Source organism: Panthera leo, chromosome B4 (assembly GCF_018350215.1).
Source record: "Panthera leo isolate Ple1 chromosome B4, P.leo_Ple1_pat1.1, whole genome shotgun sequence".
NCBI lineage: Eukaryota > Metazoa > Chordata > Mammalia > Carnivora > Felidae > Panthera > Panthera leo.
In genome coordinates this window covers 25,899,282-26,043,460 of record NC_056685.1, presented here as the reverse complement: position 1 = coordinate 26,043,460, position 144,179 = coordinate 25,899,282, and the positions used below count along the sequence as shown (strand labels likewise).

Genomic DNA, 144,179 nt, shown 5'->3' with positions numbered 1-144,179 from the left:
ATATTCATTAATGAACAATTGTAATTCCATTTTATTACTCATCTTTTAACCTTCATACTAGATTTATAAGTGCTTTACTCACCACCATTACAACGTTAGGGTATTCTGAATTTATCTATGTATTTACCTTTACCAGTGAGATTTATACTTTCATATTTTCCTGTTACTGATTAGCATCCTTCTGTTTCAGTTTGAAGAAGTCCCTTTAACATTTTTTACATGGCCAGTCTAGTACCAATGAACTGCTTCAGCATTTGTTTGTCTGGAAAACACTTTATCTCTCCTTCAATTCTGAAGGACAACTTTACCAGGTAGAATATTCTTAATTGGCAGTTTTTTTCTTTCAGCACTTTGAATATATTGTGCCACTCCCTTCTGACCTGCACAGTTTATGCTGAAAAAGTCTGTTGATAGTCTTATGGGGTTTCCTTTATGCAACAAGTTGTTTTTCTCTTGCTGCTTTTAAGATTCTCTTTGTCTTTATCTTCTGACAATTTAATTGTGATATTCCTTTAATTGGGTCTCTTTGGATCCATATTCTTTGAAACTCTCTGGACTTTCTGGATCTGGATGTCTGTTTCTTTTCCCAGATTAGAGAAGTTTTCAGGCATTATTTCCTTAGATGGGCTTTCTTCCTTTTCTCTCTTTTATCTTCTGGAACCTCTATTATCCATATAGGTCTGCTTGATAGTGTTTCATAAATCCTTAAAACTATCTTCACTCTTTTTTAGCCTTTTTTTTCTTTTGCTCCTTTGATGGGTTGAATTCTACTGCCATTTTTGTGTTTGCTTCCTTTTTCCTCCTCTTCATCTAGTCTTATGTGAATTCCTTTATTAAATTTTTTAGTTCAGGGTGGCTGTGTGGCTCAGTTGGTTAAGCGCCCAACTGTTAATATCAGCTCAGGTCATGATCTAACAGTCCTAATTTCAAGCCCTGTATCAGGCTCTCTGCTGACAATGCAGAGCCTGCTTGGGATTCTCTCTTGCTTGCTCTCTCTCAAAATAAATAAATAAATATTTAAAAAAATTTTTACTTCAGCTATTGTATTCTTTAGCTCTGTGACTCCTATGTGGTACTTTATTTTCTCCTTGTTGAAATTTCCACTTTGTCCATTCATTATTTTACAGCCATTATTTTGAACTCTTTATCAGGTAAATCATTTATCTCTGTTTCGTTAAGACCTGTTTCCAGAGTTTTATCTTGTTCTTTTGTTTGGAATATATTCCTCTATTTGTTCATTTTCCTTTTCTGCTCATGAGATAAAACACTTACCTCTCTTGCTGGTGTGGTCTTGTGTGGTGAACCTTATCATTCAGCCCAGCCCAAGTTCTTGGGTGTCTCTCAAACTTTTTTGATTGTCCAAGCTGATTTCTTTGTTCTTAGTGGCCTCTGGTAGCTGAGGGTCTGTGAAGACCTGTTTCGATGTGGTTATTTTCTCATTAACCTGACGTGTAGGAATCGCTCACCTCTTTTCTGGATTTCTTTCAGAGGGAACTGCTCTACATAAACAGTACATTCAGTGTGTCTTTGGGAGGAAATGAATTTAGGAGCCTCACCATCTTGGGCCAGAACCCCTACTTTGGTCTAACACACGTTATTTTCAAGTCCTAACACCCAACATTCACCATGATAGAACATATTCTGAGCGATAAACATCCCTTTAAACAAATGTTAACAATTGAAATTATACAAAGGATGTTCGTGGACCATAATGGAATTCAACAAGGATCAATAAATATCTGTAAAATCACCAAAAATTTGGACATACAACACACTACTAAAGAATCCATGAATCAGTGAAAAAAAAAAAAAGCACAAGGAAAATTCGAAAAGAGTTTGGATTAAAAGGAAATAAAAATGCAATATAAAAAAATGTATAGGATGCAGCTAAAGCAGGGCTTAGAGGAAAATTGACAGTATTAAGAAAAAGGGAAAAGCCTGAAATCAATTATGTAGGCTTCCACCAAATCAAAACAAAACAAAATGCTAGGGCAAACATGTGAGGTTAACAAGGTCACAGAATACAAAGGAAGTATTTTAAAAACCAGTTGTATTTCTATATACTGGTAATGAGCACCTGGAAACTGAATTTTTCTAAGTTTAAATAGAGTGCTAAGACAAATATGTTGTAGAATCACTGCTGTGAAAAATGTCACTAACTAGACACTCTTGCTTCTGACTGGGCTCTTCAGGGGGAGAAATGTTTGGCCCTCCCCTAATGCATAGCATAAACTCCATCCACATTTAGAAAAGTGTGTTACCCTTACCTTCGAAGCACTACCTCCTGGTTCTCCAGAGCAGTGCTTCAGACGAACTGTAACATAAGACCATTTTTTCCCAACCTATCACAGACGATATTTTGTAAAATACCATAAAAATAAACTGCTAGCTGAAATGAAATTCAGAGCAAAGATACATAAAACGAAGCCCCGTTTTTCATTAGATTCTACAGACATTAAATGACTCCATTGAGTTGCTTAAAAGTTTCTCGATGCTTACTCTCAATTTTTATGCTCATCTCAAACCAGTACAGAACAGTTCGTGGACCAGCCCCGAGCATGGATGCCTGAGAGTTTTGCCAGCAGAGACTAGGTAAAGGGAAGGAGCAATAAACAACAATGATGAGTAATTGACAGGGTAGGAGGGGGCAGGGTCTACCTTTGCTGTGAATCAGTACAGATGCTGGGAAAAGGGCTCTTGCTGGAGACCCTGCATTTCTTTACACCCCAGTCTGAGCTCTCAAGACTCTGGGTACCAGATTAACTGCCACTTGGAAGCTCATGTGTGATCCTGGGGCTTGTTTTAGTAAATATTAAACTGTCCTATTTGGCTCCATTTTCCAAACCCAAGAAAAAAAATTAATATCCACCTACTCTTCTAATAATTTTTGATGTTTTCTTTCTCCACCCCCCATTCTTTTTGTTTGCTTATTTTCATCTCCCTCTCTCTTTCAGCATATATGTATCCGTAGAATACAGAAAAACAAGACAAATTAGGTCTGCATAGCACATGAAGACTTTTTGAAAATTATTAAAAACTTTCTTCTTGTTCTTTGCAAGTTTGTTCCAATGCAGCTTTTAATGCATTGATATAACCAAACAAGCTTCTCTCTCTCTCTTTCCTTCCCCTTCCTGCCTCATACATTTCTTTTAAGCAATACTTGGAAAAGTTAAACATTGACCTTTCACAGCTAGTCATTCTGGTGCCCCTTTGTACGCTAGATTTAAGTTTAGCATTCCATGTAACTTGATGTCTTAACTTTCTGATTCTAGCATTTTATCAGTGGCTGAAAATTCCCATAATACTGCTCACTTTAGTTCAGAAATATCAACTATTCATCGTACAGTGAGAAGCTGAGTGTCTCTGGACTGGTTGATTATTCTGGAAATAGAATGTACGCTTCCATGAACTTAATCGTGTAGAAAATTCCCATTATGCTAGGTTCATTGACTGTTTTCTGCAAGGAAATTCTTTTAGGACAGTATTATGAATAAAGCAAATGGAGTGGTCAAAGCATAATCATGAAGAAAGTTGTTTGAGCCTCTTTTGCTGAAAAAGACCTTGTCCTGATATAATTACAGTTTCTGAGTGTTATCGAAGCCTTAGAAATACCAATTTACACAAAGTTTGACATTTCCTGGCTTTCCAAAATATATCCTGATACTATTCACTGAAATTCCACCAGGATCTCTCTGTTCTTACTAAAAATTAAAAAATAAGACTATTAAAAGAGAGAATTTGACACATCATTTTTTTTTCTACAAGTACTTCTGTGTTTCTAAGGGGAAAATAACTCTAAAATAAAATAACAAAATACAATAAAATAATAAAATAAAATAAAATATCTTCCAGAAAGTTTCATCAATATAGACCACAAAAGTTCACCAGATCCTCAATAAAAAGAGAACTATCCTACCATACAGTAATTACACTACTCGGTATTTAACCAAAAAATACAAACTATTTCAAAGGGATACATGCACCCCTATGTTTATAACGGCATTATTTACACTAGGCAAATTATGGAAGCAGCCCAAGTGTCCATCAATTAATGAATGGATAAAGAAGATGTGGTCTACACACACATATATATACAATGGAATATTATTCAGCCATAGAAAAGAATGAAATCTTGCCATTTGCAACAAAATGGACGGAGCTAGAGAGTATAATGCTATGTGAAATAAGTCAGAAGAAGACAAATACCATATGATCTCACTCATATGTGAAATTTAAGAAACAAAACAAACAGGCAAAGGGAAAAAAGAGAAACAAACCAAGAAACAGACTCTTGACTCCACTGAACAAACTGATGGTTACCAGGGAAGAGGGGGGTGGAGGGATGAGTGAAATACGTGATGGGGGTTAAAGAGTACACTTACCATGATGAGCATCAGGTGATACAAGGAATTGTTGAATCACTATTTCATACACCTGAAGCTAATATAACACAGTATGTTATATATACTAGAATTAAAATTTAAAACTTATTGTTAAAAAGTTTACCAAAACCAACTAATTTCTGCTTCTTTTGGTTAGGAAGGTGGTTTATAGGAAGGTAAGAAGCAAGTGGAAGTAAGAGAAAGGATAAGATTGCGTATTTACTCCATTTCTACGTCCTTTCCAAGAGTCAGAAAGAGGAAAGTTGACAGAGCCCTTTTTTGAATCCCCACAATAAGGGGGTCGTCGGAGAGGAGAATAAAAATCCTCTCCCCACAGCTGCCAGAACAACATATAAAATATGGAATCTTGAAAAATAATAAAATAACACAAAATGAATAAAATGCGGAACGTTGAAGAATAAGATAAGATATAAAATGTGGAATCTTGGGGCATCTAGCTGGCTCAGTTAGTAGAGCATACGACTCTTGATCTCGAGGTTTTGAGTTCAAGCCCCATGTTAGGCATAGAAATTACTTTAAAAATAAATAAATAAAAATAAATGTGGAATCATCCCTCAAGGAATTAAAACTGCAATGAAGAGAACGAATTTCTTCTCATCCCCCAAGCCCCAGAAACAAGCAGGGCAGAGAATTCTCTCCTGGTCTCACTGGGACGGATGAGGCAGGACTTGGCAGAGAGAATGTGGTTAGGGTTGAGCATGGCTTTGCCTTCCTAAAAGGCAGAGACAAAGCACCACTGTAAAGTTTCCATTCAGAAGTAAAATCGTGTGAATCTGGTTTTATTTTTGCCACAAGTTTTCAGTATCTGTTGGAAGAAAGATGATCCTGGGCAGAAATCCTTGCCCATTGCCTTGGGCAAGTCACTTAGCCACTCTTCCAACTGTGAAGCAGGCAGCAGAGCCCCTAAATTTGCAATCATTAAGTACCACTTAAATATCAAACATCTGGGCACAGATCAATAAGCAATATGAATATTCCTTCTTGCTATTCCTAACCGACAAAGTCTACTTATCTTAACATTTCAGCTAATTGTAGAAAATTTTCAAAAACAAAAGACAAATTTATTGTCACATAATAATTGTCTTAAGTAGGGGAAAAGTACAAAGATGAAGGTTATTTTTAAGCAGAACTTTCACCAGGGTTTTTTTTTTGGGGGGGGGGGGTTGGTGAGGAGGGAGGTTATACTTTTTTATATTGTTTCATTTTATTCAAGACACTAAGGGCAATCCTCGTGTTTGTTTCAAGCTGTACCCAACAAAGCTTCTCCCACTTTTGTTAATTACACTGTTTGGACTTTTCTGTCTTCTCTCCCTACCCACCCAGCTCAAATTCTAAGCCTGAGGTTTATTGTAAACGTAAATTCAATTACAAACAATAATCCAAACGGGTAGTGCTTTTTTATTGGTTGAAGAAAAGGACAGATGGTCTTAAGCATATAACTGCCGTATCCACCACTTTCTGTCTTCTTAAAGCAAACTTTATGGCTGGCTACTTATAAATATTAGAGAAAGGAGACACGATTAAAACCTATATTTTAAAAAGTAATAGAGGGGCGCCAGGGTGGCTCAGTCGGTTGAACGTCTGACTTCAGCTCAGGTCATGATGTCATGATTCCTGAGTTCAAACCCCAAGTCAGGCTCTGTGCTGACAGCTCAGAGCCTGGAGCCTGTTTCAGCCTCCCCCACTCACGCTCTGTCTCTCTCTCTCAAAAACAATTAAAAACAAATGTAATTAAAAAATTAAAAAGTAGGGGCGCCTGCGTGGCTCAGTCTGTTAGGCATCCGACTTTGGCTCAGGTCATGATCTCCCGGCTTGTGGGTTTGAGCCCCCATTGGGGCTCTGTGCTGACAGCTCACAGCCTGGAGCCTGCTTCGGATTCTGTGTCCCCTCTCTTTCTGGCCCTTCCCCCCCCCCCCTCAAAAATAAATAAACATTTAAAAAAATTAAACAGTAGTAGAATTAAAAATATAAACGAAAAATGTGGAGGGGCGCCTGGGTGGCTCAGTCAGTTAAGCGCCTGACTTCGGCTCAGGTCATGATCTCAGTTCATAGGTTCCAGCCCCGCATCCGCTCTCTGCTGTCAGCCCAGAGCTCGTTTTGGATCCTCTGTCCCCCTCTCTCTCTGCGCACCCCCCCCCCGCCCCAAAATAAATAAACCATAAAAGGAAAAAAAAAAAAAAAAAAAAAAAAAGAAACCTATGGGAACACAGGAGAAAAAAAAAATTATCTTTATTTCAAAGTAGCATGTTCACAGTAATTCCTATTTTCGAGTGCTTTTTCCCAAGGGCAGCAAAGGGGCTTACTAGCACTCTAGAAAAGTGGTGTTGCGACCGTCATTTTAAGAACGACAAGGATGAAGCTGGAAGAGGGCGCGACTTACTAAATCTCACTCGTCGGTACCGAATCTTTGAACCAAGGGCTCCTTTGGCAAAAACTGCTGGCTGACTGTTCATCCCCGTTGGGCGGTGGGGCGGCGGAAGCCAGAAGAATGGGGTCAGTAGAGCTGCGGCTGCAGCTGCCGCAGATTTTATTACTCACCTGCCTTGCGCCAGGCGTCGGGCGACGGGGTCCTCGAGGAACCCGCCAGAACGCGCAGGGAGGCTGTGCAGCTTCTGCCGCTCAGGCCCCACCCCGGCGCGGGGGAGGGGGGGGGAGGGGAGGGGGGAGGGGGGGCAAGTGCCAAGTTGGAGCGTGCGCTCTCCGAGGAGACTGACAAGCCCCCTCCCTAGCGGCGGGCAACATGGGCCAGGGCGCGTGTGTGCACCCCCACCTCGCAGCTCTCCCAGGAGCCCCACCGTGACGGCCCAGAGGAGACACCCCGGTGGCTCTGGGAGAAGCTCCCTCTTCCATTTTCCTAGTCAAAGGCACCCACTCAGTTTCATCGGAGCTGTATCGTGTTTTTAGTCTAACCAAAGAGTGGATGCTCCTCAATTGTTCTGCCTGCGGCAAGAATTAGAGGAGTTATAATTGGGGAAGTTCAGATTTCAATGAGAGCTATCAGGCAAGGGCCTTGGAGGGATGGACAGTGACTTGTGGGGTCAAAGGGCCCCAGAGAAATTGCCAGTATATTCTCAGTCCCAGGTGTAGTGGCCCCTTCTCTGCATCACCTTCCTGGGCCTGAGCACCCCATTACCTCATACCCCCTAAGTCCCTAAGTTCCAACCCCACGTTCTTAGCAGATAAAGAATGGCCACCAGGAAAGGTAAGGCTATGTGTGTCTGGGGGGTTGGCGAGGTGACGTACAACGTGATTGTTGAATGTGTAGTCAAGGCTGTATCTAGACAACCAGTGCTCCAGGCCCAGGCAGGCAGGATCACCCAGGTCTGGTCCAGGACCGGCCTGCCAGCTTGACGTCACGGCACAAGGTTAACGCGAGAGAGCTTCCCAATCAAAGCCTAAGTCAAGAGCGACGGTCCAATCAAGTCACTGGAAAACAAACCGGCTGGGCAGAAAAGCAAAAGCCAAATACGTGATCAAGAGAGAAAGGACATGAAGCCAGGGCAAAAGGGGTCAGAACCAGCTTGAGGCAGAACCCAGAGAGACGGGGCGTGAGCTGTGGGGAGCCATAGACAGGCAAGAAACCTCAAGTCTAAAGGGAGCAGTGGAGATAGGACGCTATCCTCAGCCAGAAAGCCCATGACCAAGGCGGTCAGAAGAAACAGGGGAAAGGGAAAGACCCAAAATGAGTGGAAAGGCTTAAGATTAAGAGCTGGTCAGCTGAGAAATGTGTCTGCAACTGGCTTCCGTGTCTCACTCAGCGAACATCCTCAGCAAGTGTCAGGTGGCTGCTTTCAGATGCTGTGCTCACACGTGAGGCACACAGACAAATTCCCGGGCTTGCAGAAGTCCCGCCGATCTGTCACTATCTCAGGGAACACACACCAGAGGCTAACATACAGGAACACAAAAAGGCGCAGAACCATACGAGTCACAACATTCTTAGTAAGGAATAGGAAATGACAGGAAGTGACAAATCAGCTTTATTACCAAAGCGGAAGGTCGCCTGGGTGCTTCAGTCCGTTGAGCATCCGACCCTTGGTTTCGGCTCAGGTCATGAGCTCACGGTCCGTGGGATCGAGCCCCACATGGGGCTCCATGCTGTTAGCACTGGGCCTGTTTGGGATTCTCTCTGCCCCTCCCTTGGTCTCTCTGTCTCTCTCTCTCTCTCTGTGTCTCTTTCTCAAAATAAATAAGTGCACTTTAAAAAAAAAAAAAAAGCTGAATTGTGTTTTTAGTCTAACACATTTCTTGGAAGCACAGATTATTGAAAGAACCTTCTTTATGAATGCAGTCTGACACAAAATTCTATTTCGCCTCTCGCACTCCTGTGCGGGTGACCTTTGCAGGCCCTTCACCCGAACCCCCAAGCAGCAAGACAGCCGCAGTGCTCCTGCCGCCTGTACTCAATGCAGTGAACTGTGGCTTGGCCCTCTGTCAACTAAGTCAGCAGAGCAAACTAACACGCTCGACAGGTGTGTATTCATTAACAGGATGTGCAAAAACAGGTATTTGCTGGAACAGGGAGCAGATAACGTGCCCTTCCTGATTTGGGACAGTGTTAGCACAAACTGTCCTGTGCTGATGTTCAGCACTATAATTGTTCCTAAGGAGCAGCATTTTCCTGCAAGGGATGTTGTCGTTTCAATATTTTCGCCTCAACGTTGAGTACTTTTCTGCTGTCTAGAGCAAAATATAAGCATGGAAAGGTGAAATTGAGCAAATGAAAGACACTCACAAATAAAAGAGATTAAGCATCGCTAAATCTTTGAATCTATTCAGTCCGTAAAGTAAGAGTGATGACCGCTGACCACCTGTGTGTCTTTTCTAGACGGTTCGAGGGCCCTTAAAGGAATAGTATCTCGTAGGAACAGCTAACGTTTACAGCTTTGCAAAGAATCGAGCTAAACCTTTGTTTGCATCATCTCATTTAATCCCCCCAACAACTCAAAGTGCTGATAATATTATTATCCCCATTATGTAAATGAAGAAACTGAACTTGAACCCAGGTCCCTCTGAGGGCAAAACCATACACACCCACGGCGGCTATAAAGACTCTAAAAATGTTAGGATGAGCACTTCGAACAAAGGCTTTTGACTTAAAAAGTTCATATGAAGACACAAGCCAGTGAGAGACTCAATGGCAGGTCTTTCTTTTGGCCTAGGAGGGAGGTGCTTTTTCCCGGAATAGGTATGAAGACGAAGCCAAAGGAAATGGCCGATTTATTTTTTTCCAGACGAGGTATTTATGTGATGGATATTCTGAAGACAGGAGTATTTTTCCTTTCAGTTGTTTGCTGTTCTGGTGGCTCAGCCCTAGCCAGGGGACCTAGAGAAACTCCAGAACGTTGTGAGCCCATGGCTTCCCAGCAGGTTACCCCCGTCTGGGTCAGTCTGGGGACCAGCAGTGCACTTCCGCCCCTGAAGCCCAACCTGAGTTAATGACAATGCTGCGGCCCTGCTGGACCTAATTCAATGCTGAGAGCCATGAAAAAAAGAGCTCCATAAATCTTCTGCCCACGAAGAAAAGGTCGGGCTTCCCGCTTTGGGATAAACAAATTCAGCATTTCAAAGCAACCTGTTAGCTACTCACCACAATTTGCATACAAATGCCAACAAACAACCTCCCATTGTTAAAACAAGCCGCTTAAGGCGGTCGGACTTTATTGCCCACCAATAGCGTTTGTCACAATCCAGGGCCTTGCAAGATTTACCTCCTAACCTGCTTCACAATCAAGTGTCAGGCTGGGAAATGACCCTTGACATTTAGCAATCCCGGATGGACAGACAATCCCCCCTCCCCTCCCTCCCCCCCCCCCCCCCCCCCCCCCCCCCCCCCCCCCCCCCCCCCCCCCGCCTTAGTCTCCAAGCAGCACCACCTCCAGGCTATGTCAGCCTGTGAATTCGGTAGCCAGAAGCGAAGAATCCCAGGGGAAAACGAGCTCCAGCGCGATCAGTGCTGCCCCGGATTTTGCACAGAGAATAGGTACGTTTCCTCTTTCCTGCCAAACAGTTTGCGTTTGAATGTTGACAACACTGCTGCTTTTAAAGAAATGGGGCTGCTCTTTTCCACACTTTATTCATATTTTTTTTAAGGTTGGTAAGGAAGAATACATTTTTTAGATGTTTTGTATTTATTTTTGAAAGAGAGCGCACGCGAGCATGCAAGGGGGAGGGGCGGGGGGGCGGTGAACAGAGGATCCAAAGCCGGCTCCACGTTGCTGACAGCCCCAAGCCCAATGCAGGGCCTGAACTCACGAACTGTGAGATCATGACCTGAGCTGAAGTCGGCCTCTCAGCGGACTGAGCCACCCAGGCACCCCATACTGGTATTTTTAACACACGCTACCGGAAGCCTGTTGACGGTTTGATCCAGCGCTCGTAGAAAATATAAATGTATGTTTATACATTATTATATAAATATAAATATAAATAATATAAATATAAAATACTTTTAATAAATAAAAGGCTTATGGGAAACTAGAAACAATAGTTAGGAAGTCATGATCATCCCCCCCTCCCCACGCACACGTTTTTTAACTTGCACTTCATTATTTAAAGTTACCTACGCAATAAGTAATTTTCTTGAGAGAACACTGATAATCAAAGAAACATATATAAAGGCTCAACTATAAAAGTACAAATGGATGCATAAGAGCCATTTGGATTTTGAAGTAAAAGGTAATCCTTTAATGAAGATGCTAGGTGTGTGGAGAGGGGTGGGTAATGTGTAACTAACCTTTGGTGTGACCTTGAATGCAGGACGCAGCAAGATATTTGTTGCTTTTATTATAGCCTCTGGTGAGAGGTTCAGTTCCGGAGGAGAAAAAAGGATCCGCCCAAGTTACCCCTGTGTGGCTGGGACAAGCAGGTTGAAGATGAAATAGCTTGCGGATTTCAGGTTCTTCACCTATTGGCCCAACAAAACTCTCAGCGGCTTATTTTTTTTAATTCCTTGGAGAAACACCGTGTGATGACAACTTTGGATACTTCGGAATACCTAGAATGAAAGTACAATTCTTAGCTTGATGGAGAATAAGGATATGCTTCTAGGTGAAAAGTAGTATCCTTAAATCAGCTTGGAGATGGGCACCAAGTTTAAAAGGTGGGGATGCATTTGACCTTAGCAATGCTTCATTAATTTTCAGATCCATTTCAATTGCTTCTCCTTAACTCCCTTCATGAGCAACTTGTTTTCCTTTGGACTTCCCATACGACATTGTAACTCTTTAACACAATAGTTCAGGAGTGCCTGGGTGGCTCAGTGGGTTAAGCATCTGACTCTTGATTTCTGCACAGGTCATGGCTCAGGTCATGAGCTCACCCTTCGTGAGTTCAAGCCCCACATGGGACTCGTCACTGACAATATGGACCTGGTTTGGGATTCTCTTCTCTCCCTCTTTCTCTACCCCTCCCCTGCTCGTGTGCTCATGCTCTCTCTCCCCCTCTCTCTCTCTCTCTCAAAATAAGCATTTTTAAAAATATTTTAAAAAATTAAACGATAGTTGAAAGAGTGGGGAAACCAAAGAGAAAGACAGTTGTTTATTTACTGACAGCCTGGATTCAGATGCTTACTGCAAGACATCTCATTCTCCCTTCACTTCATTCTCTCCTTGGATCACAGCAATTTACAAAGGCTATTGGTCTCCAGCCCCTCCCCACTGGGAGCTCACAGTTTAATCCCCAAATCCGGGTGAGAAATACCCCATTTATCGAGGCAACTGTGAGTGAAAGTCTTGGGTATCAAAATCACATCCACTAAATGTAGTAAAAAAAAAAAAAAAAAAAAAAAAGGAAAGAAAGAAAAGAAATGCCTCGGCGTGGACTCCCAACACTGGAAAAGTAAGAGACTGCTTTTAGAAGTGTGGTGTTTTTCCACTGTCCTCATCAGTTCCCCAGGGAAATTCCAAGGGGAAGAGACCAGGGATAAAGAGCTTTCTGTATTTCTCTTGGTTTTAACTGCTAAAACAATTTTTGTTCCATTAGGTTTGTAATATGAGAGCTTTCACAGTGAATTTACACAACAGCCTCTGACTTTATTAATTCATCACAACGAACTTAGTCTTCACGTGTCTAAAACAAATTGCTGACTTCCCACAAATTCCAACATCTGCTTACACACTGCCTTGAAAACTCGTTCAATGGAAAATGAGTCCAGGATTTCAAAGACTGTTCAGCTAGCATGGCACATATGTATACATGCTATATACATACGTGTATTTATATACATATAAACAGTTATCAACTCTGCTCTTCAGGATTCTGCTCAGGGTAATCCAACATCAGTCTGATCTGCAAGATACAGGCTGCTAAACGCAATCTGAAATAGCCTCCAACAGGCCGGCTGGCTACTAGCTACACTAGATGGAAGGAATCTCCTAGAAGTCTTGAGGAATGATGGATGGATGCCTTGAGATATTGTGTAATTGCTTATCCAAAGTGTCTCCCAGGATAGCTCATCAATGCCTTTCCTGGAATCTCTTTTAATATTCATAGAATGGCGAAAGTTTGTAGAACTATGGCTGGCAGGCCTCCCCCATAATACATACTTTGAAACTCTCCAAAGCAGATCCATTGGAAAATCGCCACTATCCTGCAAGCAGTATGCCCCTAGCTGGCTACCCCCATCTCCGACACCTCCCCAGGTCTATCTCCAAATTTCCAGAATGGCAGACAGGTGAATTACGCCATCACACCCCAAAATGGGCTACAGCATTAGCCGACTAGCCAGGACATGTTCAGGGTCGAAAACTGTACTCCAAAGAAAGAGTTGTCAAATTTTGAAAGCGCGTTTAATTTTGTTACTTCATTGGATCTCAGATTCTCAGATCAATTCTTAAATCAGCCGAGTGAGGACAACATTGACAGAATGACGAGAGGGAAGAAGAGTGAGTTGGTGTCTAAAACAGTCCTTTTTTCCATTACACTTGTGACCCACAGAGTCACTGACTAAATTAATTTCATCTAGGGAAATGAACTGGATTTTTTGCTAACTAGGACACCCTTCCCCACCCCACACCCCGCCCCCCACAACCCCAAATAGGTACATAAAACCAAAATGTTATCAGTGGCCACTAGATTAACCCAAAAGGAAACAATTATATATCTCATTAGTAGATGAGAGGCTAAAAGCAATAAATTAAAAACAAATATTAAAAATGCTATATGCATTCTGCAGTTCAGCTCGAGTATGCACGATCCGAAATACTACAGTCAGGTAAATAGCCACTGGAAAGGCAATAGCTCTCAAATTTTGAGGAATATTCTGTTGGGCCACTCTGGTTCACCCAAGACCCTCATGTATATTAATAGAAATAACGACTATACCTCCATACAATAATCTTATAGAGATTATCGCCCCCATTTTATGGGTAACAAAACTGAGTACTCAGAGAGCTTAAGTAATTTGCCCAAGTTCACACAGCTGGTAGAGACAATGGCAGCATTGGAACCCAGGCTGTGAGACTCCAAAGTGCACTTGACCACTACTATCCTGTATGAGTTGGGCCTCATCGTTCCGTGTAACTTTCAGAGGCTTAACGTTATTCGGGCCGAGACAGAGAAGAGGACCAATTAGAGGTTATAAGGAAAAAAATCTGTCCTGGCCCCAAAAAGGCTAGTTCCAGACTCATGATACTAGATGTCACTGCTTTCAAGCTTTTAGCCTATAATCAACCCATATTGAAACCAGATTTACGAGCTCTTCAGAGGAGAGCTTTGTGATTTTCTAAAGCAGACATGTTTGGTATTTTAGAAGGTCAAACCCCCTATGGTGCCGTGTTTTTAATAAAATCAGTTCAGCAGAAATTAGAGACACCCCAGTCAATTTCTAGGAAGCCTCTGAACCATTCAAAATAAGGGGGAGGGGGGGAAGAACATAAAAGACATAACCACGTACAGACCCATTTTTTCCAAAGGGGTAGAACGTAAGGGGTGTAGATATAGAAACATCATGGCAAATTTGGTCCCATTTGTCTCCGGTTTGGGCAAATTTCCACTTGGAAAAAATATTACTTTTGGGGGGAGTTCTATGTCAATATTAAACAAGGGCTGTTCCTGGTCAGCCCGGCCTTGTACTGTCACCTCAGAGTAACAGTAAACATCTCTATGAGGGAAAAACCAACAAACCAGTCATCATCACCTTTCTTACATCACCGAATCAGGTAGGTAGTTATTTCATGAAGGGCCCTTTATCTCCTCGCTTGGCAACTTCCACCCTCTCAGAGGAAAGCAAAAGGAGCGCCTATATTTAGTTCTTGGTAAAAATCAAAGTTGAGAAACCTGTAATATTTTCGTCGAAAGGCCAAGTTCTGCCCAGATCTGACTTTTAAGACTGGTGGCGAGGGCATGTGCGAATACAAGTGAATAAATATCTCATTTAGTATTTATGAATACTAACCATGAAGGGGAAAGGGCTCGTAATGAGGAAGAGACACAAGGCCAGTCTCTTATGCGGCTAGCACCTTAGCACCTGAGACACCCAGTCTGCCCACGAGGGCGGGGGGGGGGCCACAGGGCCACCACCCCACTGAACGGGGAGGTGTCAACCGCCTCGTGAGTTTCCAGAAGGAACAAGAGGCAGCGAACGCAGAACACGGAAGTGGAGACATTCGACGTTCACCTTCCACAAAATGTGATCGCAGCACCCGCCGAGACCCAGGCCCTTCCTGGAGGATGGAGTTTCCTGGTTTCCGAGTGTTTCAAAACAGAAGACTATTTTTTATTCTTTTTTTTAAAGATTTATTTCTGAGTAATCTCTACACCCAATGCCCGCAACCCCGAGATCCGGAATCGTATGCCCTACCAACTAAGCCAGCCAGGCACCCCCAACACAGGACTTGAAATCCTTCGTTGCCTTATTTAAGGAATTGCCGAGTTCCTGGTTAACTGGTATTTGGAAGAAATGAGGTGAATAGAGAATAACAGCAGGGCCAGCAGGGGAAAACTAACTACACAGAGCTAATACAAACACTGCCTACCCGGAAGAATCGCCGAGCTCGTAGGATGCTGTGCATGAAAGGAGAATGGCAAAGGAGCGGGAAGTCTTCATTTTCAAGCTGCGAAGCTCCTGTAATTTGATCTGGAGTACAAGTGCAGGTGAGGGTAGAAACCCCAACGACTGGCAACTTCAGTGAAGTCTCTTCCCTAGACAGGTGTGCATAGTTAGGCCCCACAATTCTGTGGCTCCCTCAAGAAGTGCCACTCCTAAAACTTAACCCATTTTATAAACTGTAAACCACGCGTGCAAGAACCGTAATTCTCAAAAAGCACAATACGAATGCTGTCATTTATTAAAATGTGTATTTATTCCATAGCCTACTTTGTATGGGGCTGTGGTCTACCAATTATTAAATAATCTAGGTTACTGTTTTTAGACTAGTCATTGCAACTCAGATTCTTCCATGAACGTGGCTACTGCATCTGTCTTCAGGGATCCAAATTATGCTGATCATAAAATATTCCCCCAAATACGCACACACGCAAAGAATCCCTTAACACTTATCAAAGACAACCCCATACTCAAATATGCAGACTATAGGTTAATTTTTAGCAGAAGTTTCAAATATACAAAAGAATCGAGGAAAAAAAAAATCCTATGTGGCAAATTCTTCTCACGTGTAAGATAACAAAGACCTATTTGGGGGAAAAATATGCAAATGCAGCATGGGTTTAAATTCAGCCTGAGAAGTGTTGCCAGACAGAAAAGTCCGGCAGGAATGGAAACACAGTCTATCAGTGGCTGAAGTCAATGTCAGGGGCAGGGGGTCCCAGTCGTACTGTGTGTTCTTTAAATCTCAATTGATACAAATAACGTTCACTGTTGAAACCCTTTCTAAACATTGAGAGGTAAAAAAAAAAAACAAAAAACAAGTTAGCATAACACTGTGTTGAAGGAAGGTTTGCAAACTAGGAGCATGATACAATCAAGTTTGGCTAATTTGGGGTCCACAATATTTAACGTGATTTGACACAAAGTTAACCGATAAATTAATCAACAGCAAAAGGAGACAATGACTAACTTGGACTAGGAGAAGAAGTTTCCTTTAGTGGGTTTGGTCTGGCTTTCCTTTTGGGGTTGGAGGTAGACACATTTTAAAAAGAAGCATTCCAGAGCATCTGGAGTAAGCTGAGAAATATTACCTTTGCTAAGGCAACTCCAGATACTGATCCATCTTATCTGACCTGGTATAAGTAAGTCTAAGATTTCTCGCAGATAAAAGCTAAAAACCAGAACTGTCCTAACAAAAAACGGGGGGGGGGGGGGGGGGGGGGGGTGAGACACTGAACGATGGGCAGTACACATTTGGAAATTTTCCACGCTGTGAGAAAATTACAAATACACAAGGAAGAATGAACAAGATCTTGGTCTTGTTTCAAAACAAAACAAAACAAAACAAAACAAAACAAAACAAAAGTCAAGCCCAATCCTAGAGTGGAGACCTTATCAGAATCAGCAACAGTAGAATCAACAACAGATCTTCGTTTGTGGAATGAACGTGTCGTTTCTTACACTTCCCACTTAGTTTGTTTTTAATTTATGACAAGACACGGCTAAATTTCAGACAAAAAATATAGATATATTTTTTAAATCTTTACAATAAATCAGGACGTCGGAGCTGACACAGAGCACATGTCAGTTTATTTAGGTGCTCGATTCCAGCTCGCGCAGATGCAAATAACCCTGGTAACAGTTGAGTGCACAGTCCTCTCTTTGCTTTTTCTAATTTTAAAGCAAAGAATACATCTGACTGCCTTCAAGTCTGTGCAAATAATCCTTCAGAAGAAATATCCAAGATTCTGTCCGCAGAGGTCGTTTGGTCTCTCCCAGATGATGACGTGAGTTTGTTTTTCTTCAGATAAAGTGCTCCTGTCCAGCAGAACTCAAGGCCTTCAAAGCGTCCGAGAACTTGGGTGCGGATGAGGCCCTGTCATACGAACTCCAGCTTCCCGTGCCCGCTGTACATGCCCCAGTGAACGAGCGAGAGGATCTTGTCGTTGCTGAGGTCCGCCTGCCTCAGTTTGTCACAGGTCAGGCAGCAATTCTCGTGCCCGCTCACGGGCACCATGCATTCCAAGTCCAACTTTGCCACCTGCCCCTTTTTGGAATGGTGTCCGTGAAAGCTGTAATGCAAACGCGACAGCATCTGCTGCCGCTGGTCCTGCAGTCTCTTGTTCTCGCTTCGAAGCATCCTCAAGGCTAACATGATAAGCAACACTAAAATCAGGCCGCCGGCGATGGGAACAGCGATCACTGCTGCCCGGAACCACAACTCTTTGGAAGAGGTCAGCTCCTGCACTTTGGTGATGAGGTTCCTGCTCCCGTCGTGCCGATACCGGTTTCCTGGTCCTGAGGGAGTACAAGGAACGAGGAGACTGTGTTAACCCCTCCTGTGGACTGGACACTTACGATCATCTATCCGTCTGGCACGACGCACCCCATCTAAAAGAAGCTTACAGTGACCTCGGCAACTTTCAGAAAATGAATGTTGCAAACACGATGCCCAGAGGCTTATAAAAAAACAGGTGTTTAGAGACTGTCGTTACTGAAGAGCAATGGTCTTCTGAGGTCTTGAACGTGTAGAAAAACCAGGCAAAGCCCATCGTGTAGACAGACATCTAATGCTCAGGCAGACATAAAAGCGACTCAACAGAGATGCATCTTTGCACCCAGCCATGCCTCTCCCTCCGGTGTCTCTAATTACATTCACAGCAAAATCAACAGCAGCAGGCACACCAAGTCGCGGCTGCCACAAGCCCGTAGATCAGGCAAGCGTTGTGGTTAGAAAGGGCTTCCACCTACCTGAGGCCTCCCCCTTGGGAGGAGCCAGGACATCCTGCAGCCCTCTGTAATTGCACATATCTTCATGACAGCATCCCAGCGTGGGCATGGTGGTGCCAGAGTGGTTCCGTGCCTGTTTGGCTTGGCAGACGTCCGCTGTGCTCGCGAGAGAGTCCAGGCAGCCATGGGTGAGCGGGGAATTTGTGTTCTGGGGATCGAGAAGTCTAGAGAAGCAGGCGCTCAGCTCAGATTTACACATATAGCCAGTGGCCACGCAGTGGGCAGCATCACAATAGCATCTGATTTCACCTGAAAACAAGGAGAAATTGCGTCACACTCCTTCAGGGGGCAGATAATGCATCCCCCTAAGCAACTGCTAAATCGCCAAGATCAAAGGCACTAACTTTTAGAATATTCAGCTGAGCGCCTACAATGGCAGTCCCCGGTAGACTGGAAAAGCCCTAGGTGCTTAAGTTTCAATCCAGTTCAATGTAATTTTAGAAATGTATTAATCCCAATTGCAGAGTATCAGAGTTCAGCCACGTCTGATGAGTTAGCAAGGAATTAAAAATACTACTGTTGGTTTTGAAGGAAAACAATCATCACGATAATTTCTACCGTAAGGTAAATTACACTGTTTATTCATCTTAATCCTACGTGACCATACAACATAAAAATGCTAGGCTTTTTGATTTTGTCAGTATAAATATTTGATCGGAACTACTGAATTGTTTACTACCTTAAAGGGCTGTGCCAAGATTTAAGAGCTTTAGCTAACACCTTATAAAGTTATTAACTAGAAACACAACAATCTAGAAATTGCTCCGGTCAGGAGGTTTTAAAACTATGAAACTGGGCAGCTATTTGCAACCTCTCTAGAAAAGGCAAACTTTGCCTATAAAGATCTTTTCATGCAGAGGAGCTTTTAGTCAGTATATTGTAAAACAGGAACTAGGCAGTTTACAATTAGTGGTTTGCTTGCCAAAGTCAATTTCTTTCAGCCCAAATGGAAAGTCATAAAACTGGGGGCGGAGGGGGGGGGGGGGGGGAGAGAGCGGGAGGAGGGGTGGCGGGTATTAAAAAAAAAAAAAAAAAAAAAAAGGCAAAGCTAACTTCTCCGCCCCTTAACTCCCCAGTTTTACATGTAATTCAACATGGGATCTAAAAGGGGAAACATTGAAACTGAAAATCCTCCCCTGGTTGAATGAAAAATCCTTAAGGAAACCTCAAATTTTTCTCCAGGAAGTGATTAAAAGTTTCCTTTATAAAACTTATTTGGGGAGTTGCAAGTCACTAGTAACATTTTGCTGCATGCGCGCCCTGAGGCTTTTAGCATCAATTTCTAGTTGAAATAATCTGGGTCTCCGAGCTGTCCCTAATACCATAGCTGACAGTGGACTCAGGTCACTGTCGTATGCCACAACTAAAGCTACTAGAACGGAACTTAGGCACACTACCCCTTCCCGGCTTCCCAATCTGAAGTTCTGTCTAGTTACTGAAACCTGTGCTCTGAAATTAAACACCAGGGACTGTGGCTTTATAGACCTCTTCCTACCCTCTCCTTTCTTCCTCCTCCTCTCCCTGAATGCGAATGCCTGAGTAAGGTGTCTCATTTAATTATCTGTCCAGATTCCAGGCCACCGTATGGTGTGCTCAGTTTTCACCAGAGGCTGCTAATGCTTCGGTTCTTAAAAAAAAAAAAACAACAAAAAAACAAAAAACCAAAACCTGCCAGCTAAACACAGATCTTTGGCAATGGGGAGTTTTTAACCGTCCAAAGCTGGAGGTCTTTCTCCTATCCTAAATCTGCGCTCCCTGTCCCGGGTCTGGGCCCAAGTCCCTTACCCGGGGAAGACCTTGGGGCTGGAAACCCGCTTTGGCTGGGTTTTTGTCTCCTCTTTCCAATCTTGATGTTTTGCATAAAGGTCACCACTCCTAGGTGGGGAGGACTACATATCCCTAGTCTAACAAATTCCATGTATAGATTTAAAGTAGAAATAAAACAGATGAAAAGTCCATTCTGATCCTATTCACCTCACTCCTAGCACAGAAAAAGAAAAAAAAAAAGTTAAATGTTTATGAGAGCCTATTTAAAATGCTATATTTGCCATGACCTAAAACAGTCTAATAAAATTTTGACAGGTAACTACGAAAGTTCTAACAACTTTTTTTTTTTAATTGGAGCCACATTTGAACAAGTTGAATGGACTTTTGTATTACTGTATTAAAACTATATTTCTGTCGTTTCATAAAGTTTCTTCCTGTGGCATGCGAAAGGCCCAAAAAGGGGACTGGTATTTGAAAACAGTGAACAATGCTCTTCTGTTCCCCCCCCCCTTTCTTGTTACTGTATGTAGTGATTACACAAAAATGTCTGCTTTAGTCAAGATGGCTACAGGAGAGACTGCTGGCTTCTTTTAAAGCTTTTGAAGTCCGCAGCAGTCAGAAATCTCTGATCCCCTAATTATATCATTATCAGGCACATAGTTTCGGTATCTGTGACTTCATGTCAGCCTCAGTCCCTCCCTGTTCTGCCGGCCTTTGATAGGGCCAGGAGGCTCCCCTCTGCAGGCTACCAGGGCTGTTATTTAGGGTTAATTACACCCTTCCTTCCAAAATAAATAAATACTGTAGCACATCATCCTTGCTGGGCTAGCTTATCCTTTAACCTCATGCCTGCTACATGGCAATTAGAGAAGGGGGGTGGTGCAAAAGCGAAATAACGCTTCCCAGTTAAAAAAAAAAATTATCTGTTCACACAACTATTCATGGAGTTGGGGAGGGGGGAGGTGAGGGGAGGGTAACGTTGAAATCTAGGAGTTCTGGTTATTTCGACCTGAAAGGCGAAAGCCTGCAGGGGGAAATAAAGACCCTGACCTGTGCCTCTTTTTCTTTCTTTTCTTTTGTTTTCTCTTTCTTTTTTTGGTAGTGTGTAAAATACGAGGTGAGCGGTAAGTGGGACCGCTGACAGAGCCTCCTCGTCCCAGCCACCGCGAAGCCACACAGCACACAACTCCTGCACAGAGACACACACTTCGAGCACCTACTCTCGCACAGGGAGTCACGCACACTCGCTGGCTCACAAAGACACTCACACACACAAAGCCACAGTGGCGGACAGGGCCGCACGTGGAGACGTGCGGGGACACCCCCACACTCCAGCGCAGTGCCGCCCGGCCGCCCCCGCCCTCGCCCTCGGGGTGCGCAGGGAGGCGGCGGCCCAGCGCACTCCACCGCCCCGCTCCCCGGCTGCAGACGTTCAGAAGTTCGCTACGGACGGACTTCCAAAAACATTGCGACAAGCACTTGCCCTGAGGTCTGACTCCACCTCCACGCGCCGCGCCCGGGACACCCGAGGGGGCGGCCGCGAAGCCACCGTCGCGACTTCTAAGAACAGGCAACTTGTCGCGACCTGCGGGCTCCAGCGCGGGAGGAAACCTCGCCCGCCGCTAACAAAGCCTTGGCAGCCGCCTTCAAAGGCCCGCGGCGGCGGCCGCCCCGGGACCCCCGCGCGCCCCTCCCCGGGGAGCCCGCGCCCCGGGCCGGCCGGCGGGCACCCACCTTTGGTGAGCAGCACGGCCATGGCGCAGAGTTCGAGCTGCAGCCAGATGAAGATGTAGCTGGAATGGCGATCCATTGACGCCCCCCACGGCCGCGGCGCCCCCGCCGGCTCCCGGAGCCGCGGCGCAACTGCAGCCTACGACTCCCGGAGCGCGCAGTGCATGGGTGCTGCCCGGGGCGGCGGGCGCCGTCAGCGACAGGGCGAGGGCCCCGGCCGCGGCCGGAGCATGGAGCGCGGCTTGAGGGGCGCGGAGGAGCCCAGACGACTTTCGCGACTCGACTCCGCAGCCAGCGACTCCTCCGCTCCGCTCGGCGCTGCACTCCCGCGTGAGCTACCGGCCTCGATCCGCGTTGGCCGGGCACTCCGCGAGGGGAGAAGCTCCCCGAGCGCACGCAGAGACCGCCAGCCGCGAGCTCCAGCCTGCGCCCGCCTCAGCCGGCCCGGATCCGCGCCGTAAATAGCGCCCCGCGCCGGGAGCCGGCCAGACACCGCCCCGCCCCCGGCCCCGCCCCGGCAGCGCCAGCGCCGTCCGATTGGCCGCCAGCCTCCAGTCAATCATCCCCGCGGCGAGGAGGCGGGCCCAGAGGGGGGCCAGGAGGGACCTGCCCCGCGGCTCCTGGCGGCGCCGGCGTCTAGGGCCGCGGGCTGGGAGGCTGCCGTCTCCCGCGCTCCCCCTCGCGGATGCCTGCGCGTCCGTGACCTTGTGGAGGCGCGGGGTCGATCCCAGCCTCCGGGTCTGTCTCTGGCACTCGACACCGAGACCCTCACAACTCAGCCTTGGGCCGGCTTCTTTTTTGTTGCCCCCGAAACACGCGAGAGACCGCGCGGCCGCCTGCGAAAGCCCTCCCGGGCCACGCTGCGCGCTTTAGGAACCCCAGGGACAAGTGGCGGTCCGCCGGCGTGCGCCGACGGCCAAGGCGCCCCTGCCCAACCCTCCTGGCTTGCGTGTGGCCAAGGAGGGGGTTCCGTCGGGAGCCCGGAAGGGGGGCGGCCGGGCGGTAGGGTCTGCTTTCTGCCTTCCCCCAGCCGCCCTCCCTCTCAGCGCATCCGCCTCGAGCCGCCTGCCCTGTGATCAATAAAGCCCAGACAGACAGACTGTTGATCAGTGGGAGCCGCTAAGTTCTCCTGGGTAGACAGGGGACGAGTAGCCGGCTAGAGACACTTAACGAAAATTAGCAAATCCAAAAGCACCCGGCGCCAGCGAGACGACACTGGCCGAGACTGACACTCAATTAACCACCCCCCAAACAATCGCAGGCAAACACACCGGCTGACTCTGATCAATATCAGTCCCGCAGTGATCTCCTTTCTGAGATACTAATTCATTTATTAGGACTTGCAGGGCTGTCGGCCCCAACGTACCCAAAGGCGTTCCTGGAGGTTGTGCTGTTTTTTTGTTTGGTTTGTTTTTGTTGGTTTGTTTTGTTTTGGTTTGGTTTTTTAGGAGGTGAAATTCAACTTAAAACTCTTGATCCGAGGGAATGCTCTTGTATCCCTTCCTCCCATAACCTGAGATTAACAAGTCAACCATTTGCGAAATTTCCTTTTAGGATCAGCCAACATTTCCCTACCTGATAAAAATGTCAAGGCAGCGGGGGGGGGGGGGGGGGGGGGGGGGGGGGGGGAGGGGGAAGAGGAAAAAAGCATTTAATTCTAAGGTGGGAGATGTAAAGTCAAACCCTTTAGGACTATTGTACAGAAACGACCTTGAAGACTAAGAAAAAAATGTACATGTCTGGAGGACCGAAAATCAAGGTGAACCTTGTAAATTAAAGTTATTGAAAGTTCACAGAGGATACAGGATACAGTTAATGAAATTGCCATTAAAAAATAATGTTTATATGCAGAAAAAATAAAATAATTTCATAAGTTGATGCGCTGTCCATTACTTCACTAGATCAAAATTGCATCTAAAAAAGATGGGAGAAGTTTTAGGGGGAAATTAACCTGGCTGGAGCACCAGGTAAACTGCAGGCATTTCTCAAATGGTGGGTTGACCCTTGCTCCTGAGGAGTCTGATTAGAACTGCCTGACATCTGCTTCTTTGACAAGTTAACAGTTCTAAGGGGTTCACGAGACAGTACTTTTCACATAAGGACACACTCTTTTTTTAACTCTAGAAGAGTCCATCATTAGCTAAAAGGAAGCTTTTAGAGTATATTCATTCAACTATCTTGAAGCGCCCACTATAGGCCAGGCTCAGTGTTTGGGGTTATAAAGATGTCAGAACCTAAACAGTAAATCACTAACAATGGAGTGGGGCGATGATAGAGATTTATGTGCACAATGTTATGCTGCATAAAGAAAGAAGAGATAACTAGACAGGAAGTTAAAGAAGTCCACGAGGTCTGCTGGAAGCAGTGACATCAGGCATGACTCCTAAAGAACAAAGAGAGTTGCAAGGAGACCATTACAAGCATAGAGGACCATGGGAACTTAGGCATGAAATTTATTGACTGCATTGGGGGATATAGGTGGTAAGTAGGGGATAGGGAGTTGGGACTGTGAGCAATTCTTTGTTGTTGGAGCATAAAATGTGAAGCAAGGAGTGGGCAGAGATGCACCAGGAAATAACTAGATTTACCTGTAATGCAAATAAATACTTGTTTAATGGAAGGCAGTCTGGGGGATGTGTTGATGAAAGTTCTATTGTAGTGAACGCTTTCTGAGCGCCTTTCAAAGAATATCCGATTTCTCTGTAGTGGGCATTGGCAGCCAGACCAGGGGCCTCTGTCCCTCTAGCCATAGGTAGTCACATGATCCCAGTTGGGCCAATTAAGTTCTCTCTCCTCCATCTTTGGCCAGAGATGCTGGTCAATCTGTAGAGGCCAATTCACAGGAGACATACAAATTCTGAATCCACCTGTGTGCAGAGAAAAAGAAAAATGACAAAGATGTAAGTCCAAATGGATTCACAGTCACATGGTGCCACTTCGGGTCCTTAGGTTCCATATTAAGGTTAACTCAGGCACCTAGGTAAGTCCCCCTCTCCCCTTTTTTAAAAAATTTATTTATTTTTGAGGGAGAGAGAGAGACAGAGTGAGGTGGGGGAGGGGCAGAGAGAGAGGGAGACACAGAATCCGAAGCAGTCTCCAGGCTCCAAACTACCAGCACAGAACTCGACAAGGGGCTTAAACCCACAAGCAGTGAGATCATCACCTGAGCTGAAGTCAGATGCCTAACTGACTGAGCCACCCAGGTGCCCCTGTAAGTTCCCCTTTTTACTTAAGGTTCTTTTACTTTCAACCCAAAGGGTGTGAACTATAATACTTGTATTTTATTGAATTCATTTTGACTTTCATCATTCCAGGATATCTACTTTTTTTGTTTCAAACACAGAGTAAGAATGTATGATCCATTCTTCAGACAATGATTTCAGCTCTTTTGTTTTTATTATTAGTTTAATGGGCAGGCTTTTTAAATGGCCAGAAATTAGTTTTAAGAAAAACAAGTCTGCGCTTTATCTAATGGTTTTGGAGCAGACGTGGACTTTTCAACTAAGTGAACAAGAGTGTTTGAATCAATGTGGAAAGTAAAAATTATTTTATGGATAATATGTCAATTATAAGGCCATATTCATAGTTGAGAGAATAGGTAACAATTTTAATTCAATTTAAGACTCAAGCAAATTGCTTCTCTATAGAATTTTACTTGCATTTTATGAATAATTCAGTTATTACTTTCCTACACATAGGTCGGTAAGGAGAAGAGAAAATAGTAAAAGCTAATGTCTTTTGGAAATTTAAATTAAGAAATGAACTCAGTGGCCAAAATTCTTTTCACTCTTATGAAGGGAATTACGAAAATATAAGCTGGAATCAGCTATGCATGCCTGAGAACAGAAAGCTGATTCTAGACCTAACAATAATATTAAAAGTTATAATAGTTTACTATTATTACCTTCAAAGAGTGTTCTAGATACGTTTTATCCACAGACATATGGATACGTATTATGTACATTATATATATTATATATAAGTATATAATCACAACATGCTGCTATGACACATTTGTATGGTAGTTCTACACCACAGAATAACTTTCTAAATTTTATTTTTTCTATAAATAGTAAAAAAAAAAAAAAAAAGGGTGGTGTATGTTCAACCCGTTTTGTTAACACAGCTATAAATACCAGTCTCTGCTTACTCAAATAATGCCATTGTTTTCCAAGGTTATATGTGATCCCCATTTTCAGTAATGACTCTCTCTTCACAATGCAGATGAAAAATAACTCTTGGTACATTTTGTTCGGAGAGAAACCGTTGTGTTCATGTCCCTGGCTAGCATACAAACAACTCTTACAGTCTAGGGATAGAATCTAACATTTCTTCTACCAACTAACAATCCACAGAGGTTAGATAACACTTTGAATTCCCAGTAGCAGCTTTTTAAAAAAGTCATTTGTTCTCAGTAGAAGTTAGGAGTTCAGAACTCAAGTTTACTTTCATTGGAATGAAGTCAAAGGTGAGTGATTAGCCCAGCCTACAGGAATGGCTGTCTAGTGAAGTGTTTTTGTTTTCGTTTTTTTGCTTTTTTTCCCCCCTTTTTTCCAAAATGAACTGACTGCAGAGTCCAGGAGGTAGTGTGATAGAAAAAAGACTTAAGGCCACATTCTGAAATGCCCATCTTCCTGCAAGCTAGCAAAAACACTATGGGGTCTTACAAATAAACCTTGCAGTGTCTGTGTAGTTAAAGTTTTCTTAAGAATTTTATTTATTTATTTATTTATTTATTTATTTATTTATTTATATTTTAGAGAGACTGTGTGAGCAGGGGAGAGGGGCAAAGGGAAAGACAGAGAGAATCTTTTTTTTTTTTTTTAATTTTTTAATGTTTATCTTTGAGAGAGAGAGAGAGAGAGAGAGAGACAGTGTGAGCAGTGGAAGGACAGAGAGAGAGGGAGACACAGAATCTGAAGCAGGTTCAAACACAGCGTCTGACACTGGGCTCAAACCCACCAACTGCAAGATCATGACCTGAGCTGAAGTCAGATGCTTAACCCACTGAGCCACCCAGGCACCCCAAGAGCGAGAGAATCGTAAGCAGTGCAGAGCCCTATGCAAAGCTTGATCCCATGATCCCGGGATCATGACCTGAGCCAAAATCAAGAGTCAGATCCTCAACCGACTGAGTCCCCCAGGTGCCCCAGTTTTCTTAAGAATTGTGAAAGCAACTATGTTTAGAATACAGTAAGAAATATCCCTGGTTAAAGAACATTACCTTATGAAGTTAACCATGAGTATTATTTATAATCCAATAGCATCAAATATATTCTGTATGATCCTTGACCATAAGCCATAGCCTTTGTTCTATTCATTTATGTTAATGTAATTAAGCCAGTAAAACTTTTAGAAATTATTCAATAGCCTGCTAGTTTTGCCTACCTGATGTCAAATAACCAGGTTTTTTCCCCACTTTGGTTCTTATAACTAAAATGGTAAGTCAGTCCTTTAAAACAGAGAAATTACCAGGGCACCTGGGTGGCTCAGTTGGTTAAGCATCTGACTTCAGCTCAGGTCATGATCTCAGGGTTCATGAGTTTGAGCCCTGTGTCAGGCTCTACCCTGATAGCTTAGGGCCTGGAGCCTGCTTTGGATTCTGTGTCTCCCTCTCTCTCTCTGCCCCACCCCTGTCTGTGCTCTGTCTCTCAAAAATGAATAAATGTTAAAAAAAATTTTTTTAAACAGAGAAATTACCTTAAATTGCTGCTTAATTGGAGGAACATTCTTGACCCTGAATGCTGTTCAGTAATGCAGTGAACACTATTGTTGAGTTCTATCTCCTTAACTGACAGTACTTTGCTTATGTTCTTTTGAATTTTTTTTTTTTAATGTTCACATTCAGGGGCACCTGGGTGGCTCAGTCGGTTAAGTGTCTGACTTCGGCTCAGGTCATGATCTTGCCATTGGTGAGTTCAAGCCCTGCATCAGGCTCTATGGTGATCTCAGAGCCTGGAGCCTGCTTCAAATTCTGTGTCTCCCTCTCTCTCTGCCCCTCCCCTGCTCGCATTGTCTCTCTCTCTCTCTCTCTCTCTCTCTCTCTCTCAAAACTAAATAAACATTAAAAACAATTTTTTTAAACATTCACATTCAAACCTGAATTCAGCTTTGATATTTTCATTAGACAGCCAACCATTTAGACTTTTGCTTGAACAGAATTCTTGTCCTCCCTGATATTCAGGGAAGAACTTATAATGCATTCACCCCCATATCCAATAATCTTCCTTTGTTCCACCTGGCCACCTAACAAACAAGTTCTGATTCTGCTGTGAATTTGTTTAAATGCAAATAACTCTCCACTGTCCCATTCCTAGTTTCGTGTCACCTACCTATATATTTAGCCAGGCATCTCAAAGACATCATTTGAAATATGCACATTTAGAGTACGCTGTTCAGTCAGACTTGCTTAATGAAAAGAAAGAGAGACCTACTTAAGATTAGTTGATTCAGGAGGGGTTTCTTGTGCAGATACAATAGGCTTATTGTAGGGATACAGCTAATTGGTAATTGATAAGCATTACTTATCTTGCTGGGAAGCCAGTGTCCATGGAATGGGAAATGAGAAGATTTGGGTCTCATTTTCTCAAGGTTGTCTCTTCCCACCTCTCTACTGGCGAGCCGGCATCCTTTCGTTAGCTCTAGTTTTTACTCCTCGTAACTTCTGCTTGCGTGGTTTTTTCCCCCCGCCAGTTGTAAGCATCCCTTACACAGATGCAATGCTCCTTCTGTCCCTGTGGCACGCTACCTCTGCCCTCTGGCTTCTGGATTTCCAGCTCCTAAGTGAATCTGACATGCAAGTTACACAGGCTGCTGTTCAGCTTACGGAGAGACCAGCATGTGCACTTTGCAGTCTGTTCAGCTAGGGTAGCTCCTGGCTGATATAAAATGTGTCTGCTGCCCCTCATCAAGGTTGTGGGCCAGGAAGAGCAGGAAGGGTGGGTGGACAGGCTGGCAACATAAAGCATAACATATACCTGCTTATATTGTAGATATGATACACACATATAAAGTTTAACTTGCTATAAAAAAGTATGAGTGAGTTCCTTTAAGCGATTAGTGTGAATTTGCCACTTGAGTGTTTTGCTGTCATCAAAAATAAACTTCATGGGGCACCTGGGTGGCTCGGTGGGTTAAGCGACCAACTCTTGATCTCCGCTCAGTTCTTGATCTCACCATCATGAGTTCAAGCCCGGCACTGGGCTCCATGCTGGACAAGAAGCCTGCTTAAAAATGATAGATAGATAGATAGATAGATAGATAAAATAACCATGTTACCAAATGAAGGCAGCCCATCTATAGAGCCTAAGACTCAGCACCTTTCCAAACAAGGACAGAAGGACCATCTTTAACTCTTGGATTATGTTTAATATACAACAATCTTGAATATCCCATCTTTTTAGTTGACTGCGGCAACTGAAAGAGCTTTTCAGTTTCCTGAGAAAGATGGGTCGTTGGGGTGAATAATCACCTGGCTTATCCCATACGTGTAGTTTGGATATTCAAGGCCAAGGTGCCGACATGTCTATGAGCAAATGGTGTTGCAGTCTATACGTAATAGGTGAACAAAACGTATCAACTCTCAACTAAACAGCCAGAATAGTCATTTGCTTCCTTACAGTCCTCCCCCTCTCCCCGCTCCACATCATACCGCTTAGCTTTTCCTCATAAAATCACAGGAATATAATAAGAGTTTTCTAGAGAAGCAGTGTGGTTACAATAGTTACTATACTTCTCTTTTCATTCTGGCTCCTCGAAGAGATTATAAATAAAGACCGGAAAATACCTCTACTCTGCTTTCTATTCCCTTTGATGCCCTTCACAGTGTCATCCAGAATAAATTTCATTTTTTATTGAATTAATGTCAACGAGTGAATTCTGAATGGAAATGATAGAACGTTGTGGACGAGGAAACAACAATCCCCTGGGAGACGGAGACCTGAATTGGTACCCATGCTCCACCGTTCAGGGTGTTATCACCAGCAACTCAACTGCTCCCTCTGTGGCCCTGTTTCCTGTCCTAGAAAACGAGGACCGGAGTGCTAGGTGGCCTGGCTGTCTCAGAGATTGCTGAGGGAGTAACTTGCGATCCCATCATGTTAGCCGTGAAACGCTACAGAAACGTTCAGTGATTTTCCTTGGAAACAACGAGTTTATCCAAATCTATTTTTCACTCATTCGAACACGTTTACGGTAGCGTCGGGACTTTTCAGCTGGTTTCAGGATTCTCTTCTCCCCGGAGCTGGAAATCTGAAGTAGAAATGAGGGCACTGCCAGTCCAGTCTTGGCAGGGTGGTGATATCTCTGTAAACACAGCATGGATCTTGGCCAACACAGGTTAGCTCTCACGACGGCTGCTAGTCTAAGAATCAGCAGAGACAAATTGGTCGGCTAAGTTGTCGTTATACGAGAACCGTAGCTGCTCACTAAAGGAGGAGCCCTAATTCATGCCCCTCGTCATCGGGCAAACACAAAAAGTATCTTCTACCCGTAACTGGGCTCCTTTGAAAGATTATCTGTCTCCAAGTCAATTGCATTTTTCAAAGAACTCTGGTGTTGCTTCCTCACTGTCAGAGAGAAGAATTTCCCAGTAAAATCCTGATTGATTATGGATGTATTTGCCATGAACTGTCCCATGAGCCATACTCTTTTTTATGCATCATCAGCAAGGTTGCTGAAGAGGCTCCTGCCCTCCAAATGCTTCCAATCCTGCCATCCTTCTTTTAGGTGACTATCTAATTTTAACAAAGTTTTGTAGAAAGAGGGGAGGAGGGGGGGGGAGGGGTGCGGCTGACATTCCTTTTGTCCTAATCCTTGAAATCATCCTGTGGAGACCAGCACAGTTTTCCTGGACATAGGTGAGTTCCGGCCCCTGATTGATGTAGGTCATGCAGAGAAAAGAATCCGTGTTTTGATTTTATTTATTTACTTATTTATGTATTTATTTATTTATTTTGTCAGAGGTAATGTACAAACAAAAGCCCCGTCAGGTCTAAAATCTTCTTGTTTCCAACACTCAGCCCAAGCCCGGCAAGAGTCAGGAGATAAAGGCAGAGGGTGATGGGGATGGGCGGTGGCCAAGGGGGAATCTTCCACATTGACAGATCCAGGGGGTTGGGGTGGGGGGGTTAACTCCAGGCCCCGCCCATTTGCCCTGGTTCCCAGTTTCTTGGGATGGAAGCAGAGGTACCTGGGCCTAAGAGGCCCTCTGAAGCTTCGGTAGAAAGAAGAGCACAGCAGCAGCAGCAGCTCCATTTCGGGCCAATCAATGGGACTCCGTGTCGGCTCCAGGGAGCACCCCCCACCCCCGGCCCCGCGGGGACACTGTCCAGGAAGGGCAGATGGATAGAGGGGAGGGCGAGGCTGGGGGTGGCGGACCAAGCCGGACGGACGGGGCCGGGAGCGGGAGAGCGAGGCGGAGAAACCGGGAGACGCAGCCGAGCTCCCTGGGGGGAAAGCAAACGCGGCAGAGAGGCACCAATTATTATAATTGGAGGTAATGGGGCCGAGGCGCCAAGCAGCCCCGCTCTGTTTTACATCACCCAGCCCCGACCCGGACGCACCCGCACCGGCGCTCGGCTCCTCCCGCGCCGAGTCCACGCCCGCGGGGCTCTCCGGGCCCTTCCCCGTCCGCCCGCCCGCGTGGCTCTGCCGCTGCCCCGCCCGGGGCCGCGCTCGAGTTCAGGTGCGCGCCGCCCGGCCGCGCTCCCCTGCCTGACTCACCGGCCGGGTCCTCGGCCTCGCCCCGCCGCCTCTCTCACTTGTGACTAGTCCAGCGACACGGACTTGTCCCAATAGTAAAAGGGGGGCTGTGTGTGTGTGTTTGTGGGGGGGGCAAACCCTTCTGGTCTGGGCAGATTCCCCCCAGGCTAGGGTGGGTGGGGCCGGAAACAACTCTGTCCTCATCATCTCGCTTTGATCCCACCATTACTACCAGCATCACCCCGGAACTTAAGTGGGGTCTTGAAGATAAGCCACGTGGGAAACAAAGCACATGAACATAGGGTGTGGTTGGGGCCAAACATCGTTACATCTCGCTAGAGCTGTTTTGTCACTGATCGGACACGACCAGGAGAATGGTCTCGCAGACCATTTCGAGGTTCGGTGCAAGACAGCTTCAAAAATGAAATCAGGGTGGAACACAGCAAGTGACATTACCTCCTCCAGCAAGTCAAATAAAAATTACTGCTTTTCAATGGGGCGTCTGGGTGGCTCAGTCTGTTAAACGTCCGACTTCAGCTCAGGTCACGATCTCGCAGCCCCTTGTCGGGCTCTGGGCTGATGGCTCAGAGCCTGGAGCCTGCTTCGGATTCTGTGTCTCCCTCTCTCTCTGCCCCTCCCCCATTCGTGCTCTGTCTCTCTCTGTCTCAAAAATAAATAAACGTTAAAAAAAAAAATTAAAAAAAAAATTACTGCTTTTCAAGAAATGCTTTGAGGAGGCCTTCACAAGGAAGGCAGCTAGGTGACCCATCGGTCCTTTAGAAGCGTTGTGTCTTCAAAACAGATGTGAATAATAACACAAGGTTCCGGCAGGGCAACTTGGTGCCGATACGTGTTAAAAAGTCCAGCTCCAAGGGATGACTGTTGTACTGGAGGCTGCACTGATCCGACCATTTCAAAACGCCTGAGCTCAAGGCACAGTGTAGCACCTTAAAAGGCCTTTGATGAAGGAGAGCAATCAGGTAAGTAATAGCACTTAATACCACATTGAACGATAAATGTGAAGGGAAGACTTTCAGTGATTGAAAAGAGAGAGAGACTTGCTTGTATAATCGCAGAGGGCGTAACAAGGACCAGGGGGTGCCAGCTACACCCGCCAGAAGTCGCCAGGGAGAGTTCAAATAAGGAAGAACTTCCTAGCAATAATGCCACGCGGAGGCGGACGAGGCATCCTGAAGAGACCGTGTGGTTCCCAAGTGCGGAGATGAAGTCCCGGGATGGGGGTGTGAAGTAATTGTTGGAGCAGGTGACACTTTGACGTCCCTTGCAACACTGAGATGCTCTAATTACAGCTACAGCTCGAATATTAAAGACGACGACGCTGTGTCATTTTCCAGAAGTAGGAAAAATGCGGGGCGCTGGAACTCATCTAAAGAGTAAGGACCTAAGAGTGAACTCGGGCTGCCCAGAGCTGTTCAAGACTGAGGCTGTCCCCCTGATGGGGGGGGGGGGGGGGGTTGGGGGGGAGGGAGGGCTGAGGCTCAGCTGTGACTCTCAGACTTGGCTGTGTACCCCGAAGCTGGCTGTGACTGCTTGAGGGGGTGCCTCTTTCTAATGTACAAAATGAGCCTAGTATGAGCTAGTCACAGTCCTGAGACCCAGCCCTTACTAACGTTAACAAGACTGGTTCACAGGCAGGAAATGATAGCCTCCAAAGGGCAGATGGCCCACGTGAGGACAGCTACGTAAATATAGATGGTCTTAATTCAAGGCTGGGATCCGTGCAAGACCAAGGAGAAAATCTCAAAAACCACTTTGGACTGATTCAGATTCTCCCCACCCTGTACTGCCTGTGTCACCAAAAGGCATTCTATATCCCTTTCCTGACAAGTGTCTAAACAATGCCTTCTGCCCATCTTCTTTCAGTTGACTGCTGGACAGATTTGACTTTCAATGGGAATAAAGACAAATTGTGCTCGCCAGGCCTTTGCAACCTTCCTCCTAAGTGATTTCATATCATATCCTCATTCCAGACCAAAAAAAAAAAAAAAAAAGAGGAAGGAGAAAGAGAGAAAGAACCCACGTAGGTCTCCTGTCTTTCTTCATGATGTAATTGTAGATTTATTTTCTCAGCTTTTGCTAGCACAGTATTTTAAGTTCCTTGGTAAGTACCCCTCGAGGTGTGCCTGGAACTGGACTCCGAAACCAGGAATAGATTCACCATAACTTAGCCTAGAACCATAACTTAGCCTTCTCTTGAAAGCATTGTCCTCCCCAGTATCCTTCCCAGATGTCCTGCACATCACATGGTCCTGAAGCAAGAGTAACAGCTCTGGGAACAGGGCCTCTGTTCCCCATCACCAGACCCTCTCTTTTATCACGCATTTGAATTCTTACCCATGTATCCTTAAAGTGACCTAAACTAATGTGTTCTTTTCTGGAGGAAAAAAATGGGTTAAAAAAAAAAAAAAACTCCCACCAGGGTAACCCTTTTTCCCCAAGCCAGCACTACATTATGCACATCTGTTGTCACTTTTATTTTTCGGAGAGTGGATTGCATTGGTCCTTGCAGCCCAGAGTCGGTTCCCCTGTCGGGTGGACATCCCCCCCGGGGGGCGATAGGGAGCTGGCCGGTGGCGTGTCTTTCTCGCCCCCTTGTGGTGAGAGGGAAGTAGCGCCCAGCTGGGAAGACAGGAGCTGTGATTTGCTGTCGGGGCAAGTAGCGAGGTCACCTAGGGGAATATTCCGAGTCAATATTTTAATAACTGTGTCTCAGTGTCATGTGGTGACCTCAGTAAGAGGGCTGTGAGCCCTATTTCCAGAATCTTCTTAGGGCTTTGGACAACAATGAACAGGCTTCTCTCTGTGTGTAAGGCCAGGAGAAGGTGGTGGTTGCAACTCCAGGTAAGCCGTGGACAACAACAGTGACCACTGTTCTAAACAAAACACCCTTGCCTGTGTCACCCACCGGCAAGCCAGGACTCTCCCCGCAGAGGAGTCCATACTCTCAAAGACTTTGGTTCATTCCTTGGTTTCTAACATTTTCCAATGGAACTGTGTTAACTGAACAGAACCACCACAGAGCATGACTCCTAATCTCTAAAGTCTAAATGTGTGCATTGTTTCTACAAATCCACAGACTTTTTTTGGCCAGCTCCAGCTTTAAAAAGCAAACAGACAGAAACCCTCCACGCAGATGAGTTAAACGAAAATCCCCTCCCCTCCTGATCTGTATTCCACCGAAAGATGGGTGATGGACGTTTCCCCAGAACCAAGCATGGCAGTATTGTATCGAAGTCTGGAGCTACCCGACTCTTCCCGCCATGGGGCATGAAAATCTGACTCTCATTTGGGTCAAGATCAAAGCCAAGGGTCTAACAGGATAATTCAGTCTCCCAACTCTACACGAGTTGCCAGTCTCGACTGCTGAAATTAACCAAACAGTTCCTCTGGGTACTAAGAGCTGCATGAGGCCACGCCAGCCACTGTTTATATTAAATCATGAAAATGATCACTTCCGTCTCTGATTTTACAGCGGAAGAAACCAAGAGAAGGCTACGTGGCTCTCCAAGGTCACACCAGCTGCACTGAGACTCAGGGCTCAGGGCACGACCTTCTGGCCCATCCAAAAGGTGGGAAGGTGTGAGGGGCCATTGCATTCACTGGTAAATCGGGGTCAGTTTCTCCGTGAACAAAGATACAGAAGGAAATTTGTTAGCGTTCTGAGCTGAGATTCCATAGAAACATTTCGGCCATATTATAAAGTAAAATCACCTCTTGCCAAATGGAGTAATTTGAAGGAGACTGAGAAAAGGAGGAGAGAAAGAAAGAGAGAAAGGGAGGCATTTGACTGCTGAGAACAAAGGCTGTTTATAAGTGGGTTGAATCACTGCCGCTCCCAAACCTCTCTCAGGTCCTATGAGCCTGAAGAGAGGATTTCTGGGAATGAGCTTTGGGGTCATTCTTGGGCGTCAGTCTTTGCTGCAGGAACCAACCTGCCTAGGCAGCTGTCAGTGATTGCTTTCCCCGATGGCTTGATTGTATCTGCAGGCCCCTTCTGCTCAGAACTTGGCCATCCTCTGCGGAAATCTTCTATGGGATCCCTGACCTTCACCCTCAGTGCTCGTTAAGCGCATAAGCAGAAACATCTAGGAATCCCAGCCTTCCTACCAGCCAGAATTTTCACACCAATCAGGGAAGTGGCTTCCATTGGAAGAGACAGGGCCTCCGAAGTCCATACCTCATTTGTGTTTTGAGGACAATGGACCGGAGAGCCACCAATTACGGAGAACCTGCAGATAACTTCATCTTCCAGACCAGGAGCAAGGAAGGCAGCCATGACTTCCCCTGGAGTCCTGCCCTCTGGGCTGGAGATAAGTGAGTCTAACCAAGCCGAGCTTCTCCACCTGACTTTGCTTCTCTGTGCTGGACCCCCTTCTTTGAGTAGCAACTGCATGGCATTTGTGATCTGGACGCAAGAGGGAAATGGGACGGAGGAGAAGAGCACCGGACTGAGTCGTCTTGACATCACCTCTCGGCCTGGTTTGGGGTCAGATCTCGCTTGACCCCTCGGGGCTGCAGAATCCTCAGCTATGGAATGAGCCAACCGGACAAATGGCTTCTCACGTCCCTCCTGGGTCTGGAATTCTAAGCCTCCTTTGTCCTGCCCGCTCACATTGTGAAGGATGAGTAACAGGCTGTTAAAGGGGCCCTTGTTCTTGGTTTTTGCAGAGGCTCTAAGACCTAGTTCAATGGTTCTCAAACTTGAGCAAGCAGAAGAATCATCTGGAAGGCTTGTTCAAACAGATTCGTGGGTTCCTCCCCCAGAGTTCCTGATTCAGAAACTCTGAGGTAGGGCCTGAGAATTTGCATTTCTACTAAGTTCCCAGGTGGCTGCTGATAGGAGACCACACTTCGGGAACCTCTGGCTGAGCCCTGTAACGGAAGCACCAAAGTACCGAGGCTCCAAATGACAGACTGACGTACGGCTCAGAGAGCTTGACCTGCCCTGCCAGCCAAGAGGGAGGCTCTTTCAGACAGACACCCAAACCGACCCCTGTTGACAGGTCCCTAAATAACCTACAACCTGTTTCCTAGAGTTAACCCCATGGAGAAGGATGTAACGGCAACCGTTACAAAGCCAAAGAGCTTTGGCTTTACTTCTTTTGTTCCTCCTGGCAATCCCGTGATCCGGATAAGGAAGATGTTACCATCCTGTTTCAGAGGCTGAACCCTCAGTTGCAAGTGGTCACGTGTTTGATCAGTATCACACAGCCCAAGAGCAGCGGAAGGGGGACTCAGGACGGTTCATCGAAAGCTTTCGAGTCTTCTCTGTTCTTCATGCTTCACCAAGCTGCCCATGAGTGTACTCTTTTGGGTAATTGGGGCACTGTTTCTACCCAAATAATCACTTCCTTGAAGTGCTAATTAGGTATCGCTTTAACACACGCAAAGCCAGATGATTCAGAAAGCTGTTTTCTCCCGCTCCGTTGCCATAACGCAGCAGAAACCTGAGCCGAAGGCCCTGACTCTCGCTCAGTGTGGCTTTCCAACAGTCTAGGGAAACGGTGAATGAATTTGCATTGTATTTCAGTCACCGCCATTAGTTGTACCAGATAATTTTTCTGCACAACCCAGCGTCCTAGATGAGGACTGCCCGGATAAGACGGACACAAGGCCGCTTTCAGCACTTAGCTCTCAGTTTTGATTTTAGAATGTCTGATCACTTGCTGGATTCCTTTCTGTCGTCAGTTAATGCAGTTCACGGCAAGTCCTCGGAGAGAGTTGGCAGTCTGGTAGTATAGAGTGATGGCTGCAAGCGGACAGAACGAGGCCGCACCCCTTCACCGTCAACAACGATGAGCTTCCCGAACAACGTGACTGAAGTGGCTCATCAGGCTCATTCTCCATCACCCGTCCTGGGAGCGCTGCCTGAGAAGAGTCTTTCCTGCCGAACACTCCAGTACAGCTCTAGGGAAGTCCGACCTCCTTCTTAGGGTAAAGGAACGAAAACCCCCACGTATCCTGTTAAATGCTTCCCCTGGAGGACACACGGACTCTTACACCGATTCGACTGTGCTTATCGTTTTGTCAAACAGTGACTCTTGGAACAGAGCTTTTGCAAGAGAGATTAAAAACCTTGCTCACCTACCCCGAGAGCCTCAGCCCAGAGCAGGGGCCTGCACCCCTCGTCAGTGATACTGGGAGGTGGGGGGGACACGGGGAGTAGGTGCTGCCCAGTGGGGAGCTCCCAAGCCGCAGGGCACCGAGTTGGGCTTTCTGCTCTTACACCCAAAACCTGGTCCACCAAAACCGGATCCCTTGAGACAGGTGTCTAAGGACAGAGGGATGGAAAAATATTGTTGGCCTGCTGGCCTCCACGAAAGTTGGATGATTAGTCTCCCAGCACCGGCTGGAAGGAGATGGGCCTGGGAGAGCGGCAATGGCTGTGCAGAGCAAGGACAAAGGCCGGATTTGTCTGCACTTGGAGGTGAGCAGTGCTGGCAATAGGGGGAGGGGCAAAACATGCATTACAAAGTTTTTAATAAAAACTTAAGAGAGTCTTGGGGCGCCTGGGTGGCTCAGTTGGTTAGGTGACCTACTTCGGCTCAGGTCATGATCTCGCGGTCCGTGAGCTCGAGCCCCGCGTCGGGCTCGGCGCTGACAGCTCAGAGCCTGGAGCCTGCTTCGGATTCTGTGTCTCCCTCTCTCTCTGCCCCTCCTCCGCTCATGCTCTGTCTCTCTCTGTCTCAGAAATAAATAAACCTTAAAAAAACAAAAAACAAAAGACTTAAGAGAGCTTTGCCAACGTTCCTAAGTTGGCAGAAGGGTTTTTAGCAAACTGAGAGCCACCCAGAATGGTCAGCTGGTCTCTCCCTTGGGATCTTCCTGGCTTGGACTTGCCCCACTCAAGCGACTACCTTTCCAGCTAAACTAGGTGGGAGTCATGCCCCTTCCTCCACTATTACATTGGTCCGAGATACAAACTACTGGCATCTGAGATAACGGCTCAGTAATGCTTTTCCGCCCACAAACCTCCTGACCCCACATCCACCTAACACTTTTTCCCTCGGGGCTGATGGAGGCCGTGGCCTGGGGAGGTGGCCGCTGGCCGTGGGCATGCTCTGGACTCAAACACCCACTGGTACGCTGGCCAAGCCAGGACTGGGTCTGTGGCTCCTGTAGACTCCTCCTCCTCTGTCTCTTTCACCGACCTCCCTCTCCCGCCCCCCCCCTTTATCCCTTCCCCCCACTTCCTTCTCCCCACTACTTCTCTTTAAGTTTTTTTAACGTTTATTCATTTTTGAGAGACAGAGAGACACAGTGTGAGTGGGGGAGGGGCAGAGAGAGAAGGAGACGCAGAATCCGAAATAGGTTCCAGGATCCGAGCTGTCCGCACCGAACCCGAGGCGGGCCTCGAACCCACAAACCAGGAGATCGTGACCTGAGCCGAAGTCCGATGCTCAACCGACAGAGCCACCCAGGCGCCCTTTTACCCAGCTACTTCTTTTTAAATTACAGTGGATTTAATGGATCGATTTGTTCAGAAGACACTTGGTTGAAGTCTTCAAATCTTCCTAAGCCTCCATTTTCTCATTTTATAGATGGGAATAAAGGGGCACCTGGGTGGCTCAGCCGGCTAAGCATTCGACTCTCGGTTTTGGCGCAGTTCATGATCTCGCAATTTGTGAGTTCGAGCCCTGCATCGGGCTCTGCGCGGCCAGTGAGGAGCCTGCCTGGGATTCTCTCTCTGCTCCTCTCTTGCTTGTGTGCTCTCTCTCTCTCTCTCTCTCTCTCTCAAAATAAATAAAAATAAAGATGGCAATTAAATAACCATTTCACGAGGTTATTGGGAGGAAAAAAATGAGACATTATATGTAAGGCACATGGCATAAACGACTATCCAGAGTGAGCCCTCAATGCATTTGGCTGTCATTACTACTTTGGTTACCTGATAAGGGAAAATCTTAGGATTTGAGGTTCTTGGCCAGAATCTACACGTTGCCTGGGTTATATGATCTAGGAAGTTACATGATCTATGATTTTGATGCCAAAATATATCACCTGACTCAGTGTCTCCTCCACTCCCGCTTTCTCACCGATGAAACAGAGGTCACAATAATTCCCACCTCCTAGGAATGTTGCAAGGATTAAAGCTAAAACATCACTGGAGACTCTGTTTGGTGAGCTGTGAAGATTAGTTCCCAGAAGGCTAAGGGACTGAAACCTGAGGACAGACCATGGACGGGAGAATGAGATCGAAAGAAGGATACCGGAGAAGACCCTGAACACAGACTTCTCCTTCTCTTAATTACGCCCAAAGGCTGCCACGGCTGCCGGAAAAGTCTGGCTCTCCAGATGTGGTTCCGTCTGGGGCTTGTGTGCTGGGGCTTGGTATGTTCCATAGGCAACATTTTAATATTATTTACTCTTTTTTTAATGTTTTTGACGTTTATTTTTGAAAGGGAGAGACAGAGTATGAGCGGGGGAGGGGCAGAGAGAGGGAAACAGAGAATCGGAAGCAGGCTCCAGGCTCTGAGCTGTCAGCACAGGGCCCAACTCGGGGCTTGAACTCACGAACCGTGAGATCGTGACCTGAGCCGAAGCTGGGTGCTTAACCGGCTGAGCCACCCAGGCGCCCCTATTTGCCTTTTTATTTATTTATTTATTTATTTTTAAGTAATCTCCACAGGGCACCTGGGCGGTTCAGTCAGTTGAGCGTCTGACTCTTGATTTCGGCTCGAGTCATGATCTCGGGGTTGGTGAGTAGGGCACACGTCAAGCTCCGTACTGACAGCGTGGTGCCTGCTTTGGATCCTCTCTCTCTCCTCTCTCTGCCCCTTCTCCGCTTTCTCTCGCTCTCTCTAAAAAAATGAGCAAACTTTAAAAAATACAAGTAATCTCCAGGCCCAACGGGGGGCTCACACTCATGGCCCCAAGATCAAGAGTCACCTGCATGAACTGAGCCAGCCAGGCGTCCCTGATGGTGCTTGCTCTTTGAATTGAGATGCTGCACGCTCACTGCTCACGTTCCCCGGGTTGCTGACAAACAGAACACAGACAAGGCCAAACGCTGCCAGCCTGTGTGTGTGTGTGGCGGAGGGGGGGGGCAGGGGTAGCAGGCTGCAGGCCCCACTCCCGCTACAGGACAGCCCCTCCCCACCCTCAGTCCGTCAGCACCGGAGAGCTGAGCTGGGGGGGGGGGGGGGGGGAGGGCTGGAGGGCCGGATAGTGATTTTCCCTAAAGCCTGTCCCTCCTCTCAGATGCCCACCCAACAAAAGATCTACTTGGCAAAACATACAGACACTCTCTGTCCTACCCAGACCTGACCTCTGAACACGCGAGAAAATGGATAAACACAAAGGAGTGAGGTTATCACCAAGTTCAATTTCTTGTGGAGCCACAAACGTCACCGCGTGTGTTGAAGTCGGATACCCTCTCTGCTCCCCGCCCCCACCCCCCCCCACCCGCCCCCACCCCCGCCCCGGGCTCCTCACTAATAACATTAGGAACTCGGGCTGGAATGTCAACTTGAACTTTTAGCATTTGTGGCACAACCATAACGCAGTTTAAGCACACTTGTTTTATTTGATCGAGGGCTCAAATTTACTATGCACTTCCTGAGGCCCCTGGGTTAAAACCACATGATCTAATGCAATGAAAACCAGCAACAACAAAAAAATATATTCTTTATTTCCAGTAGCACAAGGCCAATTGAATGTACCCAAAGCGTACTTAGACAGTGTTAATCAGCCTAAAGACTAAATGGTTTTCTCTCCTTCCTTCGTGTCCACACGCCCAACTCAGAAGCACCCCCCATGTCCACACACGGTCTTCCGATGGCACACAAACATACGTGATTTTAGGAATAACCAAACGCCTCTGGAGGCTAAAAGGTAGTGTTCATAGTGAGTGCCCAAGGAGGTGCCCGAATCGTTTTGAGGCAGATGAGACCAAAGAGAAAAAAGTTCAGTAATTCCTTCTAATTCTACATCTCCTGCCAGGAGTGTGGGGTATAAAGAACTTTATAATACTCTTGAGGACATCAAGCCAGAAAAGCAGCCAGGAAGGAGTTGCTGCTTGATTTGAGTTTCATTTATTTATTTGTTTGTTTTATTTTTTTAATGTTTATTTATTTTTGAGAGAGAGAGAGAGAGAGAGAGAGAGAGAGAACAAGTGGGGGAGGGGCGCAGAGAGAGGGAGACACAGAATCCGAAGCAGGATCCAGGCTCCGAGCTGTCAGCACAGAGCCCGACGCAGGGCTCGAACTCACAAACAGTAAGATCATGACCTGAGCTGAAGTCGGACGCTCACTCAACTTACTGAAACACCCAGGCGCCATTGATTTGAGTTTTAAAGCAAGGACAGGACCTGGTTGATAAAAGGGAGAAAAGATGACATGGCAGCAGACGAAGTCACACAAAAGAGAGGCAGGTGTGCACAAGTGAGCTCAGCGTGTGGGTCCTCAACAGATATGAATGGTCACGGGCTGTGTGCCAGGAACCAGGCATCTGGGATGCCTCAAGGAACACAAATATCTCCTGGGACTTACATTCTCATGAAGGCAGACAGACAACAAAAAACAGCCAAGGAACATATAAAGGTGCCAGATGGTAGTAAGTACAAAGGTCCTGAGGTAGAATTATATGCAAATAGTGAAAGTATGCATTCCCAACAGGGGAGACATCCTCCTAAGGGGGTGAAAAGTCATTCTTGGGAGGATGATGAAAATCTAATTCTTTAAAAAAAATTTTTTTTTAATGTTTATTTACTTTTGAGACAAAATGCCAGCAGGGGAGGGGGAGGGGCCTAGAGAGAGGAAGACACAGAATCCAAAGCAAGCTCCAGGCTCTGAGCTGTTAGCACAGAGCCTGATGCTGGTCTTAAACCCACGAACCGTGAGGTCGTGACCTGAGCCAAAGTTAGTCGTCCAACCGACTGAGCCCCTCAGGCACCCTGAAAATCTTACTCTTTTAATGTATAAAGCACAGATACAGGGGTGCCTGGCTGGCTCCAGCCATCCATCCATAGAGCATGTGACTCTTGATCTTGGGGTTGTAAGTTTGAGTCCCACGTTGGGTGTAGAGATTACTAAAAAAAAGCAAAATCTGAAAGAAAGAAAGAAAGAAAGAAAGAAAGAAAGAAAGAAAGAAAGAAAGAAAGAAAGAAAGAGAAAGAGAAAGAAAGAAAAAGAGAAAAAGAAAAAGAAAATAGGAAGGAAGGAAAGAAGGCAGGCAGGCAGGCAAGCACAGAAACGGGCCGGATAGTGATTTTAAGTAAGTTAAGTTACTTTAACTTTTTAAGTGATTTTAAGTAAGTTAAGTTATTTTAAGTAAGTTAAGTAAATATGTATATAGTACAGTCATACCTCAGAGAGATTGTGGGTTCGGTTCCAGACCAACCAAAATAAAGGGAATATTTATCTCAATAAAGCTAGTCAAATGAATTTTTTGCTTCCCAGAGCACATCAAAGTTACGTTTACACTATCGTGTCGTCTGTTAAGAGTGCAACAGCATTGCGTCTAAAAAACAACGCGTATGGGCTCATTAAAAATTACTTCATTGCTAAAAAATGCTAGCCATCATCTGAACTTTCAGCAAGCCGTGATCACTGATCGCAGATCGTCACAACAAATATCGTAGCAATGAAAAAGTTTGCAGTATTGTGAGAATTCCCAAAATGCGACACAGAGGCACGAAGCGAGCAAATGCTGTAGAAGCTCGACACAGGGCTGCCACGAACCTCCGATGTGTAAAAGTTGCAGTAGCTGCGAAACACAAGAAAACAAGATGTGCCTGTATGTCCGTGGTATTAAAATGTCATGGGGTGAGGGTAGGGTTGATTAGGAAAAATGTCTAAAAAAAAGACATTTTCCTTTTGCCCCTGACGGGGGCAATAATGAAAAAAAGTTGCAATACGCCGAGGTACAGGAAAAGTGAAGGCGGCTAGAATGGAGGGAACAAGGGAAAGAGTGAAAAAGAGAGAAGAACAGAAAAATAATGGGGAGCAGTCTTATAGGTCATCATAAACCCTTCCCTTTTTCCTCTAAGAAAATGAAGGGCATTGCAGGCTTTTAACAGAGGAGTGAAGTGACTTAACGTGGCTTTAAAAAGAATCCTTCTGGCTGCCATGTTGAAAATGGACTTCAGGGAGACCAGTTGGAGACCATTGTTATGGCGCAGGTAATGGCACTTGGTCTGGGATGATAGAGGCTGGTGGAGCCGGAGTGGCTGTGGAATGTAGTGGATTCTGGAGATACTTTAACGACAAGACTGACAGGATGTGCATGTGTTGAATGTGGGGTGTGAGAGAAAGAGAAGGGCCAAGTAAGACCCCAAAGTTTGGCTGGAAGAACTGGAGAGAGCTGCCATTGTCCTAGAGGGGGACCCCCGGGAGAGTTAGGGAGGGGACGGTCAGGAGCTTGGGTGTGGTATGTTAAGTTTGAGATGCCTGTTGTATATGCAAACACAGGTGTTGAGTAGAGAATTGAATTTCAGAGTCTGGAGTTCAAGAGAGAGAGATCCAGGCTGCATACGTGAGACATGGCGGTGATATTAAAAAGAGAGTGAGGAGAGGAGGTGCCTGGCTGCCTCAGTCAGTGGGGCGTGTGACTCTTGGTCTCCGGGTTGTAGGTTCGAGCCCCATGCTGGGTGTAGAGACTGCTTAAAAAACAAAAAACAACAACAACAACAACAAAAAAAACCTTTAAAGAAAGAAAAGGGAGCGGGGAGGTGAAAAAGACAAATAAAAAGAACAGAGTAGACCAAGAGAAAAGTCATGCAACAATAGATCCAAACCCAAATGTATCAATAATTACATTAGGCATTAATGAATTAAACACTCCAACTGAAAGGCAAGCTCTGGGGTGCCTGGGTGGCTCCGTTGGTTAAGCGGCCGGCTCTTGGTTTCAGCTGAGGTCACGATCTCATGGTTCGTGAGATCGAGCGAGCCCCGAGTCAGCTCTCTCAGCACAGAGCCTGCTTGGGATTCTCTCTCTCCTCTCTCTGCCTCTTTCCCACTTGAACTCTCTCTCGTAAAATAAATAAATAAACTTAAAAAAAATAAAGGGCAAGCTTTGTCAGATAAAGATTTTACATATGTATGTATTATGTATATATCTGGGTTAACTACTTAGACGTGCCATTTAAATATACAAGCACATATGAACAGAAAGCAAATGGATGAAAAAAGATACGCTATGCAAACAGTAAGTATGAGAAGGCTGGAGTGGCGGTCACCATCCTAAATAAACTCTAAATGAGGAGATGTGACAATAAGGTTGTGAAAACTAGAAGGATGTGTTTTCCCCAGCTCCCGTCTAGGTACGTCACAGTTTTTTGGCTTTAGGTCCAAGCCTGATTCGGTTTTCTAGATAAATAAACCCTCCCAAGACCCGATCGTGTAGCTTTGCTTGAGCAGACCTCCTCGTCTGACGTCAGCAGAAGGTCTGCCAGAGTGAGGACTCCACAACTGAGGCCTGAGCTAGTATTTGTCAGGCACATACAGGCTTCGGGGATGGGCCTATGCTTCTGGAAGGAAGATAGGGCCTCAACAACTATGCTGCTCAAGGGTCACCAGTGATAATTATTTGCCAAGGCACAAGTAGTTTCTAAGTACAGTATCATCACAAAAGTAGTATTTCTGGGGCGCCTGGGTGGCTCAGTCGGTTGAGTGTCGGACTTCGGCTCAGGTCATGATCTCACGGTTTGTGAGTTCGAGCCCCGTGTCGTGCTCTGTGCTGACAGCTCAGAACCTGGAGCCTGCTTTGGATTCTGTGTCTCCCCCTCTCTTTCTGTCCCTCCCCTGCTCATGCTCTGTCTCTCTCTGTCTCTTGAAAATGAAAAAAAGGTTAAAAAAATTTTTTTGAGTCATATTTCTTTTTTTTTTAATTTTTTTAATGTCTATTGATTTTTGAGAGAGAGTATGTGAAAGTCAGGGATGAGCAGAGAGAGAGGGAGACACAGAATCCAAAGCAGGCTCCAGGCTCTGAGCTGTCAGCACAGAGCCCGACGTGGGGCTTGAACCCACGAACCGTGAGATCAAGACCTGAGCCGAACTTGGACACTTAACCAACTGAACAACCCAGGTGCCCCAAAAGGTAATATTTCTGACTTCTCCTCCAAGTGACAGGTGTCAGGGTTGACTCGTTTTGCCATTTCACACACATTTCTCACCTGCCTGTCAGTTTCCACACGCTCTTCTTCCCTCCGGCCCCACCCCCCCCCCCCACCCCCGAAACCCATTTCATTGTTAACTCAAATAGAGCCAGAGACAGGCCCTCCATTCAACAGGACACACGGAAATCGGGCCTGGCCCTTGGGCTGACCCCAAGGAGGTGCTACCTCCCTCTACATCCCTTCTTGGGCCTAATGACCTTCACGACCCAGAAGGTCTCCCTCTCATCGGACCTACACATTTTACAGAATTTTTGAACTCCGTTTCCTGTCCGATCATCCTCAGGACAAAGAACAGTGGAGCACGGCCGGTGACACCCCTTCAGGTATCAGAAGACCACCGTGGGATGTGGTCTGACCCTTTTCATTGCGTTAATCATTCCAATTCCTTTGCTACCACGTTAATCACCACTGTGGCTGTCCCTTGACCTCTCTTCTAGCTCCGGGGATCGCTCCCGTCTTGCAGAGTTCAATGCTGCGTGCCGTCCGGTCTGGGAAGGGTCTGACCAGCACAGAAAACTGGAGACCCCGCAGCTAACTGGCCCGCCCTGCCTTCCCCTTAGCCTTTCTGAGCTCCTGGCGTCCGGGGCTACTGTTCTTTCCCCCTGTGCCACCTGCCTTGAGGACTCTGGTCTTTCGGAGCTGTGAGGGGCAGAACTGTTGGCAGAGGTCGGGAGACGGGGAGTAAGGGAAGACGGAAGTCGGACGTGTCCTGCACAACACGAACCCCATCTGTTTTACTTGACCAGACCTTAACTTTCGTGTGGAAAACCCTGCATGGTATCTGCCCCAGAAACGGCCTCTTTACTCAAAGCACAGGTGGGAAGGCAGGTCCCCAGCTGCAGAGGTAATTTGGGGTCCACCGTCTCAGACCTCAGGTAGAATCTCCAGAGCGATGGGCAGGGGCGAGGTGGCCCGAGGCAGGAGGGGCGGCTAGGACTGCCTCTGCCGGTTTCATCCGCGTCCACTGGGCCCTGGCCACGCCGCGCACGGAGGACCCGCCGGCCTGGCACCCCCAGCCTACGGCCAAGGCGACTCCACCCACCAACGTTTGCAGCAAGAGAAGCCAGGGCAGAGCTGGGCCCCCAGAGCCGGGAAGACCCAAGGGAGGCCTCCCTCCCACATTCCAGCACCCCACCTCCGTCAGGGAGCACCCCGGGACCACTGGAGGGGTGCCCTTCCCCAGGAGACGAGGTGCTGCTCCCAAACACTTATTTAGCTCTTCAGCAGGACAGCCAGAGGGAAGTTGCTGGAAAGGTCTGCATCCTATGGAAAAGCAGCACAAAGCCCTGAGTTCAAAATAGTTCCCCCAAACAGCCTGTAATTTCGGGTTATAAAAATGTCATCGAGGGGCGCCTGAGTGGCTCAGTCGGTTAAGCATCCGAGCCTTGATTTCAGCTCCGGGCATGATCTCACGGTTCGTGGGTTCGAGCCCCATGTCTGGCTCCACGCTGACAGTAAGGAGCCTGCTTGGGATTCTCTCTCTGTCTCTCTCTCTCTCTCTCTTTTTTAGAAGTTTTTTTCAAGTTTGTTTATTTTTGAGACAGAGAGAGACAGAGCATGAACGGGGGAGGGTCAGAGAGAGAGGGAGGCACAGAATCGGAAACAGGCTCCAGGCTCTGAGCTGTTAGCACAGAGCCCGACGCGGGGCTTGAACTCACAAACCGTGAGATCATGACCTGAGCCGAAATCTACAGTGGGACGCTTAACCAACTGAGCCACCCAGGTGCCCTGCTTTTTTATTTTCTCTTATTTCACAAGCCTTGCTTTGCGGTTCGGCAGGTACTGGGGACCCCTGTCCAGAGCAGCCTTTGGCACATCAGGACAGAAGAACCCAGCTGCCCCCTCATACCACGAATGCTCTCAGTTCTCGCGGGCCCAGAGGCACAGATGAGGCAGCTTCTGGGGTCACTCCTGGAACATCCTTAGTTTTAGGGGAAGATTTTTTTTTTTTTCCTTTCCATAGACTGAGAAACTTACCAATTGCTTGTGGCTAACACAGTGCTGAACGCCCACAAAATACTTTTAAAAAAATCTGTTTGCTTGTTTCGTTTATGTATTCACTAAATGTTCACTTATTTATAAAGTCGTCTGCTTTATGCCAGGTATTATACTTAGGGAGACAGAGAGAGAGCACAAGCAGGGGAGAAGCAGAGAGAGCGAGACGCAGACTCTGAAGCAGGCTCCAGGCTCTGAGCTTTCGGCACAGAGCCTGACGCGGGGCTCGATTCCACGAACCCTGAGATCATGACCGGAACCGAAGTCTGATGCCTAACCGACTGAGCCCCGAAGTGCGTTCATTAAAATAAGTTCTCTGTTATTTTCCCCCTTCCTGCCTCTTCAGGGTCTGCCTGCGGTTCTAACATTGACTTTGAAAACGTAACCGTTCTCTTGCTCCCTACCTAAAGTTTCTTGGGGGGCTAGCTCACCAGTTGGGGTGAGCTGGCTGACGGCAGCCCAACACCGCCACCTGGTGGCGGCAGCAGGCGTGCCCAGGCCCGCGAAGCACCCAGAGCGGCCACCAGACACAGAAGCTACCGGCCCTGATTCCCCCTTGTCTTTGTTTCGGTTTGCTTTTCCGACTGCAAAAGAAACACGCTCCTTGTAACACTTGCGAGTCTGCTTGGGAAGAATGATTCTAAAAGCTCGCTTCTACAGTGGGAAGCCAAGTCGGCCCTGCTTTGACCTCTATTCCCCTAATTTTCCTTAACCCCCAGTTCCATGAAATTGTACCTGTCCTTGTGACAACGGTGTCCTGGTTATGTAGGATAACAGGCTCGCTCTTAGGAGACTCACATTGAAGGGCGTAGGGGTAAGTGCTGCAGCGTCTGCGTCTGGATTTGAAACGGATCCGGGGGACAAAAGAGAGCCCAGGTATTGAATCCAGACGGTGGTAACTTTTTGTATGTGTGACGGTCTTCCAATATAAAGTCACAAGCATCACTGGGAGTGGGAGGAGAGAGATTAGGCAGGGTTCACGGGTTAATATCCAAATCTAGGAATGTGGCCCACGCGCATGCGCGCCCTTCCAGGTGAGTAGTGAGTAGAATTTCTAGAGGCTGGGGAGGGCTCATGGGCAAACTGAATCTTGTGGGACTGGATTCCAGCCTACACCCCCCGGGGGTAGCATCAAACCTTCTTGGACATAAGGAATTTTCCTCTACTTGATAAACCTCAGTGGTTCCAGCCCAACCCAACACAAGTTGACCTGACACAGCGTGGGACAGAAGAGTTGCATACTGTGGTCAATTAAGTGGAGCGAAATTTGCTACCCCAGAATACGTTGCTTGGGCCTGAAGGTTAGTTCGAGCTAAAGGGAATCGAAACCCAGCAGATCCAGGGAAAGCCTTTTAGCAGCGCTCAACGACGTAAATTTACATGAGAAAGGAGACCTAGACCCGGAAGATAGCCTTACCAGAGAGATGTCTTTTTCTTACTTAATAAACTTACCTGCCCCAGAGGGCAAACTTTGCTTTCCAAACATGTCACCTTCCCTCCGTAGGTGGGGGGGGCCCCCACCCTTTGCCTTAATTCCGGATGTTAGATAAGCCTCAATTACCAGACTGCCCTCGGAATCTCCCGTCTTTACAGGGCTCCCATACTTACAAAATTAAAATTTGGTTTTCTCCTGTTAATCATTTTTTTTTTAATTTACATCCAAATTAGTCAGCAGATAGTGCAACAATGATTTCAGTAGATTCCTTAGTGCCCCTTACCCATTTAGCCCATTCCTGCTCTCACACCCCCTCCAGTAACCCTCACTTTGTTCTCCGTACTTATGAGTCTCTTCTGTTTTGTCCCCCTCCCTGTTGTTATATTATTTTTGTTTCCCTTCCCTTATGTTCATCTGTTTTGTCTCTTAAAGTTCTCATATGAGTGAAGTCATAGGATTTTCGTCTTTCTCTAATTTCACTTAGCATAATACCCTCCAGTTCCATCCACGTAGTTGCAAATGGCAAGATTTCATTCTTTTTGACTGCCGAGTAATACTCCATTGTATATATATACCACATCTGCTTTATCCATTCATCCCTCAATGGACATTTGGGCTCTTTCCATACTTTGGCTATTGTCGACAGTGCTGCTATAAACATGGGGGTGCATGTGTCCCTTCGAAACAGCACACCTGTATCCCGTGGGCGCCTAGTAGTGCAATTGCTGGGTCGCAGGGTAGTTCTATCGTTAATTTTTTGGGGAACCTCCATACTGTTTTCCAGAGTGGCTGCACCAGCTTGCATTCCCACCAACACTGCAAAAGGTATCCTCTTTCTCCACATCCTCGGGAGAGAACCCCAAGCAGGCTCTGCTCGGTCAGCGCAGAGACGGACGCGGGGCTCAATCCCAAGAAGTGAGATCACAACCTGAGCCGAAATGGAGAGCCAGACTGAGCCAACTGAGTCACCCTTTCTTTTCCATTTTTATGCTCAACCAGGAAACGTTAGAACCTAGCAAAAGGAATCAAAAACAAAGTGGAAAAGAACAACAAACGAAGGGGCTGAATGAAGGCCCCGAAAGTGTAAGTTGGTGTCTTTTTCTGTAGGGTGTGGAGGAGGGGGAAGGGTACAGGCGGAAGGCGGATTCGAAGGGCCTGACCAAGCCGATGGCACCCAGAGTTGGCCATCGATACTGAAGCTAATCACTCCGGTCACTTGAAAAATTCTTGTTGTGACCATAATATTTAGCTAAAGCAAATGTTTGCACATCTTGGCAACTTCTATACATAACTGGATAAACAACCGAAGGACACAAAGGCAGGGAGAGAGGATTTTGTAAGCAAGCTTCTCTCTACCCTCACCTGCACTTTTTTGTCACAAGACTTCTCTCAGGGAATTCATATTGTGTTCAAAACTGGAAAAGCTTTGGGGCATCTGGGTGGCTGCATCGATGAAGCGTCCAACTTCGGCTCAGGTCATGATCTCGCGGTTCGTGAGTTCGAGCCCCGCGTCGGGCTCTCTGCTGACAGCTCGGAGCCTGGAGCCTGCTTCGGATTCTGTGTCTCCCTCTCTCTCTGCCCCTCCCCACTCACACTCTGTCTCTCTCAAAAATAAATAAAAATTTAAAAAAGGAAAAAAAAAGAAAAAAATTATTTCCAATAATTTGTACGTTGATTTTTCCAGGTGAACATAGGTATCATTCTATCAAATTCCCACCAAAAAAAAGTTGGTACTTTATTGAAATTACATTGAATATATTGAGGATTTTGACATTTTAAAAATTTTATTGATTGATTGATTGATTGATTGATAGGGAGAGGGCATAGAGATAGGGAGAGAGAATCTCAAGCAGCCTCCAGCCCAGCACAGAGCCTGACATGGAGCTCAATCTCATGACCTTGAGATCATGACCTGAGCCAAAATCAAGAGTCAGATCCTTAACTGACTGAGCCACCCAGGCACCCCTAAAGTTTTTTCACACAGGCTTACACATATCTTCCCCTCTCCCAGTTTTACTGAGAAATAGTTGATGTATAATATTGTGCAAGTTTCAGGTGCACAATATGATGATTTGAGACATGTATATATTGCACTACCATAATAAGATTCGTCTCACATGATTTTGGGTTTAGTGTGTGTGTGTGTGTGTGTGTGTGTGTGTGTGTGTGTGTGTGTTTTGTTTTTTGGTAGTTAGAATATTTAATTTCTTAGAAACTTCCAAGTATTCACTACAATATTAACTACGGTCACTATATTACACATTAGATGCCTGGACCTTATTCATCTGATAATTGCAACTCTGATCAACATCTCCCAAATTTCCTCACCCCTCAGTCCCTGGCAACCACCAGTCTCATCTATTTCTATGGGTTCAGCTTTTTTAGATTCTACATAAAAGCGATACCATACAGTATTTGTCTTTCTCTGACCTATTTCACTCAGCATAATGCCCTCAAAGTTCACCCATGTTGTTGCAAATGGTAGGATTTCTTTCTTTTTTATGGCTGAATAATATTCCATTTTATAAATACATTTTTTTTGGGGTCCCTTCAGCCATTGACACTTATTAAGCACAACACAGTAAGCTTCACATGGCTGTCTTGTTCTCACTCCTCAGATCTTAACTCAAAAGTCATGCCTTAAGAAGTCTTTAAGGGTTTTCCTAAACGCATGATCTAAAATCGCTAACAATCACTCCCTTGTGGGTCTCTAATTTAGTACCTTGTTTTATATTCTTCACAATTATTTCTGCATTTATCATGCATTATGTATTGAATTCCGATTTTTTTTTTTTTGCATGCATTTGCTTTTTCAACTTATTATTGCTCTGCCTTCACTTAAATGGAATGTCACTAGAGTGAGAACCTGGTGTACCTTGGTGCCACTTTATTTCTTGATCAACTTTGGACTTTCTGACTAAAACAAAAATGAAGGCACTTATATTTCCTCACATCTTCTGACCATTTCCCGTTTTATTTCAACATTGCCACATTTTACTGAATTCATGTACTTTTCCCATTATTCTGAGGTTGCATATGTAAATTGCTTCTGTGTCATCAATAATGCTTTTATCACCATTCATCACTCATCTCTTAGCTTTTGTCAGTTGTTTTCTTCAAGGACTCAAGAATTCAATAACAGTCTTTGACCCTTTCATGTTTGGGAGTCACTGTTGCTTTTATATTTGAACAGCTTACTAAATACAATATTTGGGTCCCAATACATTTTCTTACACATTTCTTAGAACTTCATAGACGTGCCTCCATTATTGTCAGGAAAGGTGGCTTGAATTGACATTCTTTCTTCCCTTTGTCTGCTGGTAGGGTCAGAGGTTATGCTGGGGGTTTGCCCTCAGATTCATTTTTCTCCCTTCATTCTCTACCCTTCTCAGCATTGCAGGGACTGTCCCAAGCTCTCTCGTCCTCTTGCTTCTAAGTTCTGCCAATGTAGGTAGAACTAGAGGACAAAAAGAGGGAAAGTCTGGGTTTCTCCCTCCCTCTGCTTCACATGGAATTTGGTCAGAAGCTCTGTCTTTTCCTTGGATCCTGCTCCCTCCCTCCCTTCCCTCTATCTTCCCAGGTCTCTCCTGACATTTCCTCGAATAAGGCTGCCTTGTTTTCATTCGCCATTAGTTTCAAACTCTCTTTTGAAATAACTAAGGTGACCTCTATTTTCTGACTGAACCCTCACTAATTTGGGGATCATTTAACGTGGTAAATTATACCAAAATTTTCTATTTTCCGTTCTCTCCATCACCTTTCAAAGATCATAGAAGTTTTGTTTCTTTCATTGTTTTGATGTTTGTGGAGAAATATTTTGCCTCTTTAAATACTTTTGTTAAGCGTTGGGTGAAATTTCATCAGCTATCTTATCCTCCAATTCCATTGTCAGTGTTTTTACATGCTATCTTTGGAAGTTTTGGGCTTCTGAAACTGGCATAGAGAGATGTAGCCTGAGACTGCACTGGTGTCTTAAAAATTAGAGCTCATGTCCAACCATGGTAAAATTTTATCATTTTAACAGTTTTAGTTAAGATGATATTCAAGGCATCAATGAAAAAAAACATTAGGCAAGAGGCTTGTCGAAGCTTCAGAGTGACTCTATTCAAAGCTCTAGTCAATAATTTCAAGACTTTATTTTTAACTAATCTCTACAACCAACATGGGGCTTGAATTTACCCCCAAGATCAAGAATCACATGCTCCACTGACTGAGCCAGGCAGGCGCCCCTAATAGTTTTTTTAAGTTTATGTATTTTTGAGAGAGAGAGAGAGAGAGAGAGAGAGAGAAAGTGTGAGTGGGGGAAGGGCAGAGAGAATCGCAAGCAGGCTCCGCATTGTTAGTGCAGAGCCTGATGTGGGGCTTGAGTTCATGAACCGTGAGATCACGACCTGAGCTGAAATCAAGGGTTCGGCGCTCAACCGACTGAGCCACCTAGGAGCCCCCTCTAGTAACAAACTTTTAATTTAAAAAATATTTTTGAAAACATTATGCCTAAAAATTAAATACAAGTTTGAGCAAACTTAACAGAGAAAATATTTAAAATGTGTATTTCACTCACTGATTCATACAAAAATTCTGAGCAGCCACTATGTGCTGACCTTTCTAGGTTTGGGAGGTAGACAAAACACAAAAGACCCGATTTTGTCCTTGCATTCTGCCTTTCACATCCAAGGTAATAATCCTGTAACTACCTAAAAGGGATAAGGAAACGTATTGTGATGCTAACACAGCCACACAGGATGATCAAACTAAGCGATGGTACCCACCTTAAAAAAGGAAAAAGATCCTGTTTATAAAGTGCATACAATGGTGTCAAGGGCCTGTCAATCTTAAATCTTCCCACCTGTCATAAAGGCAGGCCATTCCCACACCCCAGCCATTTTCCTGTAGGATATATACACGTGGTACAGATGTTCTGTGACACATCTTAGAGTGTGGTCAAGTGTTTTCTGCCTACACCCTTGTCCTAAAAAGTCGGAACGGTTTCCTTGGATGTAAAGGTGTCATCCGAACCAAACAGGCCTGTGAAAGCATTCCTACCTTGAGGGGCCTCTAATGATTACTGGTTCCATTGATTAAACGTCTAGAGACCACATTTCACAATTAAAACAGGTACGGACTTAGGTTTTGGTAACCAATAGTAAGTTGCAGTAAAGGAAAGAAAGGAAGGTAGGGAAGAAGAAAAGAAATGAAGAAAGAGAAATGAAAAAAAGCTAGTTGCTGTTTCATGCCTATCTCCCAAGGTGTAAGGACCAAAATCAAAACCCTTGAAGAAAAAGTTTCTTTACAAATTGTAAGTTGATTTTTTCCACAGCCCTTTTTCTTAATCCCTTTCAACAAGTATTTCTGGGGTACTTCCTATGTGTCAGACACTGTTCTCTCGAAGAAAATGAATGAACAGTGACAGTGTTCTTTTAGATGGGAGGTCAGAACAGGCTTCTGTGTGTCCTTCGAGAAGAGACTGAATGGGCGGCAAGCTGTACAAGTCTCCAAGAACAGAGCTTTCCAGCCAGGTATTTTAAAAACCCTGAGGTGAGACTGCAGTGAGAGGGAGAATCTAGTGGGTATTCAGGGCCTTGAGCACAAGCTACAGGGAGAGGTTTGGACTTTGTTGTATGTGAAGTCATCGACCAGAATGATACATGCTTCTCATTTCTCTCTGGCATAGAGAACAGACTGGGTACGTGTGGTGGTGGTGGTAAGCGGAGTAGGCGATCATGCCAGCCGTCTGGTTGGTTCATAGATGATCGTGGGTTGGAATAGAGTTGTAAACATGGAGGTAATGAGCGCTCAGACCCAAAATATATTTTGGAAACCAGGTTTGATGGATTAAATACAGGGTGCTAGACAAAGGATGCTTCGTCCGTTTGGGTCTCAAGCAATGGGGAATGACGGGATCAATTACTGAAAATGGGGACACTAGGGAGTGAAGTCTGAGGCACAAGGCTTTTGTTTTGTTTTTTGTGTTTTTTTTTTTTTTTTGAGAATTTGCCATGTTGAGGCAAGTATCTACACTGACTGCTGTTTAGAGCTGAAGGGTTCAAGACTGGAGGTTAATGTGGATGAAACTGACCGAAGATTGGGATTCTCAGAGCCAAGGGCCAAGATGACATCACCTAGGCAGACTGTACTTTCAGGGCACTCCCAAAACTCAGAGGTCAGGAAAAAAGGGTTACAGCAAATTAGAAGAGGATCTCAAGACCTCAAAAGATTAAGCTAAATTTTTCATCACAATAGTGCAATTAAATTATATGGAAACTACTGAATCGTAGTAAAACTTTTGCAGTAATTTGGTATTTTCTTACTCAAATGCAAATTATGCATTCTAAGACTAAGACTTTCAAAAGACTGTTCTGAAATAACTGCACAATATAGTCAAAACATATTTATTACTTTGAGTGTCATTTTGTACACTTCAGTACAAATACAAGAATATAGCCATATATACAGGTATTGAAAAGAAATCCGTATATTCAAAACCCACATCTAAATACAGTAGCTTTAAGTCCTCAACTACAATAGTTCCGGTTTGCAGAATAAATTACTTTGTGCCCCCCCCCTTTGAAATAATCCCTTAAAGCTAGTTATGTTTAAACAATAGATTGTTGGAAATGGGATAACAATTCACTTTGCAAAGTTTTAAGCACCTCCTTTCCAAGGTTTCAGAAGTGTGAAATGTATATAAAATTGAGAAGATAAAACCATTCGTTTGGGTTATTAAAAGAAGCATCAGGTCTTTAAAAAGAGCTGAAGAATGGTGTTTTCAGTGTGCTTAAAATCTGGAGTCATAGTCCAAGGTTTAAAATGAAAAATTAGTCAAACTAGTTAAACAGAAAACAATGTAAAAGTAGGAAATCTGGTTCTTCAGGGTAAAGACTTCCTAACAGACTCACCTTCACAAAATACATTTTATTACGACACCAGTTTTTAAGGTTTGAATAGAAGACTGCTAATGTCCTTTTAAAATAAAAACCCTGAGGTTTCCTAGGGACTCTTTGCATTCCTATTTTCAAATTATCTGAGCCAAGGTGCCCATCAAAATGAGATACGTGTTCCAAGCCATGGCAACAGGCCGACTGTATGAAGAATATTCTTGGGTATCATGCCTATCTTAAGAAATACTCCTTGGTTATCTCAAGAAGGTTTGTAGCTGGACACAATGTATTAAACGCAATGATTGAGATAACTTACTACAGAATAATAAGTGAATCAAATATTGTAAAAATATTTCCACAAAAATTTTAATTGTTTAAAAATTCACCAGGAAATTTCATATTAGGCATCTTCTCATATATATATATATATATATATATATATATATATATATATATATAAGCAATTCATTTAGGGATGTAAACATTTTTTCAAAGCAAATGAATAAGGTGACATAGATCCATAAACTATTAGCAAATAAAATTCCAATTTACCTTAAACCACAAGTCAAGTTGCCATCTGACCAGGAAACATTTGCCTACTACATCACAAACTGCTCACTTCTTTCCAGGAAAGATACAGGACTCCATCAGTTAAGAGTTCTCGCTTAACATTGCCCTTTGGAGTTTCATTTACATGCACTAATCAAGCCCAGCAAATGTTAACAATCTTACAGGTATGAACATTCCATGAGGATATAATTTGACAGTCGTCTTTTCTTACATTTTTAAAAGGAAGCTCAAGTTACAACAACAACAAAAAAAAATCAGTTTCCAGTAGAAGATTGTGATTCCTCTTAATTACACTGGAACATTTATGTATTTTCGAAAGTATCATCCATACTATCACTTACAGTTTACTTTTTTAAAGTTTACTGCAAGGTTTGAGCATTATCTTCTATACTTTAAATATGCTTGAAGCACAAGAGCAATTTTGGAATTTTCGTATCCCAGAATGCAACAACATGTCTAACATCACAAAATAAGCCCTTGGTGCTGGCAGTTCTGAAAGCACATAAATACATCTGCCTCAATAGGAAAAAAGTCTCTAAATCGGTTAAGATTTTTGAAATTGAAATTAAATTTTCTGCACAAAGAAACCCTTGTGATTTGATAGAATACTGGCAGTGTCATGCTAAGGCCATGTGACCAATATTTTAGAAAAGAAAAAAAAAAAAAAGCCAAGGTAATTTTATAGTAGCAATAGTTTCTTTTTTTATTTTAATATACTTTAGGAAACAATATACAAAGCTGAGCTTTCCCACCATTTCCAGGTAACAGAAGGAAGCTCCAATGACACAAATTTAGCGTTTTGTGATGGCTAAGAACAGCAGTCAGCACCAGACTTGAACAGTTAGCTACAACACAAACATCCTTCAAAATGAAATGTCATAATAGCAAGACAGGTTAAACCAGGGTTTATAACAAATGACAACCACTTGGGAAGTGACTTAATCATTCTTGTTGAATTTCTTAGTTCATTAAATATCTTATACACAATTTCCTGTTAATATGCTTTAAACAAAACCTCCCTTAAGGAATTATTTCAATTAAGTATAAATATTCAACAAGAATAGTTCTGATAAAGAATCCCCAGGTAGTTCAATTTCTAATATGCATTGACCGAAGGAAAAGAAAAATAACAATTTTTGTTTGTTTTAACATGTTTATTACAACAGATACAATTCACATCTGACTAGCTCTGTTTCCTCTTTCCCCTCCCACAACCATGTTCATTGGGCCACTTCTTTCTAGTTGAGCAATCAATGTACTTTCAGCACACATGCCCAGCAGTACTTTTAAGTCCATTCTTACAGGGTGCAAATGGATTTCAATAATTTATACAAACAAGTGGGTTATGCTCAATCACTGCAATTTTAAGCTACTGTACACGGGAATGAAAAGGTTATAGAAAAGTGCCATAGCAACAGTGCCTTAAGAAAGGAGAAAAAGAGGAGCCTTAAAAAAAAATGGATAAAATCAGATCGAGGATTTCAGAGGGAAATGGAACACACTGAGGAAATGAAAAACATTTCTCTGCAAAACAAATGGAGAAGCACTGCTCTTGATCAGGTGCAAGTGTGGAAACAGTTGTTTCAGGATATTTTGTACACTGCCCATATGGTTCAAAATCGTATCCTTAGACACAGATCGCCTGGCGCTTGCACTGAATTTTTGAAAATGCAAGATTTCTGAATGATAAATTAACCCCCCAAAATTTTTTTTAAAAAAGCTAATTTTGCAGACAGGTTTACATGTAAAAGGCTAGGTATTTAGCCACCTCAGCATTGATTAGTTTTGGATGTCTAAGCTCTGTTACACATGGCTTCCCATGGCTTCACTCTACAAAACATATTTACAACGTGAAGAATACATCTACAAGAAATCTACATTTCAAGGGTTTTACAAATCAATCTTGTATCTTTCCCCTGAATTGACTCTCACAGACCCCATCCCCTTGTCATTTCCTTTGCCCAGCTTAACGGTCCAAAGTCTACTTAAATGCAGCTCAAAAATGTTAAGATCGGGCAATAGAGATTTACAGTTCCTGTACGCAAAACCATGTGCAATTATTCACATCTTCACACCATGAAGGAATTCTGATTTTTTAGCTTTTCGAGTTCCTTAATTTGTTGTCTCAAAAATAGTATCCTGAAAAATAAAAGAAGGCATTAGAACTCATGTAATTCATACAAATGTTACCAAAAACCACATTTTTAACTACAGATATTATCTTAAAAAAAGATAAAATGAGTAACCGCAGTTCAGACTAAGTAATTAAATATGGGTTTGTTAACACAAAATGACCAGTGAGTATATGATACGTATTAAAGTATTATGATGACAAAAGTTAGAATGTTCCTAGTTTCCTAAAAATTCCAATTAATTTGAATATAAAGATTAACAAAAAATTTTTTTAAGTTTGAGAGCGAGAGTGCGAGCGTGTGTGCACAAGTGGGGGGTGGGCAGAAAGGGAGAATCCCAAGCAGGCTCTGCACTGTCAGCACAGAGCCTGATGCGGGGCTTGTACTCACGAACCAGGAGATCACGACCTGAGCGGAAACCAAGAGTCGGGTGCTTAACTGACTGAGCCAGCCAGGTGCCCCGATATCAAGACCAACTTATAAAATGTACTTTGTTTACTGTATCATCAGAGACCCACACACAAAAGGCAGCGGAGATTAAATAGGAGATAAACCTAGACTGCATGACTTCTGGGCCACAATCCAGTAAGCCTAGAATTAACTAGGTGCAGGAGGCTAATCGTTTTGAAGAACAATTCCCAACATAAATACAGACCCTTAAAAACGGAGCCACGTCACAGTCCAAGTGACACATAATATTTAAAATAAATGTTAGTAAAACACCAACTCCACGGGCAACTAGATTTCCAGGAGCTTCGTGAAACTGTTCCCCTTCTGGCCCTCTCTTCTGTGAAGTGGGCCATTTACCGCCTGTAGCAGTGGACTAGGCATGATCATAAGAGGGACGGGCTGGTATTTACCCGTGTACACTTGTGTCAACGGTTGAGGCTGCAAGTTCCTGCAAGTCAAACCGTCTATCTTACCAAGCCAAAATGAAGTCAAGCTTTGTGTCTATTAGAAGTACTTTCAGAGCAACCCTAGAGTACACAACTGTCAAGTGATATTCAAAATGTACCTCCAGATGCTTTAGTGACTGCAAGATGCGTTACTTTTCCAAGTTGAGGATAAACTCCAACTTAGTGTTTACTAAATATCTGTGGTTTCATGTTAAGAGTAACTCTACCTATAAACCAGTGACTTATACAGACAGGATGTGAAGCCATTAAAAGTTTGTCCTTCATTCTGTAATCAGCATTTAAAAAATATCTATACTATTTATTGGGATGTAGGTATCCTTACTGGAGTATGATACTAGATTAAGAAATAGGAGACAGGAAGAGTTTAAGCGAAAACAATTCAGAAAATAGATATACTTGTTGGGACAACTATAGTCTTACTGTAATTCCCAAGGGATCCGCAGATGATCCGAACACCATGTAAATAACGATTTGAAATTTCAGCTGAAACAAGCATCCTCGGAATCCCACGCTCAATTAAAGAAGAGACCCTTGGTAATCAGCTGCTGCCAACATTTCACTTTTAAAAAATATTTTTATTTTTTAAAAATTCCTGTATACTTAACATGCAGTGTTGCAACATTTCACTTCTTTTTTCTTTTTTGAGAAAGAGAAAAAGCGTGCAAGCACAAGTCGGGGAGGGACAGAAAGAGGAGAGGGAGAATCTTAAGCGAGGTCCATGCTCAATGGGGAGCCCCACTGTGAAGCTTCATCTCACAACCATGGGGATCATGACCTGAGCCGAAATCAAGAGTTGAACGCTTAGCCAACTGAGCCACCCAGGCACACAAACATTTTATTTTTTTAAAACTTACTGTACCTTACAGAGTCCTAACATAAGGGGAAAAGAAGTCTATCACAGCATTTACCATGGGTTAGAGAATTAAAATCCAGATGCCATTACCATTCACCAGGAATACTATTAAACTATAAAAATGCAGTTACAGTATTATGGAACATGATATAGCAGAAGGAACTTTAAATTTCAGAAGTGAGATGTGGTTTATATTCTTCACGTGAAGATATACAACGCTCACACAAAAATGGATTTCAGTGAAAAACTTACCTTTGCTCTCGCAAAGTTGCTTGAATTTCACATACTCGGACTAAAGATCTTAAATTTTTTAATTCAGTACAAATTTCTGACATGTGAACACTTCCCATATTATGGGCTTCTTCTCGCAATCTTGATGCCTATAGTTAAAGAAATACAAATCGTGGAAAATATGTCACAATCACATACCAAAAAAACATCAAACTGCTGAGTAGAACTTTAAACCAAGATTACAAACTAATCCTTTTATTTTTTTAAAAGTTTATCTTACTTATTGAGAGAGAAAGGGTGCGTGTGCAAGCAGGGCACGGGCAGAGAGAATCCCAAGCAGGCTCTCCATGTCGTGCTGCCACAGGCCTCGATCTCACAAAACCAGGAGATCATGACCTGAGCCAAAATCAAGAGTGGAACGCTTAACTGACTGAGCTACCCAGCCGCCCCTAATTCTTTTCCTTTAAATCCACACCTCTCTCTCTGCCCCTCCCCCACTTGTGCTCTCTCTCTTGAAAATAAACATTTAAAAAATAGTAATAAAAATAAAATTGAATTGAATTAAATTAAATTAAAAAAAGAAAACCCATCGCTAATGGTGGAAAGTACTTTTCAAAGATTTCCCCTTCAACTGCTTGAGAAAACAGTATTTCCAATTTCAGTAATGCACAGCACTAGGATAGATCTCGTGATTTGTGGTTAATAAAAAGATGCTGAGTCAGCTTGAGTAAAGTTCAGGTGTAACACTGATAAAAGGGCCTCACTGTTTTCTTGTGTCATAAGACACACGACATTATCTCTGTGAACTGAGAGAAAATTTCAGACAGTCAGTGATCTGCTCAAAGGGAGAAGCCAGTGGCAGTTACCTGCACTGTCCAAAGGTCCCTCACTACAAAGCAAAACTGTTGCCTCACTTCTAGTTGCTAGTCTATCTAGTGGAGAGAACGACGGAAGACTAACTACATGAACGGGTTCTAAATATCAGAGTGGCCAGCTGAGTGGAAAAAACACCATGGCTTTGATGTGAGCTCCATCATGATTTAACTGGGTGACCTTGATATAGAATTTATTTGGTCGTAAGGGACTCATTGATAAAATGGGAAAACTCCTTACCTGCACCGGTTAACAGTTTTGAGAAGTGGAGAAAAATAAAGGACTCAGCACAGGTGCTAACTGCTGAGTATCTGATAACGGTAGCTGTAACAGTAATTATTTTAATAGGATAAAAAAGTCACCTCATAAATACCCTATAGTTATTTATCAAATATTTTATAAAATGACTACAGACAATCTAATTAGAAATCAGTTATTTTAAAATGTAGCTTAAATTCAGTGATTTGGATTAGATTTTCTAAAAGGAGAAGTTGTATTTTCGTCACTCACCCAAAGGTAAAACATCTTCTGTGAATCATGCAACATACCTGCTTCTCTGCATGATCTGCAGGCCATCCTTGAACATGTTTTATGAGATTTTCATTGAAGTGTGCTGCTAGCGTAGGTGTTAATGAACATGTAGGTCGAGCAGATGAATTCTGTGGTACAACTGTTGCATTTGATGCATTACTACTAGAAGTATGATTTGGACCAGGTGATGGACTTCTCTGGCTACTGGAAGAGAAAACAAAGTTGAATGTGTAGTATGTTTAAAAAAGTAGGTATCCTAGAAAGTGTCAATACCTTCTACTAATTTACAGATATCCAAATTCCTAAGAAAAATTTGTTATTTGAACATCAAATAAATAGAATTTAAAATCCAAACTGTATTTATATCGTGTATTCCTCTCCACACTTTAGGGGGAAAAAAGAGCCCTTTTAACACTAATGTCAGTTAAATTTAAACTACCACTGCTCTCTAAATTTGACAACAGAAACTGTTGATTTCGTATACCAGAGACACTAATAAGAATGTTAGAAACGGTCCAGTTTTAACCGTTGTAGATACAAGGAACTGAATATTCTATTTTACATACATGTAGATAATGGAGGGGAAAAAATCTATTGCCTTTGTTTAACATCAGAACGAAATACTCAATCAGAGGGTAGATAATGTGAAGCAAAATACAGGCATTTTATTGGAGAGCAATGAAGGAGTTTAGTGGCAAAATAAGACCAAAAAAGTAACACTCTGAGATTGGTTATCTTCTTTTAAAACTGTATGGTTTGGGCTAGGGTTTGGGGATATGGTGGTGAGAACCAAAAATTTAATCACCCAAGTTGATTTCCTACCTGCTTCACCAGACTTGGCTCTGAATGAATTTCAGTTATTTCCAAAAACTAAATCTCCCAAAGGATGAAGAGTTTTCATCACTGAGGATATTTAAAATAATACTGCCGCCTCTAAAGACAATTTAAAAGAAGAGTTTCCCAAAAATGTTCTGAGCAATGGCAACATTGCTGGAGTAAGAAGACAGCTTCCCAAGGTGATTATTTTGAAGGGAACAACTCTCATTTGGATGTATAAGTTCTGAAATGCTTGTTTAGAAAACAACAATAAAAACAACAGTTGAATTATTTTGCCACCTCATAGCAAGAAATAAAAATAGGAAAATCAATCAAATGAAAATCATTTAAAGTTGTATTTGTTAATTAACAAAGAAAGTGACAACACAACACAGCCCTATCTGACAAGCAATCCACATAGGGGTCAGAGTTAAAGCTATCAGGAAAACCTGACACAGACCAGTTGGGAAATAAATACTGGCCCGAGTCTTAGATGTAACATTTTTGGCTTCGTCAATACACTCAAAATCTAAAACTGCTATGAGGTTAAAAATGATGTCATTTCCAACAAGTATTATACACTCATGTGCCCCTCTTTATACAAGTATCACATATTGTTAATCCCATCATATTCCACTAAGTAAAATTCTAAAGAAAGGAATCACTTTCTTCAAGAATAACCCAGCTTCAATACTAGAGATAAATCACCTAGTTGTAATAAGATTTCCCTTTATAAATCTTATAATGCACAAAACAACGGCTATCCATGGATTCTTCCAAGATCAAGTTCTATTACACATATATATTTATAATATTCAAACAATGCAGCATGCAATATTAAGGAAAAAATGTTTCAACACCTATCAACTTACTTTGAGCGCTGAAGACTTCGAGGAGAGACAGGTTCATGACCTTGCTGCTTGTCAGCAGTTACAGGCTGCTGTGTGGCCGATTGTGAAACCGGTCCTTGCTTAACTACTGGAGTACTAACCTGAAATGTCAAAATCTGGTGAGATATCCTTCTATCACATAAGACAAATACCATGGAAACTAAATAAAAGCAAAAGTACTATCAACGAAAAGTACCTATTATTTCTATTCTTTAGTAATTTGTTTAAGATAACACAAACTGTCCTAATTCTGTTTCATAATAAAATTAGTATTAGCGATACAGACATATTTAATAGTATAAATCATGGTAATTTAAGGCCCCCAAATCCACACACCCCTCCAAATCTGGTTGAAAAATCTTAAACTGTGAAAAATCTAGAGATTTAAAGAAGTGAACTCAAGTAAGTTCCCCAAGTTCATGTAGTTAGAAGACAGTCAAGTTCTGAGACTAGGATCTAATTTCTTCATAAAACAGCCCAAGGCCGTTAAGACTACTTTCTGGGTGCCTGGGGGTTCATTTGGTTTAGTGTCCAACTTCGGCTCAGGTCATGATCTTGCGGTTCGTCAGTTCAAGTCCCGCATCGGGCTCTGTGCTGACAGCTCGGAGCCTGGAGCCTCCTTTGCATTCTGTCTCCCCCGCTCTCTCTCTCTGCTCCTTCCCCCTCCTCTCTCTCAAAAATAAACAAACATTTAAAAAAATTATTTAAAAAAAGACTACTTTCTTAGCACAATAGTCTAAGAAACTAGTTCTCCTAATGTTGTGCCTACTGTTGTGGAAAGTTTTCTTTCCAATATGCTAAAATAGCTTTTCTGATTTACTGTTACTTATAGATCAAGAAAAATTAATGTTAACACATCACATAAATACAGCTGGCTGAAATTTCAACATGTGCAGAGAATGCATAGTTTGGCCTATATATTGGTATAGGTATGGCCCATGCAAAATTCAACTGGAGTGGTCTTCAAAGAGATGTTACCCTGTAGAGGTGGAACAAGAAGAGGTCCATAATTGTCAGTGGCGATATATATACTATGCAGGTTCAGATGCCACTGAGAGGGAAAAGAAGTAGTTTTAAACATAAGCCCCAAATTAAGGCGCAAAGGCAACAACAGCCATTTGTGATTAAGTCACATCCTCCGATAGCAGTTATTTTTTTCTTTTCTTTTTTTGATTCATTTTCTCCAAAACAAATCTGTGGATAGCCTGGCAAACTTCTGAATGTAAAAGAACATGTCCTTTTATAAAGACCATTTTTAGAAGATCCATAGAATACCCAATGTCCACTTAAAAAAAAAAAAACAAACTTGAAAAAGTTTTTTTTTAAATTTTGTTTTAATGTTTATTTTTGAGAGAGAGAGAGAAAGAGAGAGGGAAAGAGAGAGAGAGAGGGAAAGAGAGAGAGAGAGAGAGCGCGCGCGTGGGGGAGGGTCAGAGAGAAAGGGACACACAGAATCTGAACTCACGAACCGGAGATCATGACCCGAGCTGAAGTCGACCGCTTAACCAACTGAGCCACCCAGGCACCCCGAAAAAGTTTTTGAATGCAAAAAATTGATAGCCATATGCTTAAGGGATTTGAAATGCTAATTTTATAACTGACTATAAAACTAACACTACCACTTCCCTTTCAGTCATCATTTATTATACTCTTAAGACACCACCCTGAAGTTAAGTTTTAAGCTCTAAGGATAAGGCCTAAGAATAAGGTCTCTTTAGCTGAAACTCACAATTCTCCCATGAAAATACAGGCAAACAATAAGAAACTGCACAATAAACTAACAAGTTTAAGTCAGAATTTTAAAAACTCAATCCAGATTGACCTTAAAACATGCATAAAGGACTGAAAAAGGAAGGGATAAGCCAACAGGAAGACCTAAGCTGGCCTACCATCAATTTCAAGTTATGGATCAAGGCACTTTTATTTTTAGGCTCCTGCTTATGATTTTATTTCAGTAAAAAATTCCTTGGCATCAAGGACTGAAAACAGCCCGCTTTTTACAACAACTAAAAAGAATTCCCTAAATTTACCATTAAGAAAAAACAAATGCAATCTGTACATACCAACTTCCAAATCTCTTAATGTGTTGCTGGTAGTAGGACTACAAAGCCAAGAATGAGCATGGACTGGGATTTACTTATGAATCTGTAGGCAAGACTCAAATGATGTAGTACAAAATTGGGGTGCAGCACTGTTGTTGTTAAATATATTCCAAAAGGAACAGACCAGCAACTTTCTAACTGTGCCCTGAGGAGCCATCTAGAGAAAATTTCTCCTGGACAAACACAGGCAGTATAGCTTAGTAAAATGGGTTCTGTGTTCAGAAAGACCTAGGTCTCAAATTCTGAGTCCATCACAAAAAACTAGATTTAACTGAAGGCTTAGTTTTCTTATCTATTAAATGAACCAAACAGTCGTTGATTCTCATGTGACGTTAAATATATACGTTAAAGGCATTAGCACAGAAACAGACTCATCTCTGAAATAAAAGTACGGGGTAGGAGGAGCCACTGGAAAACATGTTCTCTCCTACCTTTTAGAGTTAAACAATTCTACAAACATTAAGACAATTAGCATATCCTTCTTTATCCCACTCTCCAGGTCAGAAATCCCAAAGCGAGTAAGAGAACAGAATCAGTGTGTAAAGAGGAAGCACAGATGAAATTCCCTAATCTAGCCCTCAGTTTACCAAGTCTAACCTGCATCTATTCTCACCCCTCATTCATTCCACCACTGCCTACATTCTCAAAGAGAGCTTTTTCGACACTACAGATTCTAAAACATTAAGTTGGTTTTTCCAAAAGTGAGTGGTTTCTTTTCCAAATTTCCCTCAAAAGCGACATACCTTTGGCTGTGATGAAACAGGAGGAGTACTAATCAAAGGTTTGATAGGGACTGTGTTAGTTTGAGGTGTGCTTATTCTTGGAGACACATACGATCTTGGGGACGATGCATCAGAAGTTAAAGACATTGGAGACTGATTAGATGGCTGGGCTGTAAAAAAGTGAAGCAATTAATTTCAAAGAAACCAAAACCTCTGCAATGTATGTGAAGAGGTCTTTCCATCTCTTCACCGGCCCCCTGCCCCCCAAAGAGAACACTTAACACTTACCCGAGAAAGTCAAGAACCTGAAGTACTCACTGGGGCCACATGGACTACATTAGCCGCGGATTAGACAGGCACACCTAATGTGTGCCTCCCCTAACCCCTTTCTTAGGCTGGAGCAAGAAGGTAAGCCTGAACCTGTTCTTACATGGGAAGCCACCCTCACCATCCTTATTTCCTCTTTCTTATTCTACACGTAAGCCTGGCTATCCCCCTGTATCTCCTGCTTCATGAGGCTAACCAGAGGAATAGAAGTCTTTTCACTATTACATTTCAATTTCAGAACAAGTATTCCTGCTCAGTTTATCAATTTTTTGACCTGGGGTCGGGGGACAAGTCAAAGTGACCCTTTCACTTCTCTTTTTTCCTGTGTATGTCCCTCTCCATTGAATACCTCCACAGAGAAGAGAAATGGCTTATTCAAGACAAGACTTGAGCATTTCTGTATCCTCTGGTCAAAACCCATCTACCATCAAAGCTGAAACCAAACGTCAACTCTTAAAATACATTCAATGTCTCACAAAGATTGAGGGCATCAGTTTACATTTATCTTTGGAGTAAAATATTTCACTGGCAACTTAAATTCTGAACTAAATATATATTACAGGTTTAATGGCAATACTGCAAAACAAATGTCAAAGCTTGCCTCATCTCAGAAAGAATCAGTAAGTAAAAATACTGTATATACTGGTGTTAAAAAAAACCCAAATCATTATTATAGCTAACTTCTTCAAAGACTAAAGAAAAATTTGCTATGAAACCCTCCTCCAAGTTAATATGCAATTCTCGTGATACCTAAGAATATGAATACCTTGTGTAGAGAGCTGAGCAGCTTGAGAAATCAAAGAAGTTATGTTGAAAGCGGATGGTCCAGCAGTAAGAAACTTATGAATTATAGACTGCAATGAGGCTTGTGTCACAGCTGCTGTAAGAACTAAAAACATATTATACCTTAAATTAAAATAAAAACACAGAAGCATTTATGGCATTAGTAGTAACTTGAAAACTCAAAAGAACCCACAGAAAACTACAGTGTTTCAAACTTAGAACTCTAGAAGATAGGAGTAATAAAATGGATCTAGAAATGTGAAATGACAAGACAGAGGAAAAGAAACTTAATCAGTTTATAGCAAAGGAAAACAGTAGTTTCCTTCACACTAAAATTTAGGTGTTCAGTTAAAGAAACTCCTCCAAGACTTGATAAAAACAGTAAAGCATGTTCCCGGGAATTTGATTATATAACCAGAAACCTGTTCATCCACTGCTAAAGTGCTCAGTATGTTACTTGGAATTAACTGGATAAATAAATGGTAGCTATATCATGCAAATGCTTTATTAGACAAGCTGACCATTCAAATCCTGCACTGATACTCCAACAATCTTTTAAAGGCAGACATTAAAAAGCTAGGTAATTTAGGAATACCATGTATTTTCGACATACAAGATTTTTTATTGTTGGCATTTTTTTACGCTATCATTTCTTCAAACTGTTGAAAAGCCCCACAATCCTTAATAACACAGTTACCTATCACACAATAAAATCAAAATACAGAAAAGTACAATAAAGACAGAAGATTATTGACCAACTGGCCTGAAATAGCTACATGTTTAAGATAAAGGAAGAAATTAACCACTTAACACTACTATTAAATATATTCTGGGACAACAATGGACACAAGTCAAAATTGACTATTCTAAACAGAAAATTTTTCAATGCCTTTAGGACTGTTTGAATGGTTTGTGAATTAAAACTACATCCATTTTTATTCAGACTTCTTTGAGGTGACTACCTAAATAAGTAGCATGCTGACAAGCAAAGTTGGAATACTGCAATTAACCAGAAAAACACGAAAAATGTTATTTCTCACCTCAAATTTTTTTCAAGTATTATAAGGAACTACCTGAATTCCTACTTTTATTAATTAGCTTAATATCTCAAATAATGTACTCCTATACAAGAGGTTTTTTTGAAATTCAAGAATTTTTTTGAAATTCTAGAATTCAAGTATTTTCATATCAGTTTTTGGAAATGCTGTTTTTACTTAAAAAAAAAAAAAAAAAAAAAAAAAACTCACCATACACATTACGCAAACACAGAACAGCTCATCTCCACTAACTACCAGGTACACAGCAAGTCTTAAATAATATACAGAAAAAATCCAAATATTGCTAATGCAATTACAATACCAAAGGCCTTGGATTATGGGGGATATAAATCCTAGCAAATGAAGTTCAAATGTGAATTTCAAAATGAAACAAAGACCAATGCAAATGAATTTTTAAAAAGTTTTGACTATGAAAATTTACCTTCATTTATTTTGGATATGTCCACATTAGAATTATTAAGTTGCAGTGTGGCTTGCAAAGCAGGAAGCAACTGTCTAAGAAGGTTTGGGTCCTGGAGTAATGGAGGTATTGGGGACTGTGGAACAGGAGAAACCGGGATTGCTGAAGCTGATGTTGGAGGTGCAGACGTGGGATTCAGTCCAGAGGCAGAAGATGTGGAAGGAGTTGTGCAAGAATGTGATACAGATTTGTCTCCTGGCGTAGACTCTGGGTAAAAAGGAGATAACAAGGCTGAAAAAAGTTACTTGAATAGAGAAAACTGGAACCGACAGCAAAAAAAACCAACTTTCCTGCGTCAAACACCTAACTCAAGTAACCTCATTTAATCTTTCCAAGGTAGCACAGAGGGGGCTCAGTAAATATTTGACTGATTAGAATAATGAGGGAGGGCATTTTTATATCCCAACTTCATAGGTGAGAAAACTAAAAAAGAGAGATTATGGAACTTGCTTGAAATCACAACACCTGGTATAAAGCAGTGATTCAACCACATTCATGTCTGATTCTGAAAGTACCATGCTGTTTACTGGTAATGCTGTTTCAAAAAGTTATGAATTAACTACACCGTTAAATAAGCTTCCATTAGGATAAACGGACAATGTAATTCTCCTGAACTTAATTTAAGATGAAAATGTTTATGACCACAGTAACAACCCTCCTAATAAACACAATGGCCTGAATACAAATCAAGATTGGCACCATGATGAGCACCTCCAGAATAGGGGAAGGACAGATGAATGAGGAGACTCCCTACTTTGAACTTTTAAACTTAACAATTGAGTTTTACGATTACATACTTTTAAAAACATTCATGGAAAATTATCATCATTTGAAAGCAGTCCATGCAAATTATGTATATAGATTCAACGTAATTGCAATCAAAACCCCAATAGCATTTTTAGCAGCATTTGACAAGATGATTCTATTAACTTACTTAAAAAAGACAAGGGCTGGTACAGCCACAAAATTCGTGAAGAAAAAGAACATAGCTAGTGAGACGTGTCCTGCCAGTATAAAAACTTACATGTAAAACCAATTTAAGGAAGATCAAGCTTCTGTATACATATTTAAGTCTTTAGAACTAGTAAAGGAAAATAGGAAAGTATCTTTGAGATCTAGATACAGAAAATTACAAAAAACAAACCAATTGCATTCAAAGTATTGATAACTGAAGTACTTTACCTAGAAATCAAGAAAGAAACCACATGATAGAAAAATGAACAGAAGACCTGAAATAAAAAGACATTTCACAGAAGGAACTTGAATGGCTTTAGAAAACACGGGGTAATCAACTTCACTGATATTCAGGAAAATGCAAATCAACAGGATATCCTTTTATGCTTACCAGATTGACAAAAATTTGAAAATCTGACAATATCAAATGTTGAAAAGGAGTAACAGGAACATTTCTGATGGACACTAAATTGATGTACCCACACTGCAGAATAATTGGGCATTATCTAGGAAATGTGGAGATGCACACACCTGATGACTCAGTAATTCCCTTTAGGAAGAATACCCTTAGAGAAACTGATGTATGTAAATTGGGAGAAATATTCAACAATATTTATAATAGTACTATGCTTGTTTTCATTTTAGCACAAAACTAGAAACAAACAATGTCTACCAACAGAAAGATGAACATAAACTATTTTCATATCATGGAATTTTACTAATACAGTAACTTTAATGGACGAAAAAATGAGTTAGAGGACACCTGGGTAAAAAACATTAAGACTCAACTATTCAAGATATTCATACACGCTCTTACAATACTGGCCTAAAGACTAAATATGAAGATTTGCTTAAGTATCTTTAGTTTCCCATACACACCCATTTCTTGAAGATGATTTTCAAGCTCATATATACATTGTACAACCCAAATTAAGACTATTACGAGGCATAAAAGTTTCAGGAATATTACACTGGTAGTAACTGTAAATCCTCATTTCCAATTCTCAGAACTAAACATTCTTTGATCTTCATGTCCCCAAAGAAGCTGGGAATTACTAGCAAACTTACTGAAAAGGGACTCCTCTATCAGCCTTTTTACACCACCACTGTAATAGTAAAACACAACCAGGGGCAATAGCTCTCTCAAGTATGGACCTCATAGCTGCTATAAATACATTTCAAGGCTATGCTGATCAACTACGACCAATTCATAAAGTATAAGACATTTTAATTTTTGTAAGGCACACATACTAAAGGAGGGTTATTAAGCCTAGCAGACCGCTTATCATGTCTAACCCTGCTGTTCTGGATTCACAAATATACAGAAACTTGAATGAAGTAAGGTTTTCTCTGTGAAAACATGCTGTCAGTTATTACATTTTCTGGGGTAAAGACTATAGTAACAGTTTTCTCCAGATCATATTCCACAAGGGTCAGCTTAGTCAACATATTGCTGAGGGGCAAATTTTTTTTTTTTTTAAGTTTGAGAGAGAGGGCCCATGAACAAGCACATGTGAGAGCGTGGGAGGCACAGGAAGAGAGGGGAGAGAGAATCCCAAGCAGACTCCAGGTCATTAGGGAGCCCAACAAGGGGCAGGATCTCACAACCCTGAGATCATGACCTGAGCTGAAATCTAGAGTAGGATCTTAAACCAACTAAGCCACCCAGGTACACCCCCCCTTAGGGCCATTCCTGGTTAATGTTTAAAGAATGTTTTTAATGTTTATTTGTTTTTGAGAAAGAGAGAGAGACACAAGGAGAGGCAGACACAGAATCCGAAGCAGGCTCCAGGCTCTGAGCTGTCAGCACAGAGCCTAAGGCGGGGCTCGAACTCGTGAACAGTGATATTATGACTAAAGAAGGTAAAAACGGTCTCCAACTGTATTTTGATGCTGTTAAATCTATCCAGACTTTAAAAAATCAACACAACTTAAAAACTTTTCAGTGTTACCCTTTAATCCAAGAAAAGGAAACACTCCCAAGATAGAAAACTAATACACATCACTATAAAGAAATAAAGTAACAAAACATAAATATCCTTACCTCCTAGTTTTAATGTTTATTTACCATAAGAATAAATTTCTTTTGAAGTTTTGTGGAAGATTACTGATGAGCAGTATAAAACTAGCTGGTACTACTAAATACCTATGAGACCCTTAAACAAGTAACATCTCGATCGAAAGGCCAGGATTTTTCTATTAAAAGGTTTGATTTTGAATATTAGTTTTCAACAAAATGCTGATCAGAATCATCTATAAAGCTGAAACAAAATTAAAACAAAACAAAACAAAACAAAAACCTAGATACTTGGACTCCACTCCTACTGAACCTGGGGAGGCCCAAGCATATGTTGAACTTGTGAGAATTCTATGGGTGATTCTGACATCCTTGCTGATTTTGAAAAAATAGAGAACTTCCGAGGTTCCTTTTAACTTTAAAAACCAAAGGAAACAAAAGCAAAACAAAATTAAAAAAGCATACCACAAACATACAGGAGTGAATAGAGTTAAGGATAAGATGCAAGACAGGGAAACTAAATCTTTTTTTTCAAGGCAGGTCTTCAGTATACGATTGTTTTTTTTAACTGAAGTATAATTGACATACAATACTGTATTAGTTTCAGGTGTTCAACAATCTTTATCCATATATATTGTGAAATGATCAATTACGAAATTATTTTTCTTGTGATGAGAACTTTCGAGATTGATTGTCTTGGCAACTTTCAAATATGCACAACTTTCAAATATTAACTGTATTAATAACTATAGTTGCCATGCTACACATTATTGTCCCCATGCTTCCATTTTATAACTGGAAGTTTATACCTTTTGACTTCCTTTACTCATTTCCCCCCTGGCAACCACCAATCTGGTCTCTGTATCTATAAGCTTGGTTTTATATTTTTAGATTCCTCATATAAATATTTCCATGCTATTTTTTTTTTTTTTTTTTTTTTTTTTATTTATTTTTGGGACAGAGAGAGACAGAGCATGAACGGGGGAGGGGCAGAGAGAGAGGGAGACACAGAATCGGAAACAGGCTCCAGGCTCCGAGCCATCAGCCCAGAGCCTGACGCAGGGCTCGAACTCACGGACCGTGAGATCGTGACCTGGCTGAAGTCGGACGCTTAACTGACTGCGCCACCCAGGCGCCCCTCCATGCTATTTTAAATAATAGCTCCACCCTAAGACACATACCCATGCAAACGCCCTTCCAAAGCATGTTACGTTATACATTTAAAATATTAGTTGCCTCAATCTACATGTATAACTGAAAATAATGGAGCTTATTAATATAAATATGCTACCCCAAAAGGCAGTCTTAGTTTTATCATTAAAATATCACAAAAGGTGGGGCGCCTGGGTGGCTCAGTCGGTTGAGCGTCCGACTTCAGCTCAGGTCATGATCTTGTGGTTCGTGAGTTTGGGCCCCATGTCGGGCTCTGTGCTAACAGCTCAGAGCCTGGAGCCTGCTTCTGACTCTGTCTCCCTCTCTCTCTGCTCCTCCCCCACTCGTGCTCTGTCTCTCTCTAAAATAAACATTAAAGGGGCGCCTGGGTGGCTCAGTCGGTTAGGCGGCCGACTTCGGCTCAGGTCATGATCTCGCGGCCCGTGAGTTCGAGCCCCGCGTCGGGCTCTGTGCTGACGGCTCAGAGCCTGGAGCCTGTTTCGGATTCTGTGTCTCCCTCTCTCTGACCCTCCCCCATTCATGCTCTGTCTCTCTCTGTCTCAAAAATAAATAAATGTTAAAAAAAAATTTCTAAAAAAAAAAAAAATAAATAAAAAATAAAAAAATAAAAAAAAATAAAATAAACATTAAAAAAAAATTTTTTTTAATATCACAAAAGGTATTAGTTGGGTACCTTTCCTCTGAGTTCTGACTGTCCTAACACAGATCTATCATATTACTCAGCATCTTCTATTATATAGTTTATTATCTTTATGTTTCCCTCCTACTAGAACTTGAACTCCTTCAAGAGAGGAATTTTGTTGTATTTACTTCTGTAGCCGTGGTACAAAAATAGGACTTGGCAACAAGGTGGCATCAACAAGTGTTTGTTGAATGGGTGCCTGATTCTGTCATTAAGGCCCAGGTCCACATACATGTGCTCTCCCTCTCCCTCTTAACCTCTAGGTGTAGAACTTATGATAATGGGGTGGAAAGCCTAAGGTCTCCAAACAGCCAATTAACGGCTTACTTTATGCTATTTTCAAAACAGGGATTAACAGTATACAGTCTTAGAGATAAATTTAACTTATTTAAACTTATTTTAAATAATCTTACATTCGGGCACCAGGCTGGCTCAGTCGTTAAGCATCGGACTTCGGTTCAGGTCATGATCTCACAGTTCATGAGTTTGAGTCCCACATGGTGTGAGCTCATGTTCCCCTTCAGGTAGAAGGAACACAAGCCCCACTTCTCTTTCTCTCTCTCTCTCCCTCTGCCCCTCCTGGGATTCTCTCTCGTGCGCACTCTCTCTGTGTCTCTCAAAAATATCTTATACTCAATCCCTTTTTTAAAAAAATATAAGAAATTATATTTGGAACAGTCATCAAGTATAGTTTTTTTTTTTCACTATTAATATATGAAATTTATTGTCAAATTGGTTTCCATACAACACCCAGTGCTCATCCCAAAAGGTGCCCTCCTCAATACCCATCACCCACCCTCCCCTCCCTCCCACCCCCCATCAACCCTCAGTTTGTTCTCAGTTTTTAACAGTCTCTTATGCTTTGGCTCTCTCCCACTCTAACCTTTTTTTTTTTTTTTTCCTTCCCCTCCCCCATGGGTTTCTGTTAAGTTTCTCAGGATCCACATAAGAGTGAAACCATATGGTATCTGTCTTTCTCTGTATGGCTTATTTCACTTAGCATCACACTCTCCAGTTCCATCCACGTTGCTACAAAGGGCCATATTTCGTTCTTTCTCTTTGCCACGTAGTACTCCATTGTGCATATAAACCACAATTTCTTTATCCATTCATCAGTTGATGGACATTTAGGCTCTTTCCATAATTTGGCTATTGTTGAGAGTGCTGCTATAAACATTGGGATACAAGTGCCCCTATGCATCAGTACTCCTGTATCCCTTGGCTAAATTCCTAGCAATGCTATTGCTGGGTCATAGGGTAGGTCTATTTTTAAAAACCTCCAAAATATAGTTTTTTCTATATAGACGTTTAATTTTCTTAAGTTTTATTTAAGTAATCTCTACACCTCATTTAGGGCTTGAACTTACAACCCTGAGATCAAGAATTGCAAGCTCTTCCAACTGAGCCAGCCAGGTACCCTCAGGTATTTAATTGTAATTAACATTTCTATGAGACCTTTTAATCTGGAATCTAATCTGTTAGGAAGTAAGGCTGATATACCTAATAACATGCTCATTACAAGTGTGTATCAAACATAAATAAAAACTATTTTGCATTACAAAGCCATTCCTATAGGCTTTCAGTTTTAAAGAATATCAGCCTGGTCTCATTCCTTTAAAAGCAAACTTTCCCAAGCATTCAAACCAACCTAGGTTCCTTTGAGCGTTTTTTTAGTCTCTTCCCAAAGCTGTTTTAAACTTAAATTAAGTCACTTTCCCATCTGATATTTCTATGATTTACAGATCTCTAACCAATTATTCCCTTTAATATGAGCCTTAAAATAAGTATGTTATCCTCTGATTTTAACTTCTGTATATATAGCATTGACAAAACCTTTTTCTTTCCTTTTATGCCTGTAAATATGAATTATTCATTTATATTTCCCACGCTTACCAGTAGGGGGCGAAACCTACTAAAGACTAAACTGCACATACAAATCACACAGAAATCTGTTACTACACTCTGAGTTGTTAAGGTTAAAAGTAACATTCACCTCTTCTAATTCTAGGCACCCATTCAAAATATCCAAGAGCATAAACCAAAGTCAAAATCTATTTCTGACCTACATTTTGCTGGTATGCCAAGTAATTCCTTTTTGAACTACACAGTAAGATCTAAACAGATACGGCACTTAAAGAGTAAAAGGTACTATATTGCATTTCTAAACATTAATCTCCTATGATGTCTGGACAGTTGCTGTAATGCCACTCCACCAGGACATGCAAACAAGTACAAACCACCGATGCAACAAGGGCAGTCTGTTTTGTCCTATTTTGTAGCAGTGGTGTGACACTGAAAATTACAACATGGAGAAGTTGCAAAGGAAACAAAGTATTCAAGCGTAGTAGAATAAGAAAACAAAACAAAACTGTAAAGTAGCTTGTTGACAGCAATATAATCTGTGACTTTCATTTATTTTTACTTTGATAACTCATGAATACTTTAAATCATCTATCCATCCACTAAGGTACTTAAGTATGGTGTTGATGTGAAATATATTAGGATATATTTTTGCAACTTGCTTTTTTATTCAACTGAGAAAATCTTTAGGCTAACAGATATAAAGGATAAACATTTTAAAACTTTTAACAGATTTTATTAAAATGACTCCTGCAATAACCAACTTATATATTCCCACCGATTGTGCTTCCCCACATTCAACTGTTAACTGTCACTAATCTTAAGGATGAAAAATCTCATTTTACTCTCCAATTTGTATTGACAAAGCTTTCTCTTGAAAATTTTTATGCTGTTAAAATACATACAATATAAAATTTACCACTTTAACCATTTCTAGGTTTACAATTCAGTGGCATTAAGTATATACATTGTTGTGCAATGTAAACATCACCACTATTCATCTCTAGAACTTTTCCATCTCTCCAAACAGAAATTCTGTAACCAATTAAACAAGGATTCCTCACCATCCTGCTCCCTGGAAGTCACTATTCTACTTTCTGTCTCTGAATTTGCTCACTCTGAGTACCACATAGAAGCGGAATCACAAGTATTTGTCCTTTTGGGTCTGGCTTATTTCACTTAGCATAAGGTCTTCAAGGTTCATCCATGTTGCAGCATGTGTCATAAATTCCTTCCTTTTTCAGGGTAACGCTGCATGTGTCACACATTTTGTTTATCCTGTTTCAGCTGATGGACACTTGGACTCTTTCCACCTTTTGGCTACTGTAAAGAATACTGGTAAGAACAACATCCATGTATTAATACCTGTTTGATTCCCTTTCACTTCTCTTGGCTATGTACCTAAGCACAGAATTGTCTGATCCTATGGTAATTCCAGGTTTTGTTTTTTTGAGGAAACACTGTATCCCAAAGGAGCTGCATCATTTTGCAATCTTACAGGAAATGTACATGGGGTCTAATTTTTTCCACATCCTCAAAAACACTTATTTTCATTGCTGTTTTTATAGTAGTCATCCTATGGGTGTGAACTATGTATTTCACCGTGCTGAATGGCTTTTCAGCTTACTGACTAGCCACTAGAACATCTTCCTTGGAGAAACATCTATTCGAATCCTTTGCCCATATTTGAACCAAGTTGTTTCATTTAATTGTTCAGTTACAGGATTTCATATATTCTGGACATTAATTCTGTATCAGACATATGATTTACAATTTACTTCCTCTCATTCTGTGGATTGTCTTTTCACTATAGAGTGTCCTCTGATGCACAAGTTTTTAATTTTGATGAAGTTCAATTTATTTTATTTTGCTGCCTGTGCTTTTTGTATCATAATTAAGAAATCACCACCAAATCCAATGTCCTAAAGATTTTCACCTGTTTTCTTCTGAGAGTTTTATAGTTTTAGCTCCTAGGTTTAAGGTCTCTGATCCATTAAGTTAATTTTTTATAACTGTAAGCCAAGGCTGGCAATTTTAAATTCCTCTTCTATAATTGCCTGTTCATATCCATTGCTCATTTGTCTTACGTGTTCAAATCTATCAACATTTTTTTCAAAGGCAAATGCATTTTGGGTCTTGATTTAAAAAGTCCTCCCCTACCTCTCAAATTAAAACTGTATTTTCTAATATTCTTTCATCACAGGTACTGCATTTCTCCTGCACCACTGTTCAAAGTGCCATCTTAGGTTGACTAACATCATTTTAAACTTATTGATTAAAACAGACTAAATTCTTCCACTAATGTATTCAGTTATTCAACAAAATTTGAGTAACTCTATGGCCAGTCTTATTAATTTTCATGAATAGTTATTAATCCCAAAAATTATTATAAAGCAAAGCAACTCAGGGCTGAAGGTGGCCCACTACAGCTGGTTAATGACCAACTTAAGTCTTCAGGTTCATTCAGGTTTCACACTGACTACAGACACCATCAAAACACAAAAGGGAAATTTATTCCAAGTGCCTAACTCACACTTCATGTTAATGAAGGACTAATCTCCCCTCCCATTAGATTAAGAGTGTGGAACCAAGTAAATGGTTAGATATGCTAATCTCCTAAAAGCTATCTTGTAAATCACTGAATAGATCTGCTTCTGTGGCCATTTTGCTTTACTTTTCAAGCTTATCTATGCTAATAAATCAAAACTCTAAATTACTAAATAAGAAACTTCATAATTAAGGTCATTAAACTCCTCTGGACTGGCAGTTATTTGGCCAAAGCAAAGGTCTCTTGCTCATTTTGTCATGTCACAAATCCAGAAGGGAGGGCAGAGTTAGGACCGATTTAGAATGGTCAATGGGGTACCAACCGATAAAAATCAAATTTTAGGTTTTTAAGCACATCACTATCTCTGTTACTTTGTTATACGGTTGTTCAGGAGAGTAATCTTGCCAGCAGATGTTCAAATGTTACCCTAGCAACAGATACAGATCTAAAGATACACGACCTTATTTCACTCTACTGAACACCAGGATTGTTCCCTAGAAAACGGGAGCTTCAGATTCTCCACACTCTGGCTTCTCAAGCAAGTATATGAATTTATCTTGGGCTCTTTTTCTCAAAAGGCACACTGGCATTTTGGCATCTAAATCTATTGCTGGTATCTTTTAATTAGATTCACAACAAATAGAGAATACTTTATTTCTGCAAATACATTTCTTAAAACATGACCACTGCAGGTGTTTCCCCAACCTTTACCACACTCATTACCCTTCTTTCAGGTATTTATCCATCTACAACAAATATTTACTGACTGCCTATTATTTTGTCAACAACTAGAGACAGAGCAGTGGTAAACAAAACAAAGACCTTGCTCTTGTATTACTTAATACAGCACCCTACCACTGATATCCCTAGATAGAGCTTAGCTATACTATCAGCACTTATTACCAAGAGTCCAAAGAGTCTGATCTTACCAGAACCATCAACCTCTCAATATAAATTTATTTGTTAGGGCAAATCCAAACAAGGAAATCACTGTATTGATGAGAAGAGTCAATAGGAAGCTTAACTTAAATAACATGGATGTCTCCATTGAGGAAAAAAAAAATATTTCAAATTAATGAGCAGTTCACAAATTTAGACTAAGTGCTAAACAATCCGAAAAGATCCAAACAGTCATATAAGAATATTGTCTTCAATTCGGAGGCAAGGAGTACCTGCAAAGATGATATGATTTTCCCTCTATCAATAGTCAATTCCAAAGTAATCAAGGTTCTTCCTAAAATACCTATGATTTGTCAGGAATTTTGAGTTACTGGACTCCAAATTAATATAGATTTGTGTCTTTCATTACCTACAGTTTTAATGGAAACAATGGCGAAGCTGCCTCTAACACCAGGTGGCAACATTCAGGCTCTTCTTAGCTAGGAGATACATCACCTTCCCGTATAATTATGTTTTAAGGAATAAACTAAATTGTATGATAAACACTTGGCCCCAAACCTGGTACACAGTTAATTTTTAATGATGTTTAAAAAGTTTGTCAGGAATGGTGCTTATAGCATGGAGGGAGAGGGCAGAAGGTGAAACAAGTTCAACATGCAATTAACATCTAACCCTAAACAGTTTAATTAAAGGAACTAAAATTAAAATGTGTAAGTGCTGTAATAAATAAAAGCACCTGATGTTTGGGAAACACAGAGACTGGGAGAGACATTGAAAACCCAACGACATTAGAGCTGGCTCTTAAAGAAAGAGTACTGAGTTCAACAGGATGGAATGGAAGAACAAACATGTCCTTCTTTTAAGCAAAGGCTCAAAACATGAAAGAATATAACATGCCCTAAGAAATGCACAAGTTTGCAAAAGATGAAATATGGGGAATGGTGGAGATCAAGCCAGTCAGACAGGCGGCAACCAGACTATCAAGTACTTGCTATGATCATCTTACTAAAAAGTATGGACTTTATCCTGTGGATAATGGAAAACTATTAGAAAATTTTAAACAAAGAAGTTAACACAATCCAACCTAAATTTTATGATGATGCCACCATAAGTCTGGGTAGAAGGAAGCAGAGCGGTTATCAGATAGTTATTTCAAAAGAGATGCCCTGAGTTTCAATAACGGTAGTAACAATAACCAGAGAAAGGATACACACACACACACACACACACACAAGATACAGAAGGCAGAATCCAGGATTTGTCAATAGACAGGTAAGGGTAGGTGCAGATGAACCTTGATGAAGAACAAGGAATAGCTGGGAGAATAGTGTAGTTACTCACTGAGAACCTAAGAATAAATTGTGGGGAAAGGGAGGAATCTGGGACACATATATGCAGTAGGAGTTAGAAATAAAGATTTGGGAGTCACCTTTGTAGACAAAGCAGCCACAAGAACAACTGTTCAGCAAAAGAGAACATGCTGAGCAAGAAAAAAAGAACAAACCACAGGAAAAGGCTGAACGATACCGATATTTAAGGAGGGCAAAGAGAATTAGTAAATTGAAGAGTGGCAGTATCCCAGAAGCTAAGGAAAGAAAGAATTTCAAAAGGGAGGTAAGAGCTAAGAAGTAAGTGTTAAATGAATGAGAGAGGAAATGAGACAAAGACTTTTTAAAGGCCACAGGATTTTAACTGACAGGATTTTAAAATAAAATTTCTGTGACCAAATAATCAAAATTATAAACCATTAACATCCTTTAGAAAGTTCTATCACATTAACAATTACTGCATTAATTCAGATTTCATCTCTCAAGAATTCTCTTCACCAACTTAATTCTGCATCAAGGTAAATAGGACTTACACGTATGAATTCTGGTACAAACCATCTTAGGGGATTCTGACATTTGGAACAACCTGCTTAAGGTTTAATGTATTAAAAAGACTATACGATCAAAGTCTGTGGCTTAATATGTAACCACTACTACAAGAGAAATTCAAGTAACATGCATAAAAGGAAACAAGAAGCAAAAGAAACCAAACTATGAGAACCCTTTGTCAACAAATTAATGTGAAATACCGAATCGGGTAATAGATTAAAAGCTTAAAGACTCATCAGATCCATGTAGCATCTCCCAAACTCATAGGACGTTTAAAAGTTTCTCAACAGTTACTGATGCTAATCTGCCAATTAGTCTGCTAATGGGTCTTGCCCATAATTTACTTCCTTAATGCCTTTTAATTGCCTTTATGTCTTAAAACGCGTTATTACGTGTGAAGTTTAGTAGAACTGTGGTCCACGCAGATATAATTATCTCATCGCTCTGCTTCTGTTGTGTGTTACCTCCCAAGTAGTTGTTGCCACAATTTTTCTCTTAAGTCTTTTAACAAGCTACGGTTATCAGCACTGAGTTGTATAAAAACACAATTTGGGTTGCAAAGTTTAACTTCTACTCTTCAGATTAAAGTTCTATTTCAGACATTAAGACTCTATCTTATGGCCCATGACACAGTTTTCTAATTCACAAATTAAAACCAATAGTTGCACGGTATGCAGAAATAACAAGCTTTAAAATGTCTATTCATATTATATTCATATTAAATTTTAATTAACAGAAAATTGAAACCATATCTGAACTAAACCATCATGACAATTATTACAAAAACTGAAAATTATACAAATATGAAGGGACAGTCCTTTGACTTTGAGAAGTTATTTAAACCATTACTGTTATAAATTAAGCACGTGACTTCAAAGTGTCAAAGGCAAAAAACAGTGCAAAAGCTTCATAATTAAAAATTAAAAGAAAAAGCTAAATATGGCTAACTCTAGACCTAAATCTATGCAGTAACATTCCAAAAGACTTTTAAAGAGTCTTATTCAAGCTAATGGAGATAATGTAATATAATCAAAAACTCAGAAACTATAGTTCAACGTGCATCATCTGGTAATAATGGCATACCTTTTCTTTCTGTTTTCTGTGCAGGGACAGAAGATGTGGGTGTAGGCAGTTTTGATAAAGTAGATGCTCCATTAGCATCAAATGATTTCTTTGGCTGGTGATCAGACTGTAGCGTAAATGGACTAGAAGGAAGAGTGCTTGGGGTAGCAGTTGGATGAACCACTGGTTTGATGGGGTGCTGTACTGGCGTAGAACTACTGTGAGTCTCTGCTCTTGGCAGTCTGTAGTCTCTGTCATTGTGTCTGCTTGTTTGAGACAAAATATTCTGTGGGAGCAAACTACTGGCATCACTGGAATGCTTGTCTTCCACTTTAGTTCACAGTTCGAAAAAAGAGATGTTGGAATGACGGAAGGGGGAAGAAAAAAGATTACGTTAGAATCCTGTCTTTAACATCAGCTAATTTAGCAACATACCTGTACTTGTATCTTGATATAAAACTGCAAGCCCAGTTAGTATCTGCAGTTTTACCACTAGCATATATAAAAATCCGAATACTGAAAGAGAGAAATTTTAGCTCAATTGTAATTAAGCATTAATCTATACTCAGACTTCAAGTGGGCTACTAGTTTCGGGCGATTCTTTAGAACCACACCACAGTTCACACAAAACATGGAAAAAATAAATATATGGAGTTATAACATTTTACTCAAATGAAAACCCTTTTAAATATTTTAAAATAGAAAAGGGAAATGGTCCATTCCTTTAAAATATGGACCACAGGTTCTAATAATTGAATTATCCACAGTGGTTCAACGGCAAAGGAATATCAGCTTTATTAGCCTGATTGTTCTGAATAGTAAAGTAGCTAACTAGTGGTCTCTAAAGTAGTTTGTGCTAGGGCTTAAATGACCTTATTTTGGGATGGCTGAATTTATGATGTACTGTGCTTTCAAAACATAAATCAGTTCATATTTTTAATAATGCTAATAATACCATTTAGTTATAAACTCAAGTTATAGATAATGCTACCTGAAAATACAAAGCCTACATCTGGCAGCACAGTCAGAAAATTCTACTCGCTATTTACCAGTTCTATTAAAAACATCTCCTTCCGATTTAAAGTCACAAAAATATTGAAACCTCAGAAATATTCTACTTCCAAAAAAGAGTACAAGGAAAATTTCAACAATCATGATAACAAAATTTGGATTTATCAAAAATTCTATAGCCAAAATTCTAATAGTCTAATTTATAACTAAAAAATTAAGCAACTTTCAAGTAGAGAAACATCTTAAGATTCAAGCACATATGCAATGATAACATTACCAAAGGATGCCCTCCCTGTTGAATATTTTAGTTTTTTTCCAATTCGTGGTTCCTCTGAGTCTAGAGATCAAGACAGTGCAAGAAGGAAGTATACTGAAACTACAAGTCAGTTTCCAAATCTTCAGTGCACAACTCCTACGTGTTATGCTAAACAACATGTACTGGGAACTGCCAAAAAAACCTTCAGTTGTACGAAAACACAGTCTTTTGACTTAATAAATGAAATTCAATGTTATAAGTTACACATATATTAACCTTAGCAAAAAAAAAAAAAAAAAAAAAAAAAAGAAATGAACACACAGATTGAGCTATCAGAGCAGAATACAAACATCTGTTGCATGATATTAACTCATCATTAAACCATCAACTTGCATGCAGCACATGAAACTTAAGAAATTTTGTTCTAGAATGTCTTCCTGGGAAGAATACCGCTACAATAGAAACTTTTCGGGACAGATAAAACAAATAACACCATGCCCAATTCCCCCTAATCATGTCACTTGATTACCAAGAACTTTTTTTTCCTGGACACCAACAAAAGTCCCTTTCAGTTCTGTATGACTGGAGTCAAAGTACAACAAGCAAATGCATTCAGATGAAAATTAAAGCTGATACTTCTTCACTTCTAAGCTTTAGGGAAAAAAATGGCAGCAGGATTACAGGAGCTAAGGAAGTAGCAGCTGCAACAACTTTCTATTATTCACAACTCTAGACAAAACACAGTTAACGCAATGACTCTGCTTGCACACCCCCCACAACAAAGACATTTGGCAAATGTCTGCAGACATTTTTGGTTGTCACGACTGGGGAGAGAGGAGGTGTGCTACTGGTACCCAGCAAGTAGAGGCCAGGCACAGTATACAGGTATGGAGGACGGCGTCCCACAACAAAGAATCTCCCAAGCCAAAATGTCATCGGTGCTACTGTTGAGAAACCCCAAATTAAGGTTTCTCTAAGCACAGAGCAATCATTCTATGAGGCACAGATTAAAGACAATGAAAACCTAGCAGCAATAATGTCAAATTAAAAATTTTATCCAGAAAGTTTTCAATGTCAAGTTCTGGATAACATTATTTGCTATAGTGCAAAAAACAAATCTATTTTCTACCTTGATGTCTTTACATATAAAACCTTTCAATCTTGCCCCGCCTCGCCCCACACATTTTATCGGCATTTATGAACTACAAAGCTTTAGGCCTTATCCTATATGAACACCAATGCACTGGACATATGGGAAAGTTGCCAACATTTTTTGGATAGACCAAGTTAAGCACTGAAATGGCATAATGACTTCATTACTACCACACCTAAGTACAAATCAGTTGATCAATTAAGGAAAAATAAAAGGAGAAAGTCAAGGTTTTTCTCAAACATTACTTAAAACTGAAAAGGTGTGACTCATGACTCTATTTCAACACAAAGTCAGACCTACTGACTCATCATTTGCACTTCGAGGAATTTGGCTGAGGAAGTAATAATAGGAATCGCAGCACTGTTGACATTAGGAAAAGGCAAAAAACCACCTAAGTATCTTATTTATATACGAGGGCACAACCAAAAATGGAAAACCATGCAGCCAATTTAACACATATGGATTTATAAACTGACAAAGAAACATTTCCTTGAAATACTAATTAACAAAAGAAAAGACTAAAAGCAGTAACATATCATCTCATATATATATATATATATATATATATATATATATATATATATATACACACACACACACATAAATATATGTAGTTTTTATAAACATTTGTAAGCATATAGAAAAAAAGTATAACCCCAAATGTTCCTGGCTGACGGAATTTAAAACTGACCCCTCTAATTTTTTAACAATAAACATGCCTCACTTGTGAAGTTATGAAAAAAAGGAAAAAACTATTTCATCTTTGAAAGAAAAAGATGCACACAATTTAAAAACTGATTTTATTTCCTTAAAGGTGGTTTATTAAAAAGACAAAAAAAATAACATTTTCACTTCCATCATTATTTGCATCAGATCTTTAACTACTTCTCTCATGTACTCTACCCTCAAGGGAGGAAAAGAGACTTAACTGATAAGAGTATTTTGTTTTGGAAAGAATAAAGCAGACACACTATGCTCTGTTTTCCTATCCAGGAACCATGAGCCACTGAGAGGCCTGCCCCAATACCTTAATAAAGTTATTATTTTTACACCCATGTGCCACTCCTTCTCCATACCTCCTAATATCCCTTTTTCTGCAGTTTGTTCGGAAGGCCCATAAGCAGGGTGCTATTTTTTTTTAACCTGGAAAGAAAACCCTTTATCTCATTTTTGATTGTTTGCCAGAAGTCAGTTACTTAAGGTAGTAAGTGAAATGGACCTAGAACCCAAGCCTTCTGTCTCAAAATAGTTTTAATTTTACTTCAGTACTTTAAGTCATTGTTTTCTGAGAATTAAGTACAATCTCACGAATATAAAAAAATTAAATGTTCCAAGGAATGTAAATTAAACATTCAGTGCTGAAGAACTGTTAACTATCTGTTTCACCTTAAAGTTTTTCCCATCAAAAAATCAGCATCCTCTGCTGAGACCAAACACATCCCCTACATAAGTTACAGGAGGAAGATTCAAATGCTTAAGTCCAAGAATTTCCAGAACACATCTTTTTAAGATTCTTCTCAAAATTTCAAATTTGACAAAGAGCCTAAAAATTCTACAGTGGCATTTAAATTCTATTCCAGGCAAGGGAAGCCACTGGGAATAGACTACCACTAGTAAAAAGCTTCAAATTCAAACTCAATTTGAATTAAGAAATAAAAGTATAGGACTCATACTGTCCCACTTAGACATAATCTGACCTCAAAAAATATTAAGGTATGCCCACATTATGGAGACGTTATACAGATCTAGGATTATGACAAAATCAGTATCCAGCTATGAGGATAAAAAAGTTACTCCCTGATAAACACAAAGCACCGATATTTGGATGTCACGATCTGTGTGTGGCCACAAATCAATAATTAGATGGAAACACTGAGTTTTGGAAGGGATTTCACTGTCCAGTTTAATAGGACACAATTCAGGAAAGGTGAAAAAACACAAAACTCCTGCCTTAAAAAGCAGTCAGTCCACATTATGAAATTTTATTTCTCACCAATTTGGCTGCATTATAGCCATTATGAGTAGTGATGAATACATAGATGTACTATTCCTCTGTGCACCCTTTTTCTTTTCAGCAATCAAAATGGTGGAGGTTAAGGGGACAGATCTGACATAAAAGAAACCCTGTATGTTACTATTATTTTAGTTTACATATGTAAACAGTTATGCATACAGAGATAAATACATGATCTACAGGAGTGAATCAAACATTATACTGTTGCAAAGAAAATAATTAATACTTACTTCCACTGGCAAACCCACTAGTGGCTGTTGCTTGCATCACCTCCCTTCTGTAATCCCTATCTTTTGGGAAGCTATTAACTGCCATCTTGTTTGCTTCTTTTTGTCTCTGTTCTCTAAAAATAAAACATGGATAAACCCATAAAAATAATATCAAGTACAATGAGTTTACATGTGCCACTTCTCAACAAATGGTCAAAACAAAATGGTATATGGAAAATAAAAGAACTGAACACAGCCATACTATCAAGTGGTGTGGAAGATGAGAGAGACATAGCTAACAGAACATTAATGTTTCTCAGTGATGGCAATATTATAGCAATTATTTATATGCCATTAACCCTACAACCAAAACTCTCCAATATTAATTCTACATATACGAAGGAAACATATTATCCTTTAAGAATTATAAAGATCTCTATTACAAATTATAAGACACATAAATATAGGATGATATAAAATTATAATTAAATATACTGTTTACAAAGTCCTTGGGGACAGCTGCTTATCTGTCCAAGTTATTTTTTTTATTTTAAGAGAAATTATAGAAAACACAATGGGCCAACTCCTACAACTAAAGAGGAGAACGAGGAGTTTCACTATAAGAAATCTAAACTCAGAATGTTCTAAGATATTAACTTGTAGAATCAAGAAGAAATATTTTTCAATAAGAGCAAATACCTTTCAAGCCACTCTTTTGGTTTTTCCCATTGTGAAACTTCTGTTCGACAATTGTAGTAGTATTTTTTCCCAGAAGAGCTAATATGCTCAGACCAGTCATCTGCAGAATCATAAGGCTTAAAAATACATTTTTACAAGTTAGAAAATGTTAATGCTAATCAATCAATATCAAGAATGCCAAAGGTTTTCAAAGCATATATATGGAAAAAGACTATAAAACAAAGGGATCTTGATCTAGAATGTAATTCTCTGTATATATATCTTAGGAGACCTTGGTCTACTGAAAACCATCAAAAATAACAATAGAAAATCCTATAAAATTAAACAGATTACATTAGATTAGGCACAGAATAAGAAATGCAAAATTAACACATCTTGACTGTAGAAAAGCATTACAAAAAGTTGCCCATTATTGTAATTTTAATTGCTGAAATCCAGTCACACGGCAGCGGGAGGGAGAGTGTTTTAGAAAACCCACTCAACTGACTGATTTGATGACAGGACAGTGCAGCAGTTCTAAACTCATTATGGCACAACAGTACTCACATACAATGTAAGAGAGAACACCCTGCCTATATTAACTTACTTAGTGGAAAAAAAAAAAGGCACAAAATTAAAAAAAGAAATGTAAACACAGCCTTGTGCTATAAATTTGTTTCACCTTCAAAATCCATGAGATGGGCCAACTGTTAGCTAAACCTTGTCTAATACACAGGGTCAGCAGCATCACTCATTTCCCTGTAACAAAAACCAGCCTTTCAAAAATTCTCACATTCTCTAGGTATTTTATAGATACTGTTAAATTATAAAGAAATTAGAAAAGTCTGAAAGGAGGCCCCATTTCCATGGAACTGATCTCAAAAAGTATGAAGTCTAAGTGCCTGCACTGGCCCCAGGAAATCGGATAGGTTTCCAAGTGTACTTCTAGATGAAGTTGACTATTTTCTCAAAGGAGCTTTGAGATCAAAATGAAACAATGTCATACTTTGGTAGTCCACACTTCTTCTGGGGTCACCGGTGTAAAGTGAACAATTTTAAAGCTTGAGGAACAAACTCTCATGCCCTGCTTTAATTTCACCAAGTAGGAAATAAGCCTAGAGAACAAACTTACAAGTTGTCCATAGGTCACAAAACTAATTGTGACAGAAAAAAGGGTCAACACCTATGTTTCTGGATGCCCATTATTTCCACCAAATCAACTCCAATTCTAAATAGGTCACAATAATTTTGAGGGTAGATGAAAAAATATTGCAGATTCTGCCACATTTATGCTCTTGGGAGTATGCTCCCCAAAAATGAAGCTACTGGAAATCACCCATGTGCCTCCAAACTTCTGATACCAATGGGAAGTTAACTCTCAATCCTTCTAGTTTCCAGAAGTAGCCTACAAGTACCAAGCTGCAGGAACCCAACCATGGGAGACTGAATGCAGAGCAGATGTGAAGTTCTAGGTTATCTTCTATTAAGACAAGTGTCAAAGAGATAATTCGATTCTATTTTTTTGTTTTGTAGTTATTTTTCATAAAAACATTACATACGCTAACATATAAAGGGTTTACAATTGACCAATTTAAAAATTATTTTTCATATTTATCAAGTTTTAATTTTTAATATGGCAAATACTGATAGAAGATAAACAAAAAACAAAGGCTCTCAAAACTCATGAATGTAGAAAGATCTTGAGAAAGAATGAAAACAACTGCTCTTAACGAATAGTACTAAACAGTACTCCATAGGCACCATCTGTTCTCCAATTCAAAATGTCTTTTACCTCTTACGCAAACACTGCTTTTCTCTTTTTAAAAAAGCATATCCCTTTCTACTGTCTTTCTTGGAATACAGAATCCCACTACTTCTTGCCCAAGTGAGACCATGGGAAAGAAATGGTTAATCTTGCAATTAACCTACGAATGGTTATTAAGGAACAGTTCACTGAACAACAACATCGAAGATAGCATTTACTGTAACAAAGAATTTCATGGAGTCCTAAGAATTCTCTGATAAATTTCTAATTTTTAAAAAATTAAGCTGTGGGGCGCCTGGTTGGCTCCGTCGGTTAAGCATCCGACTTCAGCTCAGGTCATGATCTCACGTTCCGTGAGTTCGAGCCCCGCGTTGGGCTCTGTGCTGACAGCTCAGAGCCTGGAGCCTGTTTCGGATTCTGTGTCTCCCTCTCTCTTTCTGCCCCTCCCCTGTTCATGTTCTGTCTCTCTCTGTCTCAAAAATAAATAAAAACGTTAAAAAAAAATTTTTTTTTAAATTAAGATGAGTATCTTTGGGCAAGGCTGATTACAGAAACCAGATCCTAAGGGCCTCGAACTGAAAAGCTCCAAAATATGCAGAAGATACTTAAGCCATAACAGTAGAGCTGATATATAAATGCAAAGTCATCTAGGACTGAATTCAAACTAGGACTGAATCCTTAGCAAATCAAAATTGGTGGACAGGCAGAAGGGAAGATACCAATTATGTATTTAAATGGGAATAATTTTTTTCCTAAATGAAGCAATTTAGAGGCCTCTTAAAAATCACAAATACGCGTAACTAATCTAAAATAATCTACATGAGGTAAATCCTATTATGATTTAGATCAGGAAGGAGGACGCATTCAAAAAGCTTTTCCTAGTTACCATGGGCTCCGTTCTGTGTTAAACCACAATAAATGTTCATCATCACAGGACATGTGAGCATCTTAATCTAATACTGAAAAAATAAGACAACTTCAATTTGATTTTCAACAGTTTATAAATATAAATCACCCAACAATAAAATGTCTTTGTAGATAACTAAATAAGATTTTCAAAGACAGATTTAAAACGTGAAAACTTCGAAGAGAAAAAAGAACTACTTTTTTAAAAAGTTATTCCATATCGTGTTGACCTAAGTTACCTAATATTCATCTTTTCTTCCACTATGAAAATACTAAAAACTAATTTTATGTTTTATTTTCTACTCAAAAGCTTCCATTAGAAGTGATTTGAAGAGAAAGTCAGTTTACAACTAAGTAACATGCAGAAGTTTGAAAAGCTAACTTCTCAGGTAAGATTAAATTTATACTTTATAAAACATGTGTCATGCCCACTGGGTACATTATAATAAAAAAGACACCTGCTTGGAGATTAATTATATACCTATAGTTGAAATTTACCAAAAGGGAAATCCTGATTCTGAAAACATGTAACAATTCATTCCATTTCAGTACAGTCTTCAGCATCCACCCACATAATGAAATCCCCTAACATGATTTGGGTTGATGAAACTTCTCTGACTGCTCATTGTCATCTTGGAAATCAAAATAACCAGAATGAGTTTTCCTTGAATAAAGATTCTGTTTAAACTAATGTCCACATGGCCTGCCACTCTAACTGTCAGCAAGTACCAAATCAGAATTGTGAGTGATAAATGGAACTTTAAGTTATTGCTTGTTACTTTGTAAATTAATGGAGCCATTTTCCACAAAAAAGATTCATCCTAAAATCCTGACTATACACCTTAATGGAAATGACTCCTCACAAGTAGTTTGGTAGACACCGCTTAAGGTTTACCAAGCTGTTGTCTCAGTCTCGACACCACGCTCCTAAATTTTTTTTTTTTTTTAACGTTTATTTATTTTTGACAGAGAGAGACAGAGCATGAGCGGGCGAGGGGCAGAGAGAGAGGGAGACACAGAATCCAAAGCAGGCTCCAGGCTCCGAGCTGTCAGCACAGAGCCTGACGCGGGGCTCGAACTCACGAGCTGTGAGATCATGACCTGAGCTGAAGTCGGATGGCTCAACCGACTGAGCCACCCAGGCACCCCAACAACCAACACTTCTATGCTGTTCTGTGATACTGCAAATTACATTCTATTTAGTCACCTGGCTTCCCGTTAGATTCTGCCAACAGTAGGCACTGGAACAGGACTGAAAGGCAGGAGAAAGGAGAAGCCTAGCAGCCACAGCTGGCTCCAGTTTCTGGCTCTCTGCTGTCTGAAACCAGAACTAGCTTCATACCACTGAGGTTCTAGCCAGATCTCTGCAGGACTCCTCCTCTAAACTACTAGCTTCTAATAACCACAACGTCTTCTTACTGTACTCTGGCCCTAATGGTGATTACTATAGATGCAATAGCCGAATGTTCCTTTTTGTTTCTTCAGTCCTCAAAAGCATGCAGTATCTGCTTAATCCTATATATAAAATTCTTTGCACTATTAAATTTTCTGTGCTGAAATATCCAGTATTGTTTTGTTCTCCTACCTGGACCCTGACTAATACAATATTTAAAACCATTCTAAATCTACCTTTATGAAAATACTACCATTTATGTTTCGACTTTCTGCAGAAATGTACTATCCACACTGCTTCAACAAGGGACAAGAAATAATCAATCCCAAGCACCTTTCAATGCTGATTAAGTCATGATGATCACCAAAGCAAAATCTGTTGGATTCAACCTCCACTTCTATAGTCTTCTAGTTGTTCTTTCCTTCCTAGATTTTCCAAGGTACTACCGGATAGAATTTTGTAAATTGCAAGTATGAGGTTACCTCACCAATTCTATGCTTCAATAGCTCTCCACTGCCTTTCTATAAAATTCATATTCCTTGGTAAGATATATTATTTTTTTGTGATCTGGCTCCCACTCACATCTGTAACCTGAACTCTTGCCATTCTTTCACACTATCAAATCCTTGCCGTTCTCCAGATACACTGGGCTATCTCACACTTCACTGTCTTTGTAGATGCTGTTCCCTTTGCATAGCACACAAATTCCAGACCTCTTCAACTGGCTAAGTTCTATTCAATCTGCTCAGTAGTGTTACTTGTACTTTAATATCTTACTCTCATCCAAGCTGGGAGTTCTCCTTCTGAGTGCTCCCAAAGCAACTTTAACTCACACTGTTTAAAAAAAATTTTTTTTTAAGGTTTATTCATTTCTCAGAGACAGAGAGAGACAGACTGTGAGCAGGGGAGGGGCAGAGAGAGAGGGAGACACAGAATCCAAAGCAGGCTCCAGGCTCTGAGCTGTCCACACAGAGCCTGTTGCGGGACCCGAACTCACAGACTGCGAGATCACGACCTGAGCCGAAGTCGGACGCCCAACCGACTGAGCCACCCAGGCACCCCTAACGCACACTGTTTTAACTGTTCACTCTTCAGTTTTCACCACAGGTCCAAAAGTTCCTTTAGGATGGGCCACATTTTCTTAGTACTATATAGCTACAACCTAGCATATGCTTGGCAACTTTTGTAAAATGGACTTGTTACAACTTTCATTTGAACCGTGACTTTAAAAAACCCAAGCTGAGTTATTATTACTTCAGTTTAGAAATATCTAAAATTCCTGACTTAAATTCCCTTGAGGACAGGAATCTTCACATCACTAGTGTTTAGTACAGTGTGTAACCCAGGAGATGCTCTTAACAGATGTTGTAAGATGTGTACATATTATAGAAGGAGAACAAGCTCAAGTTAAACCACTTTAGGTAAGTATAGAAGTTTCATAATCTACAGATCTTTATATCTCAGATATTGCAACGGTAGATTTTGCTCTGTACAGTAAAAAAGTGAAGAAATATCAAAATGGTGTCTCCCAAGTATTCTCAATTCTACTAAAAGGTAAGCTCATTACTTCAAATACATTTTTAAAAAGGTCAACATTTACTTAAAAAAAAAAAGACATTAGATTTAACAACAACAACAACAACAACAACAACAACAACAACAACAGACTTGGTTGAAGGGGTGGAGAGTGGAGGTGGGTAGGGCAATAAATGAAACAAACAGAAAAAACCCAAAACCAAAAGTGAGCATGTTTATATACTTACTGTGTCTGAAGTTTTGCTTGGATTATTGCTTGGATTAGAAGAATGTGAATTTGAACTATGAAGAGCACTGTGGTTGTGTGAATTTTCTTGTGGAGAGTAACTGGTCCCTTAAAAGAAATAAAGAGCAAAGTGAATTATAAATCGTATTTCATGTTTAATTTCAACTGGTTTCTACCATACTACAGATCACCGTGTAACCCTAAATCATTTTACATAAGCATCAGGAATATATACATATTCATACTTCTTGCAATATTAAGCATTTGTGAGCCAACTAAAGATATGGCTTGAAGAGCATGTATCTTACATGGCTGACAGCCTAAGGAAAAATGTTAACTATATTTAGATGAGCAAAACCTAATCTACATCATTTCTGGCAACTTGTTTTTGTTTTTTTTTTTTTAAATAAGTTATATTAGGGAAAGACAGAAACACAACCACACATAAAGAAAAAAGTCACAAAATTTCAAGCGATACACAACTAAAACTCACAAATATCCAATATGTTTTTGCAATTATTTTTAAATTTCTTTTTAAAAATATTTTTGAACATTTACGTATTACTGAGAGAGTACACGCACAAGTGGAGGGAGGGGCAGAGAGAGGGAGAAGCAGGCTTCACACTGTGAGCACAGAGCCAGATGTGGGGATGTAGGGCTCAAATTCAAGAACCGCAAGATCATGACCTGAGCCGAAATCAAGAGTCAGATGCTTAACTGACAAGCCACCCAGGCGCCCCTATTTTTCAATTTCTTAAATAGCTCCTACAACTTTATTTTAAAGAGTTCTGCCAATTTTTTAACTAAAACAATATCAAGAAAACTAAATCTTAGGGAAAGTACTTCCCTTTCAAGATGGTGAAATGTTATCAAGTCCCCTAATAACAGGACCAACTCTACCTAAGAATGGTTTTTAAAGTAATTCATAAGTTTTATGAATAAACCACACATCTCAGAGACCATCAGAGATAAGTGTTCACGGTCTTTAAAAAAAAAAAAAAAAAAAAAAAAAAAAAAAGAGGGGCACCGGTCGGGGTGGCTCAGTCAGTTAAGCGTCCAACTTCGGCTCAGGTTATGATCTCATGAGTCATGAGTTCTAGCCCTGCGTTGGGCTCTGTGCTGACAGCTCAGAGCCTGGAAGTGCTTCGGATTCTGTGTCTCCCCCTCTCTCTGCCTCTCCCCTCTTGCTCTCACTCTCAAACATAAATAAATAGTAAAAAAAAACAAAACAAAACAAAACAAAAAAAACAACAACAACAAATTTTAAAGCCAAGGTATAAAAACATAGACTTGTAAAAATGCTGGTAAGGATATGAAAAGGCTCATCATAAAAGTCTAATTGCTAGTATTTCAAATTTCATTCCACATGTTTATTTTTCAGCAACAAGGTACCATAATTCAACTTTTGTTAAAAAAAAAAAAAGAAAAAAAAAAGAAAAACAACTACACTGTCAATGGTATGGAGGGTACCCTATAATGAACAAAAAAGTGGGAAGAGTAATTTAAATGGATGACTGGTCTAGGAATTAGCACTTAGAACCAGAGTTGTTATTAGTAGAAATAATTAAGAATTAACTATATCAGCAGAGGAACTAGGTGGATAAGAAAGTGAACTGGGGACAGAAGGGGACTATAAAGTTTTAAGATACCCAAGTGGAAGTGGTCAGCAGATCTACACAGAACCAGGAATTCAGAAGGGGATCTGGAAGTCTCCTCCATTAGAAGTGAAAGGTAGGAGACTCTAACTTTACCTTGCATGATAATATAAACAAGCACTATGAGCTTGGAATGAAGTAAGAATATGGCAAGAGCAAAGGCAATGACCAACACTTAACCTTGGATAAGGGCCAGTTTGCAAGGGATGCCAGAAGCAGATCCAAAGACCCAAAAAACCTAGTGAAGTGACAAAAGAGGGTTACTTAAGAACCTGGCAAAACGGAGGTGGTATGACAGGAAATTTCTCAACAAGGCTACTGCTTGATGACTTCTTCATCTACTTGTTTTTAATTTTTTTCTTGCTGTATGGCATGTGTTTATATGAAACACCCTAAACTTTAATACAGTTGGCTAAACATTCTTCAATAAACAACATAAAACACAATCAAGACGAAATCAGTCAAGATTAATTCAGTGTGCAGAAAAGTTACAGAGCCGGGCTAAGACTGCTATCCTTAGAAAAGCCCGCTTACACAGTTGGCCTTTGGCTCACATGTGGGAACCTAGATTTCTGGAGAGTTCCCACAACAGCTGACAGTTGCTCACTGGCTCTAAGCTGTTTGTGCATGCAATATGGTTTATGCTTAACATATGCTTTCCTATTGGGAATCCAGATTTTTGGTACGTGCTAGGGAGAGGTGCCTATGTAACGACAAGCCAAATCCAGTAAAAATCTTGGGTACTAATTCTCTAATAAGCCTCCCGTGTGGTCAACATTTCACATGTATTGTCACAATTTACTGCTGAAGGAATGAAGAAGTAGGTCTTGTCTGACTCTACTGGAAGAAGACTCTTGGAGGCCCACACCTGGTCTCCTCCAGGCTTTACTCTGCATATCTTTTCCCTTAGCTGACTATGCTTTGTATCTTTTCACGATAATAGGTCATAGCCAGGGTAGTAATTACACACTGGGTCCTGTGAGCCTCTTAGACAATCACCAAGTCCCAACACACTCAGTTACAAAGAAAAGGCAATACTCCCAGGTTTTTAAGAAAACCAGATCTATGCCAAAATTTGCACTCTTTACAACTCTTATTTTAAAGTCAGGTTTACAAATAAAAAGCAGAATAATACACACTTGGAATGTCATATTTATACATCCCTAGTAGAGATTCCCATTGAAATTTCCAAAGGCATGTTGAAAATAAAGAAAATCAAGGCCAATTTTAAAGACTGAAAAGAATCCTAGAATAATCCTTTAAGAAGCCTGTGTTAGATGCCCTGACATTTACTTGTATTTATTCGTAAGCAAGAGAATCTATGCTTAAATCTATAAAATAAAAGACCCAAATTAAAGATTTGTTGAAAAGACATGCTAAGTGAAGTACTCTATAAACGTTAAGGTATATTTGGAGTGCCTGCGTGGCTCAGCTGGTGAAGCATCGGACTTGGTTTCAGCTCAGGTCAGGATCTCACGGTTTCCTGGGTTTTGTGAATGCGAGCCCTGTCTGGCTCCACGGTGACAGCGCTGAGCCTGCTTGGGATGCTCTCTCTCACCCTGTCTCTGTCCCTCCCCCACCTGTGCTATCTCAGTCTCTCTCAAAATAAACAAACTTCAAAAAAACAAACATAAGCTATATTAGGAATGAGGTCTACTGACTGAGCCTCCCATGAGGTTAAAATCCATGAATCTACTCCACTTTAATGTTATTCTTACTATCAACAAAAATTCAAAAATTGACAACCACCCAATTAGCTAAGCTCTTGCCTCTGAAGAAACAGTGTACTTTCCACAAGTCTGACACAGATGGTATCAGAGAGCTTTCAGGCCTGATGTATGTGTTTTCAGAGGGCATAACATAATCGCCAAAAACGCCAAGTACAGAGGCACACCAGTCTAAGACTTGAGAGAGAAGAGAAAACTGAATCAGCTGTTAAGAGAGAAGGCACTTTCAGAGACAGGAGCTTTTTCAATAGGGATTAGAGTCTACATCCTGTGAAACAGATTTATCTAGACCACTTAGCAAAACAACTGAAACTTAGAAGTGAGAAGCAAGATTAAGACACATATTTTAGTAAGAGACTAAAAATAAACTGACATTCTTAAACAGAATTCAAAACTAAGTAAAAGAGGTTTTTATAAAAAGCATGATATGATATGGTAGGCAATAAATCCGTACATTCTAGCCAGAAGGGTGTGCTTAAGAACTTAAGGCAGGGCAGATTTGCTTCTGAATAACATGATTATATTAAGTTAAAACTAACTCTCTATAATAAAAGCTACAATTTATATTATCTTCTAATGCAGTTTTGGGGGGTATGCCATTTGAGTCTTCATTTCTCCACGTAGTTCTTTCCAAACTGAAGTAACACCCAAGTAGAAAAGTATAGTGATGATACACACCCAGCATCAGAGTTAATGGGGATGGTGGTTATGATTTTCAGAGCTACATTTGCCATACCTATACAAAAAGTGCTACATCACAAAATTTCTTCTAAATCTTTTATCTTAAAAATTCACATGAATTTTTGTATACTGCCCTACAATGAGTTTGTGTGTTTCAGAGTAAGAACACAAGTTTTCCGTTGTTTTTTAATGTGTATTTGTTTTTGAAGGAGAGCGAGCAAGCAAGCAGGGAAGGTACACAGAAAGGGGGACAGAGGATGCGATGTCGGCTCCACACTGACAGCAGAGCCCAATGCAGGGTTTGAACGCATGAACCAAGCTGAAGTCGGACAGTCAACCGACAGAGCCACCTAGGTTCCCCAGAACACAAATTTTTATTAGTAGGTTGCAGAGTCTAAGACTGAGAGAAAAAATAAGTGATTTGTGGATGGCAATATATCCAAAGATGCATAAACCTTGAACTCAGAATTTTAATACTATATCCAGTGACTATTCAAGTGCACAAAGGAAGATTATATGCTGGTGAGGAAAAAAATGCGTATACACACACACACATATATATAACAATTAATATATAAATATATATATAAAGCCGGTTAAAGACAGTCTCACGGATGCTGTCTGGCCCAGGAAAATAATAGAAGCAAAAGCTGTTTATATGGTCTGGTACCCTTTATGGTCTCTGTATATTTAAAAACAAAATTTCTTTAACGTTTATTTATTTTTGAGAGAGACAGAGTGTGAATGGAGGAGGGGCAGAGAGAGGGGGAGACACAGAATCTGAAGCAGGCTCCAGGCTCTGAACTGACAGCACAGAGCCCGATGAGGGGCTCGAACTCACCATCAGTGAGATCATGACCTGAGCTGAAGTCAGATGCTTAACCAACTGAGCCACCCAGGCTCCCCAATGCTCTCTGTATATTACCAAAAAAGGGCTCACTACTTAAAAAATCTGAGAAAGGTAGATTTATGGATAAGCGGGATAAAATCGACTTTAAATGATAGCGTTAAAAAATTAAAAGTGAGGACTGGTGAAGCAAGTCTTAAAGACCTCTAAGAAAAGGATATTACTGAGATTTAGGTTTAAAGGTAGGGTGGGGAGTGGAATAAAGGGGTTATAGGTCTATGCTTAACCAAAGGCAGAAATGAAACAGAGATGTACCAACATGATTAGATGCTAATGTCAGACTAGAATCCAGGTATCAGCAAAATACAACCTGCTGGATGTAAGTTTTCATCAATAGTTTTATCAGAACACAGTGAGAGCCAACCATTTAAGTATTACCTATGGCTACTGTTTCTCTTTTAATTGTAACAATGACTGTGAGACCTACAATACTAAAATATTGCTAGATTGGGCTTTAATCTAAGATAAAGTAGCGGCGCCTGTGTAGAGGAAAAACAGCAGGTATAAACTTCTATATGATCAAACAAGGCTGGGAAATGCAACCAGCTTTTCAAAAAGTGAAACAACAGTTTTCATTCTACTCAGGGATAAATATCACAGCATTTGTATCCTTATTCAGAACAACCGTTATCAGATCCTCAGACTTAGAAATTAAGTCTTAATGCCTTCAACAAATAACTGGAATGGGTAAGGTATACCTAGAATGCTAAATGCAAGATTTCAACCACCCTAAACTGCTATTCAAACTAATAAAAGCAGATAGTAAGTATGCCTGAATAAGGTTCAGCAGATCTCAAACTTTAGTATATTAAAAAAATATAGATTTCAAGGTTGAATGTCACAAAGATTCTGATTCATGGTATATGGGATGAGACCCCCAAGACATAAATTTTTCATAAGAGGGTTTTAATATGGTCAGTATCCGGGCCACACTTTTATTTTAAATGCTCTACTGCCTTCCACTGTCTTCATCTTCCTTTGAAGAGTTCAAAGAAAGAGGCCACAAACAGTTAAAAATAAGGAGATTTTACAAAGAAAGCCACACCTATAATGAGTAATTTTACCATAACATGACAAATATTTTCCTGAAAAACCTTAAATTCTGCAAACTCACACTAAAAATAAGTCTTATGGGAAAAATAGAATAAGAGCAAATCACTCAAAATTATGCAACTTTATTACAACCAGAGCATAAACAAAAACTTGAATAGCACAGGCAAGCAGCTCAGCACAGTTGTAGATTGTTTCAGGGGATATTAAAAACGCAAAAAAAATTAGGAAAGAAATGCAGCTTGCTGAGGCGGAGAACAGAGAAGTGAAGTTCTGAGCATTGAGGCTACAGCTAAAATGGACAGAGAAGAAAGTGCAACTTGCCACAGACAGGGAGCCATGAAGGCTGGGGGAGTAGACTTGACTTTAGGGGTCTTGCCTGTGCAGCAGCTGGTTGAGGGCTTTATCCTTTCTATTTGAAGGTCATAACCTACTCCTGCTATTCTGATTCTCCCTGCCTAGAAAAAAAAAATTTCACATATGAACGAACACAGTTTCAGTTTATATTGATGTCATTCTCCAATTTACTACTTGTACACGAGCTCAATGGTGGTGGAAAAGCAAAATGTAATCAGACTACGTTTCTCGTTTCTCGGTGAGGGTGGAAATGAATAAGATAATGTGGCGACAACAGGCTTGCACTGGACAGTCCCCTGTAGTTGAGTTACTCCTTCGAGATCTGTGTTATACAAGTGATAGTTCACTAGGCCACACACAGCTGTTGAGCACTTGAAATGTGGCTACTCTAAATGGAAATCCGCCGTATGTACAAAACATACACTGGATTCAAAGACTCAATACAAAAAGAATATAAAATAGCACAATTAATATTTTCATATGGATTACATAATGACCTGTTTTCGATATGTTGGGTTAAATAGTATATATGATTAAAATTAATGTCAGATGTTGGCTGGTAGAATAAAACTGCATACATGGCTCACTGGACAGCACCGTTCTAGATGAAGGTACCCACTGACAATTAGTGAAAGAGGGCCAGAGATGCCTAGTGTACAGAGGCCATTTCTCAAAGATCTGTCCCATCTAAAAAATTAGCTTATAATTAGCTAAACCTAGAACCTAATTCTGCTTAACACAATATGCAAATTTTTCTAGAAATTTAGATTGTACTGTACAGTACTTAGTTCTGTTTCAAACTCTTACCAAGATGCTCATCACTTTGAAAAACTTCATCACCAACAACGTCATACAATATACCTGCTGTTGTATCTATCACAAACAAATGATATCAAAGAGATTCCTTTGTTAAGAGTTAAGGACCAAAAATTAAACTAGCAGAGATAAATGAAAGATGCAGCTTTCACTGAATTTCATTAATAAAGCTTGTTTTAAAAGCAGTACTGCTATCCTTTATGTTTATCCCAAATGAATATGCTACCTATTTTTCTGCAGTGATACAAACTACTTTGTGAAAAGTATGTATTACATACTTCCTTTAGAACTACCCACATCTTTCTTACTCTAACATGTGTAGGTAACATTATTTATATTTACCTACAGTCTACAAATGGAATTTCACAACATATTTTAAGGGAAGGTGTACATGCAAAAGAATAAAGTTGAGTTGGACTCCTTCCTCACCCCATACATACATTATACACTATACATACATATAATACAAAATGAATCACAGACCTAAATGTAAGAGATGAAACTAAAACTGTTATAAGTAAATGTAAGCTCAAATCATCACCAAAAGTACAAGTGAAAAAAGAAAAAATATAAATTAAACTCTGCCAAAATTTAAAGCTTTTGTGCTTCAAAGGACACCATCAAGGAAGTGAAAAGTCAATCCACAGAATGGGAGAACATATTTGCAAATCATATATATGCAAAGGACATTTACCTAGATCTACTAGTAGGAACTCTCACAACTCAATAAAAGACAAACAGTACTTTATTTAAAAATTTTTTTAAACATTTATTATTGAGAGAGAGAGACAGCATGAGCATGGGAGGGGCAGAGAGAGAGGGAGACACAGAATTTGAAGCAGGCTCCAGGCTCTGAGCTGTCAGCACAGAGCCCGACGCAGGCGGGGCTCAAACCCACCAACCACGAGATCATGACCTGAGCCGAAGTCGGACGTTTAACCAACTGGGCCACCCAGGCGTCCCCAAACAGTACTTTTTAAATGACTAAAAGATAACAAACATTTCTCCAAAGACATACAAATGACCAAAAAGCACATGAAAAGATGGTCACCAACATTAGCTATTAGGGAAATGCAAAGCAAAGCTGCAATGAAACACCACTTCACATCCATGAGGATAGCTATAGTCAAAAAAGATGGACAAGTGTTGAGGAGGATGTAGAGAAACCAAAATCCTCATACACACTGGTGTTGAAAATATAAAATACTAAGCTGCTTTGGGAAACAGTCTGGCATTTCCTTAAAAGGTTAAACACTTTTAAACCTTTTAAATAGTTCTTTTTAACACAGAACTATATGACCCAGTAATTCTACTTCTAGGTATATATCCAAGAGAAATGAAAACATGTGTCCACAAATGTTCAGAGTCCATAACAGCCAAAAGATAGGAACAAACCAGGGGCGCCTGGGTGGCTCAGTCGGTTAAGCCTCCAATTTCAGTCAGGTCATGCTCTCCTAGTTCTTGAGTTCAAGCCCCGTATCAGGCTCAGTGCTGACAGCTCAGAGCCTGGAGCCTGCTTCAGATTCTGTGTCTCCCTCTCTCTCTGCCCCTCCCATGCTTGTGCACTGTCTCTCTCAAAAATAAAACAAACAAAAAAAGACAGGAACAAACAAGATGTCTACTTGATTGACAGATAAATAAGATACAGAATATTATCCGACAATAAAAATGAACAAGTACTGCCACAACGTGTAACATGGATGAACTGAAAATGTTATGCTAAATCCAAGAAGCCAGTCACAAAAGGCTGTACCTTGTAGGATTCCACTAGGATGAAACATCCACAATCGGCACATCTATAGAGACATAAAGGCTGCCTAAGACTGGGGGCAAGGTGAAAGCTATAGGGTTTCTTTTTGGGTAATGACATTGTTCTAAAATGGGTGGTGGTGATGGTTGCACAACTGGGAGTATACTAAAAACCACTGAACTGCACCCTTTAAATTAGTCAACTGTACAGGAGGTGGATTACACACCAATAAAACTTACAAAAAAAAAAAAAAAATCTGCCGTAACTTAAATGTGACTTTGACTTGTCTAGCTTAGACAGAAACCCTTAATTCATCATTTCTTAAACTCTAATTCTATGAGATGCTTTGAATACAAAATGTCACATGGTCATGTAAATCTGGAAAAAGTTGTATATGATATTCTCTCATAGAAAACTTAAATGTACTTTAAAGGATCTAAGAATTACTGAAGTAAAGAAACTTTAACCTGGGTAGGTGGGGGGGAGGGAATTAAGTACTGACACATGACACATCATACGTGATCCATGAAAACACTATGTTAAGTGAAAGAGGCCAGTCACAAAAGACCACATGTAATCCATTTATATGAAACGTCCATAACAGAAAACTCTCTCCAGACAGAAAGCAGATCAGTGGTTGGGGAGTGGGCAGGGAGGGGAAGAAATGGGGAGTGACTGCTACTGGTGGGGTGGTGGTGGTGGTGATTGTGTGGTATGCGAATTACACCTCAATTTTTAACGTTTATTCATCTTTTGATAAAGAGACAGAGCGTGAGTCGGGGAGGGGCAGAGAGAGAGGGAGACACAGAATCGGAAGCAAGCTCCAGGCTCTGAACTGACAGCACAGAGCCCGACACGGGGCTCAAACTCATGGACCGTGAGATCATGACCTGAGCTGAAGTTGGATGCTCAACCGACTCAGCCACCCCAGTGCCCCTATACCTCAATTTTTAAAAAGACATTTAAAATTGAGAACCATGTGGGGAAAACAGCACTCAAGCAGGTAAATATAGGCTTCAGTCCAGACTTTGCCTCTGCCTTACTAAATAAAAGTGAGGAGGTCACCCACCTTCTATAATTATCTTCACTTGTCAAATAAGATACTGGTTGGACAGTGTGCAGAATTACTTCTACTTGTTTAGAAAAACTATCAACACAGGACTCTGGACTCTTCAATGATCTCAAGCACTTGATTCAGTACGACACAGAGCAAACAGCAAGACAGGGCTGATGTAGAACTAATCTTGAAGTAAGGATCTCTTCATTCTTATGAATTCCAGTAGAAATTCACTGGGTTCACTGTAATATTCAAACTGCTCTCCCACTTTCATTCTGGTCTCCATTTGAAAACAGTCTCTACAGAGTAGTCGAAGTAATCTTTCAAGCCTGTATCTTCAATCATGACAGGTGTCTTGAATTTTAATGGTTACAGTGGGAAGCCATTCAACTTCTCTGGCCCTACTTACCCTTCCAGCCTTATTCTGCAGCACTAACCACACCTTGCCCTCTACATCTGAGCTATCCTGGCCACTTTCAAGTTTCTGAATACATGCCCAGTTCTTTCCTACCCTAGATCCTTCATACATTCTATCTCACCTCTATCTCCCATTCTTTATCTGCCTATCTCTTGGTCATCCATTTCTTCAGTCTCAGCTTAAAAGCCACATCCTTAGAAATGCCCTTCCTAATCCTCCAACCTAAAACAAGCCCCCTCTCATAGCACATATCTCTCCTTAACAGCTATTTGTATGGAGTGTAATTAGATTACAACTCATATTGTTCTGTTTTCTTCTATTTATATTAACAACGTGGCTAGCCAAAGTAAGGAACGCATTCCTTTGAAAGAGAAAAGAATATAGCATAGGTTAGCATGAAAAAAATTGAGTTTTAGGAAACTTACCAAATTATCCTAAGATTCTGAATAGGTGGGTAGGAGACTATGTAGTTGGAAACTATCCTTTCCCAAGCTGATGCCTTTAGAGAGAGTACAGCAAACACGGCGAAAGAGAGGCAGGTCCTGTCATGCCTATGTGTCTCCAAGTAATTTTACCTCCTGACTATAATCAATTGAGCAAAGTAATCAGTTTCAACTTTGGAAGCCTCATGGTATTCTTCAATCTAGAAATGGTCGAAAAATGAAAACAAAGGAATCCTCAAGTATGTGCTACGCTCTCATATGTTTCACACACTTGTAACTCTCAGTTTATATTAAGATAGTAAAGGAAATTACAAAGATCATCTAACAAAAGATTTAACTGGATAAAATGAAATGAAGAATAAACTTCAGTCAAGAAAAACAATATGAGAAATGGCGTAAGGAAAGCACAGGATGACAAGGGTTCAGAGAGCAATAACGATTCCCACTAAAATTAGTGGAATAGGAACATAAACTTTCTATAGATGAGCTAAAAGGGGTGTAAAGCTAAATTAAGAAAAAACTACTGAAGGACCTTGGAAGCAAAACTAAGGGAAAAACAGAGTTTATCTCTCAGACAAGGAACTCTCAAAATATTAAGAACTGTTACTTGCTTTTGAGTATTTTGGTTTTTTTCCCCCCAATGCTTTTGAACAGTACTAGGTACACCATGAAAAAAGGAGACTTAAGAGTATTTATCTTTAAGAATAACACAAAAGATTAAAGAAGAATATTCTTTCAAAGAAATAGTTGCCTAATATTTTCCCAACTTTAAGCCACCGAATTCTTTCCTTACATGGCTTGCTGCTCTTCCTGCAAATGTCAATTCACAAGTTACCCCCTAAAAGAGCCTTTACCTGACCACCTCCTGTCACATTCCATTACCATGTCAAATCACTATTTCCTTTATAGCACAGACCACAATATGAAATTATCCTGTTTGTCTACTTCATATTGTCTGTCTCTTCTACTAGGAGAGAAAAGCTCCCTGAACACAGGGACTTTGCCTCTCATGTCACAGCTAGAATACCTGTAACAGCGCTTGGGTCTGTCAGTAGACTAAAATAAAACACATGCATGAATGAAAGCCCGATATGTACAGCAGGATACTCTCTTATTGTGATGGGAGTATAAGGGGTTGAAGACATGCTCAGTCCCATCCTTGGAACTTCTAGCCTCCATACAGTATCATTTAAAAAGTAATGACACAGAATCCTGAATGGCTCAGTCAGTTAAGCATCCAACTTCGGCCCAGGTCATGATCTCGCAGTTCATGGGTTCAAGCCCCGTGACGGGATCTGGCTGACAGCTCAGAGCCTGGAGCCTGCTTCGGATTCTGTGTCTCCCTCACTCTCTGCCCCTTCCCGGCTCACACTTTGTCTCTCTCTCTCTCGCTCTTAAAAATAAATAAAACAAACAAAAGGAATGATACAGATAAATTCTATATATTAGCTATCAAAAAGCTAGGTAGTAGTAACAAATCCTGTGGGTTATATATAAGTATATAAACTTCACTTGTTAAATGTAACTAATATGACACAGCAAAAAAGTGTTAAGATGACCTTCACTACCTGCCAACACCCACTAAAACTGTATAATTAGTACATATTAGTAAAAAATTATTCTACCCTCCTCCCTGTACACCATTATATTAATCGGAAAAGTGCTTTCCCAAAATTATGAGGTATTAAAAGAAAAAGGCAGCACATTACAGAAGAGTAACCTCAAAAAAAACATTGGGTATTCCCTTACATGTAGAACTTTTTTTTTAAGTTAGGATATCTCTCTTTTAAAGTTTATTACTTATTTTGAGACAGAGTGAAAGAGCATGTTGCACAGGGGAGGGGCAGGGAGAGAGAGAATCCCAAGCAGGCTCGAGACTGTCTGCGCAGAGCCCGATGCAGGGTGCAAACTCACGAACCGGTAGATGACCTGGGCCGAGACCAAGAGTCATGGCTTAACCGACTGAGCCACCCAGGAGCCCAGGTAAGACATTTTTAATATTGCTCTTCCATGGCTCCTAGTGGAGACGCATAAACAGACAGCATTTATTCCAAAACTCCCATCGGTTTCTGTTGCTAAGTCATCCTGCTTTTGCGTTGAGACAGGGCTGAAGTTTTACATACAGCTACTGGTAATGTAACATTGGACACTGTGTCTAGGTGTTCTCCAACTGTGAAATGGGTGTCTATTAAAGGGAAAAGTAAACACTGACACATTGCCTAAACCAGTTTTATAAACACAGATGCAAATGCTGCTTACTATGAGGTATTTTAAAAATAAAAACAGGGGCGCCTGGGTGGCGCAGTCGGTTAAGCGTCCAACTTCAGCCAGGTCACGATCTCGCGGTCCGTGAGTTCGAGCCCCGCGTCAGGCTCTGGGCTGATGGCTCGGAGCCTGGAGCCTGTTTCCGATTCTGTGTCTCCCTCTCTCTCTGCCCCTCCCCCGTTCATGCTCTGTCTCTCTCTGTCCCAAAAATAAATAAAAAACGTTGAAAAAAAAAAAATTTTAAAAAAATAAAAATAAAAACAGAAGCTCAATAATTGGAAGAGGAGAAGTTCAACAGATCACATCTGCTGATAATGTTTAACCGACGTATCCATTTTATGGCAACATTTTTTGGATAAATATTACAGATCTCTTCACTCTCCCTTCAGTCTCATTGTTCCATCTCTCACCCCCCTCCCTGTCCAATAACAGCTCTAGCCAGACTTAGATTACAGAGGTTGATTTAGGAACTGTTTCAAACTTTCAAGGAAAAAGAATTCCTATAATGTATCATGTGTTCCAGAAACAGACTCAATCATAAAAGAAACCCATTACAAAATTCTAACAAAGACAACAAGAACCATAGGGCGTTACAGAAGTTAGAATTCACAACTATATATGCACCTCAGGCCAGGAAAGCACAATATCTGAATATCGAACTTGCACGAATATAAATCTTGAATGCACCGATTTTTAAAAACAGATTGAGAGGGGCGCCTGGGTGGCTCAGTCAGTTAAGCATCCGACTTCAACTCAGGTCATGATCTCGCAGTCTTTGAGTTCGAGCCCCACGTCGGGCTCTGGGCTGATGGCTCAGAGCCTGGAGCCTGCTTGGGATTCTGTGTCTCCCTCTCTCTCTGACCCTCCCCTGTTCATGCTCTGTCTCTCTCTCTCAAAAATAAATAAATGTTAAAAAAAAAAAAAACAAAAAAACAACAGATTGAGAGAGCATTTGATAAATTTCAAACAGACTTTTAACAACAAATTACCAACTGCAGGAATAGGTAGTTTCCTTAGTATGAAGAAGATAAACTTCAAGAAGGGATGATCTTTATACATAATGATCATTTATCACCAAGTAATACGTTTTAATACCAAGAACACTCCCAATCAAGACTTTTTTTTTTTTTTACTTTTTTTAAAATTGCAATAACTTATCTGAAACAGGTATTAATACTAACTATACTCATAATCTTAAAAAAAAAAATCAGGAAAAATAACTCTATCCTCTTAGATTTTTTTCTTACATGTACATATAATACCCAAACACAGAAGCATACTACTTATTTAATGTGTGGATTTTCCCCTAAATATCCAGAAACACTTTCACTCAATAAAAAAGTGGTTCTACATCACTGTTTCTAATGGCAACATTATACTCCATATAGCATGCAAATACCCTAATAACCAATCAGAGAAATATTTGTGTCTTCTAGTAACCACTTACCTAGGTGTCAGAATTCCCAACCCATACAAAAATGGAGTTAGCAATACCTTAACACTGAAAAGAACCATGAAGAGTCATCTTAAGAGACTACTTCCAAATTGATTTTAAAAGCCTGTAATTCAATGATTCAAATGATAAATATATTTCAACAATTAAATGATTTACGTAGCACAAAAACTTGGTAATGAAAATTACATTAAAGACAGACTTTCAGAAGGATGACCACATGAACAAGTTTCTATATTTGCCCTCTATAAAACCTATCAAAATCGGAGGGGGAGGGGGGGGGGGGGACAGAAAATTTAATCAAATCCAACAATGGAATGGTCACAACCCAACAAACTGGCACTGACAGATGGTTTCAAGAGAAAATTAAAATCAAATCCATATTCAGTACAGAAAAGTGCTAAAGACCAATACCTAGTTCCTCTAAAGTCTGTTAGGATATATATTTTGAAAACTACAGCAGGCAGAAGAGCTGGGAGAGAAAGGTCACTTGGCCCATTTGTTGACTTTTTGGCCCAATTAAGTACAGAACAACCTGAAACAGGAAGGAGGGCCCTGCCACGCTAAACCTTTGCACTGACCCCAAAAGTGAGCTCTGAAGAGAGAGTTAATCACATACAGTGTGGGTTGAGAAAAAAACAAATGAACTGCCTTCTCATGACACTCCTTTCCATGACTCTCCTCCCAAAAGACACTTCCCATACCCCTTTCCCTAATTGCCAAGCATTTGATAAAAAACCAGTTTCTAAGGATACAATTAATGTAGTGTCCAGGAGAATAAGAAACAGAATCGAAGAGAAATGAATCACAATTTACACACACACACACACACACACACACACACAGATACTCAAATTCACTCAAGTACACAGAAACCACCCTACACAGAACCTATACACAGACCAAAGTAATGGTATATACCATTAGTAGGGTGAAGAAAAAACTTTGAAAAAAGTTAACTTTTAAACAAATTCTGTTCTATCTCAGAGTACAAAGAACAGGAATTTTATGAAACAAAAACAAAACAAGAAACAAAAGGATACCATAAAGGGGTGGGGGAGCTGGAAGAAGTAAGAGGAAAAACTTAAGGATGCAATCATCAAAGAAACAAATACAACATTTGAGGTAATGAAAGAATCAACATTGCTGAAAGTGATGTCATCCATAAGGAGGTACACAGACCTGAAAAATAACACAAAGCACAGAAGACAAAACAACAGGGATGCTAGCACTTAGAGATAAAATGCCACAGATGAAAAATGAAGCCAACATACATAAAACTGGAGGGTCCTGAAGAAGAGAACAGAAAACAGGACACTGAAGTATTTAAAAAAAAAAAAAAAAAAAAAAAAAAAAAAAAATCTTTCCTGAAATACAGGAAGATCTCATTCTGGAGATTGAAGGGGGTCACCATACAGGAGGAAAAATAAAAAACCGATAAAACTGATGCGTATCTTCCTTCACAGTCTGGTAAAGCTGCTGAATTTTAAGCATGAAGAAAGAATTCTTAAAGCATCCAGGCAGCAGAAGCAGGTCACTTATAAAACAAACAAAAAAGGGCTGACCTCATACTTCTCCACAGAAACCTTAAATGCTAGAATACAAAGTGATAATGTCTTGTGCTAAAAGAAGAAAATGGATGTGACCCAGAAAATTACCTCTCTAACCAAGACGTCATTTATAATGAACAACAGTAGGACATTATCAAAAATTTAAGAATTCAAAAATTAAAGTACTCATAACCTGGGGAAAGATGGGGTTAGATTAACACAGACTAACAATCGTAAGAAAAATCGAACTAATAACAAATCTCAAACGGAGAGAAGCTGTACTGCTAAGATAGCAGTGTGCACTAAATGCAGCTAAACGCACCTGCTTAACATCTGGAATCAACAGCCACTTATGATTACTGATTATTTTGAAAACTTTTATGCCAAATGACATTATACAGCAAATATTAATTTACTCAAAATAGACTTTAAATGTTTCCTTTGTTGTAATTTTATTTCATAAAAGCACTCGGCTACACCCCTCACCCTGCTGCACACAGTACTCACATTTGACAAACACTGAAGAGCAAATACCAAAGATGGTACAAGACACTAACAGAATAAAACAGAAATCATTCTTCCCTGGAGTTCTGTTTAGTTTCACAGACTTAACTATGTATCAAAAGAAACTATGGGATTTCTAGTCCCATACCACCACTTTTAAGAACGAGAATTTTCAAGTTCGTTTGAGCTTCCCAGGTGATTGATAGACACGTGCCAAAGGCTACAACATACACTACAATCTCTTTAAGTCTCCTAAATCTTCCAAGGCAGATTAAATAACATCCAGTAATTTTACTGCTGACTGTATTTTATATTACGGTGTGTTTTTTGACAACTGCAGTTTAGTAGGTATTGGCACCGTGCTACGTCTGACTCTAGAGTATGTGACTGCTTTTTGAACACAATTTTTAAATGTCTTAAAAAGAGAGTAGCAGCAATATGTACCTCTGTGAAAATATAACAGCTCGAGTTTGACAGGTTAAAAATTGCCTTAAATCTATTAAATGAATAGTGTTATTTGTTCCAATAAGTATAATGACCAAATATGAAAGTACAAGTTACCCAGGAGAGTTGCTTATATTACATTCTAAGTAAAACAGAAGAAAGCAAATCTGATACATTTAATATCACTCTACATTAGATATAAATATTGAAACATTAAATTAGCATCCAGTGATTAAAGGCTTTCCTAAAAAACATGCAGGTATTTGTATCATGACTTACAGAAGAATATAATTACAGAGAGGACAATACACGAGGATTAAATTCTGGCAACAGTAATTATAATAACACAGTTTGATGACTGATGACCATTAAGTCAAAATTTTTCTACTTATAGTTGTCATTAAAAAACTAAGCAGCTAAGGCAACCTGGGTGGCTCAGGCGGTTAAGCTTCCAACTGCAGCTCAGGTCATATCTCACAGTTCGTGAGTGTGAGCCCATGTCAGGCTCTGTGCTGACAGCTCAGAGCCTGGAGCCTGCTTCGAATTCTGTGTCTCCCTGTCTCTCTGCCCCTCCCCCGCTCACGGTGTCTGTCTCTCTCAAAAATAAACAAACATTAAAAAAAATAAGAGTTAAATAAATAGCTAACCTACCATATGATCCAGCAATTGTACCTTAGCTATCTGCAACAAAGAAAAGTTATTTCACACAAAAGTCTGTACGTGAACGCACAGCTATGTTGGTAAGAGCCCAAAACTGCAAACCACCCAAGTGAACGGTTAAACAAACTGAGGTTCACCATACCATAGAATACCACTCAGCAATACAAAAGAAATGCATCACTGATACACAGCCCCTTGGTTCTCAAGGGAATTATGAGGAGTTAAAAAATTTAATCTTAAAAGGTTACATACATACTGTGATTCCATTTATATAATACTCTTCAAACAGCAAAATTGTAATGATTGAGAGCAGTTAGCTTGCTAGAGGTTGAGTGGAAGGAGGGAAGTGGATGTGGCTATAAAAAGCACAAGAAATTACTGTGATGAGCTGTTCTGTATCTTGACTGTGACAGCAGTCATGTTAATCTACTCATGTGATAAAATTGCATGAAACACACATATGCAATGCATGTAAAATTGGTAAAAATCTGAATACGGCCACAGGAGACCGTGAAGGAGAGCAGAATACGTCACCCAAAAATATGCCATTTCAGCATGTGGATATTTTTGAGCTAAAGAAAATTAAGACCCTACAGACTCAGGAAAAAGTTCTCCCTCTCCCATAACTACCTAAAAGAATTTAGATAGTCTTTTTCTGGTACAAGCTTCCTAATTACCTGAGATAACTTTTTAAACTAAAAGACCTATTTGTATGGCAGGGCAAACTTCTAATTACAAACATCTGCTTTTATCATCCTGTGAATTACCTTCCGCCCCTATGAAGCCCCAGGCCCCATCCCATTCCTTGACTGAAGACATTGTATGTGCCTCAACTGATGGACTCATGAGTCCCTGTTCGGGGCTCTTGTAGATAGGAAATCAAATTGTTTTCTCCTATTTATCGGTTTGATGCCAATTTAATTGTTAGACCAACCAAAGAACCTCAGAAGGGAAAGGAAAAGTTTTCCACACCTACAACTGTAACAATGTCAAATTCCTGCTAATGATAGTATACTATAGTTACAGAAGATATTATCCGCATGCATGCAAACTAGATAAAAAGTACACTGGGCCTCTCTGTAGTATTTTTTACAGTTGTAAGCAAATCTACAATTACCTCATAATTAAAAGATTTTTTAAAAAAAGGAAACCAGCTAAAAACAAACAGCTGGGATTTAAACCCAAGTGTGACAGCTCCTTCTAGATCCTGCTTGTTGATGACAAGTAGAGGGGACATTGTGGCTTTCTTCTCTCACAGTCCCTAATCATAAAGCCATTCTTGTTGGAAGGTGACTTTCATCATTGCTCCTCACTATCCCCACTAAACCTCCTCATCTCCACAAAGTCTGTTTCATATTTAATCACCCTGTTCACTTGTCTAACCTCCATGTTCTCATTCTATCACCTTCACATAAATCATCTTGCCTTGCAGAAACACCGACACCAGCCAATCACATCAATGAACTTCACACCATCCTTTCCTTTTTTACACTTCTATATTTGATGCCATTTCACAAAGACTTTATTTTAGTCAAATAAGGTTTTACTGTAATTCTTAAAAATAGAGAAGTCTCTTGTGTTGCTATCATTATATTGCCATAAACTTTTAAAAGTAGAAGGTAATCAAAAAGACTTCAGACAGTTCAGCTCAAGCTCGCTGTAAAATTCTGAAACCTAACTGATTAAAGCTATAAAATACAGCATTTTAAGAATTAAATTTCAAGAAATATTTTCAATAAAAAACAGTGCCACATTAAACATTCCCTTTTTTTGTTGAAATCCAGAATCTCATGTGTTCTACCTTCTAGAACACAACTAAGCTTGGGCAGAAGCCAAAAATAAAGACAGAAATATTAGGTACAAGTAGAGAGGAATAAGAGATTACTTAAAAAGGGTAATGCTGAAAGAATAGGGCTTTTTGTGCCTAAATCAAATAGATTTTTACTCAAAACAGAAAGTATCACAAAACAGAAAAAAAAACAAGGTAACATGTTTTGATTACCTTGTACACGTTAGGGACTGTTACAGATGTCAGGTACATTATTCCATTTAATCCTCAAACAAGTCTTTGAGAGGGGTAGTAAAAATACCTACTTTACAGTTCAAAATCCAAAGAAAAATTTTAAATAATGAGCCCAAGGCTACAGAGTTAATAAGGGGAAGACAAACATAGGTTAGAGTCCTTTGCCCTAATGTTAAATTTTATTTCTTTTCCTTGTACCACAATGTCACTAACTCACTGGTATTAACATAATTGACTATCCCCACTAAACTTTTTCCTATCCTATGGTATAGGAAAACCAATATTCAATTAGTCTGACCCCTTCAAATAAGGAACAGAAAATGCCTAAATATTGTCAATTTTATTAACTTTTGTTACCTTTATCTCCTAAAAGTATATTCTTAAGTTATATTCAAATTCAAAAACTACTATTAACCATAACATTATTTTCTCATTAAATCATATTATTCAGCATCTATTATATGCAAGGACAACACGTACCAGACAAAAGAGCATGCTATAAAAGGTGAGATCACTCTATTTGAATCAGATTTTCAACTGATGTCATTGTCTTTAAGGAGCTTGGGGGGAAAACATCTAGAAAATCTACTAGAAAACAGAACTCGGACTGCCTAGATGGCTTAGTGGGTTAAGTGTCTGACTCGATTTTGGCTCAGGTCATGATCTCACAATGGGGAGACTGACCCCAGGGTCGGGCTCAGCACTGAGCGTGGCGTCTGCTTGGGATTCTCTCTGCCCTCCCCCACTCACACTCTCAAAATAAATAAATAAACTTAAAAAAAAAAAAAAAAAGAAAACAGAACGCATCTCAAATGTCTGCAATATATCGTGTATCATGATCAGCTCTTGTTCTCTGTTCTCCTGTCGTCTCAATGTTAACCCTTCCCCAACCACCCCACCGACAAAAGATTCTGATGCAATAGTCTAGCAGAGAAAGCCAGAAAGTATTTCACTCACCATCCCCCCTAACGAAAAAATTTAAGTTTTGCAATCTAGGGTCAAATCTCATTAAAACACACATACATCCACATACCCTACCTAATACAGACTGTTTTGAACTACTGTTTTTTCAGTTTTTTTAATGTTTATTTATATTTGAGAGAGAGAGAGAACAAGCCAGCATGAGTGGGGGAGGGGTAGAGAGGGAGACACAGAATCTGAAGCAGACTCCAGGATCCAAGCTGTCAGCACAAAGCCCTGAGAAGTTTACTTTTAAATATAAGTGTTTTTAAAAACAGTAGTTTAGTGGCGCCTGGGGGGCTCAGTCCTTTAAGCATCCAACTTCAGCTCAGGTTCTGATCTCACAACTCCAGAGTTTGAGCCCTGCATCAGGATCTGTGCTGAGCTCAGAGCCTGGAGCCTGCAGCCTGCTTCGGATTCTCTGTCTCCTTCTCTGCCCGTTCCCTGCTTGCACTATCTGTCCTCTCTCTCAAAAATAAACATTAAAAAAATTTTTTTAATTTAAAAAATAAATAAGATAAAGGTAAACTTTTCATTTCTGTCAAAAGAAAATTTATGAAAGTACATTTTAGGTGACACAAAATCAAAAGAAGACAAATTCTTGGGAACAACAAATACCAAAATCAGGGTAATTCTAGGAAAGGAGCAGGACAAGGTTGAGAGTGTGACATCCAGAGGATACTATGATTGAAAAAGGGCAGTTACACAAGAGGCTTCCTTTATTTTTAATGATGTATTTCTTCAATTAAGTGGGGAGCATAGAGTTCTGAAGAGGTGCAGTAGATCATCACCTTCCATTACTTTTTTAAAAATATTTTTAAACATTTATTTAGTTTTGAGAGAGACAGATTGTGAGTGGAGGAGGGGCAGAGAGAGGGGTGGGGGAAGACACAATCTGAAGCAGGCTCCAGGCTCCGAGCTGTCAGCACAGAGTCTGACACAGGGCTCGAACCCATGAACCCTGAGATAATGGACCTGAGCTGAAGTCCGACACTTAACCAACTGAGCCACCCAGGCGGCCCTCTTTTAACTCTGACATTTATCACTTCATATTAACAAAATATAAAATATTTTGACAAGTGGTTTTCAAAACCTTTAAAGAAGAATCTTTTTCCAAAAACAAATCTTACCCAGAAGAGATATATAAAACAGATACAAATAGAATTGGTCTCTCTTCCCTTGCTAACAGTGACCTGGCAAGGTACTTTTGCAGAACACTAATGGCACCAAAGGATGCAGTTTGAAAGCATTAAGAACACCAATTTAGCAACTATAGTTTCAAATAAATCTTCCTATGATTTACTTAAAAAATGGTGCTATAGTGATCTCTCCAGCTATAATTAAATGACAAAGAACAATCAGTATATACACTCAAATACTAATAGGCTGTCCTCTTTATTTATTATCAATGAATAGTTAATGCTCCTATCTCAGGTCAACCCTTTATTTTGTATACTAAATCTCAACACTGCTCCAGCAATAGTCCCTCTGCAAGTTCTTCCACTACTAGATCGGTTCCATCAGCCTATCAGTATATTTTAATGACTCTTCAAAAAAATAGAGAGGGACGGAGCGGGGAAGAGGAGGAGGCAGGAAGTGGGGGGGGGGGGGGGGAGAAGGAAGGAAAACCCTTTCCTTTAACCCACACATCCTACTCTAGCCATACCTCTGTTCTCTACTCTTTTATAGCAAAACTCCTGTGTTCATCAATGTCTTCACCTCTTCTATGCTCTTAAACACACTCCAATCAGGTCTTCATTCCCCCAAGCCCACTGAAACTGCTGGAGGTCAATACCCTCTAGGACACCAGTTCTCACGTTACCCAACCTACTGACAGACCTAGACAGAAGTCATCACAAACATCATGTAACACTTTCTTCACTTGGCTTCCAGGAGATACTCTCTCTAAGGTTCTCTTTTACTCCACTGGCTGTTCCTTCCCCATCTCCTTTCCTAGTCACTCTCTGATTTCTAAACATGGAGAGTCCCTGACTTCTAAACACGGTGGCACCACCAGATAAATTTGCAGCTATATCTTAATTTGTTGATGGCAGAGGTGTGCAAACTTTTTGCTAATCAAATCTGGCCATCTGACCACACTCATTCCTTTGTACGATATCATAGTTCCACTGCACTACACTGGTAGAGCAGAGTATTTGTAAGAGACCATATGGTTGCAAAGTCAAAAATATTTACTTATCTAGGTCCTTTACGGAAAAGAAAGGCTGCAGAACCCTCATCATTACTCATTTTCTAGTCTGGGTGAAATCTAGTCTCCTAGTTTTTAAATTCACTCTATATGCCGAGGACTCAAACCCAATCTCCTCCTTAAATTCCAGACCCAGCCATCTGCCTACTCCTTTGATGTCTGAACAAGATTCTCAGATTTAAGACAACCCAAAACCACAAAACTCGCAATTCTATCCAACCCCAAACCTTTCGTTCTATAGTCTTCTTCAGTGCAATAAAGGACAATTCCAGCTTCCAAATGCTTAGGCGAAAACTCTTGGGAGTCATTCTTCTAGTTTATCTGTTGATTCTTTCAAAATACATCCAGAATCACACCACTTCTACTGTTTCATCCAAATCCAAAGCCACTATGGTCTCTTTCCACTAATGCAATACTGTCCTAATGCAATACTGCCTGTCTTGTTCCTACAGATTAAGTCACTCAATATCCTCCAATGGTTCATCTGAGTAAAACCCCAAATCCTTTCAAAAGCCTACAAGACCCTGCTTGATCTGGCCCTTGCCTCACCTCTCTTGAGCTTCTATCACCCTCACCCTAAAAACATCTGTAGCTATCTTGTTCAAACAAATATTCCAAACACATTCTCATGTGAAGCCCTTGCCATTTACTATTCTCTGCCTGGAACATACTTCTTCCCCTCACAGTCCTATGCCTACCTTCCTCATTTTTTTAAAAAATATATATATATTTTTAATGTTTACTTATTTTTGAGACAGAGAAAGACAGAGCATGAACGGGAGAGGGGCAGAGAGAGAGGGAGACACAGAACCGGAAGCAGGCTCCAGGCTGTAAGCAGAGCCCGAAGCAGGGCTCGAACTCCTGAACTGCGAGATCGTGACCTGAGCTGAAGACGGACATTTAACCTACTCAGCTACCCAGGCATCCTACCTTCCTCATTTCTATACAGCAACCCTTACTTTCAACATTTCTTTATTAACAACCCCTACACTTCCCTAGATTATTTTTATTTCCTCTTCTTCAGCTTTTTCTATGAGGCAGCACTTTTCTCGAACTCTCTAACATGGTAGACATCCAATTTATTTCTACCTGCTATATCAGTATCTTATAGAAAATATCACTTTCCCCAGTATTTTCTTACAATTACATATTCCATTTGTTACAGTAACAAATTCATGTTCGTTGATCTGTACCAATGCACTACTACAGATTCAATTTACAATTCCTTGAAATCTTCTAACTTCTTTTCTGGTCAACCTTTGACTTCTAGGTGCCTACCAATTTCATCAACTAAAAAGCCCGCAATGCATAAATATTATGCTCCACTCTTGGCAGCGTCTTTTTAATCCTTGGGACAGTCCTACCTTGGGATTCCATGAAGTTCTTGAATTTGCCATGTTTTATTGATTCTGAAGCAAATTCAGTTATTTTTTATGTGCTTTCATTAATATAACTACAGTCTTTTAACACAATGGAGTGCAATAATGAAGACCAAGAAAAATAAAAATTCCTAACTTACATAGGTTGGTCCACTCACAAAAAATTTTTTACAATTTATTTTTATAAAAGTAGACTGCTGCACATAACACTGGAGAAGAAAGTTAAAGTGGCAGCAGGGAAAAAAATGAGTAATTTCACAGAGGTAAAGTTTTCTCTCTAAAGACTGAGCTTTCTAAATTTCGTATCCTTCACATAGGTAACAATAATACTAAATGACATTAATACAATTTTATAATGCTGTTGTTATATTGCCTCAATAGGATTTACACCAGCACTGAAAATGCTTTAAATTATGCCTATAAGTCAATTACACAGATACTCAAAGCTAATTTCCAAACACCTTAGGGTATAACCACCTGTTTTTACTAGAAAAAGACTGTTTCAAGTTAAATAATTTTGACTTAAGCAGCATTCACAGAAATATAACCAAAGTATGCAACTGCCAGTCCCAAACGTTTAGGAGAATCTCCAACTTAACACTGTTATACACTAAAAGGATTAAAGCAACAAAGTTTTCACATAACAGAACTACTGCTAGCACATAGGAAAAAATAGCCATCCTCAACCCAAAATAACCCATTCACATTCAGGCTAAAAACTGAGTGCTAATATAAAAACAGTTCCCAATTCCTATAACACACACCTAAAATTTGTTGATGCAACCAAAGCACTAAGACAAAACAGGCATTTCCCTAGAAAGAAGGAGTTGTATAAACTCTCTTTACCAAACTGTTCATGATGTTTCTTTGATTTGAATCAAAGAGTATTCCTCAAGGTTCTCTAGTGTAACCCTCAAGTAACAAAATGTCATTCAGAATCAGAAGGCACAGGAACACCGACAAGTTGTAAATTAAAAGTCTACCCCAAACTTTCTGCCACTGACCATGCCCTGGAATCCTTAATTCCTCTATTCCATTGTAACTCTACCATTCCTATAGCACGAAGTACTGGTTGTCAAATTTTTACGTGCCCCAACATGCAGACATCCAGGTTTCATCACCTAGAGGTTCTGATTCAGGTAGTCGTTGAGTGGGAATGAGTGGCATTTTTAAACACTCCGAGTGACTCTTTGAAAGGGAAAAAAAGCCATAACGTTTCTCTAAAAACATAATGAATACAGGTTTCTCCAAAATACACTAAAGTATTCTGAAGAATACCAAAGGCTTGTTAAGGTTACTGGGAATATATTTGATAGTGTATGTTCACTTTTTGTTAAAAAGAAAAAAACTATAGACTCTAAATTACCACACTGAATTTAGTCTTTAAGATTAGAGATTTACTCCTCTGGCAGGAGAAAAAAAGATTCATGAGAAACCCAGCATTTGAACAATCTGTTGCTGGCCTGGGTAAGAACCACGGTACCACAGATGTCACTGTAATCCTTTTGATAATTCCATTCAATTCAGTGTTATTACTCGGATACGTATTCTTAATCCACGTTTTGTATGTCATTTTCAAACTACCTAAATGACAGAAGACATCTGAGATATCCAATAAAAAAGAAAGCAAAGACAGACTGTGAGGCAGGAATGTGCATAGAACGCTCAAGGAACTACAAGGTCATTGTGGTTAAAGCCAAACAAATGAAAAGTAAAATCTAGAGACATAAAGTCAGAGGTAACAATGGAGAGAGTAACAAATCACACCGGGCCTGTAGGCCATTGTAAGGACATGTGAGAAGGTTTTGAGCAAAGGGGTAACTTGATATGATTGCTGCGTGGAGAATAAACTGAAGAGCTAGAAAGTAGGAAAGCAGAAAGACTGGTTTAGGAGGCTCAAGATTATTGGCCTGAGCAACTGAGAGGCTGTATTTTCTATTTAACAATATACAGCAGACTGTGGGAAAAGCAGGCTTGGGAGGGGAAAATGAGAGGCCAAGCTTTGGACACTATCATACAATCACCAGAAATAAGGTGTTACATGTGGTAACAGATGTGCTAACTAACCGAGACTGAGGACTGGAGGTTAGAGGAAGTAACTTCTAAGTTGAACCCTAAAAAACAGGAAGGAATTAACTAGGCTAAAGGAGGTGGAGGAGAGACAATATCCTAGAAGGAAACGGCACGTGTGAAGTACCCATGTGTGACAGAACTCATTATCCTCAAAGAACTGAAGCATGTAAGAAAGCAAGAAAATGAGAAAGAGATATAGCAAGCTGTTCAGTGAAACATTTGTACCTTATCTTAAGGGGGTGGAAGACACTGAAAGATTTTTTACATAAAGAAAGAGCAAATGTACTTTCCTTAAAAGGTGATTCTGGCTGTGCTGGGGAGAATGAACTAGCAGGGAAGGAAGGGGCAGTATCCCACGTCTTTAGTTCAGGCAAAAGAGGATCAGGGTCCGAGAAAAAAATGAATAGATTCAAAAGCTATTTCAGAGGCTCGATCTAAGAGACTCAAAAACTGGATACTGGGGATAAGGGAGGATAAGGGCATTAAGAAAATCAAGGGCTAAGCAAAGGAAAGGAAAGGAAACCAAGATGCAAACAGAACTGAAGCTCATACAACCATACAAATGCACACCCAGGATGCTTCACCCAAGCCTCAGTGCTCATTCCATTCCCCAGCTACAGAAACACACACAACATTATAAATATTGACTCTCAATTTTCACTGGAAATAAATTGCCAAATTTAGGAATTAACATTTACACTTCACTTACAAACTTTATATATATTTTTAAGTAGGCTTCAGGAACAGTAAAGAGCCCAGAACAGGGGCCTGAACTCAAAACCTTGAGATGAAGACCTGAGCTGAGATCAGGAGTCAGATACTTAACCAACTGAGCCACTCGGGGGCCCATCACTTACAGATTTTAAATGTAAAATTTTAAATGTAAAAATTTAAATTTTATATTTTAAATCTGTAAGGACTCTTCCCACAATGTTAAATGGCATTATGTAACTATATAATGCCTGTTTTATAATACCCATTTCTCACCCGTTAAATAAAAACCAGAAAGGCTCCACTTTTAAAATACAAAGACTACAAAAGAACTTCTAGAACATGCAAATATTATCTTTCACTTTTTTTAAAAGTAAACCCACAAGAAACTGGTGTTAGACCAGTAGATTAAGTTTAAAATGTTTAATACTCTGGAAAGTCAAAATAAGTAAATACTTAAAGTAAAAAATGAATTCTGAATTTGGTGGGCAACTTAAGACTTAATAAACTAGAAGCTTATATTGACAAGGTTAAAAACTAAACCACTTTTTACATAAACAAAATCTGATTTTCTATATTATATATAGCATATACAGTAAAAACTCTAGGACTTCTGTTTATACTAGTCTTCAAAAATGCCAATCTTGTTTCTCAATTTAAACTTCATAAATGCAGGGGGCACCTGGGTAGCTCAGTCAGTTAAGCACCTGACTTCAACTCAGGTCATAATCTCATGGTTCTTGAGTTCACACCCTGCATCAGGCTCTGCACCAAAAGTGCAGAGCCTGCTTGGGCTTCTCTCTCTCTGCCCCTCTCCTGTGTGTGTGTGCAAGTGAGTTCTCTCTCAAAATAAATAAATAAACAAATTAAAGCACAAAAATCAGAAAATTCTCATGCACACATCTCAAGCCATTTATTTGGAAAGGACCTTGGAGATTATCAATCCAACCTTGTTATAAAAAGGGGAAGGGGAAAAAAATAAAACGGTAGCCAAGAAGTTATATGAACATGATTTGCCCATGGTTAAAAAAGCTAATAACCAGTAAAAAACAAAAAACACAACTACAACCCATATCTCAAGATATGGGTATCTCTTTCCGCTTTACACGTTTCCACCTTAATTCTTGTTATCAAGTTAACAATGATCTATCTCTAGCAGCACAGCATCCCGAAAATATATCCAAACCCCAAGAGGAACTTTTCTTTAAAAAAAATTTTTTTAAACATTTTTGAGAGAGTGAGAGAGATAAAGTGCGTGGGAGGTAGAGAGAGAGACACACACAAAGAATCAAAGCAGGTTCTAGGCTCTGAGCTGTCAGCACAGAGCCCTATGCAGAGTTCGAACTCACAGACCACGAGATCATGACTTGAGCCAAAGTTGAACACTTAGCTGACTGAACCACCCAGGTGTCCCTAAAAGGTACTTTTCTTATAAGACAATTAGAATCCAGTCAATATTCAGAGTTCTGGCTCTGTGATCCGACAACTTTACGTTGTAAATTTTATTTGGTAGTAGTTCCTTAACATGATGATTTTGACATGTATATTCAAAGGCTAACCAGTAAGAGTCTTTGGAAATAACACTGCACATAATGCAAGTTCTCTATATGCCTCCCTGCCTTCCTCCATTGATACTTATCTCAGTGATACTGAAAGCGTTACAATATGTTTACAAAACAAAACAAAACAAAACAGGGCTAACAAATCAAAACTTAAGTACCACTCTGCCCAGCAAATGGACTTTCTCCACTTAATTTGATCAATTCTGAGCCTAGAGGAAAAATCTTATGATACACCATTCCAACATCTACAAAAATAAATCAGCGCTTTTCAAAGCAAGATAGCTTTTATATTTTTTAATGATTATTTATTTTTGAGAGACAGAGACAGAGCATCAGCAGGGGAGGGGCAGAGAGAGAGAGAGGGAAACACAGAATCTGAAGCAGGCTCCAGGCTCTGAGACATCAGTACAGACCCTGAAACGGGGCTTGAACTCATGAACCGTGAGATCATGCATGACCTGAGCCCAAGTTGGACACTGAATCGACTGAGTAACCTAGGTGCTCCTCAAAGCGAGACAGCTTTTAAAAACCACACACATCCTTTAAGACTAAAGACAAAGAAAAAATTGGAAAAGGGACAAATATGTGATTAAAAAAAAAATTAGAATACTCACATACAAAAAAAGTAGAAACCTTCAAAGTATTCACCTTAAGACTCTCCAGTGTCACTTCTCAAACCATTTATCACTCCTCCTCGAGAAACCATTTCAAAGCCTATAATATATTCACTCAAATATCTTAAGCTAATTCTTCAAACATTGGAGATGGGTTAAAAATAGTGAGTAATTCAATTAAAATACTGGTAAATATGGTAGAAGGAATACTGGCTAATGTTTCATATCAAAAACAAAATGAGTTATTAAAGAGAAATTAAGAATAATCTGCTACTGTGGCTCTTGGATTTTCAACAAAATATGTATTCAACCCCAAAAGACTTCAACTGAGCCACTGCTGGACTAGAATACCTTATATTCTTTCAAAGAGTTTACTTTTTAAAAGTCATAGTTTTATTGTCAAGAGGCACAAATTCATGAGCCCAAATATGCCACGTTATAGCTGCACTCTTTTTTTCCTGATCCAAAATGATCTTAACATTTTAATCATTTTAGGAATAAAAATCACAACACAATGAATCACTAATTAAAAATAACTAGAGCAGTAATTCTCAAGGGTTTACCCTTGAGAAATGGAGCACCACATATGAGAATTTCTGGGGAAATTCTTAATTTCAATAAAGCTCGAAAAACTGAATATTCAAATATAGGGTTATATTTGGAAAAGAGACTATGCTTTAGGAAAAGAACAGTTAAAAATTAGTAAAAAGTCTGTAGCATTTAAAATGTCAGGGCACATTGGTGGCTCAGTAGGTTAAGCATCTGACTCTTGATTTTAGCTCAGATCATGATCTCACAGTTCATGGCATCGATCCCTGCATCAGGCTCTGTGTTGACAGTGTAGAACCTGCTTGGGATTCCCTTTCCCTCGCTCCCTGACCCTCCGTGCTCACTTGCACATGTGCACGCTCTCTCTCTCAAAATAACTTTTTAAAAAGTTTAAAAAAATAAACTTAAAAAGTGCTTTAAAATGTCATTTTATTCTAATTATATATATGTATTTATAGGATATATTTATATAGAATATTTATAGAATATATATATATTATATATATATGTATTTATAGAATAAAGCTACTGGTACCAGTCTAAAAATCAGGGCTACTTAAGGGATTGGCAGTATTGTGATGGAATTAGCACATCAATTACAATTTGTTTTTAAATTTATAACTAAAACTTTATATATTTTCCTCAAGATCTGAATAAACTATTTGCTTTCTTCACAAATAGTACAAAAGCAAGTTCAACCACTTTAGGAATTCTAAAATAGTAAATTCTTACTATTTTACTCAACTGCACTTGAAAAATTAACTCACTTGAACCCAAGTAATTCCCTGAAGATTACTACCACTTACCTATTTCTGACATGTGTTAGACATGTCAAATGTCATACCAGACATTAATTTAACATTACTGAGCATATACATTTATATGCCAGGCCTTGATACAATAAAAATTAAAACGGTTTCTGCCTTCTAGGAGCTTACGGTATAGCAGGCAAACCACATATGCAAACAATTAACCTCCCCATAAAAAAAAAAACAAAAAAAAACTGTAATATAAAAAGGTTCAGGCAAGTCTCCATACAATAAAGAGCCGGAATCTTGAAGGATTACCAAGAGAAAAAAAAATGGGATAGGAGAGGACAGTTTTGGCTGTGAAAATGTACAGAAGGACAACAGCATTTGATGTTCTAGGACTGGGTAAATAAATTTACAGGACAGTAGTACAGAGAGAGGCAGTAGGTTGAGAAGAGACAGAAATTTGGACTCTTGGCAAGGATGACTTAGATTTTAAATTCTTCAAATTTTCAAGCTATATTTACAAGCAAAACATCTACTCTGAGATGCTAGTTAGATTTCTGGCATGAACATAACTGTTCCCTTTTCGTTTCAGTGTCCCCTATGTACACCAAATTTCCCAGATAAGTACATGACAAAGGAGGAAAGCCATATACACAGGCAATCGTGTTGGCAATACAATATTAATGAAGACTTCTAAGGGTTAATGAAGGCAATATGTTTAAAATTATAGTCTAAAATTTTTACTCAGATAGCAATGCATAGGAATGAGACAAAAGATCTGTTAAAAGGATGCTGCAATACTTCAAGAGGATAATGAGGTCTAGAATTCCCCACAGGAGGAAAAAAAAGGAAATCAAGGATGCATTCCTAAGCATTAACCGGGGAATAATCAATTTAGGAAGAGATTTTAGGAAAGTAACTATGGAAAATATTGAAACATGCCTAATAAGCAAAAAAGACATGTGGGCCTGGACACCAAAGGGTAGGATTTACAGAATGAGAAGCAGCAAGGACAGAACGTGTCAGGGAATAATAACCGTTCAGTGCAGGCAATGAGATGAAAACAGCAACAGAGAAAGGAAAACCAACATCATAAGAAATATTATAAAGAAAGAGAAAACTTCAAAAAACTAATGGACTGAAAGGTTTTCAGTGGACTTGTTAAACAAAGAGATCATAAGCAGTTGCAAAAAAATTTTTAAAAAAACCTCAAGTGAGAGAGAAACAGCATAAGGGCAATGGGCTAAATTTAAATTTAAGTAACACTAAAACCTGAAGTTCACAGTGGCACTAGTCACATTTCAAATGTTCCACGAGCACATGTGGCTAGTGGCTACCATATAGATAGCCCAAACATCAAACGTTTCAACCATATATTCTACTGAACAGTGGCTAACCTAGATTCTCATTTCCAAATGTGAACACTCAACTATAAACAGCAAACATCCATGGAATTCGGGGAGCGCCTGGGTGGCTCAGTCAGTTAAGCTTAGTCTGACTTCGGCTCAGGTCATGGTCTTGTGGTCCATGAGTTCAAGCCCCGCATCAGGCTCTGTGTTGACAGCTTGGAGCCTGGAGCCAGCTTCAGATTCTGTTGTCTGCCTATCTCTCTCTGCCCTTCCCCCGCTCATGCGCGCGCGCTCGCGCGCTCTCTCTCTCTCAAGTATAAACATTAAAAAAAAAAAAAAAATTAAAAAAAGAAAAAAAAAATTCATGGAGCCCAATAATGTGGAAGAGATGCACTAAACTCAAACAGAGGAAACATTTGACATGGAAAAAAAACGAAAATATAATTTAAATTCCCAGACTACTTCTATTGAATCAGGTTCATAAAATTAAAAGCTATAAAAAAAAGTAGATTGTGCAAAATAGAACTTTCAATAGGTAGATGATATGAACACATCTTTAAATATAATTAGCGTGCTGAAATATGCCACGGGAGTGCAATGTATTCTCACTCAAAAAGCATCTGAATAATTGGCGTGCCTGGGTGGCTTAGCTGGTTAAGCATCCAGCTTCGGCCCAGGTCATGATCTTGTGGTTTGTAAGCTCGAGTCCTGGGTCAGACTCTGTGCTGACACCTTGAAGCCTGGAGCCCACTTCTGATTCTTTGTCTCCTTCTCTCTCTGCTACTGCCCCGCTCACTCTCTCTCAAAAAAGTAAAAATAGACATTTGAAAAAAAAAAAGTATCCAAATGTCTACTGTTTATCAGAAAAGAGGGAAGTAGAATATAACCAAAAAACATATAACAAGAATTCCAAAAGGTGAGGAGTCAGAAACAATTTTAAAAAAGAGGGGGAAAGTAGCAGTAGGAGTAAGGAACAACTCTAAGGGCTCTCTTTAGACTAAAAGAGCCATAAGCAGAAGTATGAAAAAAGACCCCACTTACAAGAGAAGACTGGTGAAGTTTTACATTTTAGGATGAAGACAAAGAAAAATCTTAAAGGCTCCCAAGCTGGGGGGGTAGGAGAATTAAAGTAAAAGACACACATCACAATGGAAAACTACCTATAGATAACAACCAGATTTGAGATCAGACTTCTCATCTGCAACAATGAATGGTAATCGCCAATTTAGAAGTATCTTCAGAAAAGAAAAAAAAAAAAAAAAAGATTTGTATTTTTTAATCTAGCCAAAAGATCATTCTTCTTGTATAAAGACAAAATGAAGACATGCAAAGCTTCAGATTACCACTCATAAAAAATATCAGTTATAAATCTCCATGCAAACATATAGAACATGTAAGGCAAAAAATGTTTTTAAAAAATGAGAAGTGAAATCAACTATCATAACAGAAAACTTTCTCACCAGTCAGAAAACAGATCAAAATTAAAATTACTAAGGACTGATATTATGTAGTTAGGTGTTACACAACTAAAGAACTTGATCTGACAGTCCTTTGTACCAAAAAGAAGATTATTTTCAAACATCCACAAAATACTTAAAATAATTATCCTGAGGTAAGGAAAAAATAATTCCAACAGGCCAAGAAAATTAGAATTTAGCAGAAAGTTAAATAGTTATTTTTAAAATACTGGTTTATAAAATTCATTAAACATTTGATTTGAGAGAGACAGAGAAAGAGAGAGAGGGAGAGAGAGCAAGGGCGAACATGCCCTCAGGAGAAGGGCCAAGGGAGAGAGGGGGGGAGAGAGAATCTCAAGCAGGCTCCATGCTCAGCCCAGAGCATGACACAGGGTTCCATCCCACTACTCCAGGATCATGACCTGAGCCAAAAACTCAACCAACTGAGCCGTCCAGGTGCCCCAGCATTAAACATTTTTAAAACACACTCCCAAATACTCGGGCTAAAAAACAGAAAAAAGACAAAACTGGAATCACATCGAGATATGAATAAAAATGCAATCACTCTGCATCAAAACCTATGCAGTATGAACAAAGCAGTCAAGCTGAGAAAATTTACAAGTTTAAATTTTTCAATAAACAAAACATCAAAATAAACTATCCAACTGATTAAACTGAAGAAATTAAGGCCAAAGAAGAATCCAATAAAAAACGAAATAAAAATAGAAAACAAGAGTTCTTTCTCTGTAGCTTGTTTAAAAATACCAATATAAGAAAAGAGTCTTTGGTTTGTTAAGTCTGATTTTTGAAAAGTACAGGATACAATGTTAATACAAAAAAAAAAGAGAAACTGTTGTTAGATACAAATTTTAAACTTTGTATCAATACATTTTCTAATAAAATATTAAAGGAAGCAGGGAAAAGGAAATCAATAACCGCACAAAAAACGTGAGAAGAGCTAAAGTTCTACCACTCATTAAGGCATTAAGAGCAGAATTTTATAGCAGAATTCAACTACAACTTTCATAAACAGGTAATTCCAATTATTATTTAAGCTGCTTCAAGAGGAAAAAAAATATTTCTCACCTATTTTAAACAGTGCTTCTCCTCTCACTTCTGGACATAAAGAAATGGGACACAAAATTAAAAAATAAAATAAAAACTAGCACGTCAGGGCAGCTGGGTGGCTCAGTTGGTTACACATCCGACTTCTGCTCAGGTCACGATCTCACAGTTCCAGAGTTCGAGCTCCGTGTCAGGTTCTGTGCTGACACCTGGGAGCCTGGAGCCTGCTTCAGATTCTGAGTCTCCCTCTCTCTCTGCCTCTCCCCTGCCTGTGCTCTGTCTCTCTCTCTCTCAAAAATAAATAAACATGGGGTGGGGGGGAAACACTAGCACGTCAAAACCATGAAGACCATGACCAAGAAAAGGTGCTTCAACATGAAGAAACATACTGTAGTTTATTATATTAATGAACTGAAGAAAAAAACAAAATCATGTCTCTTAACGGCTGCAGAAAAGCAGGAGATTCAAGGTCCATTCCCGACAAATACTTTGGCAAACTAGGAAAAAGAAACCGTCTTATTTGGTAAAATACCCACAAAAAAACTAAAAGTACTCTTACAGGTGAAACTATAGAAGTATGCCCATTAAAGTCATGAACAAGGATGTTCATTGTCAACACAATAAACATTATTTGTTTTTCGGGTTTTTCTGGTCTTTAAGTTCATTTATTTATTTGGGGGGTGGGAAAAGGGGGGGGGGAGGGGGAGGGGGAGGGGGAGGGAGAATGAGAATGAATGAATCCCAAGCAGGCTCCATGATCAGCATGGAGCCAGATGCAGGGCTCGACCTCAGAACTGTGAGATCATGATCTGAGCCAAAATTAAGAGTCAGATGCTTAACCAACAGAGCCACCCAGATGCCCTATCAACACAATGAGTATTATCTGGATACCCATCTTTGGCAATAAATATAAAATTAAAAAATAAAAACAAAAAATAAAAAGATTATCCAGGCAGGAAAATATATTTAAGTATATCCTGATATTTTTGAAAACATGAGGACTGCCCTAATAAGCAGTAAAATATGCTATAAATCTATAATAACTTAAGTGGAACCACATGAAATTGAGGATTCTTTTTTTTACTTACAGAAAGAGCAACATTATACAAATTAACCTAATATAAAACTACAGTGAGGGGAAGCAGCTGAAATGTACATCATTTCATCAACACTGCTGTTCTAATTTTAATGAAGAAACAAAACATATAATTAGCACAAACTACATATAATGGCAACCTTGCACAGGCCTTTCTCTTTGGATACAGTCCTACTGATTTTGTAAAAATTAAGTAAACCTGTTTTAAAATAGAAAATGTGGGGGGACCTGGGTGGCTCACTTAAGCGCCAACTCTTCTTGATCACAGCTCTGGTCATGATCTCACAGTCCGTGGGTCCAAGACAGGCTCTGTACTACTTGGAATTCTGGCTCTCCTGCTCTGCCCCCTCCCCAACTCGTGCACACATGCTCTCTCTCAAACAAACATTTAAAAAATAAATTAGGAAATTTAAGGTGTTTTTAACTCAACCCATTCTACCTTATCAAAAGAGAAATGAGAAGTGTCCACGTGACTGACACTTTGATGTTTCCCATATTAGTAAAATTCCAGAAAAGGCCATAAAAGCAACCAAAGTAACCCAATAACACATGTCCAAAATCTAACTTTCTAGGCCTCACTCCTATATGAATAAAACTAGTTGTTTCTTGGATTCACCCAGACTATCAGGTTCAAGCTTGAGCTGTTCTTTAGCATTTCTAACCATTTTGATGTCAAAAGTGTTCATACGGACCGCAATTCTCTTTAAATTCTACTTCCACTATCTTAACCCAAATCCTAATTACCTCAAATCTACAGTACGACAAGCAATGCTAGTAACATAAGGCTTTATATAACCAAAACTTAGCCAATGTGCCCCCAAATCAGCAAAGGACAATTTCAAATCCTAAATGGATAATGTGCCAATGTACAAGGGCATGGGGGGGACAAACTAGTGAACGGTATATAATCCCCTCACTGTGCTAATAACATGTGCTGACAAAGTCAAGTTTTGAACAGTTAGGAGTCACAGCTCCAGTCGTTCTGCTCTAGACTGACCATACTTAAGTCTTTCCACGAACTATGGCAATGAAAATCCACTAATGGATTTAAACACAGAAATACTAAAATGACTGCTGCATTCTGAAACCTGTTCTTCCCAAGACATCAAGAACATCCCAAAATTATGAGTCAGTGTCAGGGACTCACCCACTCCTTTTCAAGGTAGTAATAAAACTGGCCCAAATCAAAGGGGAGACTGAGGGGCTAAGCACTTTTTCCTCTTTCTTCAAAATAATCAACACTGACATTTAGCAGTTATAGAAAAGAGGAACTATCATAATTATACAAAAATATAAAATTAAGGTTTACAAAGTATAGCTCTGCTTTGTGACTTTAACATTTTTAATAGTTTAAACGTCCCATGATAAATGAGACTCGGATATTTATGCATACAATACTATATATACAAATGCTTTAAAACCCTGAGAGGAAACCAAAAAAACGGCATAAAAGAAACTGGACCAAACCACCACAGAAAAGGCAACAGGCAGTATATTAGGTGAAGAAACTTTACCATGATCCTCTCCCATATGAGGCTCTCCCATATTTGGCTCCCATATGAGCCAAAATATTTCAAAATACCGCATTTTGCTAGCGTTGCGTTTTGGCTAAAAACAACTAACTCTATTCAGACAGCACAGGTCAGAATCTTTCAGAAGAAGCCAACATATGTCACGCTCTTCTGGTATACTGTCACACGATTCAAAAGTAATGAAAGATTAAACAAAAGACTAACACTAAGTAAATATACCAGCCACACTCAGATCCTAAGTTTCTTTTAAAATGCACTTATTCCCAAAAGTCAATTTTAAGAAAACGGTTTATGAACACCTGAAGTCAGCCAGAGTACGCCAACAGGCGAAACCTATTTCGCAAACAAAAACTAAACGAAGTTCACCATTCAACGGTCTCACGACAACGTGAACGCACAGGGACGGCGTGGGTGGGTGGCGGCAGAGGACACGGAGTATCAAAGACAGTTTTACCTCACGCAGTGATAGTGGCTCCTGGTACCACCCCAGTAGCTTAGCAGCCTGCCCAGTCACTGATACTGGTTAGAAACTTGTCTACTGTCCAGCACGAATTCTACAGTAGGGCATCAGATGTATGTGCCGCAGAACACTAGGTTAGGTATTTAACGTATAACTACAAAGAAATTGTACTTATTTATAAATTAGGAAAGATTAAAGAGAAGAAAATTCTTTAAAACTCAAGGCAACACATTAACGTTATGATTTGGCAAATAAGCACTCTAACTTCTAGATTCCTGAATCTAGCTCAGAGTTCCTCCTCCTCTTACATGTACTCTCTCCAGGCCTGCACTTCATAAATAAATTCATGTTTATTTAAAAATTCAGTTTTCTAGGCTACATCCTAGAAACTGCTCTGACTTATAGTAATTCAGAGGCAGTCAAGGAACTTGTAGATTTAAGTTTCTCAGGTGATTCTAATAAGCAGCAATATCTGGGGGAAATTATCCTTACATCTATCCTACCTTAAACTGCAAAGTTCTGGGTAGGAGCAGTTACCAAGTTAGAATTGCCGTGTCGTGTCGCCCTGCCCCCGACACGGCCCTCACTTGCCAGGCTCCTCAGTCGGCAACTAAAATATCTAGTATTCTAAAGAAAGCAGTAGCCTGAGACCTACACCTGCTGATCTACCACTAACTTAGAGACAGGAATACGCGTAAACCTAATCATTTAGGGTGCCACAGTCAAGGCACTCACCTAACTGCTTGGAAGTGTTTTAGATACATAATAGGCACAACAATCCTAGGGGAACAGGACACAAAAATTCAGAGTATGTAGTGTGCCTAACATCACCTAGCTACAAGTATCAGAGCCTAGACTTAAAACACTAATCTAACCGAAAGAAGACTTCAATCTATTAGGTAAGGATAAAAGATAAATATGCATATTCTCTAAGAACTAAAAAGTATTCCTGATCAGTCCTCTGAGACTGATACCATCAACACCAAGTGTCCACTGAATCCACTACACAAATCTTAAATACAAGCCCCCAAAAAGGGCATAACAGAATATGGAATATGAAACCCATTTTAATAAAAATTCTGGAAAAGCTACCTGTGGAACCCTACTGACATTTTAGGACATAAAAATGTATACTGTGAAAACTGATTAACTCCAAGTGACAGTATTTAAGGCAATTTTATTTTCCCCCATTCTCCACATTTCCTAATTCTTCTATCACAAACGGGTCCTAACAGAGAAAAATTTTAGTACAGGAGCACTCTATGGCTCAAGGATTCATCAACTCTAACCATACCTTGCATTTTACATGATATTTCAATCATCAGGCATATGAAAAATTTCTTTAGTGGGGCGCCTGGGTGGCTTGGTCGGTTAAGCAGCCGACTTCGGCTCCGGTCATGATCTCACGGTCCCGCGTCGGGCTCTGTGCTGACAGCTCAGAGCCTGGAGCCTGTTTCAGATTCTGTGTCTCCCTCTCTCTCTGCCCCTCCCCTGTTCATGCTCTGTCTCTCGGTCTCAAAAATAAATAAACGTTAAAAAAAAAAAAAAAAATTAAAAAAAAAAGAAAAATTTCTTTAGAGAAATAGGAGTATGTGTGAAGCTAGATCATTCAACAGAATGATCATATTCTCCAGAATATGGAGAATATGTGTTGTCCAATTCAGTAGCCAATAATCACATGTGGCAAGTAAGCACATGAAATGTGGCTAGTCCAAACTGAAATGTGCTACAGGTGTAAAATACTAGATTTCAAAGACTTCACACAAAAATAGGAATGTAAAGAATCTTAAGTGTTTTTAAAATATCAAATACATGTTGAAATAGTAGTATTCTGGACAAATTAGTTTATAAAATATACTAAAATTAATCGTACTTTACTTTCACTTCATTACGACGATTAGAAAACTATACGTGGGATTTGCATTTGTGGCTCACAATCTTCTTCCACTGGACAGAGCTGCTGTAGATCCATTACTCACATGCAGCCAGCAACAGGGGCACCATGTGGGATCTTGTTAAAAAGACAGAGCCTTGGAACCAACTCCAGCACTACTTAACTAGAATATGCATTTTAGCAAGATCCCAAGGTGATTACTATACACATTGAAGTTTGAGAAGCACTGTTTCAGAAAACTAGAATATTCATTTCCCTTAAATTATACTGACAATCCCACTACTATCTACCCATTTACTGAAATGTTATAAGGTGTTATAAGGTGTCAGGCACTGTTCTAAGCAATAGGAATACAAGTTAACAAAACAAACTCACTCTCTGTTCTAGAGCGTATTCCACAGAAGATAAGCAAAAATAAACTAAAATACAGTTAGTTCTGCTATTAACACTTATTTTGAAAACACAAATTTGTCCCAGCACTATTGATAAATCAGGAAATTATTTGAGCATAACAAATTTCCCACTTCTGAGTGGTTTCACCTATGAAAAACACTAACTGCACCCAGCTGAACCAAGCTACACAGGAATTCACAAGCACACCCCAAACATCTGCCAGCTACCTCAGTTCATCCTGCCAGTAGGAGTCTTTCTTATCCATCCACAATTTGTGTTACAACTTTACAAGGGTTATTTCAGGTAACCCTCTTCCCATCAATTCACAATAACTCACAATCTGCAACCCTTTCAAAAGATGCCCACTTCCACAAGCTAACTCCAGGTCTTTGTCAAAGTACCATATGTACTGCACTATTAATGGACTCCTTAACCATTTAATGTTATGCTAGGATTTGTTAGGTTTCTATCTTTTTAATGTGCCCCTAACCACATTTTTCCCGTAGGTCCTGTGGTGCTATTTTGCATAGCATGAAACCTTTCAGGAACACAGGTCATGTTATAGCAGAATGACTATAAATAAATAACATCAAGTCATGTTAAATACGAGCAAGGAACAAAGCAATGAAAAGGATAAACAGTGCTGGGGATGGCTGTTTCAGAGCGACCAGGAACAAACACTAGGGAAGGCCTCTGGGAGAGGGTGCCATTTAAGCACATTATTGAGTGAAAGTGCACCAGGAGGACATATAGAAAGATGAACGTCCCAGAAAGGAGGAGCATAACATGCAGTATCCTTGAGATAAGAACGAACTTCTTCCTGTAAGGCCAGAATGGAGAAGCACAAACAAGGGGGAAGAGTGGTAGGTGAAGAGGCTGAAGAAACTCAGACACCAGATTACACAGAGTATTTTCATATAGGCCTTGTAAGTAACAGAGAGTCACTGGAGGGTTCTGAGCACGAGTGATGTGAACTGACCAGTATTTTAGTGGACCACTCTGGACTGTGGGGGGAAATGATTGTGTGAAGCAAAAAGAACACCATTCAGCAGGCTCTTACACAGTCCCGGTAAGAGAAGATAGTAGCTAGGAGTATAATGGTTGCATTTTAAGTACTAAAAACTGGTTATAAGTGCAATCCAAGTGAAGTATTTAGGCTACTATTAATTATTGAAACTGGAAAGCAAGTTTTTAGCACTATATGAAACCTTAGCTTGATCTTCAAATTATATTTCTAAGAACAACCACTTAAACAGGAATAATCCTCATCAGCCTGTTTCACAAAGAGTTGTTAAAGAATGAGATGAGAAACAATGTAAAAGAGCTTTCAAAATTATGATTTATCACATAAATCATAAATGGAAAGGAAACTCTTCTTAGGATACATTTGCAAGACCTAAGTAACTGGTTTTGAAATGATTAACAGAGTTATCTCCAGTTCTTAGGACAGAATCCCAGAAGCGGAATAGTCCCACTTACAGAATGTGAGTCCCACTTACAGAAACCCTGTAAAGATGCCCCAGCTCATTGTTATCTTTACTCTTTCAAGCATAACATGATAAACTACATACACCACAACCATTCTGCACAACAGAAGACAAGAAGCAGATGCTTAACAGAGACAATCTAGAATAAGTTTCCTGTGAATTATGGACCAAAAATCCTAAATATGTTACACCAAAAACTTTAAATATATCTTACACAACTAAAAAACATTTTGTTCAATCAAGACAGCCTTTAAATATCAAAGCAAAAACTCTGGTCAACTTTCACATTAAAACTCTTTCTAAAACTAAAACACTGATTTGATAACTTGGTCTAGAACTACACACATATATTGTACCAATGTCAATGTCATGGTTTTGATAATGTACTAAATTAGGTATGATGTAACCACAGGGGATGCTGGGTGAAAGCATTAAGAGGATACAAGCAAACTGACTTTAAATTAATTAGTGCTATAGTAAACACCCACCAAATAAGCTTCCAATATGCTTAAATGTTTCATCTGAGAGTGTGAACAATTTACCAGAGTATAGAGGACCAATTTCTAGAGTCCACTATTCAATTTTATACAAGTAAATTTTCCCTCATTTGTAGAACTGTAAAACAGGGATGCTATCTGTTCTACCTCCCAAGAGCAACATGAGGATCAAATTAAACTGTTTATTTTTATAATACTTTCTAGCATTATAAATGCAAAGCATACTTCCTTTCCATTCAAAACAAAGTTATCTGAGTAACTATAAGGCCATGTTACACAAGTACCAGTCTATCATCCAACATGTAAAGCTTCAAACGTTACTAAAGTATATTTTAAAACCTATAAAAGTACCCATTATCCCCAAATAGTTTCTACTGAACAATTTCAAATGTTATAGTATCCTTCGTTTGAAAATTAGATGAAAATACATTTCTGAATATCCCCAAATATATAGCTAAATGACAAAACAAGATAAAAGCTTTCACTATGCAGCTAAAAACTTTAAAATCTTTAGAACAATAATTACTAAACCACTAAGGGTACTTTACTTTGTACTCAAAGATATTTGAATGCTAACTAAAAAGCTATGCAAATTCAATGAAGTCCAACAAATCAGAAAACCAATAAAGATTATTCTGCTATCAGTCAATTGAGCTGTCTCCCCAGAAAAGAGGTTTCTAAAAAGTATTCCAAATGTATCTTGTAAGTTTCTTAACAGTTAATTCTGAGAGGAATAGTGTGAAAAATGGAACAACTCCCACGAGGCTGAAGTTTTGTGGAACAGCTTTCCAGAATCCTTGTAAAGATACCTTTCCCTCCTAAACTCATCTGTACTATCATCATTCTTAAATTTAGTTACTTGGTAAAATAATCATTTGAAACTTGTTCTCCAGAAAAAATACTTTCATAACCAAACAGAAAGTGTTTTTAAAATTCCACGAAAATACAAATTCAACCTGAATCGTATGCTCATACTTCTAAGGTCTGGATGTCAGCTGCACTTTTAAAACATGTCTAAGCTATAAAAAAAAAAAAAAAAAAACACAAAAAAAACCCTTAAGATTCTTGTTTTTGGTTATTTTTAAACAAAACATTTTAAACAAAAGACTGCTTTGCAAATAAATCACAGAATACATAAAAAATAGCTTGATTCACGAAGTTAAAATATTATCCTCTCACAGAACTTCCCTTTACTTACAATAAACCACATTCCCTTTAATAAATCCTAAAGGACAAAATTTAACTCTTAACTGCACATATTATGTTGCAGTCAGTCTTTTAGCTAAGGATTTCTAGGACAAACAATCCAATAGACAATCCTTCTCAATAATTGCTTTCGTACTTTCCATGGTAAATTAAAGTCATTTTATACATCTGAACTGGCACTTTTCAAGGAAATCCAAGGTGCTATAGAAGACATCTAGTAATTACTGTAAAAAAATATGTTGCGATGTGGATAGATGCCAGTAAAATCCAATCTCGGAAAAAAACACACATTTTGTAAGTTCCACATCTGTTTGTTTTGTAAGATGCAAGTTACAAAGCATAGCACATAGGCTTTTACGTTATTAGGTATTTACTAAACTCATTAGATTTTTTTAAAACACTAAAATGAAAACACATCTGATATTAAATCAATAAACAATGCAGTAACCCGTTCTTATATCAAGTTGTTTCTTAACACATGGGCAGAGAACCCAACTCACTTCCATCTGACTTTGGGTAATGGCTTTGCGTTTAAATAGACAAATACCTATCTATGTACAGATATCTATACATAAATGTATATTTAAAAATTAAAATCTAAAAAGATACAAATGTTTGTAATAAGATGATACTTATATACTTTAAAAAACTCCATTTCAAACACGTATCAGCAATCAAGGCAAACACCTGGAGTCAATGTATAATGACAAAATAAGTATTAAAATGAGAAAATGACTTCGTATCTTTAAAAGAATGGACACCAAATCTGCACTCCAAACTTCAGAACACAGCTTCTATTAGTTAAAGTCTCCAGAGGAAGACAGATAAGCAGCTAAAAAGCGAATCAGAAAGTGGGGCCTAACTCGGCAAATGACTATCAGAAAAACAAGGAAGTTTCTTACAAATGGAAGAATCAGCAAACAGATGCAAATAAAGAAAACTAAAAGCCTAGAAAAGGTATCTGGAATTCATATAAGAAATAAAATTAAAATAAAAATGAAGAAAAAAGGAGTACAGAGAAAGTAAGCAGTTAAGCTAAAACCACCACTAGCTGACAAGAGTCAGTCTTCCAAACTTGGTTCCAGGACAGGATCACATTTTTATCTTTACTTCCAGGAATACAACACAATTGTTGCCCCATGTTTGTTGAATAAGTAACAGAATGGTCTTGGGATTATTTCACCTATAAAGGAATTATCAGGTACAGTTAACTATAAATGTTTGAAAGCATTTACAGAACTTTCCTAGAGTTCCTAAACTGACTTCTTCCTGGATTTAGAAATAGATGATACATTAAACCAGATCACAATCACTAAAAGAGAACCCAAGATACTTATCCATAAGGAGATGAAGTGCCACATCCTATTTTGTCACAATCACCAAAATTTGAAAAATAAAGCACAGTACAATGCAAACAGTACCTGCCTTCCAAGAGCTAACGTTTAAGATGAAATCCACTACATAAGAGTGATTGAGAATAGTATCTCAGACTGTACATAACACTAGGGAAAATTTATCCACAAAATTAAAAATATTAATAGTTTAAGTAATTTTGCCAAAGAACTTCTAACACTTAATAACCAAACCCACCTGCTACTGGTTACTTACAAACAAAAATAGTTTATCTGCATAAGTAGCACAGAACTACAGCTATGTTCATCAGAACTATATTCACCTCCCATCCAATAACCCATCTAAATTCTTCCATCTCAACACAATCTGACCATCTTCTGACATCGCTAATTTCCTCAACCCAGTAACTATGTACAGAGGAGACCCATGTTTCCGAGTTATCTGAGCACACTGAACAAAGCAGTTCTCCACCCCAAGAGGCAAAAAAGAAGACCAGAAGATGCAGGATATTTTTTAAAAGTAAGTATTGAGAAGGTAGTTGGCAGTCAGAGGCAGAAAGCCACATGGACTCGAGTTTCCTTAGTAGCTTCTAAAAGCACAATCACTGTTGAATATCTGTATATCAAACATGTTACCTATTAAGGAGAAATTTTATAGTGGGGAAAAAACCATGTTTTAATCACCTTAGTGAAATTGGTTTGTTGCTCAATACATGCTTTAGACATGAAATTGCATTTTTTGATAAATTCTGGGCAAATTAAATCTGAAGTTATTGAATTTACTTTCTTTACTTTTTCTTAGCCTCCCACCACAACGAACTTAAGATGAGGTAAGGTAGTAACTTAAGGGTAACAGCACTATACAAAAGAAATGAGGCATACTTTTAAAAAGTTGAATATTTGTATGAACACAGCATAGAAATTACATTAATAAGACCCTGGAGAATACAGAAAGTAACATTTTAAATCCTTACAACAAAAACCCGTAAGAATTTTATAATCACAAGTGGTTTTTTAAACCTGTAAACGATCTCAAAAACCCTACTGAACTTTTAAATTCATAATGTATCAGTAGGAAATACATTTGAACTCCTTATAAAAGTAAATGAAGCAGCAATAAAAATTTTAAACTGAGCCAAATAAACTGAAATCTTTACTTGAAAAGGTGAAAATTCCTTTCTTGGAAAAATGTTCTGCATTTCTCTCATCATTAATAAAGCATTTGATAGATTATATTCATAAAGGCATTCTCTTATTACATGCCATTGGTATCCATTTTAAAATGCTCGTCAGATCAGCACCTTACTTCTATAGTGACTTGTTTAGGGATTAATTGATGGAAATAAAATATTTTGATGACACAACCATATGGTCATGTCCACAGGCTGGAAAGATCACTGCTACCTATTGTTTTACAGAGAGCTATTGTTAAATATATGTGGAAGTTTCATTAAAAAAGCTACTCACCACCATCCCTCTCTCTAACTCTGTGAATATGCACATTTTTGGCCTTACTGTGACCTGTGCTGTCACTATATTTGTTTTCAGGACTATCAGATCTCCGCAACATTTTATTTGGTGGTGAAGGATCTGCGGCGTCTCGCATTTTTTCATGTCTGTGATCACCACTACTGGGGTGACTCTTCGATGAATACTTAAGTGCCTGTAAAACATCACCCCCCCAAAAAAAAGAGAGAAAGAATTGAAACTTTAAACTTAACAATAAACCAAATCAATTTTAGCATATGGTGTATTAACTTCAGTTTCGTGAACTTTTATCAATAAAATTAAAATTTCCATTTTCAATTCTGCCTCTAAGTTATTCAGACAAGACTTAAATGCCCCAGAGTTATAAGGCTCCTCATACAAATCATGTTCAAAAAAGGAAACAGAAAAACACTTCATTAAATATACTGTAAATACCAGAAACCAAACACCTTGGCACATTAATTCCATAGTAAGTTTTTCTGCAAATTACAAAGTTTAGCCCAAAGTAGAAACTCATGTACTAGTTCCATAGTCTGTGATCTTGTATACTAGTGTAATCTTGTGTTCTACAACTGATAGGCATAAATAAGCAGAAGCAGGTTTCTGAAAACCTACAAAAAAAGAAAGCATCAGGTTCTCCAGCTTTCTGATTCAAATAAAACATTTCAGGCCTAACTCACCTACTCTTGCAGGTGTGGAAAAATAATTTTAAGGCATAAAAACATTGGTCAATACTTCCTACTTCCTAACATAACTTAATGGAACTCCCTCAGAAAAATGGTTCAGTTTTATTCTAACACACACTTAAGACAACCATAATAGACCAGTCTTTCACAGTGTGTAATTACAATGTTTCAGAGGAGCAGATTCAAGAGAGTTTAATCTCTTGACTATCCAAAGGTAATGAACAACGATTTTACACTTCAAGGGACCTAAGGCTTTTAACTTGAGCTTTAACAACTCCGGCTAGCCAGTAACAGAACTATCAGCTTAGAAACCCCTTTAAGCGATTAAATGTACTAAGTAGAATGTATTTACTTCTGGTGTCATCTGATAGTTACCATTTATGAGATTCTTCCCCCTCAAAACAGGGCCCACTTCTATAATTTTTAAAAACTTGATATGCAGAAACCACAGTAACAAAAAGGAACCTTACATACCTAGAGCCATCTATATTAGAATGAATTATCCAAGTATCCAAATATCTGAACTCGTACAAAGAGAAAAGCACTATCTCTCGCTAGTAAGGCAATTCCTTGCGCCAAAACCATTCAAACGGGGAGGAGATAGTTTAGGACATACTAAGAGCTGCAGATCAATTAATCATTTCTTCCTAGGCTCTCCTAATTTAAATATCATTACGTTATTTTTAGTGCCCAAATACAATAAATAAATACTGCTTAGAAGTCACCTATCACCTCATCCCATCGATTCCTTCACACTGAAATAATCGAGTCAGGTCCTTCCTGGCTAGGAATATTTTTCCAAAAAAAAAAAAAAAAAAAAAAAAAAAGAAAAAAAGAAAGAAAAAGAAAAAACAAACCCTGAACTTCCTCCAGTCACCTGTCAAAATAAGTCACTCAACGTTGTTGGAGAGCGCTAATGGCACCAAACACAAATTTTAAGGGGACCCGCGGTGCTAGTTTCAGATTTGTTGCACCGAAGGGCCTGTAGCGACTTCTGAAGCCTGCGCTCGAGTAGCAGTTCCTCCCTTCCCCCTCCGTCCCCCCACCCACCCCTCCACCCCGGCCTCGGCTGGTACCTGGTAAGGCTGCGAGTCCCCCCTCCGGTCGTGACAGCTGAAAAACAGGAAGAGAGACGGCGATATGAGACACCTCGGGCGGGGAGGAAGAAAACGGGTGCCCCCCCCCCCCCCAGCGCCCCTCCCCGCGGGAGACCTACCAAACGTACCGGCAACGAACACACACACACACGACTGAAAGGCGGTAACGAGGGCGAAACGCCGCGAACCCGGCCCTCCGCTGCCTCCACACTCACTCAGTCCTCGCCTGCTCGCGCGGCTGCTCCTCCTCCCCAGCCCGATCCGGATCAGGGTTAACAACAAAAATGGCGGCTCGGCCAGCACCAGATAAGGAGGAACAGCCCCCCCCCCTCCCCGCGCCGCCGCCGCCGCCGCCACCGCCCCCCGCCCGCGCTGCGGCCCGGCCCGAAACGAAAAGACAATTTACCCATCACTGAGTCTCTGCTGTTTCCTCGCATACATTACCATCAATGCCCGGCCTGTGAGTGTGTGTCGGGGGAGGGGGAGAGCGGCCGCGAGAGGCGGGCGGGCGGGCGCGCAGGCGGCGGGCGGGCGGCAGCACCGGCACCAGGGCCCGGCGCGCCCTCGGCGACTCTCAGCACCTCCCCGTTAGTGGCGCCGGCGTTCCCGGGCCATCTCCCTCCGCCGACACCACGCTCACTCTCAGCCCGGGCAGCGGCGCCAACTACACGGCGGCAGCGGCGAACCGGGGGGAGGGGGCAAGAAGACGCGTCCGGCTCAGCCCAGCGGAGAGCTACCGCCTCCTCCGCCTTCTCCTCCTCCTGCTCCGCCGCCTCCTCCCCTCCTCCCCCCGTCGCCGCCGCTGCCTGGTCCTTCTCCTCCGCCTCCTGCCGCCGCCGCCGCCGCCGCTGGTGCCGCCGCTGCCGCTCCACCAACTACATCCGGGCAACTCGGACGCCGCGGCCTTCGGAAAACCTCGGCAGTTTCCGCCGCGCCCCTCCTCTCCCACCCTCTGCCTGCCTCCCCGCCCCGCGCGGCTCCGGAACGCCGCCTTCGGCAAACCTCGGCCCGCCCCGGCCTTCCTCTTCCTCTGAGGCCTGGCTCGCCTCCTCGCTACCCGGCAGGTCTTTCCGGTTGCCGCTTCTTTTCCTCACACGCAAATCTGGCCGCTGCCGTTCCAGTTTAGGGATAGTCCCGCTCGGGGACCCGCTCGAGGCTGTTCCCGGGGGCTCCGGGATGCGCGGGGAGGGAGCCGCCTTCGGGAGGAGGACGGTGGGGCGCGAGAGAAGCCATCGCGGACTAAATAAAGGAGTCTGCGGCTGCTGCGCGTGCGCCCAGAGGCGCGGGGGTGGGCGGGTGCCCTTGAGTGAGCTCTTCGGCCGCCGGCCCCCGCCCCTTCGGGCTCCGGCGGGGTGGTCGGACTCCCCCCCCCCCCCCTCCCCACTCCCCGGTTAGGCGGCGGGCGGACGGTTACCAAGGAGCTTCCTCGGTTGGCAACGACAGCAGCCGCCCTCGGGGAGGTGGGGAGCGTGCCGCTGCTCCCTTTGGCCCGCTCCCGGGAGCCGGAACCCGGGCCTGGGCACCTGCCTCAGACCGGAAGCCGGGCGCGCGGCCGGCCTTCGGTGGGCAGGGGCTGCGCAGAGCTCGCCCGTCGACGCGCTGGAAGTAAGTGTCACCCCGGAGGCGTGCAGGAAAGCGAGCTTGCCGGGCGAGGAAAGACGCAGGCGTTACGGGGTGTCGTACAGAATGCGGGAAGACCGGGCGCCCCAGCGGCTGTAAGGCGAAGGTCCCCGGTTCGAGGAGGGAGCGCGGGCGCGCGCGCGCGCGGCTTGGGGCAGTGAATTAAAACCGAAACTGATCTGGAGCGGGATGGTTTCCAGGGGAAAAGGGTTGACCCGCCTCATCCTTGAGTATTTTCCGTCCGCGGCAGTGTCCTCCCCACCCTCACCTGTATTTCCCATTTTTCTCTTCTAGTTCCTCTTTGTCCTTGAAGTCCTTTGGTGAAAGAAAACTCATTCGAACGTTCTGCATGTGAATAAAGGCATAGGGGGTGCTAAATGGAGCTGCTACGAATTGAATTTTATAAACCGCTACCGGCGCAATGCCAACATCGGCGTATTGGGAGGGGAAAAGTCAGGTGTACCCCCCAAAATTAAGCGTGGGGTGGTTAGTGGTTGATATTCAGGTGGGTTTTTTTTCCCCTGCGCTGAATTTCTTATAAGGCAGCATTAACTTAACGAATAGATTGTAATAAACATAAAGGAAGTATATACTTATTTGCGTAAAAGAGAAAGGTAAAACGGGAAACCAGAAAAAAACAAGACCCCACCAAAAACCAGTATCCAAAAGTAGCTGACTTGGTTTCCAACAATTATCCTTATTGCCGGGCCTAATAAAGAGAAGGAATGAAGTGGGGAAGAGGCCCTGAAATCACAATTGATTGAAGAAAAAATGCTTACATACCCTCATTTGTCAAGTTCCCCTGCCAGATGTTAAGATTATTGCTTTTTGTGAGGACCAGTAAAAGCTTAATACCCCTTGTGAGCTATTGGTAACTAAAACAAAACTGCTAGTGACTGAAATGGGGAAAAAAAATTAAAAACCTAGAGTCTTACGTGCAATTTCTAACACGTTTGTAACAAATGCACTGAAGATACAGGTTAGCAGAGTACACACAAATATATAAATCCTTTGCAGAATCTTTTTGAAAACCGGCAGCAAAAATTATTACTAATTTCTTGATGGTAATCATGTGCTGAAACTTTGACATATACCCTTTGATCAAAAGCCGCGAACTGGAGGAAACTACAAGGCAATGTACAGTTTTCATTATTCATAGATTCCATATTTGCAAATTTGCCTACTCATTAAAAATTTGTAACCACCAAATCAGTGTGCATAGCATTCATGGGCATGCACACGATGGCAAACAGTGTAACATTCCCAGCTGTGTTGAACAAGATAGCACTCCCTTATTAATTCAGCTCTCATATTGTAAATAAATGTACTTTTCATAATATATATACTTTTGTGGTTTTTGCACTTTTCATGCTTTTTATTGGTTTTGCTGTTTTAAATGCCCCTCCAAGCGTAGTGCTAAAGTGCTGTCTAGTACCCATAGGCACAAAATGTGATGTGCCTTGTGGAGAAAACACAGGCCCTAGATAAACTTTCAGGCTTCTTATTTGTGTTCTTGACTGTGATGAGTTCAGTGTTAAGGAATCAATAATGAATATAA

At 40.6% G+C, this 144,179-nt stretch overlaps 2 protein-coding genes across 12 annotated transcripts; both read right to left on the bottom strand.

Moving 5' to 3' along the window:
• Nucleotides 1–17,329: 17,329 nt before the first annotated feature.
• On the bottom strand, nucleotides 17,330–21,820 carry BAMBI (BMP and activin membrane bound inhibitor). The gene is made up of 3 exons (XM_042945220.1): nucleotides 21,742–21,820; nucleotides 18,202–18,489; nucleotides 17,330–17,748 (listed from the first exon to the last, which is right to left on the bottom strand). The coding sequence occupies exons 1-3, from the start codon at nucleotides 21,815–21,817 to the stop codon at nucleotides 17,330–17,332; spliced, it is 783 nt and encodes a 260-aa protein (XP_042801154.1). The 5' UTR covers nucleotides 21,818–21,820.
• A 33,560-nt stretch (nucleotides 21,821–55,380) lies between these two features.
• On the bottom strand, nucleotides 55,381–142,437 carry WAC (WW domain containing adaptor with coiled-coil). Of its 11 annotated transcripts, none has more exons than XM_042945218.1 (14): nucleotides 142,416–142,437; nucleotides 140,981–141,017; nucleotides 139,198–139,393; nucleotides 93,372–93,478; nucleotides 87,566–87,681; nucleotides 86,888–87,000; nucleotides 82,245–82,553; nucleotides 69,112–69,381; nucleotides 67,616–67,738; nucleotides 66,544–66,692; nucleotides 63,681–63,799; nucleotides 62,010–62,196; nucleotides 60,610–60,737; nucleotides 55,381–58,594 (listed from the first exon to the last, which is right to left on the bottom strand). In XM_042945218.1, the coding sequence occupies exons 3-14, from the start codon at nucleotides 139,334–139,336 to the stop codon at nucleotides 58,525–58,527; spliced, it is 1,830 nt and encodes a 609-aa protein (XP_042801152.1). In that variant the 5' UTR covers nucleotides 139,337–139,393; nucleotides 140,981–141,017; nucleotides 142,416–142,437; the 3' UTR covers nucleotides 55,381–58,524. The 11 variants fall into 11 exon arrangements, with proteins under 11 accessions (XP_042801152.1, XP_042801146.1, XP_042801148.1 ...); XM_042945212.1 differs by lacking the exon at nucleotides 142,416–142,437 and adding an exon at nucleotides 142,004–142,287 and having other exon boundaries at nucleotides 139,198–139,411; XM_042945214.1 differs by lacking the exon at nucleotides 142,416–142,437 and adding an exon at nucleotides 142,004–142,287.
• Nucleotides 142,438–144,179: the final 1,742 nt, after the last annotated feature.

Coding starts and splice junctions, on each gene's coding strand:
- BAMBI (XM_042945220.1), bottom strand. CDS start 21,817: ATGGATCGCCATTCCAGCTACATCTTCATCTGGCTGCAGCTCGAACTC. Junction 18,490..21,741: donor GGCCGTGCTGCTCACCAAAG/GTGGGTGCCCGC, acceptor CCTTGTTTTCAG/GTGAAATCAGATGCTATTGT. Junction 17,749..18,201: donor TCCCAAGGGGGAGGCCTCAG/GTAGGTGGAAGC, acceptor GTACTCCCTCAG/GACCAGGAAACCGGTATCGG.
- WAC (XM_042945208.1), bottom strand. CDS start 141,448: ATGGTAATGTATGCGAGGAAACAGCAGAGACTCAGTGATGG. Junction 66,693..67,615: donor TGCTCAGCTCTCTACACAAG/GTATTCATATTC, acceptor ACTTTTTTACAG/CCCAGCCATCTAATCAGTCT. Junction 60,738..62,009: donor CAGATCATGCAGAGAAGCAG/GTATGTTGCATG, acceptor CTTTAACTATAG/GCATCAAGATTGCGAGAAGA.